The 124,744-nt window shown below is 44.8% G+C and overlaps 5 protein-coding genes and 1 pseudogene across 15 annotated transcripts; 1 reads left to right on the top strand and 5 right to left on the bottom strand.

The window, feature by feature from the left end:
- The first annotated feature begins 12,237 nt into the window (after positions 1-12,237).
- CLBA1 (clathrin binding box of aftiphilin containing 1) lies at positions 12,238-23,798 on the top strand. 4 transcript variants are annotated; one of them, XM_064423122.1, is made up of 6 exons: positions 12,238-12,540; positions 14,272-14,957; positions 18,480-18,628; positions 20,047-20,176; positions 21,927-22,040; positions 23,020-23,798. In XM_064423122.1, the coding sequence occupies exons 2-6, from the start codon at positions 14,499-14,501 to the stop codon at positions 23,185-23,187; spliced, it is 1,020 nt and encodes a 339-aa protein (XP_064279192.1). In that variant the 5' UTR covers positions 12,238-12,540; positions 14,272-14,498; the 3' UTR covers positions 23,188-23,798. The 4 variants fall into 4 exon arrangements, with proteins under 4 accessions (XP_064279192.1, XP_064279190.1, XP_064279191.1 ...); XM_064423120.1 differs by lacking the exon at positions 12,238-12,540 and adding an exon at positions 13,488-13,637; XM_064423121.1 differs by lacking the exon at positions 12,238-12,540 and adding an exon at positions 13,517-13,653.
- Positions 23,799-28,529: 4,731 nt separating this feature from the next.
- On the bottom strand, positions 28,530-42,689 carry LOC135302559 (SERTA domain-containing protein 2-like). Of its 5 annotated transcripts, none has more exons than XM_064423128.1 (4): positions 42,530-42,676; positions 40,666-40,764; positions 39,543-39,661; positions 28,530-32,054 (listed from the first exon to the last, which is right to left on the bottom strand). In XM_064423128.1, exon 4 carries the CDS (start codon positions 32,048-32,050, stop codon positions 31,199-31,201), a length of 852 nt encoding a protein of 283 aa, XP_064279198.1. In that variant the 5' UTR covers positions 32,051-32,054; positions 39,543-39,661; positions 40,666-40,764; positions 42,530-42,676; the 3' UTR covers positions 28,530-31,198. The 5 variants fall into 5 exon arrangements, with proteins under 5 accessions (XP_064279198.1, XP_064279197.1, XP_064279195.1 ...); XM_064423127.1 differs by lacking the exon at positions 42,530-42,676 and adding an exon at positions 40,967-42,346; XM_064423125.1 differs by lacking the exon at positions 40,666-40,764 and having other exon boundaries at positions 42,530-42,689.
- Positions 42,690-50,090: 7,401 nt separating this feature from the next.
- On the bottom strand, positions 50,091-64,030 carry CDCA4 (cell division cycle associated 4). Of its 3 annotated transcripts, none has more exons than XM_064423117.1 (3): positions 64,006-64,030; positions 54,319-54,399; positions 50,091-52,073 (listed from the first exon to the last, which is right to left on the bottom strand). In XM_064423117.1, the coding sequence occupies exons 2-3, from the start codon at positions 54,355-54,357 to the stop codon at positions 51,318-51,320; spliced, it is 795 nt and encodes a 264-aa protein (XP_064279187.1). In that variant the 5' UTR covers positions 54,358-54,399; positions 64,006-64,030; the 3' UTR covers positions 50,091-51,317. The 3 variants fall into 3 exon arrangements, with proteins under 3 accessions (XP_064279187.1, XP_064279188.1, XP_064279189.1); XM_064423118.1 differs by lacking the exon at positions 64,006-64,030 and adding an exon at positions 57,456-57,598; XM_064423119.1 differs by lacking the exon at positions 64,006-64,030 and adding an exon at positions 56,867-57,000.
- Positions 59,024-71,951, bottom strand: LOC135302004 (SHC SH2 domain-binding protein 1-like; annotated as a pseudogene).
- Positions 71,952-73,160: 1,209 nt separating this feature from the next.
- GPR132 (G protein-coupled receptor 132) lies at positions 73,161-84,852 on the bottom strand. 2 transcript variants are annotated; one of them, XM_064423115.1, is made up of 2 exons: positions 84,749-84,852; positions 73,161-76,375 (listed from the first exon to the last, which is right to left on the bottom strand). In XM_064423115.1, exon 2 carries the CDS (start codon positions 76,349-76,351, stop codon positions 75,242-75,244), a length of 1,110 nt encoding a protein of 369 aa, XP_064279185.1. In that variant the 5' UTR covers positions 76,352-76,375; positions 84,749-84,852; the 3' UTR covers positions 73,161-75,241. The 2 variants fall into 2 exon arrangements, with proteins under 2 accessions (XP_064279185.1, XP_064279184.1); XM_064423114.1 differs by lacking the exon at positions 84,749-84,852 and adding an exon at positions 78,324-79,378.
- Positions 84,853-104,617: 19,765 nt separating this feature from the next.
- LOC135302003 (inositol 1,4,5-trisphosphate receptor-interacting protein-like 1) lies at positions 104,618-108,236 on the bottom strand. The gene is made up of 2 exons (XM_064422586.1): positions 106,726-108,236; positions 104,618-105,074 (listed from the first exon to the last, which is right to left on the bottom strand). Exons 1-2 carry the CDS (start codon positions 108,234-108,236, stop codon positions 104,618-104,620), a joined length of 1,968 nt encoding a protein of 655 aa, XP_064278656.1.
- Positions 108,237-124,744: the final 16,508 nt, after the last annotated feature.

The raw sequence follows: 124,744 nt of genomic DNA, 5'->3' as shown, positions 1-124,744 counted from the left end.
CCCAGGACATCAGGGGGATGCTCCCCCTGGTTATAACCAGCAAGCAGAGCTGAAGCAGTGGCACTCTGACCACACAAAGATACAAATCTGTCTGTCACTTCATCCTGCACAAGCCCATATTTTAAGTAACTATACACAAAAGCCACTGCAGCCATAGCAACATTTTTAAACAAACTGCTCCTCAATGTAGTTTTTTATGCATTTATGCAACCTCTTCTTAGGCAAATATGGGGGGGTGTCTTTATGGTTAGAATTTAAATATGCACAGATACACATTGATAAAGGTGTTGATAGCTGGAGGTGCATACTTGCAGTGCAGAATTATGGTGATGCCTGTAAGTCAGTCTGTGAAGATGCTCAGTGACTCCAAGCACTGCTCATCCCCCTGAGAGGGGAGCCCTGCCTGCACAAGGCCAAGTCACCCCATGGCCAGCTGAGCCACCAGCCTGGCAGCAGACTAACCCAGCAGAAAACCAGGGAATCTTTTTCTTCAGTGTTAAAGAGCTGATCTGGCTGGTGGGAAAGCCTGGTGAGTGTAAGAGCAAGCTGGAGGGAGCAGACAGACTGGAGGAAGAGACATTGCTTGTCAGAGCCCAGGATGTCTCCCTGACGATCCTGAATGATCCAAGCCCCAGTCAGAGGGCTCTGAAGCAGGAAGGTCAGAGGCCCAGGCATGGAGCCAAAGACCCCTGTGGCTTTGAGTTCGACCCATGGAACAAATTACCACCTTTGTATGAAGAATTAAAGGTCACAAAAGTTTAGATAGCATAATAGTAGTAGTTGTAGGGTGAAAAGAAAAATTTTGGGGGTTTTACCATAGGGGTCTAGGAGGCAAGATGGAGGGATTTGGATGTTGTGCTGTTCTTCTTCCTCCTTCTTCCTAGCCTGCATCTTCTTGGTGAGGGTGGCACTCTAGGATTGGTGTAGAGTAGAAAGCCATTGTCTAACATAGGTGATAGGTATTGGAACATAACTGTAAATATCTAATATGTAGTTTATGGTATAAAAGACAACACCAGCCCGTGGGCAGGCAGTGTGCCTCAGACTGACCTGCTGAACAGACCTCGGCAGGCCAGACAGAAAATGTTTTGGATAAGAAATAATAAACAACCTTGAGAATGACAGGCGAAGACTTTGACTCCTTCTTCAACAGCTGGATTGGGAAAAAGAGACTTTTAACAAAGACACACCTCGGGGTCAGCTTGACCAGAGGAGATCCCAAGAATGGCTCTTTCAGTGAGATCAGTTCAGTGCACCCACGGCCCCAGCTGTCCTCCTGGAAAAGGCTTTTTCTCTCTCCCTTGACTGTGGAAAGAGCCCAGGCAAACAACTCTTCCTTGTCTTAGCCCTTCCAAATACCCCTCACACTGCTTTCCCCAGGATTTAGGGCAGCTGATCTAACCAGATCGTGGGGCCGATCAAAGCGCATCCCCGGAATTCGGACGCGTGAATTTCCACAGCCCAGGCACGTCAGCTGGCTTTCATCCCTCCTCTGCTCCCATCCTCTTCTGCAGCTTGTCCGAACAGGCACTGCATGGCCCTGCAGCTTGAGGGCTCTTCAAGCTGCTTCTGTTATTTGAAGACAACTTGTAACAGAGGGTTTCAGAGGAACAGCTCAGAGGGAATATTAACACACTCCAGAGTGGAATTCTGTGGCTGTGACAGTGAGAACAGCTTGGGCATTTCACCCCAGGCCCCTCACAAGTTGGAAGATAAGGACACAATCCCCCCCAAGGCAAAAAAAATGTAATATTTCTTACTTGACTCCCTGGACCCATGAAAAATGCCTTTCAAAACTGCTCAAATAATAGGAAAATAATCATTAAATGTTCTTCAAAGGTGTTTTCTTTAAGATTAATATTTTGCAACTTTATATATACACTGTGAATAATTTAGTCTGATTATTTAAACTGACACACACACACACACACCTACTCTTTAGCACTATAAATCCACCTCAGAAATATAAAAATCTGGATTAATTAATTCAGAAGCTCACCTTGCAAATCTATAAAATTATTTTATTAATTTTTATATTACAGAAATATTAATTGGGGAAACTGTTGGATCAGTTGGAACAACTAATGTTTGATGTGAATTTATCATATCATGCAATTATTTCATATGCTGTATTAGAGTAAATTGCTGCCTAAGAGAAGGGAAAAATATTTTAGGATGGACTTTACAAATATTTTTCCTGATTTTAACTGTTCCGAACTTGTGATTATGCTGTTAGAAAATCTGAGCAAATGAAGGAAGGGTTTTACTGAAACACATGAGGAAGAGCTCTGTAGCCAGGGAACAGACACAGTATTCTCAAGGCTCTTGCTGAGCCTTGTTTTTTAGAGCATCAGGGGCTTCAGGACTGATCTCTAGAAAGCAGAGTTGTAAAATCATGGATTCTGTGTCTTGTTGAGAATGTTTCTTCAGTTCCTGGGAAAAGCAGAGAGATAGAAAGGGGTATAGTGCTATAACCAGGCTTCACTTTTGCACACACATCATTTCTGCTGGTTGTAATTGATTCAAGACGATCCATGTTATACACCAGACATTTAAATCAGTGATTTGGTCTGGTTTACTGAATGTTGAAATCCTGGCAGTAAATGAAGCCAAATTAGCTAAGACACTGCAGATTTTTTTGAGATGTAGTAAAAGAAAAGGGTAAAAATAACAGCAAAACCAGGAAAGAGACAAGTGCCTTACACAGAGTACTCCTAATGGCAGACTGCTGGCGTGGCTGTCTGAGGAGTGAAGTGCAAAGCATCTATTTGTGCCCGTGGCTGTACAGCCATCTCATGGACAGTTATGTTTGAGAAGAGGGGCAAGTGATGGGAAGTCATGCCATAACCCTCATGCCAGTGGGTGAGAGGGAAAAGAGCCTCTTGCAGCCCATCTTCAGGGTGGAATGACACAATGAGGACGTGGCTGGTGTGCAGAGCTGGGTGAAACCTGGGCAGCAGATCCCAGCAGTCTGCACCAGGGGTGATCCACCAGCAGCCCATGCTCCCGCTGAGCAGAGGGAGCACAGATCCTCTGCAGAACTACAGCTCGTGCTCTGCTGGGTTAGCAGAATCCCCAGTGTGGGGGGCAAAACAGATACACACACGGAGCTGAGCTAATAAGTCTGCCCAGTCTGCCCAAGCCTTCTTCAGGGTATCAGCAGGATGGAGGGATGGCTGCTGGATCCAGCTTTTTGGATGTTGTGACCTAAGAGCAGCAGATTTTGGCGTGTGGCTCACAGGACAAGAGGGTTCAAGAGCTCCCACCACCATGGATCCACAGCCAAGCTGGCATTTCCCTTGTACCACTGGCATTCCCCTTTCAGTACCAACATTTCCCTCACAGAATCGTGTCTGAAGGTTGTTTTCAGTCTGTGGAACCACCTGGGATGCTTTTTCCTATATTACAGGCTCTACTTTGCTGTTTTTCTCTTCCCACAGCATATTGGCCTTTCCAATACTCAGCAGTCCTGCAATGAGATTTTCTTGCCATAACTCACCCCACTGGGGTGGTATGGAAAACAGGATGCCTTTACACACACAAAATACACCATCAGTCTCAACTGGGGGCTGAGGAAATTGCATTGCTGTCCTCCACGAGGCTCCAGCCTGGAAAACAGCAGCCTGGAGCTGGCTGGGGCTGGGAAGGGCCCCTGCAGCAGAGCTGTTGGGATGTGCTGATCCAGGCTGCGTGCATTTCTCATCTCATGTCACTGACTTCCAAGCCTCTCCTTGGGGCTCTCTGGAAGTTGCTTTGTGCTGCCACAGGCCTTCATGCAGATCTTGTCAAATGAATTCACAACCCTTACTTACTCAGTAAGGAGCTCCCATTATCTGGAGCTAAATTTAGCCCACTTCTGCAGTGTTGAAAGATGCTGTATAGAAATGCAAAATGAATACATTAAAAATTAAACAAGGCAAAGATCTAAAATACTAACCTTACCACAGTATATTCAGCTCAGTCTTCTGTCTAGTCTCAATATTTTTGCTAGCCATCTCTTCCATATAAATTTATTTAAATATGGAAGCCTTGGTGGCATTATTTCAAAAGAGAAAAATCTTTTTCCAGTTATAGATAGTGAACTGATCTCACTGATTGTAAGGAGAACAACATCCAGGTGTTAGCAATAAACTCAAAAATCTGAAGTGTGCTAGCCACCTTATTCTGCAAGGTTCCACTCCTAAACAGCACATCTAATGGGTTGTAGGAAAAGAGCAACTGGTGAAGAGGCTAGTCTATGGTTAAGTATTTCATAAAATTTAATGGCTCACTAGATTTACTTTGAAATAGCATTTTATTTAACAAAATGCCTTTTCTTGACATGTTCCTACCCATATATAACTTCTGATTTTCTCTGACACATTCATACCCTTGTAAATCATGTCTGCACGCAAGCTAATAATAAATGTATGCACTTTTATACAATATTCAAAACTAGAAAATTAATATAAAGTGTGATTGAACTTCTTAACAAATGCTTTTTCATTTAAAAAATGAACTGTTGGTGTGTCTGTGCATCTCAAGTTTATATTTTGCTGTATTATTAATTGACGTGAACTGTGTGCTTTGATGTCTGAATTGAACAGCCTCTTACTGCCACTGTTTCCTTTAATGTAAAATGTGTATGGCATAAACTCATTGCTAATTGCAACCTTATGATAATATTCTGCAGTCCTGCTGACCTCATTTTCAATAGCGTAAGAAGCCCAGGCCAGCTGCTAATAGATGCATGCTAAGCCTTTTCTCTTTGGTGAGGTTTTTTAGCATAAATAGAAATGAGCAAAATCTAAATCTTAAAATGCAAGTCTGTAGGCACCTGGGGAGAGTTTGGATCAGGACACAAACTTTGAATTTCCAGGCCAGACACAGGTGCTGCAGCAGAGGTTCCCTGCTTTTGCTGCTGATTTGTTTTGCTCTCAGAAATGTGGCCTCAGCGTGGAGCAATAGAAAGCATTAAATAAAACACATGCTGCCCTCTTCCAGCTGGAGCTGTGATAGCGTCCTCAGCGCAGGAGGGACTGGCTGTGTTCCCTCCTCTGCCCCCTTTTGATTTTGCTGTAAAGTGTCCAGCCTTGTATTTATGGTGTTACCGACACGGAGCTGGGAGCAGCCGCCTTTCCCCAGCCAGCTCCTGGCTGTCAGCTCCAGCCTCAGAGGTTCAAACAGCTTTCTCCTTGCAAAAACAGCTGCCTTGTGATCCATTTGGTTGTACTTCGTGTTACCACTTGCAATACAGACAAAACCAGGCTAAAGCCTGACTTCTTGTGAACTGCATGCTGCAAAGAGCATCTGGAAACACGGCTCAGGGAGGTGCTTGAGTAAGTTTTTAATGCAGTCCACACAATGCAGGCACAGTTCTAAAACAACTGTGGTGTGGTACACACTGTGTTTTTAGCTGTGAGGGGAAGGGATAGACAAGATGACATGAAGGGTGTTTGTAGCAAAGGTGGGAGAGAAGGATTTGTTCCCACAGACCCATCCAACATTCCCAGGCACACAGGATTTCATTCCTGGGGTTGTTCTGTGCCTGGGACAGGAGCTGGACTCGATGATCCTTGTGGTTCCCTTTTATCTCAGGATATTGTATGATTTTATGGTTCTGTGGCAGCATGCCTGGCTGCTTTGGGCTCACCTGCATTCCAACGTGATGGACTTACTGCAGCTTCACCAGCTGCCATCTGTCACCTGTGCTAGCCCTGGGACACTCATTCTAGCCATGTTTGAGACAGCACATTCCCACCTCCCAGGGGCATAAGCAGGCAGAGCAGGGGTTGGAAGTAAAGGAGGCAGTTTGCTTCAGATTCAGAAATTGTCACCTGTTTTATGTGACAGCTAAGCCCTTGCTGTCTGTACTGCAGCCATACTACTTTACTGGACAGCTGCCACTCTCTCGTAAGAAGGGTAGGTGTCTGTCTTGCACACATATGCAAAATTCAAACAAATTCTGTCTTTTTGCTATTTAATCCCATGGGTTTTTTCTTCTTGCAAGGATCACAGAATCACAGGTAAGATTGGAAGAGACCACATTGGGTATTTTGGTCCAACCTCCCTGCTCAAGCAAGACCATCCCAGAGCACATGGCACAGGATTGCATCCAGATGGTGCTTGAATATTTCCATTGAGAGAGACTCCACACCTTCTCTGGGCATCTGTTCCAGTGCATGGTCACTGCACAGTAAAATTTTTCCTCATGTTTGGGTGGAATTTCCCATGCATCAGTTTTGCCCATGGCCTCTTGTTCTATACTTGCCACCACTGAGCAGAGCCTGGTCCATCCTCTTGCCACCCTCTCCTCAGGTACTGACAGACACTGATGAGGTCCCCTCTCAGCCATCTCCTCTCAAGGCTGGACAGGCCCAGCTCCCTCAGCCTTTCCTCATAAGAGAAATGCTCCAGTCCCTTCAGAACCTTTGTCACCCTCTGCTGGACCCGCTCCAGGAACTCCATGTCTCATCCTGAGGAGCCCAGAATTGGACACAGCACTCCACCAGGGCTGAGGAGAGGGGCAGGCTCTGAAGAAGAGCATCTGCCAATGCTCTTCTTAATGCACCCAGGATCCCTCCCACGGGTCCTCTTGGCCACAAGAGCTCACTGCTGGCTCACAGACGGCTTGTTGTCCCCTGGGACACCCACAGGTCACAGGTGTTTTCCAGCAGGTCACCCCCAGCCTGTGCTGGTGTCTGGGGCTGTTTCTCCCAGTGCAGGACCTGTATTTGCATTTGTTGAATTTCAGCAGGTTCTTCTCTGCCCATCTCTCCAACCTGTTGAGGTCTTTCTGAAGCACTGCACAGCCCTCTGGGGTATTGGCCACTCAGAATGGGAGGATGGCATGTATTTTTTATTCATACTGCAGTGCTACATTTTAAGCAATAAAATGACACCTTTATTGACAATTTAACTTCACATGGTTTGGGACATGGAGACATCCATCAGGGACATTGTGTCTTCTTTTAGGGGCAGGTAACTTAAACCAGCTTTAATGGTGTTTCCCCCATGCAAGGCAGAGTGGTGACGTTTCCCCCCATGCAAAGTGCTGTGATGACCACAAGTGCACCAAGCTTACAGCCCCTGCAGAGCTCACTTGCAGAATGAAGAAGCAAGATCCTTGTAATTAAGGAGCTACGAAGATGCTAATTATCATGATTTTGTGTTCTTTCACGTGCTGCTTGAAGTGGGAACTTGAGCTTTTGAAATATATTTATGCTAATGCTTTATTTGATTTTTTTTTTCCCAGAGATTTGCCAAGTGTCAAATGTAATGACTTCAAGTTGAAGCACAGCACTTCTAATGGGTTGTGTGACCTTCCCACAACCTCACTGAACAGCACCGACGAAATTTCCAGGAAAGCTAATTAATACACTGGTACAGCACCAGGCGGGTGAACCCCTAGCAGCTTAACTCTCAGCTGAGAGGATGAAATCCTCCTGCCCTCCCCACACCCACATCTCTCTAACAATGATGGATTTGGGACCTAATCAGGCATTAAAACAGAGGATTAGTGAGCTGCAGACCGCAGCGATCACGGCTCGTTTTACAGGGCATGCAGGGGACTGGCAAAAACTGCCAGGCATGCTCCCAGTAAATTAATGCCTGTGTACCTGAAAAACCTCTGTGGGCAGCAGAGACTTAATATATAAATGTGATGATTTGGAAAGATCAGCAGAAAAAGCAGCACAGAACAGCAGCTTAGTGGGAAATGTTACTAGAGGAGCAGGTATAGGTAGGTGTGAAACATCAAATACAATCCAAGTGTGGTACCACACTCCATTGTCTTACATTTAAACTACTCCCTTCTTGAAGATCTGGCTTATGTAGCAGGTTCAGGGAGTGTAGGGCCCACTTTCACCTGTGTCCAGAAAAGGTATAACAGGAGAAGGTACCAAAGGAGAATACATGCTCCTAGTTTTTCTGCTTTGGCTACACTCAAAGCAAGGAGAAATCAAAGTAGGAAAGGAACACAGCATTAAGAGAAGCAGGAGTTGGAGGTTTCAGAGCTAAAAGAAATGTGTTACTGTCTTCTTTAAGATCCTTTTCTTGGCTGAGTTGATCATAAGAAGCAAGATATTTAGATGGCCATTGTTATGTGTACAATAATAAATAATTTGATGCAATAAGTACTGGGCTTGCATATCAGTCATGAATGGTGCTGAACTGCTTCCACCTCTGGCTCCTGCCACTGGCCTTCCTGTGGCACGTGTGTGCAACAGCTTGGTGGCTCTGGAGAAAGACACTGGTGTCAGGCCATGTCACCACTCCAGAGCCTCCAGAAGCCAGTCTGGCACCTTGGATGTCTGCCAGCCCTGCTGAAGGAGGGAAGGAACCATCCCACCATTTGTTTTACACAAACATGGCAATGTTTGCCGCATGGCTCTGAGGCAAAGCCATCCATCCTGGATCTGGCTGGGCAGGCAGATCTGATCATTGTTGGTATTTTCACGTAGGTGCTGTGTGAGTTATTTCTCCTGCAGCTCATAGCCCCTGTGGAATTGCTTTTAGAGGTGTGCCAGCACTCCTGGGCAGTCTGGTGATATTTATCACTTCCCTGCAGATCTGAGCCCAGAGCTGTATTTCCTTCAGAAGCTTTGGCCCCTGCCAAGCAACCTGTATGGAAAAGCAGCACTCACTGTGTTGGGAACAGGAGTGTGGATACAGGGTGCTGGTTCCAGCTAATGAGGGGAGGAGGTGAAAAAGGCATCTTACAGTATGGCCTTGAAGGGATCTTCTGTGGGATCCAAGAATAGCACCCTGGAGCCACTTCAAAGCACTGTCACTTCCCCAGGTCCTCCAGCATGGTGACAGAGTCCACGTGAGCTGTGTTGTGCTCTCATAGCAGGGGAGTGTCTGCCGTGCTCCCAGTGCAGTGCAATGGAACTTCAGGAGGATCACCTTTATTCTCTGAAATCTGTTGCTGGTCAGTGCTTTCATACAGTCGCAACATTAGCAATCTCCTGCCTCTACCAGCAAATTATCCTGCTACCCAGGACATCTTTGTCCCTCTCATGTCCTGCTCACTGAATACAAAGCACCACCACTTCCATCAGGAGCCTAAGCCTCAGCTCTCTGAGTTTTCAGGAGGTTGAAGGCAGAAGAGAGAACAGTTGGCAAATGGATAGTAAAAAATAGATCTGATAAAATAATTGAGGGGTTCAGCAAGTGGGACTGACAACAGAAGGGAAAGCAGCTGAAGAGAGGAAAGGATTTCAAACTAGCAGCGTCACTGGCCGATTAAGTGGTGGCAGAGTGGAAGGCAGGCAAATGCTGGCCACCAGGAAGGTGCCTGTGGCACCTGGCCCTTTCATATAGGGACAAAACCCACTTTGGGATCTTGTGGGAGCTCTGAATGGTTTGAGAGTGCTCTTTCAGCACCTGTGCTACGTGAATTGCTGGAAGATCCTGAAGTAGTGCTGCCCACTGAATTGGGAAGATGATGTTTCCATGAACAGTGGAAGCCTTTCCCCAGTTTGTGCTCCCCAAAACCACTCTGAGAAGCAGCCTAAATGTCAAAGCAAATGTGAGCTTTGCTTTGGAGCCACAATGTGGGCAAACACCCACATAAAGGCAGCCACTGAACACAGGGCACTGGTGCCTCTTGCACATATTGCCTTTTTCAGAGGTGGACTACAGCTCCCATATCTTTCACACCTGAGACAAGAAGAGAAGGACATTAAGTACATCTTCCACCTCCTATGCAGGGTGTCTCTTTCTTTATCACTTCTGCACTGACAGCCCATCAATGAAGGGGTCCTGTGGGATGGATTGTCTGTGGTCAGCACACAAGGCAGGTGGTGCAATACCTTTATGGAGTGGAGGGTGGAGGGGATTAATTCTTCCCCTGCTCAGGAGATTTGACAGATGTGTTTGTGCACGAGAGAGAGACAAGGGAGAGCTGCCATCTGCTGTTGGAAAAATCCTGGTTCCTCTTTTAGCCCAGGCACTGCTAAGAGCTGCAGGTGGCTCCTTGGTGCCCACGGCTCCCACAGCACTGGGATAGCACACAGAGCAATATTCCACAGGGAAAACAGGAATCCAAACCCTCCCGTGCACTGGGGAGGGGAAAGGTTTGCCCTGAAGTTCTGCTCTTCTCATGTGTAAATCAGGAAGAAGAAGATGGATTTCCTGACCTTTCCAACCATCCATGCCAGCAGAAAAGCAACGAGGGAAGAAGGTATGGCAAACCCACTGTGCCTCCAGGAGGGACTGCAGTGGAAAAATCAAGCCCATCTTCAAACGTAAGGCACAGATAGCCAATTAGATCAGTATGTAGACCTGATCTCTGCAGTGGATTTTCAAAAAGCTGAGCATTCTGTATTATCATGGAAATGAAAAAATTGCTGACGTCCTACATTCTAAACTCTGGGTACTCAGGATGAAAAAAAACAATCACTAAATGAAAAGGCAGCTCATTTATTGAAATGCCATTCTGAGTCATTCAAAATTATTTATTTGCTTCTGAAAACATGTTTACTTCTATTTTCTAAGTGACATTTTACATAATTTCAGCTAAATGTATTATTTTTTACAAGAAAAGACATTCAAGCATTTAATATAAATTAAACAAAAATACTTCAGTCCTTTAAATAGCAAGTTAATGTTGTTTAAAATTTCAATTAAGTAAACTAAAACAAATCTGAAAATTCTGTGCACAAAGGTATCTCTTGCTTATTTTTTTTTTCCAGAAGAAAAAATGAACAAAGGAAAAAGCAATCCATAAAAAAACAATCCTGGTCATTTACAAGGGAACCATACAATTCAATAATCCAGAAACAGGTCTTTCATAAGCAAACACAAATTTTTAATACAGCAGCATGGTGCTGATTTGATCTGAAAGTAAGCACTTAAGTAAGCAGTTATTATGTTGAATTTTTTCACTGGAAATTGGTATTTTTCAAAAGGATAAAAAGAAAAAGATAATTATTCTAGAGTATGTGTACTAAACTCTAATGATTTTCCAGTAGGAATGCTGAGAGGAGCAGTACTAATAGTTAAAGATGAGTGTTCAGTCAATTCAGTTGTTTGCATTGGTGAATTTTTGAGTAATGATGTTCTGCTCTGGTAGATGCATATGTGTGTGTCTAAATAGAAGCTTATAGTCCATGTCTGAAGCTTTTGACCTCTTTACCTTCTAAATAAGGACTGAGTTATTAAAAAACAAAACGAAAACCAAAAAAAAGCAAACCAAAACCCCATGGTGATAGTTCAAAAAGAAAGTATTGATTTAATGCAGTAATTATGCACAAGGCCTGGTCTGACAAAACTGTAAAACTCTTTTTTTTTTTCCCAGATAACAGGAATTTTATCCCACTGTACTTCAGAGGGGAAAATTCTTAACCCAAGTGTGTTGATGGTCCTAACTTAACCCAGTGTCACTTAAGGCAGGAGCTGGTGATCCCAGCAGCAGCTGTCACACACTCAGCCGAGTGCAGAGGACTGAATTCAGACGAGGGCGGGTGAAATCCCCTTTGCAGGACAGCTGTACTTCACACCGACCCCTTCTGAAGTGGAAACCTTCCCAAGCCACAGCAGTGCAGGTTTTCCTTGCGTTTGTGGGGGTTTCCAGCAGCATGTGCCTGGGAGCAGAAGGCAGCAGTGGCTACACCCAGCAGAGGCTGCAGCCAATTGCTGCACTGCAGGGACCCAGGGCTGGCGACTGAGTTTTCCCAGGGTGGGTTTTGAGGTGTGCTGGAGGCACACAGACAGCAGCGTTACGTGGCCAGCCCTTCTCAGGGTTTCTGATGCTACTCTGGGAAGAAGGTGCTGGAACTTCCCTCTGTTCCCACACTCTGGTGTCAGAGGCCTGTGGCAGCTTCTGGAGATCCCCAGCTCCGCCACAGCTCCTTGCTGTGCTGCAGGGACACCTCGCACTCGTGGCAGAACCCACGCAGCCCTTCCCCTCCGGAGGAAAGGATCCCCGCAGCCTTTGCGCCGCCTGCTCCTTCGAGACGACAAAGGTGAAAGCGTAAAGCCGAGCAAAACAACCTCAGCCACTGCAAAAAAATGTTGATCTCCCTGGAAAACTGAAGAGAGCGCTGGAAGCTGCGGCCCCCGGGTCAGCGCTCCGGGCTGAGCCAGCCTCGCCCAGCCCGTCCCACATCCCGAGAGCTCCACGGGATGGCCACGCAGGGCAGGAAACCGCTCCGAAGCAGAAAGAAAACAAATTAAAACAAACCCTGCAGACAGCTGCCAATAAAGTTTCTTTGGCTCTGCGTCTGGGCATGGCTCCCAAATCCAGCCTCTCGCCCTCGGATAGAGCACTACAGCCGGGAATGGGAGTCAGATGCGTGGGAGGAGTGCCTGTGTCTGTGTCTGGGCTGGAAAACACATGTACTGTAGTGCCTAGAAAAAGCTTTTTACTTTGGGCCTGGCTCCAGAAAACCTCTTTCCTTGCTTTTACAACTGTCCCCTGTTCCTTGGGACTACGCAGATGTTTAACCCGGCCTGAGGACAGGGAGCTGAGGAGTTTTCTCCATGTCATTCCCTCTGACCCCCAGGGAGCAGCCAGCCTGGGGCACGCAGCCTCCTCCCACCTCTGTTCCTTGCCAGGTGGGATGGGATGGGATGGGATGGGATGGGATGGGATGGGATGGGATGGGATGGGATGGGATGGGATGGGATGGGATGGGATGGGGTGGGATGGGATGGGGTGGGATGGTCACCCCTGTGTGCAGCACTGGACCCACAGCTTCTGGCTTTACCTGTCGGGAGGGGATCAAGCCTCAGCCTCAGCAGAGACAGCCAATACCTTGGGGGGCAAAAGAAGAGAAGGAGGAAGAGGATTGTGGTTGGTCTGTTCCTACTGTTTAATCCCGAGCTTCTGTTAATTGGTGGACTGATTATCACTTTTTAAAAATCCATATCCTGGAACTTTGCAACTATGTGGGAATTTTAGCTAGTCTCAAATGAAAGGCAAACAGCAACCCCCACCATCAAACCGTGCCTCCTCAGCCTGCCAGGCCGCAGCGAGAAGCTGGGGGAGGAAAAAAAGAGCGAATACACTTTTCCTTTTCACATCAGAATTTGAATCCCAGCCTGTTCCCGGCGGGCAGGGCGGCTGTAACCCGAGGGGTGCGGGTGCCAGCGAGGCCGGGGGAAGCGGAGCGAGGGCGGACAGCGGGCGCTGAGGATGCGCTGAGCCTGCCCGCGCTGCGCGGGGCGGAGGGACCGAGGGCTCGGCTGTCCCCGGGCGGTGCCGGCCCCCGCAGCCCGCCCCGCACACCTCGGCCCGCCCCTGGCGACCTGCGGGAGGCGGGGAGGCCGCTCCGGTGGGGCCGCTCCGGTGGGGCCGCTCCGGTGGGGCCGCTCCCTGCCCGCGCAGGTGACACCGCACCGGTAACACTGCTCAGGTGACACCGCACGGGTGACACCGGCACAGGTGGCATCGCAGAGGTGACACCGGCACAGGTGACACCGCATAGGTGACACCGCACGGGTGACAGCGCGGGCGGAGCAGCCGCCGCCCCGGGGAAGCGCCCGCGGCTCCGGACGCGCGTCCCCCGCCCTGTCCCTCCCCGCGGAGTCCAGCGCGTCCCCGGGGCCAGGCGAGGGACCTGCCGCGCCCCTGCTCAGTGCCCGGCCCGTCTGCGGAGGAAACCAGGGGGAAAAACCTCACTTTCGGGTCTGTCAAGCGCCGCGGCAGCTCGGTGAGAGGCGCGTTTAGTGAGTGCTCTTTAACCCGCCCCCCAAAACCGCTCGGGAAAATGCTTGAGGAGATGGGGTTAATCTAACGTGACCGGTGCAGCACGGTCTGTATCGTTTACGGACGCCAAACTGAATTTATTAGATCTGCGTCAATTACCTACGTAGCTGCAAATACTGTATTTTTACAGGATTCTGGTCGTTGGGATGGGGCAGCCCGTGCCGGCAGAAATAGCATTATTTGAGTTTGCATTATTTGAGTTTGCACTATTTGAGTTTGCACTATTTGAGTTTGCACGAGGTGGATGAAGTAGTCACAGAAAATATTTTTAAGGCTCTGGATGTTGACTGTAGTTATTTTAGTTTGTCTGCAGTGTACTCTGCCAGTACTGAGTTAATAATCCAGCAACTTCTGTTATGTATTTGCTGAGTATTGTTCACTAATTTAATGGCTTTCTTGTGGTGTGGGCAGATAGTTCAGTATAAATTTTAAATAATTTTGCCTACAGCAATTTTCAGTGGATAATGCTGGAATGTGTTTATTTTAACCCAGGCATTCTTTCTCCTACCTTATCAGCTATCTTTATTCCTACACAGGCCTTATCACAGAGGTATTTATTTATAATCTTTTCTTTGCAGGCTTAATACTCTACACAGAAAGTGAGGCCGAATAACGTGCACATGCCGAGTACTGGAGGAGAGGCTGAAGGACATCCTGTTTTGTTTCAGCAGTGTTGTTATTCTTTGGGATGAAATGAAGAATTTGATTCTGTTTTGGAAACACTCATATTTCTGATGCAACTGAACTTCAGTAACCTTTTTGCAGTACAGATTTCAACAAATTATTTTTTTCCTCTTGAACAAAGATGCAGAACTTGTCGGTGGTAGAAAGTCTTGGTAGTGTGGACATACCACACTGTGAGCTTCCAGAAGACCTGGCAGCTGAGGCTGGTGGCGTGTCTCTCCAGGAAAGTGGCTGTGACTGGAATGAAAGAAAAAGTGATGAAGAAATTGTTAATCTTGAAGCAATGCAGCAAAGCCTCCCTGTAACGAACAGCGAAGGGAGAAGTCGTGAGGAGTTTTCTGAGAGCAGCTTTAGTACCTCAGAACCCAGTGGCTCCTGGGGTGATTTTGAAGGCTTCAGGGAGCCCTTAGACAAACCAGAGAGATTTGATGATAACCATGAAGTTTTGGTGAAGTCAGCAAGAGCCAGGGGAGCCCATCCGGACCTAAGCAGCGGAGGCTGCAGCATTTCTGCTGCCCATGTGTGCACTGAACCATCTCTGTGCCATGGGATGCAGGAGGCTTCGGGCTCTCAGGGTGAGGTACGTGTTCACAGCACACCAAGGACCTGAGATGTTTGTGTTGCTGCTTCCTGCACCTCTGGGTCTGTGTCTGTATTCACTGTGGAGGGTAATCTGCACAAGCAGAGAAATTGTCCGGCTCCTTCGCAGCTACCTCAAGTGGAACAAAAGCAACTTCTTTGCAGTGTTTGACAAATCCTTAAGCTGTGCTGCTGGAGAGCTTTAAAGAATGTAATGCACTATTTTGCTTCTAGGCACTAGGAATAAGTAGGCACATAGGCGAGTAAGCACGTAGGCACCGTGAACCTTGCCCTGAAGGACATGCAGTGTAAAATTTAGACAAGAAAGAGCATATGAAACCACAAATCGGGAAGGTGGGTGACAAAAGCAGGGTGGACAGAAATTCTGTGACTTGCCTGCAAACTTCTTGAAGTAATGAAGAAATTACTTCAAGAACCCGAAATAACTTCAAAATACTTCAAAATAACTTCAAAAACCCACATACCATTGAGTTAGAAACTGGCAAAACAAATGTATTTTTGTTATTTACTATAGTCCCTGAATAATATCAACAGTTCTTCTGGAATTTTAGTCTGATGGTGACACACAAGACGTTAGTAGAAATAATATAATTCATATTTTAGAATAGGATATAACATTCACTCTTACAATGTTAGAGCTAAAATTCTGAGTAAATAATGCAATGAATTTTTATTAGCACAAAAAAAAAAGCTTCAGGTAAAGGGTTATATATTGTTGGGATAATTGTGTTTCCATGTGGACCAAACATGCATCAGCAAAGGGAAGGAAAGTAACAAAAGGGCAGAAAGAACATAGAAACACAGAACAAAATCCCCTTGTTCTTACTACTTTCATCTTAAATGAAATGACAGCATTTGAAAAGAAAGAACAATCAGCTAAGACTTCCATGGGGTTAATCTGTAGCAGCAATAACTTACTGCTTGTAGTCTGTTGGGTGAGTTTTAGTGTGCATAGGGGACTGAGACTTTCCTGGAGACAGAATTTCATGCCCTTTGCGTAGGAATTTCACTTGTTGCAGAGGTATTACTAGTAAAAGCACAAAGATGCAGGTAGGAAAAGCTGCCCACGCTGATTGAAAGTAGATACACAAAATACCTGGTTATTGGTGTGCACAAACAGAGGATTCAAATGTTGTGTAGTGCTGGAAGTGGCAGACAAGAAATCTTCTGTTGGAGAAAGAGAATGTTGTAATGACTGAAGCTGAAATGGAATATAGCAGGTTGCTTGGCTTCTTTCCAAAAGCAGTAGATCTTAATCTTACTGAAGCCTTTTCTTTATTTTGCATTTGTTAAAGGCAGAAGGAAATGTCCAGTATGAGTTAAATAAGTTAACCATGATTAGAGTTTCAAGTTGTCTTTTCTCATCTCAAGATAGCGAAACAACCACAGAGCTGCTGGATATTCCTTGGAGTGTACAATATATGTGTAGCTGGTTCTTTATCCCTGTGCTTTTTGCATTGCTACTTTGAGATCCTAAAATCTTTGGACTGGGACTCTGGCTTTTGTAAGATCAATAGAAAAAAGGCCAGGTGGGTTGGAGAGGACCTCTTGAAATCTTCAGGTCAGAGGTCTGACCTTCAGTATTTATTGCTTCAGTTAATTAAATGACGTCAGTTGGGATCAGAATCATGTGTTTTAAGATGGAAACAATCATTAATTTCCTTGCAGTAGCTGGGTATTTTACCTACAGGATTGAACACTTCGAGGATTTTTCATGTGCTCTTTAAACACTGGCCTTTGAGAGAGGGACTGGTGCATGTGTTTAAGCCATGGGGTATTTTGATATAATAGGATATAGAGGATTTATTCAGAAAGTACTGATGTGAACTTTGTACATTGAATTTTTATAATTAGTACAAAGCCACAAGATAAATGGAAATATACCCAAACTTTGCTTCAGAAACACTTACTGAAATAGACAGTAATAAACGTAATAAAAAAATCTCTTGATCTGTCTTGGCTCAGCTAGAAGTCAGTGACTTGTATGTGTGTTGGAGCAGCACCAAGGCTTTAGGGAGATGCTGCAATTGAGGCAAAGCTGTGCTTCCTTCAGTGCACTCCCCGGGGCTGTAACTTCCCCATCCCAAAGCCAGGAGCAGCTGCCTGGCTTTTCCTCTCATCCCACTTCACTTTTGGTGCAACTGGAAGTTGTTTTTTCTTTTCCTTGGCCGTGTATACTTTAGCCAGTGTTACTTCACAGAGCTCTGCTTCTCGAGCATCCATCAGGATCCTCCATGCTGTATCCCTGTTGAATTATTTTACAAATTGATCAAAAGTATTGTGACACTTTGGGCAAGATTCAAAGGAATTTACCCAGGAGTCTTTGAATGTCCCAGCAGTGAATCATCAGGACAGGATTTTAGCAAGGCCTTACTTCAGGAGGGAACAACAGGGAGCACAGATTCTGTTCCTTGAAGCATGGTCAGAAGAGCAGAAGCCTTCTACCAGCTCTGTTGATTTTTTCCTCTTATCCTTAGATTAAATCCATACTCTCTCAGTGTTCACCCCACCTGAGTTGTGTAATGAGGCTATGGAAATATTTCAGCTGTTTGAATTACAATTAAAGGAAACTATAAAAATATGAAGTATCCACGCTTAGGGTTTTCAGACTAAATTATTGATTGCTGGGCAAAAACCCCAAACTGACTGGTTCTACTCTTGAGTTTTCACACAGTGTTGCTGCTCCTGCATCGCAGTCCCTGGGCAGGGTGGTGAAGTAAATTAATTTGTTTTAATTTGGAAAATTGCAGTAATTCCTTCCTTGAAGGAATAAAAAGATACAGCTTCTGAACCAGATGGCATGCCCCTCAGATAGGATGTAAATTATGCATGTTTTTCCTTGTATATGTATTTTTTAGTTGCCAGATAACCCTGCTTACTAGTGCTTACTTCCACTAGGCCTGTCTGGATCCCTCCTGTGCTGTGGTCAGTCCTCCAAACCTGCTCATCACTGCTTGAGGAGGAGCAAGGATTTAAATCTGGCTCTGATTTTTAACATAGGCTGGGGAAAGTTTGGTGCAAACGCAAGGATACAGAAACATCCTCACCCCAGCTTTTTTGCAGACTTGCACAGTGCAAGTATTTATTGGTAACTGTAGCGTTTGGCAGGTGTGTTACATTTGAATTAGGATTGTTTGAATACTGAGTTAGCAAAAGGAGCTGTTGAATTGATACATCAGATTTGACCTGGACTGAATTAGCTGAGCAGAAGGAGGAGCCCCAAGTGTCAAACAGGCAAGTCTGTGACTGAGAAGTTGGGAATTTAAAGACTAAGGTTCACCAGAAACTCTAGCACTCTTGCTTCCTCTAATTCTAAGCACCCAAAATACTCAAAACACTGAAATGTGAGCTCATTCCCTCTGCTATTAATATTAATATAAATATAAATTCTAAAAACAATAAGACAATCTCTAGAATTATTGTAGTCTTTGGACTAGGTCCTTCATGAACTATGGGGATGACTTGTATCATGTATGTAATAAAAATCTCTCTTTTTTTATAGGAAGACCACAGCTATGAGGAGATATTTAAGTTGGGCTTTCCAGAAGTCTTTGTACCACAGTCCAGAGAGTGCATAAGAAGCTTAGAGCAAGTTCTTGAGGCAAAAAATGAAGATGTTTGGATTCCTGAACTTTTGAAGAATCAACTTTGGTAATGAGTTTAGATTAGCACTTAAAAAAAAAAAAAAAAAAAAAAGGAAAGAAAAAGTTCATCATCAATTATACTGTTTCATAATTTAGAAATCAGTGGTGCACTTAAAAACCTTTTTAGTACTATGCCTTTCAGTGTGCAGATCTTACCAGTTTTGTAGTACATTGTTAAAGGAAATGGATGGTGTCTTAGCCATTGGAAAACAATGAAGGGAATATATAAAAATTACAAATTCCTGCTTAGGGTTTTTCCTGCTGTTGGTGTGCCTCCTTATGACTAAGCCTCTGGAATGCCAGAACCCAACAGGCAGCCTGTTCTTCCTGTTTGCTTGTCCTTTCTTTACAACACATCCCACTTATTTCTTCATCATTGGAGGCTGCTGCTTCTACTGACAACTTGCTTTTTTTTTCCTCCCCTCTCAGTTTTCCCAGTTGCTAACTTCTCCTCATGTTTAACCAGATGTGCTTCAGAATCTGTGGTGCATCTGGCTTCTTTCCTGGGCTCTGTTAATAGCAATTAGTATCATTAACTAAGCTTTCTCTTGCAACAGCTGGAACACTTCTAGCTCTGTTACATGTTTTTTAAGGATCAGCAGCTTCAGAGCAGTATTGTAGTTACTGAACAGCGTTGCAGTTATCTTTTCATAACTTGGAGGCTTTGTGTCTAGAAAGCGGTGCCAGACCCTACTTGAGAAATGCCCTAAGACTCAGAAGAAACGTAGGTAAAACTTTTCATGTGGGCACCCTTTCAGCCAAGTTCCCTGCATAGGTGTTGTATTTTAATCAGCATCAAACTTGTGGGGAAATATAATTGTAAAGGGGACTGCACTATTACAGCAGAGTTCCAGGTAAAACCAAAAATTTCCTGATCTACTGTGACAAGTAACTAAGGTCAATGACAACTGCCAACTAAGTAAAGCCCAACTGAAATTTTCTGTGTGATGAATGCAGTGTAAGAATCCAAAGTGCCACGTCAAGGGAGCTCTCTCCTTCTCCCTGTTTCAGCAGTGAGTGCCTTTGGCTTGTTTGGTGGGACAGGTGCTGCAGGGGTGAAGTGTGGCCTATGGCATGGAGAGACTTGAGAGGGAGAAAAGGCAAAGTGCAGAGCTGACAGGGCTGAACTCTGCCCACGTTTCACAGAAGCAGCTGAGCACTGCGAGCTGTTGGCATGCAGCAGTCTCTGAGATGTGCTCCTAATGCCCTTCTTATCTGAGGAGCACAAACACTCACTTCTGCTGACTTACTGCTTCCACTAATTGTCACGCCAGCTCATTAGTGCATTGGGCTGGCAGCTTGGACAAGTGTAAAAAGAGTTTTAAGACAAGTTGCTTGCTAGGTGAAGGTTAGTGTACAGCTGTGTGTGGTGAAAATAACTTGCATGTGTTCACTGGAAACCTCAAGGTGTGTTTTGTTTCCTAGCATGGATTCTGGAAACGTATGGCGAGCACTCAGAGACTTTGATAATACCCCCAGCTCAAGACATCCCTGGAGTAAATCTCATTGCCAAGAAAACCTCTTGAGAGTTCTCGGAGTAGATGCAAATCAAAAGGTAATTGAACAATGGTTTTCCATTCTGCCAGCATAAACACTGGGTTGGGAATCTGATCTTCTGTAAGCTGTACATGCAGATGCCTGAGGGACTAGATCTGGGTGAGTCACAAAGTGGGGTTTTTTTTTTAACAGGGAGCTTTTTAAGACAATAGCTTAGTGTTTTCTCATCTTCATGTGTAAGTAACTATGAACTTGTGCAGGATCACACTTTAATTGTCTTTACAGTGAAGTCTGCCTGACACAGTTCCCTGTTAGGTGGTACACCCAGCTTTGGTAGAGATGGAGAAGTAGCTGTCAGGTGGTGGAGATGGAGAATCAGCTCCCTGGTGTGTGGGCAGTGGGATTGTTTACTTTTTTTGCTCAGAGTGCAGGAAAACTGCCAGCCTCTAATATCTGTATTCACTTTCTATTAAGTGAAAATCAGATCTGAATCAGAGAGGCTGTTACAGTAATTACTGGGTGATTTTACTGTGAAGAAACTGAAAGTGTGTTCGACTTCCCCTTTCCTCACTTCATTCCTCTGTTTTTGTGAGGCTTGAGGGAGAGTATGTTTTAAATTGGATTGAAACCAAACCAGCAGTGTTGAAAGATCTCAAGTAGAAATGTCTCTGTTTAACAATCTCTTGTTTTGAGAAGGTACTGGTGTCAGGGATGGTTTAGAATTCAGTTATTTAGCTGGGATTGATTAGTCACATGGAATTTTCAGAAGTAACTATTTCAATTTGATTATTTGAATACTGATTCATGGGGTTGGCAAGGTAATGATTTTATGGGCATATTTGACTTTTCATGCAAGTTATATGCAAACAGAAGGATGGTGCTGAAAGTAGAAACCTATTTTGCACTTGAAAAAGTCACTTTGTAGAACTGTAATTTAACGAAGAGAAAATTTGAGACATTTCTCTAATATAGCTAAACTCCCATTCTGTTCTTTTCTTGCCCCCCAGCATTAAATCAATGCCCAGGCAGCTTAAACTTACATCATTACTTCTTATCTATTACTGGAAAACTGTATTGCTTTTAACAATACTGATTGAGAGGCATTTCTCTGCAATGCTTTGGTGCTCATTAAGGCTAATACTAATTGGAAATGGCTTTTTTATTAATTGAAGCCACAGATCCATGTGTGTAGGTGATGTCTTGAGGGGCTACCTGGAGCAGAGGCTGGGCAGAGTTAGAGGATAAAGCAGGTATTTATTAAAATGCTTTCAAAGGATGCTCCTTGGGCAGTGCAAACCTTGCAGAGGCTGAACCCAGGATGGACAGCAGTCAGCAATTTTCTCAGATGGATATAAGTTGGGTCTGTTTGCATATCAGAGGTTAATTGTCCAATTTTACCTTCAGGTAATTAAGTCACATTCCCTGTTTGCTTCTCTCCCCAATTCACTTTTGTTTGTACTTTTTTGGGCCTGAGGCTGTGTTGATGACCTTGGTTCTCAGGCCTAAAAGTATTGTTTAGTCTGACCAAAATGTGAAGAAAGCTAGCTAGCATTCTATACAGACTTCAGAGTTATGCAGTACAGAATCTGAAAAATACAAAAGCTGAAACGTAAGGCATCATTTGTACAACTGGTCCTGGCATAAAATTGTTTTAATGCAAAGGGGGACACATGATAAAATATAGCTTCAGAAGGTAAAATTTAGTGGTTATTATTTGAGGGAAACTTCTCTTTAGGTTGTATGCATTGAAATCAGAGAGAAATGCATAAATAAATTCATAAATATAATGTAAATTATGGCTTTTTTAGGACGTTTCAGAGAACCGGGCTGATATTTTTGAGGAATCAAATATCAAAGATAATGAAGACTTTAGATGTGATGGATTCAGTGTTAATGACTGCAAAGCATTGATCCAGACCAAGGTAAGGATTGCTCTGGAAGTGAGAACTCCAGAGAACCACAGAGTGTGTTTAGTGTGTTCCTCCCTGATGTTCCAGCACATGTTCTCATGCAGTGGCTTGGTGCTGTATAACTTTTGGCTGTGGAGCTGGTTTTTGCTCTTTGAAACCTCTCTGACTGCTCCGGAAAAGATACCTTGGCACTTGTTTTTGTCTTGTTGTAGCAATGCAAGTTGGAAGGGAAATTGTGTCATTCTCCACTGCTGTAAAACACCTCAGTCACCTCAGTCTGTTTTTAGCAAGGTATTTTGGAGGAGTGTACTTAACCCAAGGTCCCTTCCTCAGTGGAGAATAAAACTGAGCAGCTGTTGTCGCTGTGAAGACAGACAGTTTGAGACACACTTTTCATTGCTCTGTTTTATTCTATTTACTGCCTTGGCCTGTCAAGGTGTATAACTGGTCTGGGAACCTTGTACATAGGAGATGATGGGATGGAGAGTTCAGAAATAAAAGGACTGTACAGCTTATTCCTTCATAATTCAGTTCTGCTTTCTTCAGTGAGTACATGATGGGGGGATCACAGTGGCTGAATCACACTGGAAATGTGTAAAATACAGGAACAGGATTTAGACAAAGGAGAGGTGGTTTGAGGTAGACAAAGAAGGAATAAAAGAAAAAGAATTGTGGTACAAAGTTAAGGTAAAAGGACAATATTTTTCTGGGATAGCCTTGTAAGGGAAAGAACAAATCCTGCAGCTTGGTGTCTCAAAGAAAAATTCATTTAAAAACATAAGTTGCTATTTCTAATTTAAAGTAAATAAAATCTTAAAATGGGATGCTTTCCATTTATCTTCATATTTATATTCTTTTTTTTCCTCTAAAAAATTTAAAATAATTAAAAAAATATTTTAATGAGAATTTGTAAGAATTGGGTTGGCATATGCAAAGTGATTAACCTCCTATAGGATAGAAAAAATTAACTAAGTTTTTCTTTTCCACTCAGCTTTCTGTGTCACCGGACTCCAGACATGGTCACCTCTTCACCTGTAACCTCTTTTTGAAGACCACATCATCAAATGAAAACACACAGTGTATAACAATCCCAAGGAAGAAGCAGATTTTTTCTGCACACAATCTAAAAATGAAATTTTTCAGTAGTGATGTTTGTTGAACTAAATGCAATTTTTAGCCTTTTTTTTTAACTGAATGCAGTTTACCTTCATTTTGTTACTGACTTGTTACCACAGGCCACAGACATTCTTTAGGAAAGTGGCATATTGCTGTATATGAGGGACATAAGGCCATGTTATTAGAAGATATTTCTCCTGTTTAGTTGTGAAGTCAAGTTTTGTGATTTTGTCCTGCGAAGTTTTGCCGCAGAGTCGTGTTTCTTACAGTAAATTCTGCAGCTGCAAACACACTTCAAGATAACTCTGGTGAACTCTCCCGAACTACTGACCTTTCAGGCCTTAATGCCTCTTCAATCAAAACCCTTCTATCCCTGCCAAAATCTGCACAGTCTCAGGTGTGTTGCAACGTGCCTTGTCACCATCTCTCCTCATTCTTGCTCCAGTTTGGATCAGCTGAGAGCTGTGGCTTTGCCACTGCTGGGTGTAATGAGAAGAGCCTTCTTCATTTGGGGACTTTCAGTGGGGTTTAGCAGAATACAAGTGTTTTAATTTCTGCCTGGTGAAGCCTGCTGTGGTGATAGGGGTGGAGGCAGCAAAATGCTCCATTCTGGGATTGATTTCTGGCTGAAATAAATCACCTTGTTGAAGCTGATTGCCACAGGACACGTGGGGTTCATCCAGCCCTTACACCATGCATCCCCTGCTTGTGAAAGCTCAGCAGTGTTGCAGCTCAGGACGTGAATAATGGGATAAATTCCTGCCCTTTTAAAATTTTATGGAAACTGTTGATTGTTGCCCATCTTCCTGCATGCCTGAGTGCCGCAGGGGATGCACTTCACTGTCACTCAGGAGAATCCATGCTGGCTCCCTGCCAACTGCAACAGCTTTATTTATTCATTGGCAGTAACTTTTACACAAGTTACTGATCTATTTGCTGCTCTGGCCATTCTGAATATGAAAATTTTATATGGATTTTTGTTTTAAAGAGCTGCTAAGCACGGCAACTGATATTTTATGTGTTGAAAGCAGTGAACAGAGTTGGGTGTTCCGAAACTAAGTCAATTAATTATTTAATGATGTGCATATTCTGTTCCTAGAATTAAGAATACTATAAAGCACTGGCAGACTTCAACCCTTAATCTAGTAAACTGTTCAGCAGTGACATAACAGTTGCTGTAATAACTTCAGTAATGCTGATGATACCTCAGTGCTTTTAGCATGGGATGAACTCTGTCCTGCTTACTCAGTAGGTGGAACAGGGCATTTGAAAAAAATGCTCTTTTAAAGTGGTTCTGCAGCTTCCCTGGCCCTGGAGGGAGTCCTTCAATGCCAAACTAGAAACTCCATCTGTATGCAAGAACAGGATTAACTTTTTCAGTTAACCCTAGATTTGAATTAATTTTCAGTTTCCCTTATATTCTTTCAGAGCTCATAAACATGCATTAAATAGGTTGCAGTCATAAGCTCACAAAATGTTAAATTGCCAGTAAATGGTGAATGAATAGTTGAGGTTAGTAATAAACATGATTAAAATCAATTGTAAGATTAAAATCCCATTTTTATGCCTTCAGACAAGCAGGGGCCTGCAGAGGGGCTTTAGGGGGCAACATGTAGTGTGTGTAACATTCACTGAAAGGCATCAGAGCCCTCTCTTCCTCTGGGCTTTCAACTTTGCCTTTGTGAGCACTGGATGAATGGATCGAAAAATGTTTTGCACTGTTGCTCTGGGAGAAAGATGAATATGTCATCTTCCCTCATATTAGCAGATTTTACAGCCCTGTCCAAGGTACAGAATGGAAAGAAAAAAGGGTTCAGCCCATGTGATTCAGCAGGGAAACAAACCACTGGGGTTCCAAAGGTGCTGGGCTCCACCTTCCAGGTCTTTCTTCCTCTTTAGGACAAGTGCTTGGGGCCACCTGAGCCCTCACTACCTGTCAGCACTGGCTGCATGAGACAACTGGGGGACCTTGCAACTCCATTTCCAATCTGAGATGAACAAATTCACCATTCTAGGGGAAAAGATTAGCAAAATTTGAACGGCAAAGTAATTCAATTCATCTTCAAGGTTAGGGAGTTCTGGCAACCCTCCTGCCCCCATGGGAATTTGGACACAAAGACAAAACTGGACTCTCTCAACTGACAAAAGATCAGGGAGACAAACCCAAGCGTGGCCAACATTTTCAGGCACATTTCATAGTAAAAGCACAGCCTTGCCTCCCGTGGCTCTCCTGGGAGACGAGGGGTGCCGGAAGCGCCTCTGACGCCTTCTGCACAAGCAGTGACCGCGCTTTCCGTGACTCATTTCCTCGTCCTGCTGTCCCTGGCAGCCAGCCCGGGTGCCAGCACAGGCCGTGTCCCCACTGGTGCCAGCACAGGCCATGTCCCCAGTGGTGCCAGCACACGCCATGCCCCCAAAGATGCCAGCACAGGCCGTGTCCCCAAAGATGCCAGCACACGCCATGTCCCCACTGGTGCCAGCACACACTGTGTCCCCAAAGGCACGGCTGCACCAGGGGCACCCGGTGTCTGTGCTCTGGAAGTGGCACGCAGAGGAAATGTCACTTTGTACCTCAGCACGTTTAAAGCTACAAATTTCACTGTTTCTAACCTTGGTTACAAGCTCTCAGCTGTGACATCCTGAGTTTTGATGAACTGAACGTGTTGCTGTACTCTGTGTTTGCAGAAAGCAAATACTGCAGTTTCTGACATTTGCCTAGGATTTGGGAAAGGTGACAATGAGAGCAAGGCAGGAGTTCTGGACAGTAGGGCTGGACAGGAATGCCTCTTTCTTCTGCTGGGATTAGAGGGAAAATATACCCATAGAGCAAAGTTTTACAAAGTTCCAATCAGCAGTGTAATTACTGAAATGCTTCCTTTGTGGAAGGAATGCTGTAAACATTTGTCAGACAAAACCCCTCAAACCAACTTCATTGCAGTTCAAAGACTGAAAATTTTTCAATGCATCTTCTAAAATGTGAAATTTAATTAATTATAATAATTTTAAAATGAGTCAAGCAAAAGAGGGGGGACAGTCAGACTCCAGGATGTTTTCTAACCATACTATAAGCCCACCATTGGTTGCATAGGCAGAAGATGGAGTGAAAAACAAATAAAAAAATAAATCTTGTCAAGAGGTTTTTTTTTTTTTTCCAAAATGCAAGGTCATTGCAGGATTTAAAAGCACTCTGGTATTTTTTAATAATGAAGGTCAGCTTTAGTTGTTTAAAAAATGGGACTTCTGGAGTATGCCTACTCCAGTTAAGACAGCAAAAGGAATTTGGCTAAAACTGAGCTACCTGCAAATCAATTGTGAACTCCCAAATTTTCCTGTGGATCCAAGTTCAACTTTCCAGATCCACTCTGGAAGATTCAAAAGAGAAAAAGTTTTTGCTCCTTCTACTGAAATATGTCTGAGAAGCTCCTAAATTGCCTCCCACAGCACAGCTTGGATGCCAGAGCACAGCCAGCCTGGCTTAGAGCTCTGCTGGGTGGGATAAGCAGGCCCTGATGAGGGAAAAATGTATGGAATGAAGTTGCAACAGTTTTTGCTTTTTTCAATCAAGGCGAGATTCCTGTGAATGTTGGGCAAATCCTGAAATGCCAAAAATCCTCCAGCTTCCCCAGACATCTACTTTATTAACACACACTTCTACAGACACACTTCAGAGCTTAATGCCTCACTTCTAACACTGATTTTGAGCTGAAAATATTAGTTTTGCTGCTAATTTATAGCTCATCTTCCTCCCAGGACTAATGGATAGGTTATTTAATTTTGTGTATTTTTCTATTGCTTGTGCTGGAAAATTAGTCTTGTAAAGTGTCCCTTCCAGCACACAGATTAGAGCCGGGCAGAGCACCTGGGCAGCACCCAGCCCTCCCCAGGCAGCTCTTTGAGGCAGCACTGCACTGAGCTGTGCTGCTCTCTATGCTTTTAAGTTCAGATCTTTCAGCATGGCTAACATCCATGCAAGTGTATGAAAGCCTACACCACTGAAAGCTCCAAAAATATTTTCTTAGAACACTGAACTGCAGCACACCCTCGGAAGGCAGCGTTTTCTGCTGCCACAGGCACGGGCTCAGCTCTGTGCTGCACCATCCACAGCAGCTTCCTCAGCAATGAGTCACTCCGAGAGCTGGTGGCAGGGTGGTCACAGCACCGGATTTGTGTGCAGCTCCTTCCAGACCTCTGCTTTACAAGCTGTGCCCATGACACACAGGCTCCATGACAAAGGGAAGAGGAAATCTGTAAGCAGCAGCCAGTGCAGGTTCATCAGTGAAAGTTATGCCTCAATCTATCTGACATGAACGTTTTTTTCCCTTAAAATGGAGGGAACTTGGTGTAATTCTTAAAATGGCACATAAAGAGATTTGTCTCTATTTAAACACTTAAAAATGGGGAAGTGGCGAGTCTGCCTCAATTCAAACCTTAAAAGTTCATTGCAAGCTCTCATTTTAGAGGTCTACAACAGGAAGAGGAAAACTCTGAACCTGAAGCTGCTGATTTGATTTTACAAGCAGCCTTTCACTAGCCCAGAGAAGCAGGGCTTTGGTCCAGCCTGACAAGCACACAGGTCTGAAGAGCCACCACTATGTGTGTCAAGGACATCTGTATGTGACACTTGCACTAAGGCACAGCAAGCCCCGAAGGGACACTGAGAGCTCACAGGCACTGGAGACAAAGCCCAGAGGACAGCTCAGTGCTAAAATCCTGTGTCACCTGATCCCAACAGGAATCCCACTGCTCCACCAGCTGGAAAAATGCCCTGTGGGCCACCCCTGCTTTGGTTGCAAAGGCGATGTGAGGGTGTAGTGCTTGTCAGAGAAAACTTAGAGCCAGAGCAAAGCTGCAGCTTAGGTATTAATAGCTGAAATAGAGAAAACCTATGGATTGTGGTAAATGAGTGTAACATTATTAGAAGATTCCAAATTCCAAGCTGGAGAAAGATGAGATGCTGTGTAAGACAACAACCACTAAGCAACGCAGGAGCAAACACCATGAAGAGCCCCAGACCTTATCAATAGTCTGAATTATTACTGTTATAGACATAACTGCCCAGGAATTTCAGTGTTCACAGTCCCTCTTTGGAGGCACCCAGCTCAGGCTGTGGTGCCTCCCTAAAGGAATCCATCCTTCAGGGTGTGTGGAACCCTGTTATGGGGCCTGGCATGTGTAATTCATGTACAGGTTTGTCAGGTGTTTATTATTTCTAGGGACAAAGGATGGGGGAGAGGGGGCATGTGGAGAAGGGAAAAAAAGGTACAAATGCCTAGGGAAAATGCTATGTCATTGTGAGTGAAAGACCAAAGAAAAGGTGGCAGGGTGCCATAGATTTTTTTTTATGCTTTGTTTTTAAAACACTCACATACCAAAAGTTCCAAAATATAACTGGTTTAAATGCAAAACTGTGGCTTTTATTTCCAAACATACAATAAATAGGTCCACCACAACTAGCCTCTAACTTCATTTTACATGGAAGGATTTTAAAATTAATTTGTGCATATTTAAAAATTAAACTTCCCTTTGCACATAATTCCAAACATAACCGAACTGCATTACACACCAGCTCATGGTCTTGGCACTGTGACACAAGCAACCAATTAGAAACAGAGCTCTGTAGCCAGGAGTTGTACAAAAATTGCATTTTGAATTGTTGATAAAAGATCTACCAACAATTAAATCTTTTGCTGCAATATACAAAAAAACTTTAGTACATAAATATTGAAAAGCAAGTTGTCTTCTCTTCTGTTTCTGTAGAGACTGCAAGGTAAGTGGATTCATTAAGTGGTCACTATTTGCTATATGATACAATTTTCTTACCAAAATATCTTTACTGCATAGTAACATTCCATATTTTCAAATGCAAAAAGAGATTAGATGCAGTCTTTTTATTTTATCCCTCATCACTGAATTTAAAGATATTTTTAACCGCATCTCTGTTTCATCACAGTGCAGAAGGCCCTTAATATTTCAAGGATTTATTCAGTCATATTTTTAATACAAAAGTAGAGGCTGAGGAAAAGCCAGAGTAGTCTATACACAATGCACAATCTGTGTACATTCTGAAGCTGTACCTCTTCAAGAACTAGTTATACACTCTTCAAACAAATCCCTTTATCCAGCAATTCAAAATGCTTTAGATCAGAAGATTTATATTAGAATCAATACAATATATGCATATAAATACATTTATACCCTTCAGTTGCTAAACAACCCAGATGGCTGTGAGGATGTGACCTGAAATGGTTCTCCATTGGCCTGGGATACCAAATTACGTCGGCAGCTGTTAACCAAGAGAGTCACAGTAAAACATGGAGATCTCTGCACAAGGTAGATGTGCCACAGCATCAGTTAAGACTAGAAATAGCAGGTGAGACCCTGGCCCCTTCAACAGGGCCAGGATTTCAACTTCTGTGAGATGCAACACACAGGCAACATTTTTTTCCCTCTGCCGACACTCCGTTCATAAAAAGTCTCAGCAGAACAACAAAAACCCAAAAAATACAACAAACCAAAGCAAAGGTTTTACAACTGCAAGTTTCCAAGACAGGCGCTGCAGCTTTCAAGAACAAAGTAAAAGTTTCATAATTAAAAAAGAAGGAAAAAAAATCCAAACCAAAAAGCAATGTGCAAGTGTGAAACTCAAAAGACGAGAGCAGGGATCGATCTAGACCTCGGTTCAGGCTGAAACAGAGAACCCAACCTGCCTGATGGAAAACCAGTTCTCACTGCAAATCTCACCTCCAGCTGAGCAGGGCGTTTGTGTATCTGCATGAAAACACCGCTGCCCCACCCAGGACAGCCTGGGCTGGGAGGGACAGAGCCACCAGCACCGGGTCCCCACAGCCCCACGGGTGCTCCGGGGCTGTCACAGCACAGGGTGATGTGTTCTCAGGGCTCTCAGCTTGGCTTCTGAAAGGATGCAGAAATGTTGGCTGAGTATCCTCCAAAGGTGCTAGAGGTTTTAAGTCTGAAGCGTTTCTTCCCACAATGCCAGGTACAAAAATGTGTATCTCTTTAAATAATATTGCACATAAAAATCATCTTAAAATCTGTAGTGAAAGCAGGGTTGAAGGACAGTGTTTTCCAAAAGAGAATAAAAAGCTACCTGTACATAGTAAATTTTAATTTAAAGAACGCCAAGATTATTCAAAATCTAAGCACATAATACTGACAGAAAAATGTTAAATTGCACAATCTACATATAAATTAATTTGTAAATACTTAAAAGTTTTTAAACATTGAATACCCTCGATTTCACAAATCAGCTAGGTCACTGTCAAAGGATCAACTTAAGGAGTTAGAAGTACTTTCCCCCAGAAAGAAACAGAAACAAAAAGATTTGCAGTCTCAGATGAAGCACTGGAAAGAGTTAAAGCATTTCAGCTCAGAGGTAGTGCTAAACACATCCAACTAGAAGTCCATTATATTTGAACTATGATGAAATAACGTAGTAAAATGTAGAAAGACTATAAAATTTACAAAAATAAATAGTTCTGAATGCTTTAGAAAATGCAAGAGACTTTGTTGGTAAGTGTCTTGATCTGCTTTTCTGACCAAAAGAAAGCAAAGCGTGTCTCATTTTTAAAATATACCCATCTCTAAGAACGTGTCTGCAATCCACACAATCTAACTCTGCAACTTGACAGATGCCAGCTTGGCATAGACTCTGATATTAAAAATAAAGTGGAGGCTTTGTAAAAGATCACCTCATTTGAAATTTGCTTTGCATGTAAATTCTTCTGTCAAATTAAAAATTGCACATAAAAAAGTTTATTGAAAGAGGCATGAGGGGTGATGAGGGTATGTGCCCATTGTTCCACATACACCCTGGAAGGAAAATGATGATTGCACAGTTCTGATAAATAATTTTTCTTTTTTAAAATCTGCCACTTTTTTGGTTTGTAAGTTTTGGAATTATTTAGAAAATTCTACTATGGACAAATTATTATTTAGTTTGCTTTTTAAAGAATTCTTTACAACTATTCCAGTGGCTTTTATCCTGAAACCAAATGCAAGTGGCAGTCTAAAAGTATCTTTGGGTAAAACAAGTATCAGGATCCAACGAGAATTTCCATGATGTGGTCCAACTCACTCAGATCTGTTCTGCATATCTGAATGTTGTTTGCTGAAGAAGAATTACAAGATGGGAAGGTTTTCAATGGTTCTTCTGTAGCAAGAGATGGTGATCTGGGTGGCATCAGGGGAGGGCAACAGAAGTCTGAATCATACATTGAAGTGTCAATATCTTCAAAAATGTCATCTATTGCCAAATCCTTCAAGTAACTGGTAGAATTTGAAATCTCAAAGGAACCAAACACACATTCAGCTCCCTTCAAATCCTGTCTGTCATCTTCTAGTTTCAGACCAGTATTATCTGGAAACTTTGGCTGGTCATCTGCAGTAGGAACCAGACAGGTAGGCGGGCTGATATCTTCCACAAAGTCCAAATCCTTCAGAATAGATGAAATAGCAGATGACATGTCGTCGTCCGAAACGATCAGCAGGCTGTTTTCAATCGGGTCCTCCACAGACCGCAGCTCGCAGCAGTGGGGCTCTTGCTGACCAACACCTGAAGGCAGCTGAAGGGAAAGGCCAGGTGACTCCATCCCTGTGTAGCTGTGAGAGGCAGGAGCAATGCCAGGGCAGATATTCAGTGGCTGCTGGCTGCTCTCCTGCCTCATCTCCTCCTGGATCTGCCGCACGGTGTTGGCGATGAGCACGGAGCGGTGCAGGTTGGGCTCCACCAACATTTTGTACGTCTGTAACTTGGTGAGGCACATGTTGAGCACCAGCTGCCTCTTGAGCGGGTAGGGCAGACCTCGACTGGAATCAAAGGCACTCGTGAGACCAGCCATGCTCTCCTCATAGTCACTCAGCTTGCGCTTTAGGCCTCTCCCCAACATGAACCTGCAAGACAAAAATCCTGAATTAACCTCGGCCAGGTCCAACAGACAATTCTGAAAACCTTGTAGTGTACAATGTATTGGTTAGCTGAGACTTTTGATGTCACAGAACATCAAGAGATAGAAAGAAATCCTATACAATAGTACTTTCATTGAAAAGATGCACTTTCCAGCTATATTGTTTCATAGCAACTATTTTCCTAAAGAGTTAGTATATTTCTTCCACGTTTTCTGTTTTTTAAAAAGCTATAGACTTTTAAATATATATCTGACTGTCCACATGAAATAAAATAGATGCTTGTATTAAGGATCAAACTACAGAATATTTCATCATTTCCATTTTAATATTCATTCTTGGATACAGCAGGTAAGATTTCAAGCTAGTTTTCAACACCCATTTTGATCTCATTAAGACATTGTAATGTCTTGCTCAGTGTCTCTGAGAACGTGCATAGAGTTCTATGTAGGGCTGATTCTTCTCTTTTTTCCTTTGGTGACCCCAAACTGTTTTACAGCAAGACCAATAGCAGGGCCACCCGTGGGATCCTTATATCCATTCCACATCTTGGTAGTTTGGTTAAATGCGGGAGGAAATCTGGCTGAGCTCACAGAGAGACAATGGGTGCTCGTGGCTGCTGGTTCACAACCTGACTTCACACTAAGAACATCAGGCAGGAAGCTATCAAACAGCATTTTAAAAGTGACCAGTTTTGGTAAAATTGTTAGGGAAAAAATATAATTTAGTTGCTTTCATTCTGCTTGGTGTGCTCTTGCACTGAAATACAGTAGGTCTAGAACAACGTGGTACAAAAACCTGTACACACAGATCTAAAATATAAGTGATCCAAATAAACACCTGCTTGGGTACTTTGCAATTACCATCCCAAGTCTAAAGAGTTTTATTAGGGACAACAAGCCCTTTGCAATCACTCATATAAACAGAGAAAAGGAGCATACTCTGCAGAGAAAACACTGGTAAAATCTTAGTTACACACATCCTAAAGTGTCCATGAACACAGACACCTTGTTCCCAAACTATTAAGAAAAATTAAGCAATCATAAATTAGACACCAGTGGCAGATTAAGGGCAGATCCTTCACGCACAATGATCCAGACCCTGCATGCTGCTGAGGGCCTCCCAACTTCCTTTTCATGTGAGCACTGGATGCTGCCAGCAATAGCTCAGCTGATGGCTGCAGCTGCCAGCTGCTAGCCTGTTGCTAGACTTTTGGGGACAAGGAAGGCAGCAGGAGAAAGCCTCTCTTACTTTCAGGATTTCTCCAGATTTGCAGGGCTCCATCCATCTGCCCTGACATGGCTGTTGGAGAACTCTGATCCTCTGGAGGAACAGAAAGCAAGCAAGCAGTGCATCCTCCTCAGCAAGACACACAAGAGAAAACAGACAGCTGCTGCAGGATTTGAGGTGCCAGACTTCTCAACAGTAGACACTTTTTGGTTTTTTTAAGGATATATCTGGATGAAATTCAACTTGTCCTAGGACTGCATTTTTACTTTCCAGGGAGTAGTCTGGTCTATCTTCAGTTCATTTACACAGTCACTCGTGAAACAGCAACAACCTTTAATTACTTCTAATCTTACCACTTCTGCAACTTTTTAACTTTGGAACTCTCTTTTTCTCCAAAATTTCTGCTAAAGTGCCACAGCAGGAGCTGAATCTCTTTAAAAACCAGAAGGTGTCTGAAGTGGTGTGACTGTTCACCTGGGTCACCATCCCACACTGATGATGTCTCACTCTCCCACTCCAGCAGCCCATTAAGAGCAAACAGACCCAGCCAGCCCCGAGCACTCCATTACAACAAAATCAGAACAAATATGGATACAAAGTTCAGGCACAAAGTAAAAAAGTATTCTGGGGAGGCAGTGTGTGTGTGAAGGATCCTCAAACTACTGACAATACGGTCAGTAACTGCTAATTTTTGACACAATCTATGGAAAAAAAATCACATTTACACTACAACTAATTATACTGACTCTCATAGTGAAAACAATAATTTATGTAAATCATAAACTCACAATAAAATTGTGAACTCTCCATTTCAAGTAACATTTAAATGTTGTGTACTACCTCAAAGCATCACTCTAAGAAAAAAAATTATCCATCAAAACAGCTGTTTCTACGCTAAGCACCATCATTCCCATACACTGCACACTAGTGGGGTTTGTTTTTCTCTCAATTAATTAAACAGACCAAAATTTACACCCATAAGGGAGTGAAGATATGACCACACAGGAAACAGCAATTCTGACATATCACACATTCAGAATGCTTGGTTTTGATAATTTACTGCTTTAGTATGTTTTTAAAATACACATTTATACTTTGTTAGACACATAGAACATACTATTCTTAACTTTTTGAATTACAAAAACGTTAATTCCTAACATCTCAAAAATGTGCTACTATTTAAATTCTGTAAGCAAGCAGACTATAATATGCAAGGATGTATAATTTCATAGAAACAAGTATGACATGTTTTACTTTTTAATTCGAATGGTAGTCTTGTTAGACTAAATACTTCATGCTCATATAGGCAGACACCCCTCTTTTCATTCCTTAAATTTCCTTCATAAAATTTGTCCCAGAGCAATTTAGAAGTATTTAACAAAGCTTGAGTATGACAGCACTTGACTATAAAAATGAAGTGCAATAAACACGATTTGCTCCAACTTCAAAATGTTTCTACTTAACATACTCCCTACTCCCAAGATGAGTTTTTAAAATAAACAAACATAGTACTACCTTACCTTTTAGAAATTCTGTCTAACATTGATTTATTTCCTAACAGGAAAGATCCCCTACTCTCCCCTCTGGGACCTAGATGACTTCAGAAGTTACACAGAAATTTGTAAAAGGCTAATAAAAACCAGAGTACCATTGGTACAGTGGATTTAAAAATGACTAGTGTCATGGTTGCTACAGGAGACATTAAATTTCAGTTCTTGTCAAACACACTCAGCTGCTGACCTACAAAAGACACAAAGCCCCTTTGTTAGCAGCTAATCTACATTTTATCAGGCCTTTTGCTTTACTTTCTAACACCAGAATTTCTGATGGGATCAGATCCTTAACACACTACCGCGTATTTTCTAAGTGGCTTGTTCTTCACAGGGCTGGGTACTGACACCTCAACCCAAACCCAAAATTCACAGTCAGATGCTCTCTTTCACAGCATTACTTTGCAGCAGAAGACCCTGATGGTATTATTTAATTATGCAATGCTTATTCCACTTCAGTTTTTGGTAGTAAGGCAAAGAAGCAGCCGTGCACACACAAACCCCCAGCTGCCTGCTCGGACCAGGAGCAGTGTCAGCCCTTCCATCAGCTGACAGCAGGGCACAGCCAGCTCAGAGCAGCACAGTCTGGGCACCCCGAAGCAGTCTCCAGAAACTGCACTCTCCTTACTCCAGCCTAATTCCAGGAACCTACTCACATCTTAAAAAACTGGGTCAACTAACAGGATTTTGGGATGTGCCAATCTGATAACTCTGTAATTTGTAAGTAAATAAACTGAATAAAAATTAAAAGTTTATGCCGACTTCAAATGTGAGGTCTGTACATAGCTGTTCAATTATAAAAGCAACAAGCTCTAAGTCACCCTTTTCTTGAACTTGAAGTTCCACAACAAATTTTTTTTTTTCTGTTCAGATGATCTATTTTAAAATCTTTTGTCATGAAAAAAACAGGAACAATGAGGAGCAACACATCTCAACATTTTTCCTGGCGTCTTCTCATTCTTCTCTCATTATAGTAATGAGAACTGAGCCACAGGCCGTTTATGGCAAAATGCTTTTTTAAGGAAAATAATTTTTCAGATATAGAGAAAAGGAAGCAAAGTGAACTCAGTATTTGGGAGTACCAAACTCTCTATTCACATCACTGAACTACAATGGAGTCTACACAGAAATTCTGCCCTGACAGCATGTTCCTCAGTTCCTTCGAGTCTTCCATGGAAGACATTTCACTGCAACTCCTCCCTGCTAAGAAGAGGAGAAGCATCCAAGCACTGTAATCCTACACCATACCACGGTTTGAAAAAACCTGGGAGGAAAGAAGCATGTCCCTGGTTGGCAAATCCACACAATACTAAACAAACTGGCCTGGTCAGGGTGCAGTTACTCAGAAGAAACATTCCAGGCTACCAAGAAAAATCCACATTGCGACGTGTTGTGGACAATACAGGGCCCGTGCCACCATTTCAGCTCCATCTGTCACACGGTCTGACACTGCAGCTGCCACTGACACATGGCTGGGAAGTGCAGCTGGGAACACTCTCAAGGAATAAAGCAACATGTGAAAACCCTCAATTACTTCTATCTGGGCAAACTACTACTTAAAAACTTTTTTGGAATATGAGGGAGAACTAAAGAGAAAAGTTAAACAATGTTTAGAACTCAGGACATCACAGAATTTTAACTTTTAGTAGAGAAGAGCTTATAAAATAATGAGTGAATGAAACATGGCTGCCATGGTTAGTATTGTCTGAACACAAACTTCTCATGCATAAAAATGAGCACTGTATTAAACTACACAACAGTTTTTTATTTACCACTAAATATGTTTAAATAGTAAGATCATCAGTAAAGTACCTTCACTATCCAGGTAAAGGTAACTGAATTCACAGTGGCACCTTTTGGCTTTTCTTTTTAGAGTATTATTACATTCAAACTTGCTTGATCCTTTCTGTACAGCCACACTGCTGTATTTTTCAGCCCAAGACTGTCTCAAAGTGAAATACTACTTTTTCTTACAGGACAAAAATACCAGCTTTGCAGGTGTGTAAGCAACTCATGAATGAAAGCTGCCTGTCCAGTTTGCAGTAATACAACTTATGTATTAAAATAAAATTTAAGAGACTCCTTGCTATTATAATTTGGGCAATTCCCTTTCAAAGTCTCCTTTGCCTTGTAACTGTAGAAACCATGTAAGAGTAAAGACAGACTCTCTGGGCTGTAGACTTGTGTTAGTGACTGACCAAGGCTGGCTGATAACCTGGTATTCTGCTCTCCCCTTTCTTCATGGACACATGAAGCACACATCCATCTGCAGGAAGTGCAAAGGAAAACAAACACCCCAACAGTTATGGCTGTTCCCCAGAATTATTTGATGTATGCTGTACACTATTTTTAATGATAATCTTTCCCCTACCTGACACACATTTTTAGGCAACACAGCTTCACAAGCAGTTTTAATTAAGTGCTAGACTGGCCATTGGCTTGTATTTCACGTAGAAGAAAGTGCACAAGGAAATGGAAAGGCTGAAGGTGCAGTTAACAGACACAGCACAAATCCCTTCCTCCCATCCAGGCTTAGTGCTGATCACTTGGACATGCCTTACATAACAGTGTAAGCTGTCAGAGCACACAGAACATCTCTGATCTGGGGTCCCCATCAGGTGCTGGAGATCCCCACACTACATCTTGGCTGCTACCCTGAGCAAGTGAGGGAAGGACTAAATGCCTTAGGAAACACCAAATGAAAAAAGCTTAGACCTGAAGATACTTCCAAATACACAAAAGTGTGTTTAAGTCCATTGCCTCCCCACCCCCCTCAGCCCTGCCCCAGTTTAGCCAAGATGAGTAACTGCTGGAGAAGGCACCAGTGACTAAAAGTGTGCACACAGGGAGGAGTGCAGTCCTACCAGCTTACTCCCATACCTAAACTCCTATGCAATAACTTCTTCACAGGAGTCAGAAATAACCAGAAAATGGCTGCTCAAAGAAAGAAGACTTCATGTCAACTTTTTTGGTCAACAAATCCTGACCTATAACACACCCACAGTCTGGTACAAAGCAACTGGAACACAGAACCAAGATATGCCACTGTTCAGACTCAAGAAATGCCAACAAAAACAACAAACAAACCCAAAAACAAACACACACAACAACTCTGCAAACAAAACAGAAAAAAACCCACACCTAAGGATTTCCCCACATTTTGAAAGTAAGACTAGCCTGAATAGCATTTATTAGGTACAGGAAAGGAACGAGAGGAAGACTGAGTTTAGTACAGAATTATTCTGAGATTAAAGTTCCCACTGTCATTCACTATGTGTGGAAGTAGAAAATAAACCTGTATCATACACAAATATTTTAGGAGCTAAAGTGATGTTTAGGAAGCAATTGGAAATAAGTTTTACTTTGATTTAAAAGTTAGTTTGAATCCCCCACAACAACCTGTTTATGTTATGTCTCCTGGGATCTGGAAAATTCCTGAACTTAAGGACATCTTTCTAAGTTCCTTACTCTCATTTCATGTCACAAAGCACTGATAAAAGCTTTGCTTTACAAACTGTGGTAGCTGAGTTTCAGAGCATGGCATTTCACTCTGGAGAAGGAACTCCTCTGTTAGGATCTGTGCCTTCCACAGCTAAAACAAGTGGGCTCCAGTGCTCAGTAGAGAAAAACTTCCATCCTTAAATAACCCCAAACTCAGCCACTATCACTCTTGTCTGTCACTTCTGTATCTTGTTCCACATTTAGTAATAAATCTCATGTGTATATTTTCTACGGGAATGTGTTTAGCAAGGTTTTTCAGGGATTCTGGGTGGATTTTTTTTTTAATGGAAGAAGGGCCTGGAATCACTTAAACTAAGAACCAATACTAGTTGGCAAAAGCTAATACATGATCAAGAGTTACTAAACCTAGAAACTCCCATAGTAAAATTAAACTATAATTAAATGAAAACATAAGACTCATAAAGGACACAACAAGAACCAAATCACCCTGGTTCCACCAAAGCATCTCACTGGAGAGACAAAGGATCATTAGAGCTGCAAATGCAATGACAGACATCTTCACAGCTTGTTCTAGTCTACTGAACAGCTCTCAATCCCACACTTGCTTCAAACAGAGATACTAGATGCATTCCCATACATAACACTGACACACATTTTAGGGCTACAGTGGTCTAAAAGATCTACTAATAAAGGAAGTTACAGTTTATTAAATATTAAAAACTGGCATGCCCATACTTTAACAGAAAAACTGGACCATTAACAATAAAGCAAACAAGAAAAAAGCTCTTTTCCTGATAGAGGACTGGGCATTTTTTATTTCAGTAAGAAAATTCAACGATTTCTGATTTGGTTTCTCTTGTAGTACACAATGTTACTTCAGTATCCAAAGTGCTACCTTCTCACAAGACAAAACTGCAACACTCAATTTTAGCAGCTGAACAGTGGATCTTGCCATAAGACTGACATCTTAGTTAAGCAATTTCCCATAAGAAGGTGATCTCATGGTAATATGCTTTATTGCATTGTAATAATTCCCCCTTATCAAGGAAACAATAGTAAAGGAAATTCAGAACACTCAAACCAAAGTCTTTACCTCATTTTATATTATATATCCCTCTTTTAAACGATCTATTTCAGTTTACCATTCTAATCCACATATAACATCTGCAGTCTATTATCAGAACATGTCCTATGCATGCAAGATACAATTTCACTAAAACAAATAAGTAGTTACCCTTAGAAAACAGAAAGGAGTCCAGGCAGGAAGATTCTGGAATTTGCATAAAGCGTGGTCATCCAAGAGTCTTGATCTATCCCAGAGGCCAAGCCATCCACCGAGGTAGGATGATGCGACTTAAGAGGAAAAACAAAACAAAATCAGAGTATTTAATTACTACATGGTGGTTTTTGTATTTTTTTAACCAGAAGCATTAAGCACACAATTGAATACAACTTTTTAAATTATTTGCGGTAAATTCTATTAAAGCAGATAAACATGGATTAACCCCCCTAAAATTCATGAATACACTGAGATAAGAGTACCTAACAGTTTTACCTGTGAACACATAAAATGTGGAAATTATCTTTTGTAAATGGGTACTACAAAATACTGATCCTCTAAGCATTAGGCTTTATGATAAGGACATGCACTGCTACTTTCTCATGTTATTGAACACCAATTTACAATTGCAATGATCTCCAAAATTACATAACCAGGAGAAAGCATACCATGCATTGTGAAGAACTACATTTCAGAATTATCCCCTAATGCTTACAGGCTGCAAAAGCAGTTAGATTTTTATTTAATTCCCCAACTTTCCTCTTTTTCAGCATACACAAAACCTGTATGAGAAGAGGGTTGACAAGGTGTCCTGTCATTCTGTCTAATGTACAATGTGGCAGCATTTCCATCAAACCCCTAACATAACAGCATCTGCAGTATGGCTAGAGACACATGGATTAAATCATAGATTAGCTCAAGGCATTGCTAACTGGGAAGTGTGAAAAGGCTGAAGTGACAGTAAACTATGGGCTAGGCTCGGAAATGTGGAGGGAATCACACGATCCATGCTCTTGAGGTCTCACCTCCACCTGGAAAACCAAACAGTTATGAATTGCAAGGATTGAAGCCCTTGCAGGGGCTAACAGCCTGCAGCCAGGCTCGGCTGTGACATGCCTGTTTGTGCACATCACACACACAGACACCTGACCCAGCCAGGGCAAAGCGCCTCACGGATGCACCGCAGGAGCAAGGATCAGTACTGGCCGCACCAACACAGTCCTTCGTCACCAAAAACCAGGGGGTCATACATTATTGCACAAAGCTTAAAATAATACATAGTGAAAGGCAGTCTTACATTCAGACAGACGGGCAAGTAAACGCCTACAGTTCATCTTACATAGCAACTCATAGCCTGATGCTACCAAAGGGCTCCTCCGCTTACGGAACCTCGGAACTGTAAAAATGCAGTAAAACAGCAGTAAAACGCCCGTGACCTCAGCAAGCCACATCTAACCCACAGCAACAAACACATTGACATCTCCCTCCTCCTCCTAAAAGCGGACTTCTTTCCCAGTATAACGATATCCACGCTATCTGTAAATAATTAGGAAAAAAAAAAAAAGCCCCAAATAAAGAGACAAATGAAGATTCATAACCTATTTGCTCTGAAACAGCAGGACTTCAGGTGGTCATTACTGAGGTTCATTAAAGTGTACTTGTTAGGTCACAGGGAGAGGTGTGCAGTCACTGCATTTTCTATACACTGAATATAAAAACACATGTTTTAGAGTTTTAGATTCTTTAATGCTAAAACAACTTCACAAAGTTAACAAGCATAGTAAAATGATGAAAAGTTTTAGATTTCAGCACCTTAGCTAAAAAAAAACCCAAACCCAACAGTATTAGAAGCACTGGATAAAAAAATAGTACTGTTACTTGTGTTTTAGAAGTCCAATATTTTGATAGAAGGAGATGAAGTCAAGAAGTTTTCAAATTAAATTTCTTTATTAGATACTTCAAAGGATTCCTGCAGAAGTAACTGTGGAGGTTTTGACTTTTGCCCTGTATGATTTCTGGGCACACTGGGTTAAGTGTCAGGAAGAAGTAGAAAAGTAAGGTTATTAGGTGTAATTTTTACAATCTGTTAGGGGGAAAAAAAAAAACAACTATAAAAGACACGGTAGCTGCAAATCATTATGAATTATATCTCTAGTGGATTACTTTCTGTCTTCCCTTCCTACGACGTGTTTAGGGGTCACGTTAGTATTTGAGATTACAGCATCATTTCCATGTTAAAGGTATTTCCCACATCGCAGTTAACTGCCCGAACTATGGAATTTCAGCCACATCAAAAATAAAGTGGAAAACTACTGCACGAAGGTTCCCACCTATGCTTTTCGAAATGAGCATTCCAACACAGTTCGAAAAATTCCAGGCCTAACTAGGGCAGAAATTATTAACTGCACCTATTTGCGAGCTTCATCTGCAATACGCACAGAGACCAACCTTACGCTCCTCCAGCCCCATCCACCTGCTCGCAGCCCACGCTAACGCGCGTTCACCAAGCCAAGCAAACCCTGCTATTAAAAATGAAACTGCAGCTTACACACAAGTCGCAGCTACGGAGCGGCAGCGATCAGGAGCGCCAGGATGGAGCCGCCGGGATGCAGGGAAAGCCCTTTCCTGCCGCGCTCCCGCAGCCGCTCCCGCGGCTCCTGCCACCATTTGGCCTTTGTGGAAGGAGCCTCGGTGCTTCCTGCGGGCGTCCCGCCCCCCCCGCGCCCGTGGGCAGCGGTAACCAGAGACAACCTTGGGCTTCCCGAGCTGCGAAAAGTTACACTCCTCCCCCTTCCTCCGCCCGGCTCGCTCAGACCCCGGCCGGGCTAATTATAACTGCGCGAACAACTTCCACCGCCGGCCGCGCTCCGGGCGCTCCCCCCGCGCCCGGCCCGGCTCCCCGGGGCCGCCGCGCCCCCGGCCCCAGCCCGGCTCCGCCGCCTCTCCGCCCCGGGCCCGCCGTCCGCTCCACCTGTCCCCGCTGTCCCCTCCTCTCCCGCCGGCCGCCCCTCCGCCCCGCACCGGCAGGGCCCCCCCGCCCCGCCGGGGCTCCCGCCGCCCCCGCCCCGGCCTCCCGCCGTGCCCCCGCGACCGCCGCTACCCTCCCCCGGCCCCCGCCGCCAGCCCCGCGCCCTCCCGCCGCCTCCCGACCGGCGCCCCACCTGGGAGCAGAGGAAGCCCTGCTCGCTCGCAGCCGGCCGCGCTCCCTCCCTTCGGCGGGGCTGGGACTCGGGCCGGGAGGAGGCGGAGGCAGCGCCACCCCCGCCGGGCGCCGGCAGCCTCCGCTCCGCCCTTCCCTCCGCCCGCGGCTCCCGCGGGGGGGCGCTGCGTGCGCCGCGCGCGCCAGCTGCCCGCCCTCCCATTGGCCGGCGGCCCTTTCAACCTGCCCGGCAACCATTTTCTGACTGGCCGGCGAGCCGAGGGGGCGGGGCTACGGCTGGTCCCGCGGCGCTGCCCAATGAGCGAGCCGGGAGAGCCGGGGGGGCGGGGACGCGCGCCGGGCTCGCCCAATGGGGACGCGGGCGCCGCCGAGTCCCGCGTTCCCCGGCGCGGAGCTCCGGGGGCGGCCCCGCCCGCGCTGCCGGGGATGACGGAGCGGCCGCGCCGGGCTGGGCTCCGCAGCACGCTGGGCTCCGACCGCGCTGGGCTCCGCAGCACGCTGGGCTCCGACCGCGCTGGGCTCAGCTCCGCACCGCGCCGCGCTCGGCTGCGCACTGCACCGGGCTCCGCATCGCGCCGCGCCGGGCTCCGCTGCTGCTGCGCTTTGAGCCTCGAAAGCACCGCGGAGCCACCGGCCAGCCCTCACCCAAGCCCACAACCACCCCGTGTCCACTCCCTCCCCCCCCAACCTTTTTTTTTTTTTTTTTAAATTTTTTTTTAAACTCGCAGTCCGTCTGTGACCAAAAGTACCAAATTTCAGTAAAAGGCGCGCCCAGGGCCTCTACAGAGCAGCGTTCCTACAAGGCCTGTTGGGAAACGAGGCGCGCACGTCCCCCGAGCAGCCTAGAGCTGTGTCAAACATTGCACAACTCTCCCATGAATATTCACTTGGGTTTTTTGGTTTTTTTTTTCTTCAAAGATGAGGTGGTTTTAGCCATGCTCAAACCTCATATTTGCTTTTCACGGGCATTTGCGTAATCAAGTTACATTGGCATAAGTGTTTGTACAAAGCAGATTTCAAAATCTGACATTGAAGTATTTGTAAAGATCGATTTTGATCCTTTGTCGAACCCTGCCATGGGTTGGTTACCTGATGCATCCCCTAAAAGCTGCTTGATCTAAACCCATGTCTGGAAGAGCCAATCTCTAGGACATTAATACCAAACAAAACTCAAGGACATTTGCACAGACGGGTTCCTACATGGACAGCAAGCACAGACCAAGCTCACACACAATGTTCAATGCCGGTCTCATAAATACTACAGAAACATTTGCAACTTTCTGGTGGAGATACACTACAACTTCAATGAAAGATCAGCTGCTTTTTGTGATTATTCTGCAAAGGAGATTTTTTTTTCTTTTAAACCCTCAGGTCCAACAGATTTTAACCCTTGTGTCTCCTGATGGGCGCTCGTGAAGGGGTAGGAGCGTGCAATGGGGGCGAAGGGCAGAGAGGCAGAAAGCCAGAGGTGACCCCCGTGGGTCCCTCGCTGAGGACAGGGGATCGTCTCTCCAGGCCACCTCTGTCCTGCAGCATGGTGCCCCCAGTTCCTCAGCCACAGCTGTGCTCTGACCTCACTGCTGGGGGTCACGGAGCACAGGAGGGGAGCGAGTGCTGCCGTGAGAAGCGCTAATGAATCCTTTTGGACACGCTGCCGGAGCTGTGTCGCCTCCCCGAATGGCTGAGGGGTGACACCCCGACCCCCATGGTCCATCTGCTGCACCAAGAGTAAGTGCAGGACCAGTGTCCCTCTGAAGGGGAGGAGTGGACCAAACACCTCCTCCGGATCCTTTCCTTCCCACCACACACTGTGGGTTAAATGGAGGAGTAACTCTGAGATGTTCGGGATTCTTCTGCCTGCTGAAGTCAACCAGGGACAGCCAGTATCGCACCAGGACCGACCCCTGCCATCTGCTGGGGATTATCTCCAAGGAACAGACGCAGGACAGGCGTACAAAGGTAGCTGGTGCAGAAGGGATGGATCTGGAATCATTATGTCTAATATGGAATATAAAGGGATAGTTTAACTAGCAGTACCATCAAAGTGTCCCCGTAGCTCGAGCCAAGATTAGGCTTTGCAGACCTGATCCCTGCTGGCCAAAAGTCTGTGACCTCTGGGCAGCCCTGCAGCACCTCTGCAGTCCTGGACAATTCTCCCGCTCCAGCTCAATGCTTGAGCCTCTGGTAGAGCCATTCTCCTCCAGTCCAGCAGACCTCACAGACACCAACACTGGTCACCCTGCTCTCCTCACTCTTTCTTGAGTGATTAACCCAAGGTGGTCAGCTGTTCTGTAAGCAGTTTTTGTTCTGTGCAATAGAAAAGGGTGAATGTGCCTTCTATAGTGGGTGTTTCTAGAAAGTTCGGTTGTTTCAAACTCTGAACAAGAGCTACAACAAAAAAGAACCTGGAGTTGTTTAAGTGCATGCATCAGAACTTTGGATTCATGGCTTAACACCTGAAGAAGTTAATAGAAGTGACACAAAATATGGTCATTATTCGCAAAGGGTTTGGTCATTTTTCGCTTGTGTTAACAGTGGGATTCAGATAAGAACTGGAACAAAAAGTTCCAGTTCACAAAAGAACTGGAACCTCATTTAGCTTGGCAATATTTAATGTCTCAGGTACTGGAGGAGCCATGCTTGTCTCATACAGTGAAGAATTCAGAGGGCTGAGCTCACATACAAGGTCTTTCTTGACAAAAGTCTTCCTTTCAAAAGTCCTTACATTCTCAAATGAGGTCATGTTCTAGGAGTCTAATGCTCTCCCATTTTGACTTGCACTAAGCTTGAGGCAAACCAAGGATTGTATATGATTTTTGAAGCTTTAAACATGGCCTTTCAGTATGACTGTACTCAGTGCAGCAGGCTAGGATGCCATTCTCACGAGCAGCATATTTGCTTTTGCAGCAAATTTTACATAAATCAGAAAAAAAACACAACCCCCAAACAAATCAAGGTCTCTACATAATTCATCTGAAAGGAATGCTGGGGGTTTGCTACTTTTTCTTACCTTCATACTCAGCATCTATTCAAAAACACAGTTCCAGGAACACAAGAAATCATGAAGACTGCTTTCCTATGGATTTATGCCTGTGATTAATTACTCTGTGTCTGAGGTACGAGCTCTAATTGAAGCTGGTCTCATGCCTGGAATCTTATGTCTCTCCCTTATCTGGATTACTGGTTATCAGTACAGAATGCTGTTTTCTTCTGGTATCTCCACACTTGGAAACATTCTAAAAATGTAGTGACTGTGAGATCTGACGGATTTGATTGAAATGAATTAGCTGTTCTGAAGCTGAATGGCAGAATGATCCCGTTATGCCACCCTTCCACAGGGAAGTGAGAAAGGCAGAGCACACTGCACTAAACCCTGGTTAGTTTTACCACCTGTTGTTGGTGGTAAAGCCTCTGGGAACAAACTATTCCTACACCTACTCAAGTTTATTAGAAAAAGCCATGACACAAGATGGTTATTACAAAACCTAACAACACCTTACTGAATATTTATCAAGTAGGAAATTAGCCATTGTTCTCTTTTGTCAAAAGAATCACAATTTACAAGAAAAGGCACTTTCCCCCCATACCTTTCAAACAAAGCAGAAGCAAAAGAGCAAATGACGGTACCAAGCTTCAATTTAAACAATTAGCCATTCAACAATTTTGTCTTAAACTTCAGCCAGTTCACTGGACACAAAATAATCCAAACACGCAGTGCTTTCCATATCTAGCCTTTCTCTCAGTAATGCCTTCAAACACAGAAAAGTGAATTTGTTACAAGCACAGTGCTTTTTTTCTTTACATATTAAACTCTTTTGGTTTTTGAGTTTTTTATCAACATACCCACTCTTCCCTTTTTAAGTCCTGTTTTGTAAGCTTGCACAACTCCGGGCTAAAGTTGCATTACTTTTTCTTGATTTCCTCTCCAAATCTTGTCTGTAAATAGAAAATGAATGAAAAATAGTACATACTTTTTCCTTTGCTGCAGCATTTTACTATTGCAGTATATCCTCGCACTTCCCACTCCATGGGGTTTCCAAATTCAGCACACATGGGGATACAATTTGTGTTTAATTCTGATTTTGCAAGCAGTCATGTAATCACCTGTACCTTCAATTACTCTTCCCTAAAAAGAAGACAGTTGAAATTACTCAAATGTTTCCCTAGCAATGCAAAGCAAGCACTGGAATTAGGTTTTCCTGTTGACATGTTTGTCATGCATGAACATTTGCCACAATAATTCTTCAGGTCATAAACCACTCATTTTGGGGGAATGTTGGCTAAGCAAATGAATATTGTTTTTTTTAAGAAAGAGCTCCCATACAAACTTATGAAAATCATGTCAAATAATGAAATTTCTGTATTTTTCACTATTTTTTGTTCAAAAAAAGCACTACAAATATCTAAAATAAGTCTCTTTCCTGACAAATTATTTGATGAGATTTCACCTCTCCATGAAAATTCCTTGGAAAAAAGTAGGAAAACTTAACTGTCAACTTTTCAAGAGACACCAAAAAAAGTTCAGACAATCCTTGCAAAACCTTGTATTTAGTAAGCCAGATTGACAAAAATACGTGCTCCCAAGATGCTTATTTCATTTCTTTGAAACCTGGTGACTTTGTACTCTTAGTATTAGTCAGAGCATGAAATAACACTCATTTAAGAACTGATGAGCAAACAAAATTTGTCATCATCAGTCATGGGTTTTTTTGCATATGGGACTACATCCTAGGCCTGAGACACAAGTATATTTTCACTTTGAACAGAAGTAATTTTTGAAAGCATTTTTATTTGTCTTATTGTAGATGTCAGAAAGCAAATGTGTTGGGTTTTTTCATTCTAGCTTTTGACAGTTCATTTACTTATAAGGGAATATGGAATAAGTTGCAGGATTGTAAAGCAGTCACGCAAATCAACATTCTGAGACACAAAAAAAATCATAATGGTCCGACAATTACAATATTAAACTATACTCTCAGTCAATTTACAATAATGCCTTTTAAAATGCTTACTAAAGCAGCCCAGACATACCCAAGACTTCAAAAAGTCTAAGGACAGCTTTGAGAACAGGTAATTCCTGGTGAGTCTGAAGGCTCAGCTCGTGTGAGAATCGAGGCTGAAATCTGCTCCAGGCTGAAACCCTTCACTGCTGTGCCTCCAAGGCAGTCTGGTCAGGAAAGGTGCTTTTTTTATTCAGAGACCTGATTCTCTCTTCACTGACCAAATTTGTCCTTTAGGCAAATATAGCTCTGGTTGTAGAGACAGGTGATGTTTTTTGCTAGGCAAACTCCCGGAGCTGTGGCAGATAAAGGAGGTTAAAACAAACTAACAAACACCACACAGAGAAGCAATAAGCAGACAAGCCTTTGTTACAGCAGCCTGGATCCTTGCACTTCTTGCCTTTGCAGAATGCCTGAGCTCTGATTTTCTGGCAAGGGAAAAGGAGAAATAAAACCACAGGCACAGAAGGGGACAGATACTCAGCGCTACCTGCAAAGGAAGCAGATTGGATGTTAGCTATGTGCCTGACAGTGCTTGCTGTGCTGCAACTCTGCAGCCCAGTGCCATCAGCCTTGTCTGACACACGGCATTGATGCTGTGCAAGCTCCACAACTCTTCCCCAGCAGCACAAGAGAAAACAGGCTGCCAGGAGTGGCAGCAAAATCTGTCAGAAGCCTTTCCTAATTTAAGAAGCTATGTTTTCTTTAATTTCCCATTTATATGTAGAAATTAGTAAAATCCCCAGCAGCAAGTATCATCTCACCATTTGTAGTAACAGCTCACTAAAGAAATGAGAATGGCAGTTAGAAAATAAACCTTTTTTTTTATTTTTTTTACCCAGGAGAAGTGAAGCATGAGAAGCTGAGTTAGACTGAGACACATTATTCAAGCAATAGGGAGACAAGCTGATTTTACAGACTGGTCTCTGCAAAGTCAGACCAGTTGCAGGCATCCAACAGTTCTGCATGGTGACTGTGCAAGTTTCAGCAATACCAATTCTTATACCTGCTGAGCCAAGATATCAGACTTGTAAGAGCACATAAAATTTGGCATCAGTTTTAAGAATGCAATAAAACAGGATATATATTTCTGTTTAAATGCTTAACTCCACAAATACCTACTTGCCTAACAGCTTTCCTGTTAAACCAAGTAGACTGTATGAATTGTTTTAAGTAGGCACAGCTTCCTCAGCAAAGGAATGCACCCAGCTAGATGCTTGATACAGTAACAAAGTACAGAGTTATAAATACACACATGTACACTTGACATACACAGTTTAACAGTTATGAACAAGTTATACTGATTCCTATCTGTAACATGTAGACCGATGCACACTAAAGAGGTGGGGAAGAGCATTTTAAAAATATCTTAATGTGAAATTGCTCTTTTAATGAAAATGAAGGGTGTGGGGGCAAAGGGGAACATTCACAATTGCTCAAACCTGTGAGTTTTCACCACAGTTCAGAGCAGTTTTGGACAAGTTTCCCAGAGGAACAGAAGATATTTAGTTATTCCAATCAATGCCGATATTCCCTTTATAAAACTGAAACTGCCTGGCTCCCTGTTTTACCCTAAGGCATCTGCTTTCCAGTTCTGTGGTTCACACACAAAAAAGCATCACGAAAAATTACCTGCAGATTTATAATTTTTGAAAGAATTTCTGATACTATAACAAACACTACCAGATAAGCCAGCTTTATTTCACTGTGAGATACAACAGTTTTAATCTGTATTTGTATCCTCCTGAATCAGCATTTATTGCTGCAATACCTATGAGTGATCTCTCAATTAAGACACGTAGCATGGGCTTCTCTGTGGTCCAGCTGTATCCTACAGACTGAATTTGCAAGTGCCTATATGCTATTTTGTCCTTTAGCATGAAATTATTAATCAATGTTTAACGACAGCAACTACAAGTTATCTTATGCCAAATTTAATACAAGGAAACATCTTTTAGTTTGCTGAAAAGTCACACAAAGTGCATGGATTCAGAAGATGGAGGCTGCACATATTCAACTGTTTGAGTTTGCAAAATTTAGCTAAATGATATCTTTCCTCAAAGCAGATGATTCTAGAGCACATAAGCTCAGTGGTCTCCTTATTCTTGAACTGATACTCAAATGTTCTTAACACCCCTTTGGCACCCCCATCCTGAATCCCCTTTGCAGGTTTGAGAATGTGCATCGTAGGGAAGGTCACTCATGGGAAGGCAGAGCCTGTCACACACAGCAAGGTTCTCTTCTCTTCTTCAGCAACTGGCTTGGCCCAGATCTACAGAAAACAACCACATTACTGACAGATGTCTTCCCCTGGCACAGCCATGGCTAACACATTTTAGAAGCCAAATGTTTTTGGCTTCATATTTTCCCCCTTCCCTACACCCTGCTAGTTTGGGGCTTTTCCTCAGCAGCAGCTTCTCATGGGAAACATTTGTTATTATATAATAAAATCATAGGCTAGACTCAAATTATCCCTTTCCCCCCAAAGAAGTCTCCTAGGAAGAAGATTAGTTATATACACTCTAAACCGAATGTGCTGGAAGAAAAGACCACCATCCCATGTTGTATTACACTTTTTGTTATTAAAAAAAGCCAAGAAGAAACCCTTGGTAAGAGTGGAGCATATTAATTATGACAAGACATCATGACATAACAACCAGTGAGACTTAAAGGCCGCTAATAACACTTTTTGTAGTAATTAGTGCAAGATAGTTACCCCATATAAACAAATATTTGATGGTAGACTTCAATGATAAACAATTCACTTGATGACATTTACATATAAATACACATAAATAAAAACCTGCATCATTTAGGTTTGTAGTTAACAAAAAAGTATGGTCTGAAATGAATTAAATGTAATTGTGTCTAGCTAGATCAAAGATCTTCCTATAATGATACTCAAATATGTGGGGCATGAAAAGCATAAATGTACAGTTCTCAATTTAGTAAAGTACTACTCTATAAAACAGAATCATGAAAACAGCTCTTACATTTTAATGCAAAGTATAAAATTGTATATTTACATTTACATACACTTTACTGAACTACATCGGGTAGCTCATGGTAAAAAAACATCCCTTTTTGAAAATCTTGCAAAAAATACATCAACTGCAGATATGATCAAAAGTTACTAAGTTAGCAGCTGATATAACATCTGTAGTAAAAAATATATTTTAGGAAAATACCTGGAAAAATCTAAACACCAATAAACACTTTAAAACTATTTTTGAAGTAAAAATTGTAGCAAAACCCAGAAGAAGCTAGCAAGGATAACAAGGACTATTGCATACTGCTCTTTAAGAGCCATGTAGCGACTTAAAACAGAAGCAGCAGGTACGGTAGGAGTTTTGTGGTGTAACCAAGTGGAAACTGGAGGCTAATAGGAAACCAGTTATCCAACTTCTCTCTCTGTTTATTACCATTTTTACGAGAGAAGCGTAAGAAGACAAGAGAATCCCTCTCCCTGAGGATATCCTCCATCAAAGGCTGTAACAAATTGGTAAAAGGAACCCAATTTCAAGAGCCTTGGACCCCCAACGCAGAAACATTTACCATATGTACTTACAGTTCATTGGACAATAAATCAGATTATTACACAACAAGTTGCAGGTTAACTTTTAAGAGTTAACACTATTTTGCAATATGAAGTGCTTCTTAATAAATGTATCTATATAATATATAGATATTTGTAAAATACTCGTGCAGATTTGATGGAACAAACTGCGCAAATTGCTTTCTCAAGTCTTTTCTTCCTATGAACTGATCTTTACCTCCACACAAGGAGGTTCAGGATTCAACAAGGATTTCCACAATATGATCAAGGTCATTAAGATCAGATTTACAATTAGAGTTAGAAGCTGTATTTGTTGGAGAAGAAAATGTTTCAAGACTATCACAGTGTCCCATTTTTGTGTTGCCCATCATGCCAGTTAACATAGTATCGAGATCATAATAAGAATTGTCAACTTCTGAAAACAGATCTTCAACAGTATTAGGACTTTTATTCTCCAGCGTCTCAAATATTTGATCTAAAGATTTTTGAAAGTTTCCTTTATTTTCTTGTGGACTCTCCATTTCCCACACGTTGCTCTGCAGGTTTCTTGGTGCTTGCACTGCAGAGGCTGTTGACATAGTTTCTGAACTATCTTGTGCCTGGTCACTCTCAAAGTCTTTATTGAAAGTACCATAGGCTGGACCATGCTTTCCCTCAGCTGGATCTCTAGATGAACGACAGAGGATATCTGTTGAAACAAGACGATCCAGGGATGCCTGCCCTGTGCTCTGTGTGTTTATCATCTGCCAAGTCCCGTCTTGAGTCATTTCCTCTTGGATCTGCCGTACCGTGTTGGCTATAAGTACCGAACGACAAAGGTTGGGCTCCACCAGCATGTGACACAGCTGAAGTTTAACCAAGGACATATCTAGAAGTGACTGCCGCTGGAGATTATAGGAAGGAATAGCCTTAATACCAGCCAGAGTCCCTTCAATATCTTCTTCACCATCAAAACATTTTCTCTTTAATCCTCGCACAAACATTGTGTCCTGTTAAAAAAACCAAACAAATAAAAAAAACCATGTACAACATAAACAGCTCAAGAGGGATGAAAAAAAAGGTACTAAAAAGAGAACAGTGAACTTTAATCTTTTACTAAAAAGCAAATTCTCTAACTATGGAAACATCAGAATTGTCATACCATGTTCTAGAATGGCCAGAGTGGTACAACAGGGGTCAGGAACATGTGGACCGAGTCCCAGGGGTGAGCAGGTCCACAAGGCACCGGAGGGAGGCAGGGGCTCCCAGCTCCTGGCTCCCATGAAGCTCTGCACTTGATGGAAGTCAGGAGCTGCTGCCTTGCACAGAAGCAAACATCTCACCGGCCGGATTTCCCCTACTGCACAGGCAGCTTCTCCTCCCGTTTCTACTGGCACGCTTAACCTCTGATTTTGGAAATAAAAATACAACCTGGATTTTTTTCTAAATCTTTAAAAGATTTGACTCCTCCAGAACATTAATATGCCTAATAGAGTAACATGGAAAAAAAACCAACCCATGGGCAGCACGTGTGAAAAGATTAGCTTATGTAGCTACAAAGAGAGTGTATCTAGATCTGTTCCATGTAACTTGAGACATTCAGTGAGGCGCCCAAAGCAGTCCTTCCGGTTCCCTTCCTTAGGTGAGTAAGAGAACTGAGTAATTCCAGTAAGAACTGGGCAAGTCCAGTAAGGACAGTCACTGTCATCCTCTATATGGGCTTCTGTATTCCCTTCCCAGTTGACTCTAAGACAGGAAAATTCCTGTATTCGTGGCTTAGGTTCACCAGCTAAAAATACACAGAGTGCATGCAGGCTTTTCAGTATTCACACCTAGAATCACTTGCTGAATTCTACAAGGGGTACCTCTCAAGAACCAGCCTCAGATCTTCTGAATTGCACTAATTTTTGACAACACTGCCCCATGCAAATATTGAAGCTGGTCCCTTGGAATGCAAAGTAACTTTTTAAAAAATGCAGTATATATCACTTTAAGTCTTATAAAAATTGGGCTGCAAATGAAAGCTGATACCTGACCTTTACATTTATACTTCTTCCTTATTTTCCTTCTTAGTCTTCATCCTTAGAATTCCTGTTTGCCCACTATTTGGGGGCTTTTTTTCAAGATAGTGACCCAAACAAAACAGTTTTTCAACTACAAGCTGATAAAACCAAAATAGTATTGCAGTGTCTTTCTATGTAACCTCCCATTCTCCTTGATAAGCCCTAAACTCTGCCTTGCTTTTCTGGTTGCTACGGTACATTCCACGTATTTTCAAGAAATTCTCTCTCAGCTTTTTCAGAGACACTAAAAATCCACTAAAGGGCAACAACATTGTTCCTTTCAAAATACATTACATGCTTATCTGCTGTGAAAACCTGGGGATAGCACAGTAGCTAGATAAACACTTGGTCTGACTGTACAACACTTGTAACATTGGTGTACATATCCATGAAATAACTTTCATTGGGATTTGCCAACTCTTAAAAGATTTCTTTCTGCTGAAAGAAAATAGTGCAGAGACTAGAATATAGAATAAACGTGGTCTTGTAGTCATTTTTCCTAACATCTTAAAAGCTACCCATGGATTAGCTATGTATTAAATACTTTGGATGTTTCTTCTAAAATTTTATCCCGAAACCTAACATTTCCATTACTCCTATTGAACAGTTGATATTGTTGTTGCTCGATAGTTCCTTTTCAGGATTTTTAGACATTTCTGCAAACTTCCTATCAGAGGATATCCTATTTAATTTTTCCTACACTTCTATGTAAAGTAATTTGTGAACATACCCTTCCCGCCATGAGAAACAACCTCTAGAAACATCTTTTGGGACTGTGTACAAATCATGTATGATTACATCATCAAACATTAAACACTGTGCAGAGTTTGAAGTTTCTTTTATTTCAGCTTACATTCTTGTGAAGAGTAATTAAAACTTCAGTTGAATGTTAACCTGGTTTTCATACATCTATAATTTGGCATTTACATGCCTTCTAAAGCACACCAACAGAACAGAACACAGGAGAAAACCTGAAAACCTCAATACATCACGCACACTTGGGCACCTAGAAGCAGAGGAAAAACATTTATCTGTTCTTAAAGGCAAACCTTTCACAGCAGTCACTGGATTTTTTTCTAAAACTTGTTTTCAATTAGTATCTTACACCATAAAGCCAGTTTTTTGCCATCCTGTTCTCATGATTGCACAGAGTTCCAGGTTAGGGATTCATGTAAGGAGCAAAGTGACGTACCAGGAATTGTGTTTGATGCAGTCCTTCCTCTTCTCCCATGCTACTGAGCAAGAGTCCATGCAGTAAAAGTGACAGCACCACCTGCCAAGCAGAGGGAAGCAGGATGTCAGGCAGGGACAGGAGATGCAGAACAAGACAGCTTTCCTTCAGTATCTCTATCCTGTGTGATGTGAGCATCATTCCCACAAACATGAACAGTGCTATTAAACCCAATGCACAATTAGAGAACAAATGTGATTTGGCCAACACTACCCTCAAAATCTGCAGCAGGAGGAAAATGCCAGTTTAATTCCAAGTCCTAGGCTATTGCCCTGACCTTTGGACCAGCCTTTCTCTTGTGCCTACAGCTTTGCCACTTAAAGAGCAAACAGCAATTTTTCATATGAACATTGAAGTGTACACAAACAAGAGGTAATGAAAGCAAGTCTTCCCTACTTTTATTACAAAACTATAGTTTTCACCTTGGTTGTACAAACCCATGTATATCTCTGTAGCATCTAGAGGAAATGAGGTGGCACAAACACAAAACTGTAACACCGCAAAACATGAGAGAATTTTCCTTTACCAGCACAGAAACTTTATGACTAAGATTCATTTAGCAAGATGACAATAACGAAAGTAATGGCAGTAATTAAACTGCTTTAACAATAAAGGCTGAGTTTTAAAAACCCATTAAATGCATAATAAGATTTGATATCTCAAATACAGCTTCCCATCACATGCAACAATTCCCTTAACTACTGAAATGAAAAAGAATGCTGTTCCAACAGGCTACAAAAACTTTTATAATAAACTATGGAAACAATTCAGACACTGTTCTAGACATGTCTGTGCAGTACAAGACAGTTCTGTGTCTGCAACTGAAGTGCATACCTGGAAAAGAAACAAATAAAGAGGATGCACATGGACATCTGTTCTTATTTTCTGTTTTGTGTAGTAATAAACAATTTTTCAAGATTGCCTGCTCTCAAATGGAGAGGGAAGAAGATGGATGACAAAGGACTTGGGGATGGGAGAGCAGAAAACGCCTTTCCTCAAGAAGCTGCATACTCGTTAAAATACCACAATGGGAAAGAAACCCACCTTTAACATTCTCAAGCCAAAAACTTTTGACTTGATCCCAGATATTCAAACTAAATGATGTTATGTCATGGAAACCGGATTTCAAACAACTCATAGTATCTTTTTTTTTAGGGGCTGAGCTCACAGCAACTTTAGAAACAGTGTCTTAAGGCATCTGAACTACAACTTCAGTCAGACACCATATCAAGTCAATAAACTATTTCTTATTTCTGGCAAACACTTTATGACACTATAAAAGTTCAGAAGTTTTTGCTCCCCAGGTACACTTTGAACACATTCTGTAAATGAAAAGTGATCTCTTTGAGAGCCTGTGTCTGGTAACTATTTGAATCCCAAAATTTCTACTCTATTGGAGGGCAGGTGACAAGGGCATAAAAAAACATCCAACACCAAACATCCCCCTCCAAAAAATAGTGGACAACACAGGAGGGGACCGTTGCTGTTGGTGAAAGAGCCATTATCACATCCACAAACTAAATGGCAGGGGATGCTGGCAGACCAGGCCAGTCTGTAATCTATTTACATACTACAGAAGGAAAGTTTTCCCGTGCAATATAATAACCTGCTGCTTGTGATTTCAGGTTCTTCCCTAGGTCAATAACCAAACCACATGGACCTCTGTTAGTATAAGGCCCTTGTGTAAAACCTTTTGGTACATCAGAACGTACAGAGCAAGCCTGCTGCTGCTTCAGAGTCAAGGTGTTCAAAATCCCCTGATAACTTCAAGCAGCACCTTTCTCTATCCAAGAGGCAGCATCTGGATGAGCTACATCATCTCCTTTCTTCCTCTGCTACCCCAGTGCCATGAGCCCAAACTTTGTGTATTCAACTAAACTGCTGTTTGAAACAGCTATGCAGAAAAAATGCTGTCAAGGAGACAAGAGCTAGCTGCAGCACAGTGCACTAGGGAAAAAGGAGTTTTGTGGGTTTTGTTGTTTTCCCTTTTTTTAATAAATAATAGCACAGCATTATGTAATTCATTACAAGTTTTGCTTCTAGGATCAACAAATTCCCAGCCTGCTTTACATAAAAGGTGCTTGAAATTTGATTCAATTCTTATTAGAGCACCAAGTGAAGACATTCCAGGTTCACACTCAATTTGGACACTCACAGTGATATGCTGCCAAAGAGATAGTTAAGTACTTAAGGGGAAAAAGCTGCTTCCCACTAGCTGGGGTACCAGAGAAGATAGGGAATTTCAGCAGTGCTTATCTTTAGGAGAAAGCAGACAAGACGTACCTAGGCCAGTGCTGGAGGTTCAGTGAAGCACAGTGCTGCTTTTTGCACAGCCGTAAGCACAGTGATGATGGTTAGCATGAGAAGGCAAGAAGGGGCCGTATCTCCCCTCTAATACTCTCCACTCCAACACTGGCTTTTCTAAGAACCGTGGGAAGAAACCAAAGCTCTGTGTAACAGTGGAGAAAAAGACTGGAAAGAGAGCTACTCCTCCTTTTTAGCCACGCACGTGTACCCATATGGTGCTGCCGAGGTATAAGGTGGGATGCAGACACAGCAGAGGGATGGCAAGGCCAGAAGCATCGCTGTTCAGCCTGGAACAAAGGCCCCTATAAAGCACTGGGGTCTGCCCACCCCGGGGGCGTAGGGGGCTGCCAGGCACCTCTCCGGCACTCCAGAGATTTGGGAAGGGGTTCCAGCACCCGGGGAAGGGCAGGCTGAGCAGATGGGGCAGGAGTTGGTAGAACCGCAGGTGGGGGCCGGGAGCGCTGAGCAGGGGGAGCCCGCAGAGCCGGGGGGAGAGGCGGGACCGGGGCGGGGAGCGAGGGGGAGCTCCCCGGCAGTGGGAGGGCAGCGGAGTGCCCGGGAGAGGCGCGGACCACGAGGGAGCGCGGCTGCGGAAGGGACCGAGCGGAGGAGAAGTGCGGAACGGGCCCCCTGTCCCGCCGCCCCGGCCCCCTCAGCGCTCCCGGCGGTTACTCCTCGCCCCGCGCTCTCGCCGCCATTTTGAATCGATCCCGTCCCTTCCACGGGTTCCGCCGGCACCGGCTTCCCGCGGATCCCACCCAGCCCAGCCCGACCCAGCCCGCCGTACTCACCGCCTTGCCACTGCTGTCGCCGGCGCACGCCCGCGCAGGAACTCCCGCTCGGCTCCCGCCTCACCGCCCGCTCCGCGCCCGAGGGACGGGCGGGGCCAGCCGGCCCCGCCTCCCCCCGCCCGCCATCTTATTGTCAAACCCCACAAAGGGACCCGCGTCCGCCGGGGGCGGGCCTGCCCCGGAGACCGCGCCCACCAGGGAGCGGCGGCGGCTGCTATTGGCTGCCGCCAGGCGCTACTCGCCGCTGCGATTGGCGACAGCACCCGCCTGTCCCGCCCTCGGGCTCCGCCCCCGAAGGCTGTGGGGTTGCCATGGCAGCCGGGCCCGGCCCCTCGGCCGTGAGAGGCTGAGGGAGGCGGAGGCGGAGGCGAGGCGGGGCCGCCCCGATTTCAAATCGCAGCCAAGGCCCCGCGGTACGTCTGGGCTCCCAGCCACGGGCTCCGGCGGGAACAGGTTCAGACCTGGCCGCGCTGCAGCCCGCGGCGAGCCCTGGCGGGGGAGGGGAGAGGGAGCGTTGGCCGCCCCGCTCCGGGCACTCCCCGCCGTCAGGCGCCACTTCCCTCAGGGCCGGCGAGCCCCGGAGCTGCGCCCCGCGGGGTGACAGGAGGCCTCAGCACTCCATTAGCAAGGCCTGTGGCATTTCCTGTTCGGGCCCGGCCGCGCAGCCCCGGGTCTCGCAGCCGGAGCCGGGAACCCGCTGGGGGCGGGGGTGGTGCCTCACACCCGCAGGGCGCGGCTGTCTGAGCACGAGTCGGCAGAAAGCCGGCGGCATTCTGGCCTCTGTCGGGAATAGTGTGGCCAGCAGGACCGGGGAAGTGATCGTCCCCCTGTCCTGGGCACACCTGGAGTGCTGTGCCCAGTTCTGGGCCCCTCAGTCTGGGACGGCTGTTTAGGTGGCTGGAGTGTGACCAGAGCTGAAGGGCCTGGAGCACCAGTTTTATGAGAAACAGCTGAGGCAGCTTATGAGTGTTTAGCCTCGAGGAGACTCGGGGGACCTTATCACTCTTCAATTTTCTGACAGGAGGGTGCAGCCAGGTGGGGGTCGGGCTCTGCTCCCAGGGAACGAATAAGAATACAGCCTTAAGCTGTTCTATAGCGAATTTAGGCTGAACATTAGGAAGAATTTCCTCACAGAAAAGGTGGTTAGGCACTGGAATGGGCTGCCCAGGGAGGTGGTGGAGTCGCCATCCCTGGAGATGTTGAAGGAAGACTGGACGTGGCACTTAGTGCCGTGGTCTAGTTGACCAGGTCCTGTTTGACAGGACTGGATCTCAGAAATCTTTTCCAACCTGACTGTGTCCTAAAGCTGCCGCCGCCCTGCTGAGCCAAACCCCCTCCCCAGACCTTGCCGCGGTGACCCCAGCCCGGTGCAGCTGCACATCTGCAACCACTTAGGCCGCCCCGCGTCTCCCGGTCGCTCTCCCGGCCGAGCAGCTCGGTGCCGGCTGCTCCGGAGCAGCCCGGGGGAAGCAGGGGCGGCCGGCCCGGGCTGCCCGAGCGCCGCGGAGGCGGCGGCTGCCGCCTCCCGCCCCCGGGCGCGGCGGCACGGGGAGGGGAAGGAGCTGGAGAAAGGGTGGGATAGGCAGCCGGAGGATCGGCGAGGCTTGCGGCTGAGGTTGGGTAGGAAAGGCTGGGAAACAGCAGAGCTGTAGCGTTACACGGCAAAGCAGGAGGAAATAACATTTCCATAGCAAAACGAGATCTGCTTTTGGGACAAGATTCTGTCATCTCTTGTCACTTCATCTGGATCTTCTTTGTAGAAGTAGCCCCAAGTTTATTTGCAATTTTGTGGTTGCTTTCAGTTTGCTCAGAAATGTCAGCTCTCTCCCGAAGCTGTGCACTCAGGTAATTGTTCATGCCTGAAGCCTCTGCACAGGTTGGCCATCCCCTGACTGGGTGAGCTGTTTTCCCGTTTGTTCTGGCTGTTTGAAGCATTCTTTATGTCAGAGACTACCATTGATCTGACCAGGACCACTCAATATCCTTTATTATTACGTCTCACATTATTGACCATGGTTACCTTGGGAATGCCATAATACTCATCTAAGAAGTTGTCTCTAAGTATTCTCTCCTTGCAGCTGTACATACCATTGCTCAACAGAGTGCATGCACTACCTGGATCTATTTCCACACCAGCACACAGATCTGAGTTTTTCATTAATAGCTCAGCTGATGTCTGCACTGTTATGCCTCTGGTTTCATGTTGTAACACATAATTCTCCAGGGTGGTTTTCCTGTGATGGACATTTAAAACCCCCTTCACAACTTCATGTGGCACTCACTTCAAACTGGAGGTCCTTATATAGGATTCTGTACAGTCAAGAAAGATGTCTCCTTTCTTTTGTTTGTTTTACCACAACATAAAAGGCACAGCCTTTGAGTTCAGCTGAATCAGCACTGCAGAACAGGCCCTCTAGAACACAGTGACCAGGACAGATGATGACTGTGTCTGCTTCATAACTGGCATTTACAGCTGTCAGTGGATTACGGTGGAACTATATTTCTAGGTCTTCACCACAATCAGCTACAAGCCCAGAATCACACCCTGTTCTCAGATGTCAGCATGCAGCCTCAGTCAAGGCTCAACACATCACACAAAGTAATCCAACTTATCCTCCTTCTTCTCCCTGTCCCAGTCCTGCAGATGCACTGGTAGAAGAGCCTGACATGCTCTACAGCTTGTGCTGTTTGGTAAAACTCTCCTGACTCATCACACACAACCCACAGCTCCCACACTGGTGTCTGGTGTCCCTTAAGCTTCAAGGAGCTTTTGCTTTCAGAGTTGAGTACTCTGTATCAGCCACCCCAACGAGAACCTCAGACACATTTTATGCCAGATTTCCTGCTGTCCACATGGTGCAAAGGCTTTGTCCAGGTACTCAGCTGTGAATTGTGTCACCCCAAAGTTTTGCAATGTTAAGGAAGAGTTTGGACCTTAGGTTCTGAGCAAGAGTCAGTTTCTTTCAGCTTGAGGTGCTGCCTCCGGAGAGGAATCCCAAAGAAATCCCTGGGCCTTTATATCCCCACAGTCTGTGCACCTGATCTTCCTGTGCCCAATGGTGGTTTATGGTCCGGAGTCTTCTAACATCTCATGGAATTCTTTCTCCATGTCCACGTGGGCAGGCCATTAATTGTTCTTATCTTGCATCCTGGGGCCCTTCAGGATCTCAACTCTTATCTGAAGATACCCAGTCTTTCTCTGTTTACTCCCTTGCTTAGCTCTCCATGCTGACAAAGTTCACTTAAAGTTCCATGACACCAAATTTTGAGTAGAACCCATTCATACTAGACTCTCAGCAAGTTACAATTAAACTTAACCCTAGGCAATTAATTTCTAACATTTTTATAAGTAAACAGTGTAATCCCCAACATGCAGTCAACCAAGATGTAATCCTGGTAATCTCTAAATCGCTTGTGAAACAAAAGATGGTCAGTGTGAAAAATATCTGGAAGAAGTACACTCCTGTTGGGGACAGTCTTTCCTAAAGCAGTGCCTGCTTTGTCACGATGGTGCCTTAGTCACTCCAGCAGCCATCACTCCAGACACTCAGCATACTCCTGGAGCAGAGAGATGCAGGCTCTGCCGCCTCCCACAGCTGGCAGCAGCAGGGCCTGACCCTCCTCCCACGCCCCCCGGCAGCCCCTGCTCAGCAGGAATTCAAATAGGTATTCCCACAACAAATCCTGCAAGAACCTTTGAGCTCCCGTGGAGGAGCCCCCTTTGGAGGCAGTGTGGGGGCTGTTTCCTGAAGGATCACTGCTCGCAGAGTTCATTTGCATTGCTCTTTCTAGTGACAGCATCATCTCTATAGAGTAAGGTACTTAAGTCCCCTCTCATTATCCTTTTTTCTTTTTTTTTTTTTCTGTGTAGCTACAGTGAGAGGACCACAACATTTTTTTAATGTTTTCTTTCCCCCCAATAACTTCTCCAGTGAAACTGGAGGATGTCTTATGGCTTAAGAACTACATCATCTAAGTTTCTGACTAAACCAGTGAAAGAAAAATTGTGAAAGATTCCATCTTCGTTAAAAATCTGATAAACTAGCGATGTCTCCTCATTTGATTATTCTCAGCAGAAAGCAACTCTCACATCTCACATGTGTGAGAAACAAAACTTGAAAAATCAAAATGGAAAATCTGGACAGATCTTTGCAAAACAATGCAGCCTGAAGTATTTACTAGAGAGCTGGAAAGAGATGTCTGCAAAACTACCTGACAGGGGAAATGGAAATGAAGAAAGTAACTGCATACAAAGAAAAGGAAAAAAGTGAGGGAATCACTGGCCAGGATTATCAGGAGAGCTACTATTACTTCTAACACCAACCACTTATATTTTTTCCCCACACAGTCCTACTACAATACTTCTTTCACAGTTCTAATTCTTTAAAATATCTAGTCTTTTACAAGACCATATTTTAAAACTTGTTGAAACTTGTTTGTAGTTCAATCTCTCTCAACAATATAATCTCTATTCTATAGCCTTCCTAAATCAACACACCTTATCTCAGTGTTTACCTACAAATGTATACGTTTGTGTGAACTTTCTATCAGGTTTTAAGAATTCTTTACAAATCCATTTCTCACAAGAGCATATACCCAAAGCTCCTAGACGACTGGAAGGCATTGCACCTAGTAAGGCACTGCAAGCAGCCTGCCTGCTGAGGAAATGAGTAACATGGGTGACAGGGAAAATGGTGCAAATCAGCTCAGCAGGTCTCTCCTGGGAAGCCGGGTCACCACTGACGTGCAGCATGATCTCCAGAACGAGTGGAAGTTCTGAAGGGATTTAAAAGCACTGGCAGCCTGTATAAAATATGAATGGGATGCTCTCTTTGTCTGAAACAGGAGCACACAGGGCTGGTGTAACAGAGCAGGCATTGCCTTGATCTTCCCAAGCAGGTCCGAGGTGTAGATCCATTCCTAGCACATGGAGGCAGTGATTGGAGCGGCAGCCCCAGCCTCAGAGCAGGAGGGCCGGGTGGAGCGGGGCTGCTGCCTTGAGCTCCCTTCCCTTGGCTGGGCAGCGGAAGCCTCGTGCTCGGTGGAAGGACGGGCTTGGCTTCAATCCCTGAGAGCTGACTGTGCTCCAGCCGTGCCGCCTCCCCAAGCGGGGCATCCGCGGCTGCGGGAGCTGAGCCGGCAGCCAGCTACGGCTCTCGGCAGCCCGCCTGCTCTGCCCGGAGCCCTGGCTGCTCTGCCCGGAGCCCTGCCTGCTCTGGAGCCCTGCCTGCTCTGGAGCCCTGCTTTGCCCGGAGCCCTGCCTGCTCTGCCGAGAGCCCTGGCTGCTCTGGAGCCCTGCTCTGCCCGGAGCCCTGCCTGCTCTGGAGCCCTGGCTGCTCTGGAGCCCTGCTCTGCCCGGAGCCCTAGCTGCTCTGGAGCCCTGCCTGCCTCTTCCTGCGGCGGTGGCTGGTACCGCCTGGTGTGACCTGCGTGCCATGGGCGTTGGAAGGCAGCCACTGCTCCCTCCCGCCCAGCCCCCTTCCTTCCCGTCTGGAGCAAGCCTGTGCTGGGCTGTGCTCGATGCCTCGGGAGCTTTGCTGCTCCTTGCTCAAAGCTGCTCAGCCCCCTGCTGAGCTGGCCAGTCTTTCACACATTGGCTGTGACGGGAAGGCTGTTTAGAGCTGGATAATGTTTATAAAACCGCAGAAATTAACAGAAACGCAGTGTCCAGGAGCAGGGCTGACACTACCCTTTTAAAAGACAAAAAAAGCCTCCAAACCCAACAAAACCAGACGTGACTCAGCCCTGAACTGGAAGCTGTGAGCTGTCGCCAGTGCAGTGCTGTGCTCTGGCTGGCGACTCTTTGAGAGACAAGGTGTGTTCGCTCAAGCTCTCTGCATTACCAGCACAACTGCCTGTGGTTTGGAAGAGTATTTTTGGCTGTGATCCCACTGGTTCAGAACGGGGACAGAGCTTGCTTGCCTCTGCCTGCTAAAGACAACGTGGACTTGTTCTGAGTCTGTATTGTTTCTCTCATAATTACTGTTTGATTAAAGCATTTAAGATATGTTTGTCTTTTTAATTTCGCTCTAGAGTAGGGCAGGAGGCCCACTCTTAGTACACATAGTTTCCTTTAAGCCCAACCTGGCAAATTCTGATTACTTCTGAGATAGGCAGCATTATGAATCAGTCCTGAGTGCTTCTGCAGACAAGCACATTCCTGCAGCAGAGCTCCCCTAAAAAATCCAGAGGCAGATGGAAAAACAGCTAAGGAGTAATTAAATGTGCCTGTTCCTCAAGAAACAAGCCTGTAGAAGCAGCTCAGCTGGGCCCCATAAGCCAGGTACAGGATCCAACTTCACTGCGTTCAGTCTGCAGTCACAGTGCACTGAATGTGAGAGAAAGTTTTTGGGTCGTTGTAGTGTGTTCATGTGTGGATCACCAAAGGTGGCTGGAAGTTCTCAGCCTTCCTGAGGGCTCTCCTTCACTGCTCTGAGCCTGGATGTTACTTCTACCTGTAGGAGGGATTAAACAAAGAGCAGTGGGCAACTGGTGCCTGTAAAACAGCCCAAAAGGTTTGTAGTAAGTGAGTGAACATGTGCAGGCTAACCGTAGCTTGATGTTGGATGATAATGATGCTGGCATCAAATGTTAGTGGCTTACAAAATGAAAATAGCACAGTCAGAGCACTCATCACCCCAGCTAATCCACGCAGCAGCTAATACATGTCTGAATATGGCACTGTTGGCTCAGCTGGGGGTTGAAAAACTGAACAGTGGCAGTAGGCAGGTGATGGGAGGGGCGTGTGTCTGTCAGCACAACAATGGCAAAGCATTCTGTTCCTAGGCACAAATCTGTCTGCCTCAGGCCACCAGCCTCAGGGCTTGGGTTTTATGGCTGTGAGTATCTGATCCATCTACTGGGAGGCCATGGGGATTAGGAGTGACATGAGCCAAGAAATGAGTTCTTTGTAAGGACTTGTACCGACTGAGATACTCTGTGAGCTAAAAGCAGCCCTGCTGTTTTTACCCAAGCCAGCTAGTAGCTTTATGGAACCAATGATAAATTGCTAAGGAGGGGTATTAGTATGTTTTGATTGCAGGAAATAGAGTGAAAACAGGACACAGGGAAGCTGTTAGGTTTGCAGAAGTCCACTCACTCTCTTAGCCTGCCTGGCTGAAGTGGTTTGGTTGGAGTTAAACAGGCCCTTACTGTTGAAATCAGTGACCATGAGTTTCCTCTTACAGTGGAAAGGCACTGAAAGAAATAGTGCCCTCATTACAGTATTTGTTTCATCTGTTCAGCCAGGATGATGTGACAAAATAAAAGTAAAAACCAGTGTTTTAAGCAAGATCTACAGTTGCCAGCCAATTCAGAGAAGGTGCTCTCCATGGCAGGTGAAAAATGTATGGCAGTGGACATTGGCAGGGAGGAACAAAGCCCAGATGATACCGAGTTAATAACAATAGGAAGCTCTAGTGACAAAGCACCATGCACTGGACCAAACAGCAAAAGTCTCCAAATGTTGCAGCAGCAGTCAGCAAAGATGGATTTTGAAGTGCTGAATGTTCTTTGGGGTTTTATTTTAAGGTAGCTCATTGTGATAGTTCAGGTTTATGTTTGTGAGGGACAAGATTGTTTTGTTGTTGCGAAAGTGCTGCCTTAGAAAGGAATTTTAATAACTAGAAGGACACACCTACTCCTTAATAGGGACTTTTTAAACGTACATTTTGGATACTTGAGTGCCATGTTATCTGGTGCTGCTTAAAATATGTGTTCTGTATCTAAGCATAAATACCATAGGCTATGACAGTTGCTATAGCAACTAAGCATCTACTATTAAATAGCACCCACAGGCTGAAAAACCATGTGCAGCCTGTCAGTACACAAGGTATTCCTTTCTTTTCAGCCAGCTAAGAACAGTGTTTTCATCTCGGGAGCTAGTCTGTTTCTGAATGTGTTTGTGCTGGTCATGTGAAGATCTTTTCTCCCCCGTCAGCTCTACCTTCCTTTGAAACAGCAGATACTGTAAGAACAAAATAGCCTGGAGTGGCTGCAGGCTGAAGAAGTTAATGAATAATTCCTTTTTTCATATATTTTTGAACATACATTAGAGTGTGGCTTTCAAATCTTTTAGTCCAGATTTGAGCTTGCACCTTTACTGTTCTGCATCTTTTGATATTACAGTGTTTTGCTGTGGAACCAGCCTTTCAGGAGGCACCGTGCTGTTCCTACAAGCCGTGTCCTTGAAAATTACAATATCAGTGGGAAACTAATTTCTGCAGTCATGGCAGACCGGAGAGTCATAATTCAAAAGCACAGTTAGAACTAACAAAACTTTTAGGAATATGTGGTTTAGTTATTTATTTTTAAGCTTACCTTAAAGTTGGTAAGCATTTGGACCATGAAATCTATGGGGGAAAAGTAGAAAAATAAAACCACTGATTTTCATATGCAATAATAATTCTGGTGGTTGAGACTTCAGTAACAAGCTGTTGACAGCATTAGTTGTTTTACATTTTCCAAAGCAGAAATGTGATTTTCTTTAGACCCATCATAAATAACAAGGAGGATAAACTTAAGCATCAGTAAGAAGAAATATGCTGGTCATTGAAATGAATGCTTTATCTGCAAATTAAAATGACCCTCTATGAGCCTTGAAGAGTAGAAAGCCACTGTGATGGCTTATTGGAGTGTTTGGATTGTTTCCAAATTTTTTTTTTTTTGAGAGTCTGATGGATCAATAGGTTAAAAAGAAAATGTACTGTAGTCACGAATTATTGCTGATGTTGTTTTGCTGGTGGCTTAGCAGAATTCCATAGTTTGTAAAAATATAAATTATAGTAGGAACAAAACAATTACAATTTAATAAGAGTATCAAAAAGTGAGGATAAGAAGTAGGTAAACTAAGGCATGAAAAAGCATATTAAAAATGTGGGGGTTTTTTTCTTAAGAGAATAATTGCTAACACATGTGCCTTGTGTTTAAAGGGTTAACCCAGTTAGAAGCATGACTATGAAAAGAGATAACAGGCTGTGAGCTGGTCTTGTTCTCTGCTCTGGTCCTGCACCTCGATGGGAATGACAGCCTTGACTTTTGTAGCAGTAAAGGAATGTTAACTCCTGTCTCCTGGTGGTCTGCCAGTAGCCAGTGGTTTCCCAGCAGTCATTTCAACATGTCTCGTATTAATGGAATAATAAATCTTTAATTTGCGTTACTTACAAGTAGCACCAAATGCCAGCAGACTTGGATAAAGTCGCAGGAGCTGCTGTGAGCAGTGGTGCAGGATGATGTGGAGAGAGGTTTACCGAGGCAGAGAGGCAAAGTGGGGCTCATCAAAGAATTGTTCAGAATTTCCTGGGTGTTTAGATACTGCATGGGGCTCAGCTGAATGCCTTAGATGGTCTGCCTGCCTCCTGCCACTTACATCCTCTCCAGGGAATCATGGACAGATCCTGGCAAGTCCCGTTTCTTAAAATTTTAATGCAAGGGAATTGTCTCTTTCTCCCTGTGATTTCTCTGTTTTTGATGGGTTTTGTTCTGTTCTTCGTTTCTGGTTTTTTTTTCTTCTTGTTTCTCAGCTTGTTTGTAGCTATCCTTGAAAAAGGTTGTGTTTCTGCCATATTTGGATAAATATTATAGCCTGATCTTGTGTCTGGCTCAACAGCTATTTGTATGGTAAGGATAAGTACACAAACACATTTCTCTGTACAGACTGTTCTACCTAGGAGCAGCACAAATTCTTACTAATTATGTTTACGGGATGTGAACTTCAGGGATATAAGAGGTACTAATGTTTTTTTTCTTTCACTGTGAAATCCACCACTCAGCAGGAGAAATAGGGTAGAGTCTGGTGCCCTCTTGTGACTACATTGAGCTACTGGAAAAACATTACATTCTGATTTAAAAGAGGTCAGAGTTTGAATTACACTGGAAAACACAAAGAAATTTATCCTAAGCAAAAGCTGGAAGTATAGAAAAGGGTGAATTAACCTCTCGGTGTTATTTCTCAGGTGAAAATTCTACGTGGTTCAAAATAGAGGCAGTAGAGTCACAACTCATAGCTGACTGATGTGGAATATTTCAATGATATGTTGCTTTCATAAAAACTTTTCTTCATGCTATTCAACTAGATGTGGTACTGAAGGATGGACAAGTCAGGGTTATACATTAATATTGCCCTATCTAATGGAAGATTGTGCCCAAACTACATTTCTAAGTGAAAAACTCCCCAAATTCTCAAATTTCTGGGGAGTTAAAATCATGATCTGAAACTATGGTCCAGCAAAAAAAGTTCAGACTCACATTTAATTTTCCACAGCCTTAAGGGAGGAGGAGGATGGCTATTTTCATGGCTTTGGTTTAATTTCATTCTGGGATTTCTTGTACAGTGTTATTTTCCTATTTTGGAATTTGACTAAGAACTTGTTCTAGTATCTGAAACTGAATGCTAGGATGACAAAAAGAGAAAGATTTAGTATAATTTCCAGCTTCCCCACTCTCATGAGAGAGGAATATTTCTGGTCAGAAAAGGCAATGACTCATCCTTTAAGAAATCAAGAAGTGTCCACTCGGCCTCTTTAGGGAAAGCCCTGTGCTGAGTTAGAAAATCACACACACCTTTGAGTTCTGATTTTGTGTAAGCTGAAATCACCCTCTGACCTTTAGTTTCCCATCAAACTTTTCTGACTTTACAGTCTGCCTGTATCTGCTTCACACCAAGGTGTACAGAGGAAGATCCTCATTTGTCCTCTTCTTGTTTCTGCTGAAACTTCAGATTTGTTCTTGGCCTGTCTAGAATCTCGTGGGCCATTCCCACAAGTCACAATAGCAGGATTTGGTGATACTCCTTGAGTTCCCTTGCTGTTTAATGTACTTTTTTTCTTCCCTTTTCCATACCACTCCATCCAGTCCTGAGTTTAATGTGAAACTTGTGCATTTGTCATCTTTGGGGCACAGCTGTACCTGTCAGCAATGCAGTGATGCACCATTCCACTGAGAGCCTTATTTTAGCAAGGATTTGAACAAAAGAATTAGAGACAGTTAGAAACCATACATGCAGCTACCTGGAAAATTACAGGGTTTTTTTATACCTTATTAAATGTACTGTATCACACACACTACCTCACCACCTATAAATGTCAAACATACTAGAATGAAAACTACCTGTAGTGGGTAGTGTGAGCCTCATCTTCTTCACTATATTTAAGAAAGACAACATTCTCTTGCCCCCAGTTAATCAAACTGATAAGTAATAGTGCTGTTGTCTCAAGTGTATCAGACTCACACTGTCGGAGACTTCATCCCAGAAAACTGTTGCTAAGAATGCTTCCGAACTCGTGAAAGTGGTGTCAGATAAGGAAGAGCTTGAGAGGCAGAGTCCACATGGATAGATCTTCAAGAACTAGGGATTTTAGAGATTGTTGCTGGTGGCCTCCTGTGTACAGCACTGCAATAGTGCCACTGGTGTCTTCAGTCCTGTACCTAGGCAGGTTGTGTGAGCCTTGTGAGTGCTTGGCCCTGAGTGTTTCCAGTCTGGAAATCAACTCGGCGGATCATAATCACTCTTATCTTCTGAAAACAACAAGACACCTCCAAACACCAGAATATCACAGCGAGGAAAATCCCAGGAAAATCCCCAAGGGTCTAAGGCCCATGTTACCAGAAGGAGACACAAAGTTAAAATGAAAGTCTGTGTGGTTTTTTCTCTGATGCCCCAGCATAAATAGAAGCAAATAAAGTACTTTGAATCTGACCCTGAAAGTGCTGACTAATTAGAAATTGTGCTTTAATACCTCCTATTTGCCTCCACGCTGTTCTCTGCTCCATTGCAATAAGCTCTGAATATGCATAGACACACCTGCTCATGCTTTCTAGTATCTCCTGCAAGGACTTGTATTATAAACTGAGGAGCCAGACAATGCTCAAGGGAAGAAATGTCACATTTTACAGATGGGGAACTGTGATACAGGCTGCTGCATTTCTAAGTAGCTTTCTGAACATGGATATTTGCATATTTGTTCAGAACATCTGTGACTTAAGGTTTACAAGGTTTTTAAGGACTTTGTATATCATACAGCACCCTTTCCCCACAGTATCTCTCTTGTCTTTCATTCTTCATCGCCCTCAAGAAAATATTTCAAGACAGACCTTTGAACATAGAGGGATGCTCTGTGATCATGGGCTGAAATGCACAGGCCCTGTCACCAACAGAGATTACCAAACAGGATGGATCCTTTCATGGTGCAGTGAGAGGTTGCTCTTGCAGACAATATTCATGTGATGTTTTGTAAATTTTTACCACATCTTATCATATGTCTTCAGCAGAGTTTCTGTCTGAAAGGCTGGATTTTGCTTCATTGCCTCTGAGCATTTCTTACAGGATAGAGTAAGAAAGTCCTGGGAGTTATCAGTGATGTGAATTACAGATTAGACATAATGATTTCAGAGCCCTACCCTTTCTTACCAATAGCTCATGATGGCAGCTGCTAGCAGCTATATACCAAGGTGTTAGTATTAGTCCAGTTTGGGATAACATTTCTCTTTTTGTGCTTCACATTCTTGTCACTTTGAGGCCGTGCTGCATCCCTGCTGCAAGCAGAAGCGCCCTCTCCTGTGCAGAGGTTCATCTTGCAGGGAAGGAGGGAGAGTAATGCCGTGCAAACCGCCCGCTTGCAGCAGGCTCTGAAGGGATGGAGAGGACTGGTATCACATCCTCTAGACCCGGCTGCAGAAGACATGCTGGGAGATCCAGCTCTGGGGATGCTTCCCTGCATGCCAGAGGTAAAAAAATTATTGCATCTCTTTGTTGCAGTCCCCCCCCCTCTTATTTACTGCTGTTCATTTGTGCTGGTTTGAAAATAAGACAGGCATTCCACACTGTCTGGGAACTTTGGAATCATTTCACTGTGCAGAGGAAGTTTCCTGGAAGACCAGTCCCACAGTGTGAGCTGTAGAATAAGCTCACTAAGAGAAGCCATTAAGTTGTGGATATTTCTGAAAGCCTGGTTCTGAGTTAGATTTCATAACTCACTACCCAGCAGAAATTTGACATGTCTGTACATGTACAGTCACAAGGTGACCAACTGCAGAAGAAACTTATCACACATGGACAGTCTGAGTTCATTCCTGTGGGGTTTTGCCAGCTTTGTCGAAAAATTTTAGCAATCCTCTTGAGGCAAAATTTAATACAGAACATGAAAACGTTTCTTAGTCAGGAATAAAGTTTTATAAGTGAGTTACCCTAAACATTTACTTAAAAAAATTGCAGTCTTCAGATATAACTTAAAATTGATGAATAAGCAAACAAATCACATATATTGTCTGCAAAAACTAGTCTGGCCAGCTCTAGTTCGTAGCCATAAATTATTCGCTTTGTGTTTTATAGTCATACTTAAAATAATAAGCAATGAGCTTATCTCCCATGTACATTATAAGTGTCTGAGACACATGTAAAAATAAAATAATGTTTTATTTATACTGTAGCCCACTCTTCTTTTAGTCAAATGATGGAAGTTATACCTAAGTAAATGCTGAGTATAAAAGAGTGAAATTTTCTAATCCCAGAGTTTACCTGCTGTGCACCTTATGTGTGGAGACCTGGCCATCTAAAGACCAAATTGGGAAGCACAGCCTTGGTTTGGTTCTGTGCTGTCTCTAACTCATAGCTTGGACTGAGTTGGGGAAGTTGGGAGCCAGATCCATATGGGTACAGATCCAGATGGCTGTGTTGAGAACTGCAGATTGGATGTAGCAGGTGAACCTTTCTTCACATGAAGCATGAAGCAGTCCCTGTGGGCTCACTGGTGGTGTCTCTGCAGGAGAAAAGGGTGGAAAGACCCACACAATCAATCCACCCCTCAGATCTGCTCTGAATGGAGAAGTGCCCTTTGCTGTGTGTATCTCCCACTTGTGCCAGTGCTGAGACCTTTCCTTTGCCTGAGTGGCACAGTCAGATACTGTCTGACAAAAAATAGATTGTGTGCTTGAATTACCAGACACGAAACAGTCACTTTATCTGATGGGATATTTTAACAACATGGAATGTTTCTTGATGCCCTCACTCAGCCATAAAGCTGCTTTTCTGTTTATCCAAAGAAGTCAGCATTTGCAGTTTTCCCGTGTGGATACATTGCTTGGTACCAGGCCCCTAACTCCTGCAGTAATCTATCACAGAATATTTTAGCTTGAAAAGCACCTCTGGAGATTATCTAGGTAAATTTTTAAGTTAGATCAGGCTGCACAAATCTTTGTCACTTCTAAATCTTTTGTTTCAGAGTGTGTCTGAGCAAAGAAACTCCAAGGATTGTCATTAAGAGAAGATACAGAATGACATAGTAATTTAGAGCAGCATGCAGCTTCACTAAGGCAGAAGAACTGCAGCTGTTGCAGCAGACCCTTATAATCCCTGCCCCTTTAATCTATGGCACTGGGTTCCAGTGTTGGTTCATAGAATTGTAGAATATCCTGAGTTGGAAGAGATCTACAAGGGTCATCAAGTCCAACTCCTGACTCTGTGCAGGGCACCTGAGAATCACATCACGTACCTGAGAGCATTGTCCAAATGCTTCTTGAACTCTCTCAGGGTTGGTGTTGTGACCACTTCCCTGGGGTGCCTGTTCCAGTGCCCACCCACCCTCTGGGTGAAGAACCTTTTTCTAACATCTGACTTAAGTCTCCTCTGGTTCAGCTTCAGGACATCCCTCAGGTCCTGTCCCTGTCACCAGAGAAGAGACCAGTGTCTGCTCCCTTGGTTCCCACCATGAGGAAGCTGTAAACCATGATGAGGTCTCCCCTCAGTCTCCAAGCTGAAAAGACCAAGTGACCTCAGACACTCCTCATATCCTCCCCTCCAGAGCTTTCACTATCCTCATGGCCCTTTTTTGGTTGTTCTCTAATAGCTTAATGTCATTTTTATATGGTGGCTCCTAAACCTGCACACTTGATTTGAGGTGAGGCCGCACCAGCTCAATGCAGAGCAGGACAATCCCCCCCCTCAACACTCACATTTTATCAGAGGAAAATCATCAGAGATGTTTAAATTCATCTAGGTCAATAGCTAGCTTACATCCGTGTCAATCAGTTCAGAATCCTGTACCTCTAGTTTCTTCTAAATTCACTGCTATTATTCAATAAGGTTTGATTTCAGACTATGAAAATCCTGAGGTCAGGGAGGTTTGCATGTGCATCTTCAGAGATGAGTCACCAGTGCTCTGGCTGCCAGGGGCTGTCAGCAGCCATGTTCTGCTGCTGCTGCTGCAGAATTCTTTAGCAATTGAAAGTTACAGATATTCAGCACCTTGCAGGTCTCTCCATGATACCTTAGAGAATTTGATCTCTGAGATGCATATAAAAATAAAAATCCAGAATTTTTTAATTAGCACCGCAACAGAATTCCACGTTCTTCCAAGAAACAATCACGTTCTTCCAAGAAACAATTTAGTATTATGTGGACTACTTTTGAGGACAAAACCATTTCACATATAAATACCAGAGGAGTCATAAAACAATTAAAAAAATGAAATATGTAATAAATATAATAAATGGAGGATATATAATTTTGGCATAATGGTTCTTTACAAAAGTGTAAGAATATATAAGAATAAAGCACAGAAATATCTATGGCAATTTTAAGATAATAAAAAGTATTGTATTTATATTAAGATTGTTAATATTAATTCAATGCAGAAATGTCAAAGTCAATAACAATTTCAACATGTCACAGAGATACAACTCCACAGATTAAATGGAATGATGCTGTGAAACACTCCACAAACTCATACTCAAGCTGGTTCCTGATCTGTCTGTTGAATCACATAAAAATATGAAGAAGTTGTTTAGATAAACATTGCTAGATTTGTATAAATCTTATTTTTTAAATTTGTGTTTGAAGGCACAAGGAACTACTGCCAACAAGTTATTATAATAGAAGTGGTAGCAGCAACAGTGGAATTTGCCCCAGCATGTCTGTCACAATCCGCTCATACAAACGGGGGTCATGATGGTTCATTGGCTGCTCTCAGAGTGCAAAAAAAACAACAGGGGATTGCAATATCAATCAAAATAAATGCACCTTTTATTGAATGACTACAGCAAATGGAATTAGGAAAAAGAAAAAAAAATAGAGAAAGAGAGGGATAAAGAGAGAGGGTATAGCTACCAAATGTAGAGAGCTGAAGTTCTTATGATCCAGTCGATGGAGTTCTCCTAGTCACGTCAGGAGATCTCAAAGTCCTGGTTATCTCAGGGTTCTATTACAGTCCATTGCTGAAGGGGGGGAAACAGATCTTGAAATTGCTAAGGGGGAACAGATACAATAAAGAATAAGTCTACTGAAATCGCTGAGGGGGAAAAAGGTATTGAAGATGGGTACAGACAGTCCATGTTCTCAGCAGGATAAATCAATATCAGCAGTGAGCAGGACCCATTGTTTCAGGACTGGTTTCTGTGGGAAACCAGTCTAGGTCCAGTGAACACACCTGCAGGCAACACTTAGCAGGCATCTTGCTTTAGTCAGGCCAGCACCCCCTCCTGTATCAGAATTATAGGGGTCTCAGTCTCAGTGCTTGGGAGGGGGCTTCAATCTCTGTCTGGGATGGTGGCAGTGGAGCAGATAAGGATTTTCCATGGGGGAGCTACCAAAGTTGCCCCAGCAAGTTCACCTGGCCAAGAGGTGAGAAAATTCCTGGTCTGTTTTTGCGAAGCAGGTGCAAGTGTATAGGGCACGTTGTCCCCTGCTAGAAGCAGCACCTGTAGACACAGCTGTGAACAATCACTTGGCAAGCCAGAACTCTGCTCAGGGGCCTCAGAATTTTGGTTCATTCACCTCAGGCAGGCCAGAATTCCCATCAGGGTCCTGAGGGTCCTATGTCCCTGGGATGGTCTTGAGGCAGACGAGGGGAACTTCAGACCATCTCTCACAATGTTTGAGGGAGTTCCCAGCTGTGGGGAGGAAGGACTGTGCTCTCCAGACTACCAACCTTCCATACCATCTGTGAGCCTACTCATAGCTTCTACAGACTCCTACACAGTAAAAGTGGGATCAATAACAAAAAGGAAGGGTTAGCTTAGTCAGAAACGAATCACAAGTTCAACGAATGTTTGGAGATGGCATAAAAGCAGTCCCTGACTCCACTTGGAAATGTATACATTTTCTGTATATTTCAGTACATTCTGGGTCTGACTGCAAAACAAATAAAAATTACTTATTGTGAACTATCAAGCTATAGAATTGTACATTTTAAGAATTTCAGGGCAGTGTGGGATCTTGACTAATGCAGCAGCAATACTGTTGGTCTGTGTTATCAGGCATTTTTTTTGCCATCTATTTCTCCTGGAATGTGTGGTGAATCTGAAGTTACATACTAGAGTAGATGTTTACTCATTTTTAATATTTTCCACTGGTTAACCACAAACATTAACAGCAGAGCTCACGTATGAGAACTGGAACATGTACCTCCTCAAGAAGCAAAAATTTCAACATTAAGAACAGTATATTGTCCTCCTCTACAATGCTTTTTAAAATTTTTGCTCAGAAGATAAATCAGGTTTTATTTCATATGACAGAAAGAGTCAGTCCAAAAATAAAAATGTTTAAGATCCCAATTTGAGTCAAAGTAAATTACTTCATTTATTTCACATATCCTTAGCAAAGCAGTATGTTCATCAGTGGTACTGGTGGGCAAAGTTAATTGTAGGAGACAAACAGAAATGTGAATTACTGCTCCCATAGTGTCCTCAAAAGGAGTTAATGGCCCGTGCAGGATGTGCAAGATGATGTCAGCACTTAAAAACTCCTGTCCTGAAGCTGGCATTGGGAACTTCTTATTTGTTCTAGCAGCTGCCAGCTAAGTGCCACTTTCCTGGTCTCTGCCACTGGTACAGGCCTCCTGAATGTCAGGTGAATCTGTTATTTCTTTGTTTTCTTTTCTTTGGCCCCCTTCCTCTGATTCTTTTAGCGTTTCCAATTTTATGTTGTCAGTATTGTGATCGGTGGATGAATTTAGCTTGGATGAGTTCCATCTCCATCTCCATCTTCTCAGGTACCTATAACAGTCTTCTCTGACGTTTTCACTGACCAGAACGTAGATGATTGGATCAGCAACACTGTTTGCAGTGCCTAAACACAGAAACACTGTAAAAACTGAATATATCTTATTTTCAAATGGACATGGGCAGTCCGGATGAACCAGAAAGTGTATGGCTCTTATTAAGAGAACCACATGGTATGGAGCAAAGCACATCAAGAAAATAACAATAATGGCAATAGCCACATGCTTCACTTTGGCTTTCTCGCGACAAGTCAAGCTGCTGCTTCTTTTTATAGCTTGGAAAATTTTGCAGTTTGTAAAACACAGGATTAGGAAGGGTATGAAAAATCCAAACAGGAATCTAGCAAAACTAAAATAAGCCAATAATATATCAAGGGGAACTGTCTCAAAGCAGGTTTTCACCTCTGTACAGTTTTGCTTGTCTTCCATAAAAAATACTGGAGTGTGGATTCCTGCAACCAGAGCAAAGAGAAGACAGACTATTATGGTGGCTATTGTCTGTTGTCTTCCCCCCCTTGATTTCAGAGGATGCACCACTGCCATGTAACGATCCACAGAGATGCAGCACAAAAGCAGAATGCTGATATAGATATTGCAGAAAAAGATGAATCCTGTTACCCTGCAAGCAGTGTCACCCATGGTCCACTTGTGCCCGTTTTGCACATAGATAATCCACAAAGGCAAGGTACTTAAATACATCAGATCACACAATGATAAACTGAAAATGTAGATGGCAACTACTTTTTTCCTTCGGATTTGTACAAATGTAAGCACAGAAGTTAAGCAATTTGCTGGAAGACCTATAGTAGAAACGATGCTGTAAACAACAACCAGAAGTGTCTGACTCTCTTGATAAGGAATTTCTGGGCAAGTGGAGTTACAATTTTCATGTAGACAGCGTTCCATTATTCTTTTTCCAGCTGATATTTCCTGAGAATCAGAAGACAAAGTGGAAGGTTAGCATTGCATCACTTAAAAATATGTCAGTAAGGGTTATGGTCCCATAGGTGCCAACATGACATGTCAGTGGAGCAAGTGGAATGGAGGATGTTTGAAAGGTTCCTCCTCAGACATGAACTGAGAAAAAGAGGGTTGCATTCCTCCACCTCTGAGAGTTGGACTGGATTTTAGTGGCTATGTGGAAACTCTCTCAAGGGGGATCTGAATTTTTGTCCCTGGACATAAAATCATCCATCTCCTTTTTGTCAGTTCCCATTCTAAAATCATACTGTAAATGCTAAAACTGCCATCATTCCTCATGCCAAGTATCACCTGCACCCAAAATCTCACATGGGGATCAGTCTACAGAAATAAGGCAGATGAGTATGAAGTTGTAGATCAGCTTAGACATATTTGAAAAAAAGGCTGAGTTCATTATTGTCCCATCTTCACAATGACTGGAGAAAAATCCCCACTGTTGTGTGGAGAAGGTGGCACAGTACTCAGACCAGTGACAGGACCTGAGGGAACAGCCTGAAGTGGTGTCAGAGGAGGTTTAGGTTGGATATTGGAAGAAGGTTGAGCTAGTGTTAACTTATGAAGACGGTGGTTGCAATAAGGGCTGGTGGTGATGTGGTTTTTGCTGCTTCTAGGCATCTGCCACATTTGGTGGAGGAGAAAGGGTCTCTTCTGGGCCACCTACCAAACTGCTGTGTAGAGGGGATAAAAAAAGGTGCCTGATCTAGGGATCAGCAGTGGTTCTCTGCCCAGGCCTCGTCTGTGAACTGACATACAGAGCTTGTCCTCAACTCAAAGCACGCCTGGTGGTGTGAGAGCTGCTGTACACCTGCACACCACAGAGCTGCTGTACACACCTGCACAGCACAGAGCTGCTGTACACCTGCACAGCACAGAGCTGCTGTACACCTGCACACCACAGAGCTGCTGTACACCTGAAATGCACAGAGCTGCTGTACACACCTGCACACCACAGAGCTGCTGTACACCTGCACAGCACAGAGCTGCTGTACACACCTGCACACCACAGAGCTGCTGTACACCTGCACAGCACAGAGCTGCTGTACACACCTGCACAGCACAGAGCTGCTGTACACCTGAAATGCACAGAGCTGCTGTACACACCTGCACAGCACAGAGCTGCTGTACACCTGAAATGCACAGAGCTGCTGCTCACGTGCACACCACAGAGGTCTTGGAGACCTCCCTTTCTATGGTAAAGCACAACAGATGAATACAGCTCAAAGTGAGGCAGATGGTGACATCCAGGGCAGGGACAGGGCACAAGTCACACACCACTTCAGTTACTCATCAGCTTGTCTACCCCACACACCTCCATAAAAACACCTTCAGGACTGGTTGAGGGTGCTCTCTTCTTCCCTTCTCCTGGCTTTGCTCACTTCTCCTGATCCTGTGCTTATCTGAATATTCTCCTTTCTGCAGGGCTTCCCCCAGAGCAGTCAGTGATGGTGCAGGGCAGCAAACAATGGAAGAGTTCTGGGGACACATGGCTTGTTTGTTTGTTTGTCTTGCCTCCTCCCCTCCCACTTTTGCTCCAAGTCCCCTTCCCATGCTCAGCACCCATGAGGGAGCCTCAGGAAGGAGATGCCTGTGACTTTCTAAGCTACCTGCCCGGAGCAGGCATTTTACCTTGGTGTTTGGCATATGGACTAAGCCACAGGGCTGGGGCTGAGCCGAAGAGACCTTCACGTGTAAATGGCTGTCAGTGCCAAGCACAATGCCTCAGCTGACAAAGTGCAGCCATGGGCATGGACCTACACTTCAAAAGAAAATCAGGTGCTGAAGCACTGTCCTGAAGCTTTGACCTGCCAGCTTTGGAGCTTTGGAGGAGAAGTGCTCTAAATCCCAGCCCAATACAAGGAAGGAGGAGAGGAGGCCACCCATTTGCTGCACTCCTCACCTTCTCCAGGCTCTCAGCCTTGTCCAGGGAAGAGTCTTCCACTGGCCACTGCATCCACCTCCAGTTCAGAGTTTCACTTGCCTCCACTCAGTTCTCCAGGCCTGCAGAGAGGTTTCCCCTTCAAACTGAAGATCACAAAGCAGCACTCAGCAGACAATTTATGACATTTCTCCTGGTGACATTTTCTCTTGTGTTGACACACCCTTAATGGGAAGGGAGTAACACCTTGTGTTAGTACAGGAAGGAAGGAACATCTTCCACCCTGTGACTAAATTCAACTTCTCTGTGCCTCTACAGCCCTCTTCAATTGAAAGACATTCCTATCTTCTCAGACCTTTAGAGTTTAATAGTTTGATGCTTGGCTCAGCCCAGATGATTCCCAGTTTTGTCTTCCTCTGGGATGTTGAGGCTAATCTGCATCTCAAGTATTAATTCAAATGAAATCCAGTAATAATTACACCAGTGAAAAAAAACTACGCACCATTTTCTATTAATATTTGTGGTGATCAGTTTTGGTTTGAACACCAGAACTCAAGAGATTTGTCACAGCCACCAATTTTCAAGCATTTATAAAGGATAAAACGTAGTGATGATGGCAAGGATGAACAATAACCAAGAAGGCATTTGTGTGATACAAACTGTTCCAATGAGTTATCTTTGCTGCCCTGTATCCTTCAGTTGAGCAAGCCTCTCCACAGTAGCTGTTTTCACCTTTTTGTGGCCTCTCCTCATCTGCTAGGTCTCCCCAGTCATAGGTGTTACAGCAGCTGTGTTTTGCATCCGTAGGTCAGTGTATTTTTGTCAGCACTCTGAGGCTTCTTTCTATGTGAGAGTCACTGCACGAGACATACCACAGTTATCATGTGCATGATTCTCACTTTCAAGGTGTGCAAAACATCTCATTTTCCAGGACAGAGAGATCACAAAGTACTGAGCAAGTACTGATGTATTTGAGAACTCACAAAGCACCTGAGCACAAATCACTGGAAGATGGGGTAATCTGCTAAGATTTGCTGCATGCCTGCTGTGTATTTACATTCTTCTAATATTCTTATGCTGTGTCCATGCTGTTAGACAAGTAGATAATTACATTTCATACTCCTAAAATGCAGTGTTTCCTGCTGCTCATTTGGGCCAGTTGCATTAATCTTTTCTCAAGAAGTCTTTTCAGTAACACTGAAGTGCAAAAGAAGGGAAATGAAAACAAGCAGGAAAGCAAAAGGCTTTACTTTGTCTTTTTTTTTTCTGTTATTTGTGTATGAACGGCTTATGTGAAACTGTTTAAGTTTCCAAAGGAGAAGTTGAAGTGATAAAAATAGCCACTATTAGAAAAAGTAAAAAAAAGAAAATTACAGTTATGGTTACAAGGCAGAGAAGGGTAAGTCAAAAAAAGCACAACAGTTGGACATAGACTGGTTGAAAGTCTCTGAGTAACTCAACTGAGATACACACGGACAGAAAAAAAAAAAAAGGACACAGTAAAATCCATAACATGAGTACAATTACATGAGCAAATCACATTAATATATTTTTTATTTTCTAATATTTTTTCTGATCGTCCATCTCTTCTAGGGATTATTGTTACAGCCTAAAGTTTTGAGGCATTTTTGTGGATATTAGGAACAATGTGAAATAACTGCTATGATGGTTAAAATGAAAACAAACTTTCCCTTCACACTTTCCTTCCAGTCGCCAATATCTGTAGAGGAAAACAACCTGAGTGTCGCAAAGCATAAATGAGCCTTCAGTGAAAGAGGACCTGAGTTTCTCCTGGGGATTCTGTGTGCTTTCCTTGGTAGAATGTGGTGCTGGAAGGGCTTGACACGAGGGTGCCAGCAGGATGTCAGTTGGACACTCAAATCTGTATTGAAACACATCAGTTCCCAGATGTGACATTTATGCCACCTACAGTGCTTGTCACCAGCAGTGTCAGTCCTCCAACGTCTGAACCTGGGCTTCTCCTCATGCAGAATTTACAGTAATTGCCTGTAAATTATCAACTGATAAACCTTTGTTTCTCTTAACTTGAAACTGAGAAATTGCTGTGCTATTTGCTCTGCTGTTCTTGAAAGAAGGAAAAGTGTTTATCAGAACAGAAACAGATCATGGCCCACATGCCCAGCAACTCAGTGAACTGCTTTATTTTTTGTTTCCATTATTAATAAACAAATTAGTAAATGAAGTCATTCCTATAAGCAAATCTCAGCATAAAAAGGAGAAACAGCTATGGCTTCACTTGGTTACCCATCAGATCAAGCATTTTTACTGGCACACACAACACAGCAGGATTTGAAGCTGTGTAATTTGAAATTTGAACATAAACCCATGTATTTTCAAGCAACTTTGTTTCAAATTTGAACATTATATATGAATATATAATCTTGACACTATATAGTTTCAAAACTCTGTTTAGAGAAAAAAGTGTTTTAAAGCTATCCTGGGAATCCAGCCTGAGCACAACTGTATCCTAAAATATCTTTCTTCCACTGGTGGAGCAGGTAACCCCTCTCTTGCCTAGTGCTGGTTAAAACAAGTTTCAGCATTTGTAGGCTGAAAGCAGCAAGACCCTGGGATTAGTTATACAGTCTTTTTATTTAATTCTATATTGCAGATATGAGATATAATGCAGCTATATGCAGTCTTACAAAGATATTAAAATAAAGATAATAATAAATATAAAAATAAAGAAGATACATGGTGGAAGAGAGAAATTATTAATCAATTGCCTTTCAGGAGGGGAGGAGCTCAGCAATCTTTCCTGAGGAGGGGAAGGAAGATACTTGATTTACCTCAAGATAACACTGTTCATAGATGTGAACTCTCAACGACTGTAGATTTTTAAATACCTAAGTGCAGGTTTTTACATAAATCCATACATCCACTTCCCCCTTTCCACAATCTAGAAATCCCAGAATAGTACTAAATATGCTAAATTTGCTAAAATGAGCAGCTGTGGTATTACTAAGGGGAGCTGTCATAATTCAGGTTTGACAAAGGCCCAGTTTTAAAAAGTGATCCTTCCTTAATCTGGGTGTCCTAGTGCCATGCTAGCTGGAGAGGGACTGCACAGGAGAGAAGAATGTCTGGTGGGTGGGGGAGAAATGTTGACAAAAGATCCTTGTACTGCGTTTAAGACCACGTTATTCAATGTATATAAAAGCAGGTAAAACTCCTTAAACATTGTAGGCAGGGGAAGTTCACAGGTGAAAAATAGACCCCAAAATCCACCTCCACCAGGGGACTTTGGTCTCATGATTCAAAGGCTATGAGTCAGGATTTTGGGACTTCAGACCTAGCAAAGTTTCTCAGTCCTCCCTGAGAGCATCAGAGTGCAGCTGTTGCAGGGCAGGTTTATTCCCTGGTGCCCACTAGCTTGTGTGGAAAAGATCCCAGAGCCAGAGGAATGGCTCCATGGCCAGGAGAAGCCCAGAAAAGCTGTCATAAATTTGAGGCTAAACTGTAAAGTGTGTCAAGTCAAAAGGCTGAGGTGAGTGTAGGTGTTGGAGCAGCATCAGTGAAAGTAAGCAACTGAGAGCAGCTCTGCTTCACACCTCTCCACACCTGAAACCACCGAGCATTCAGTGACTCCCTGAAGCTACTGCAGCTTAATTAGTGACCTTGTCATTTGGGCTAATTTTATATAGCTTTTGTTAAAGAAGGGGCCCATTTGGAAACCCAGCTGACCAAACTTTCCTACTGGCTTGTGCTGGAACTACAGAGTTTTGTGGATGAGTGTTTTGTGATTGCCATTCCTCTCTCCTGTATCAGGGTGCTCAAGGATGCTGAAGCACAGCCATGTGCCAGCAGATTTGGCACTGAGGGTATAGAAGTGGATGGATACTGCTCTGGATTACTAAAAGAACAGGCTGGGATGTTGGAGAACAGGCTGAGATATCAGGGAACAGGATGTTTTAACAAGGTGAGGAGGTCTGGGTATGCTGACACAGTTAGAGATGAATGTGTTTTATTGCCAGGTTTAAGGAAAATCTGACTTCAAGCAGCTGAACAAAGAAGCACCAAGACTTGTGTCCAAACCCACCAGTGTACCCCTTATAAAGGGATGCTCTGCTATCCTTTAGAATTTTCCCAGCAGTTACTTATGGATATCATCCTCCTTATTCTTGGCCTCCAGGCCTTCAAACATACTTAGAGGCATAGAAAGACCCAGTCCAGAACCATGTCCACCCCAACCTACTGTGTCTCAAAATCATCTCTGGGGTAGAAACTGTTCAGGTGGAGTTGCTGAAGATACTCATAACCAAACACATGTGACCAAACTCCCAAATCCACAAGTGTCCCCTCTTTCCTGCACTGACACCTTCACTGCAGTCATTACAGTCACAGGGATCACAGGCTCTTTCTGCATCCCCAAAATGTGTTTGTCTCTTTCATCCCTGTCAAATCCCCCAGTCAGAGCATGGCTTAACTGTGCCGCAAAGAGTGAGCACAGACAGGATGGCTTCTCTTTCCAGGAGTAGGAAATGTGAAGATAGTGTTGAGCTTTGACCTTGTGGCAGCAGATTATCTCTCCCTGACAGGAATCCTGGCCCTGCCCTTGTGGGTCTGTATGGAAGCTGCTGTGGTGGGTCCCCATCAGTACTAAAGATGGTGCTGGGGAAAAACAGAGCAAAGAGTTGCCCAAAATAATTTAATGATCTGTTAGACCTGGGCTCACTGACATAATGGCTGCTACTGACTAGTCTAGCTAGTTTAATCTCAAAATTGTTTTACTTTTGACTAAAGTGGATGTCTCTGAGCAAGTAGGGTTTATAAAGCCTTGCAAAAACCATAGTGCCTTTTTTACTTGAAACAATCCTATTTTTAACATTGCCTACAAAAGGTATTTAACAGTGCTCTGAACTTAGAAACAAATATTTCCTCCTTCTCCATTTACCGTGAAACACAATTTCTTTGTTCCTTTTTGTCCTCTGATTTGCTCTCAACTAATTGGAGAACTTCCATTTTCCTTTTTGACATCTAGGTCACCTACCTCACCATACCAACAGCAGGGCTTTCCCCTTAAGACTTCAGTGATACCAAAAATACTCTGACGCTCAAAGATTCCTCTTTGCATGTACACACATCTCTGACATCTCTGTGAGCACACTCACTTCTGCTAAGTCTGTGGTGTTTTGTCTGAATCCTCATCCTCATCTCTGATCTCTTCTGCCTCTTTATACGCCTACCTCATTCTTTGTTGGCACACTTCGGTTCTATCCTAAGTTATTAATGTAAAAATTCCAGTTAGCAGACATTTCCCAAAGCATTCTGACACTTGACAGCAAAATTATTGTGTGATCATGGCAAGGCTGGAAGATCAGTGTCTCCCAGGAGGCTTGGGAAATGCTGAACCTGAAAGAGCTGTCTGTACTTTCAGGCAGAAATCTGTGCAGAGGGGGTGCCCAATTCAAACTTTAAATTTCTTTAAATGTAGTGTCCTGTGCAGAGAACTTTGGAAAACTTCTCAGAAGAAAATCAGTCTTGCCCATTGTGTATTAATGAGCAGAATAAGTTGGGTTTTTTGTTTTGTTTTTTGGTGGTTTTTTTTTTTGGGTTTGTTTTTTTTTATTTTTGTGGGAGGGTGGGGTTTGTGGTTTTTTGCTTTCTTTTTGTTTTTTTTTGTTTTTTTTTTTTTGTTTCTCCCCTACACCCCTCTTCCCCACAACGAAGTTGCTGGAAGTTAAAGAGCTGCTGGTTTAGAGACAGCAGCAGATCTAAAGGGGACTATGAGAAGGACAGGTTTAAAATAAACCCAGATGGTCTTTGGAAAAGTAGTCAACTCCGAAAATATTTGACAAAAAAAAAGTTAATTTAAACTCCAGTTAGCCTCCACATTCCTGAGTGCCAGATATCAACAGTGCTGTGTGAATAAAAGGTGAAGAAAAAGAAGGAATGTCGTGTATCCAATTAGTCTTTATAGACCAGCAGGTAAACTTGACAATTAAATGTCTACCTTGCTTTTCCAGCAGAGTAAGGATGAGAGGAAAGGCTGGATGTGAATTCTCCTGCAAAAAAACCCAGCATTCGTATTTCTATTATAATTCTGTATTCATGGCTCATGCACTGCAGTAATAGCTAAAGATCACCTCACAGCAACCTCCATTCTTCCAAAATCCTTCAGTCCTAGTAATCATCTATCCCTGACTGGAACTAAAGTTGATTTCTAAGAGAAATATGTTTTTATAGGAAAGGGAATTCATAAGGGAGACAGGTAGGAAGCACTGCATCAACTGCAATTAATTAATACAGACCCAGCAACTACATCAGTCACAAGGAGATTTAGACTCTGGTGAGGCATCAACACAATCTGTAGTTCTTGAGCACAGAGCACAGACACACGGCATGGAGAAACAGTGACCAAAACAGAACAAAGGAAAACGCTGCCAAATAGAAGCAATGCCTTGGCTCAGAGATGGAACACTTACCTTTTTTTCTTTCCTTCTTTTCCCCTGGTTTTCACAGAGGAGACGATGGAGCGCTCCAGCTCGTGCCGTGCTCAGAGGCTGCTCTGACAGAGCTGCAGGAAGTAGCTGACGATACCACGTGCAGTCCTAAGTGCTGTGAGCTAGTTCTGTGGGCATAACTTCATCAGAGTCCCCAAAAGTGTGTCACTTCTAGTTGGGCGTGTACAGAAAGCAGAGGCTGCCCAGTGCCAGCAGAGCACCTAGGAGGAGAAGCAGCCTTAAAAATTAAGAGTTTGCTGTTGAATTCTGTCCCTTTTACAGAATTGCAAAGTATGGGAGGTTGCTTTGGCTACTTCCAGGCTCTTGTTTGGGTTCCTGTTCTGGATGTGCACCTAAATCACTGAAAACATGCCCCAGAGAGACAAGGGACTGATGAACTGCCCCAAGCCCTGTGGCTCCTCAGGGGCAGAGCACCTGCAGGACATGCTGATTCCTGCAGTGGAGGAACTATCCCACTCTGGGAATGAACTCACCTGAATATGTGTGAATTGGCTGGGTATTGAAAAATGGGAAACAGTATTCGAGCCCAATAAAGGGCGTGGTTGTAGGAGGGATATTCTGGTGCCAGCTGGGATAGAAAAGGCTGAGAATGCTCAAGAAGATTTGATGGTGGTTTAAACACCTTCTAGAAGAAGAATTGAGTTGCAGGAGTTTCTTAATAGTTAAGAGCATTGTTAAGAAGGAGCATATGATCTTTACCAAGTGCCCTAGTTCAGGCTGGATGTGAGGGAGGAAGAAGACCCCAGTGTTCCATTGCCAGCCTAGACCTTGTTTGTGAGAACCTGTTCCATGTGTTTTTGCAGATGCTGTGTGTCACTCAGTCAAAGTCAGTTATGGCCAGATTTATCAAGTTTTCAGGCAACTTCTCCATCAACTCCTACCAGTGCCACTTTCAGTGAGATGCTCACAGGACCCCACGAGGGTCTGTCAGTGCTTGCAGACTGCTGAGGGCTAAGGTGGGACAGGAAGGATCTGTCCTAAGGCAACCTAAGGCAAGCAGAGAACTGAATTTACTTTTGGTATCTGTACTGGAAGTGAAACATTTCTTCTGAAAATTAAAGAAATGCTTGGTATGCACTTTGATTCTGGTGTAAGAAAGTTACTTTGGTTCTTTTCTGGAGATTGATCTTTCTGTAAAGAGCAATTTATTCTCAAGAACCAGAAAAAATAGGCTGAAGCTGGTTTCCATTTGTGAAGGAGAAGAGGTGAAATTTCTGTCTGTACCAGCTCAGCTTGGCTGGACATATTGCTGGAACCTGTCTGTGCACTGCCTCAAATGTGTGATTTCATGTTGTTCCTTCTCTGTAGAAATCAAACCCAAAGGAAAACACAATGAAGGAATTATGTTTCTGAGATGACTGCAGCTGAATTGTGTCTGTATTTGTCTTTCATTCAGACATGTGGGATAGAAAAGAGCAGAGTGCTCTCAGACCTGAAGAACTGGAGTTTTCACAGAGACCAGGGGCTCCTCTGTGGTATTTGTGATGTACCAGCTCATGGTTCCCATTTGGCTGCAATCAGCTGTGGGGTCAAATACCTGCCTGATTGTTTTCTCCCTGCTGTTTGGTTCAGGATAGTCAGAGATACATTTGCATTTTCCAAATGGATTTAATGATGAAACTTTGAAAATTGCGTGGCCTTCCATAGGGAAATGAAAGATGACACATATCTGTGCCCTTGAATCTTCCAGTAAGACTTGAAAAATGTTGCTATTTATCTTCTTCATACTTCTCTTAGTAGTACAGCCTCAATTGACATCACCCACAACCACTCCCCTGCAACATGAAGACTGATGCAAGATTTCATATTGGAAGATGCTTTCAAAAACTTTTGGTAAGATCTTCTGTGACTGGAGATGAACACCAAGGTAGACCTTCTGTGGGTGGCTAGACCGAAACAAACATGTCAAGTAAGTTTACTCTGGTTTTGGTAGAGATAATACAAACAGTACAGCAATATAAATTTTGGTCTGAGCTGTATTGTACTGATGTCTCACCTAGTCAGTAAAAAAAGATCAGATGAAGAGCCATTTAAAGCAGAGGCAGAAATTCTCTGGCCAAATCCAACTGAAGTAAATGGAAATGTTTCTTTTAACCTCAGTGAATTCAGATTGGGTGTTTTGAGAATATTTCTTTCTACAATTTAATTTCTGGGTGCTATTTAGCTAGTTGCCTTTAAGGTAGCATATTCAAGCAAGGTAAGCTGCGTAAGTGATGTTTTCAATGCACTCTTTATAGTTTTCCTGCTGAGGTACAATGACTGTCCAAACAATAGGAGAGAAAAGCGTCCAGCCCTGTTTTAACTCAGTTCTATATAACACAGATTAAAAAAAAAAATATTTTCACATCACTGTGATAGAGAAATTGCTTGTGCACCACTGATCAGTGAACAGAAATACTGTGGAAAACGGATGGGATCCAATGTGTTTGAAAGACTTTTAGACTTGAGCTTTTCACTCTCCTTTTCTTTCATTTAGAAACTATCAGGAGAAAAGCAGGTGAGATATTTCTCTGTTCCACTGTGAATGAAATGCTCTGTTTCAATGTTATCTTCACCTGGTTGTGACCAACAAGAACCTATAAATGGAGGAAATGTCAGATCATCTGCCTCTACTTTCTCCACCTGCAACTGAATACACGGTTGTGGTTATATAGTACAAAAGATTACCCAGGAAGATAATTTTGTACAGTTGTGCATCTTTTTTGTAGGTAACCAAGGTTAATATTTTTTTTTTTATGATAGAATATAGCTTTAAATTTGCAGCATGGGAAGTGAGGAAATGAAAACAGTATCTTGAAGTACAGGTCTTAGCAGGAAACAGCCAAGTGTCTGTCTCTTCTCCTGTTACCATGCAGTGCACTGAATGGGAACAGAGCTGCAGACCAGTCTGGGGAGTGCAGCATATACAGGATGGCAAAAGGGACTTTCTTAAACGTAAGCAAGGCAGCAAAGTGCCCAAGAGTATCTAGGACAGCAGTGTCCAGGGGCTAAGAAGCACTGAGTTCTGCTCTGTGCTGCTGTGGCCAAAGCACTGTATGAGTGCCCCTGCACAAGTGTGATCCACAACTGTGTCTAGCACAATCTCAGTAGCTTGTGGTTCAGACTTGGGCTGTCTGTGATGCTGTTGATATGGGACAGGGACAAAAGATGGTGCTTTTTTCAGTCTATATCGGGTTCAACCACAGGTTAGATCTCCCACAGTGTTAATTTTTTCTAAACTGAGGCTCAGCTTCCTTGCAGCTACTTCCTCCTACCTGGAGTGGTTTTTTTACACGAGGTGCATGCACGTGCTGTTCTGGCAGCCAGGCCAGCTGAGTGGAAAACCATTGAGCTGAGCCCAGCACAGAGCTTACAAGGATTTCTGTCTGATCATGTACACCCAAGCCATAGCATGCAGTCTGCAGGGAATGCAAGTCCTGCTGCTGGAAATTAAGAACATGGGTCTGTCAGTTGCTAAGATTTTTGATTCAGTGGCTTTCCTGCATGTGATGGGCAGGTTGACACAGTCAGATTGCTGCTGCTTAGTCAGGCAGCATAAATGCTTGCAATTTCATGTCTGTGTTGGAAAGCCCTCCTGCTTTAAGTTTGCCTGGTTTTGTGAGTGGTGTGTAGAAATTTGGCATTTCTCCTTTTTCACTGGTGTGGTGATGTACTGTGTGCCTCAGGGGTGGAAATCCACTAGGTTGAATGTGACTGATCATGTCCTCATGAAGGAAAGGTCTCTCACTGTGAAAAGCTCTATCTATGTGTGACAGTCCTACCCTGTAACACACTGGGGTTGATGCAGTCCCTGTCAGGAGCTCGCTGGCAGAGCACAGCTGGCTGTCACACAGAGCTTCTGAGAGACCTTTGTCACCACTCATTTGTCTGGGGCAACAACAGCTTTACCCTCTGAGTGGTAAGAGTGGAGAGGTGCCAGTCTGTACCTTAGGGTCCTTGGGATGAGGTGGGGCTGTATCTGACAGCTTCTTTGGGTCACCCTGCTGCCAGTGGTGTGGCCAAGGCTGAGATACAAATGTGCTGCTGCAGCTCAGGGAATTTGGCTCCAAACTCTGAATTCAGTCTCTGGACGTGTGTGTTCCCAAGCATCCCAGCCCATCTACTTTGTCCTTTTGTTCAGCTCCAGCTGTCAGAATAAAAGGAAACTGAAAACATGATGAGTTAGCAGGCACCCACCACTACCTGGCACGCTGCGCCAGGCTCGGCTCCGCCGCTCGTGCCGCACGTGCAGCCTTGTGACAGATATGTCTGGCTTTCTTTTCTTATACTGAGAAACTCTTTTCTTATACTGAGAAACTCTAACACCCACAGGGGTAGAAAGGTTACAGTTGTTAAGCAGGGGGAGGAAAAGGGTGCGGTTCAGACAATACTCGTTTAGAATTTTTTTTACGAGCTCAAAGCAGTGGCAGTGCTGGGCCAAGACCTGAAATTGGTTTAAACCTCACAGATCAGAGAGGACTTAATCTGATTTTCAATCTCATACAAACAGCTAATATGGCTACCCCGAGCTTTGTGCTACCGCAGGGCTCTTATATTTTTGGGCATTAAATCTTGGGTTAATGCAAAAACTGTGTCAACTGTGGAAACAGAGTCATAAAATTCATCCTCCCATTCCAAATCCTAAGGGAGTGGAGTGGCTGAAGGACAAGGAATTGACATACACAGCAGTGCCTTGGACAAACCTGGGGCTCAGAAAAACCAAATCTCACTCAAACACTCTGCCGTAAGTCCAGATATTTTTGACCAATTGTTCCCTCTTTAGCTTCCTTCAGTTTGCTCTGCAGCCAGGCTGGACCTGGCTGGTGCAGCAGGGATTCAAAGGGATTTGGGGTTTGCATTGCATCAGCCCCTCCTGCTGTGCTCAGGGACCCTTGCTTCCAGCTCTCCTTGGCAAAGACCCCCACTGTCCACCTTGCAGAGCTGCACCAAAGCCCCAGAGGTGGGTGGCTTTAGGAAGCTGGTACCCTGCTGGGGAGGATGTCACAGAGCTGGCAGTGCCTGTGGGTGACCCCAGCACCGAGGGGCACCTTAGAGAAAAGCTGCAGACAGGAAAGCAGGAAATGTTTTGCAGAACAGAGATAACATAGAAATAATGCTCTGTAAATGGTTTGATTTACTGATTTACATGTGCAGGGCTGCCATGTAAGCACACAGGAAAAGGAAATGGAATGGAGGAGGAGGGAGAGGAAAAAGGCAAGAGGACAACAAAACAGGCTGGCAGGTTTCATTGGGAGCAGGGCTTCATGTGCTGAGTTTTCTCCTGAGCATGTGTGTTGTGGATTATGAGCCATTTGGTTTAAAAGGATGTCTGTCTTTATCAAAATGGGCAACTTACATCATCTTTGGGTCCTTCTGCACTGAGAATTCCCTGATGTGTACAGCTGGAATCACCCTGGGCACACCAGACTTTATCTAGAGCAAACCAGTTCCTGAGCCATTGATCTGAACTTCAGCTGTGTGATGGAGGAGTCACAGAGGGCAGAGTTGTGAACCCTGTGGTCTGTTGCTCAGATTTTCTCTAGTAAAGAAGACTTCAGAGGTCTCTGTGACTTCCATTGGTGTGAACCCTCCTTTGGCATTAGCCTCAGCCAGCAGTGGGATGCACACTGCTGCCAGCATCAGGTCTCTCTGCAGAACCTCTGTGCACAAGTGATTTTTGTGAGCCTTTGACAGCCTTTTTGTGATCCATCTGACTGCACCTCAGGGGGGGAGCTCAGACCTGGGCACTTCCTTTGTGTCACTGACCTCCAGTGCGGAAACTGAGGCTCATATGTGGGTGGTGAACTGGGTGATGATTCCACTCTGCAGTGGTCAGGCCTTGGAACCATCTCCTGCAGCTGGATGGTTCCCTCTGATGCCTTTTTTGAGACATCTCCTCTGAGTCTTGGGGGGTGCTTGTGGGTGTGAAAGACTCTGCTGGAATCATGGAATAGAATAATTTATGTTGGAAAAGACCCCTAAGATCATCCAGTCCAACTGTTAACCCAGCACTGCCAAGTTTACCACCAAACCATGACCCTAAGTTCCTCAACAAAACATTTTTTTTAACACTTTCAGTGAAGAGTTCAAGAAACGTACTGTTATAAGCAACTTAATGTTTTGAAGAAAGGAAATTATGGAAAATACCTGATGAAGGTATGATATTAATCCTTCAGCTAAAGTGAAAGATTTAGTAGGGCACATATTTGGAGATATTTGCTTCACTTTTTCTCAGATAAATTCCCTGATACAGTCTGAAAAAGGAAGTATGGTCTCACTTGAAATTTCTAGGTATGTATACACCCCAAGGAGAAAGAAAATCCAAGCTTTTTCCCCTCCTTTCCCACCAGTTTTTCAGATCCTCTTACTCCATCATAATAATAGAACTGGCAACAGAAAAATCTACTGGAAATCACCCTTGAAAACACTGACTTTTGAACTCTGGCACATTTTTTTCAATATAAATGTATCTTGCTATTAATTGGTCTTCCTATAGATACCTGAAATTTTGTTCTGTGTTCAGCAGTTTGCTTTCACTTAATGAATTTAGAGCCTCATTTTCCAAGCACGATTTCCTTGCCCTCCTTCGTGCTGGAATGTACTTTTTGAAGATTCATTTGTGAAGCAACCATATAAATTGGAAAGATTCTTTGACATTAAAAATCATCCCTTCCATCATATTTTCTCCTGACACTAGCAGCTTCAATCATTTTGTAAATAAAATTCCTCATGGAAAGACAGATGGTGAAGCTTCACCTGCTGCTGGGGTGGCACAGGCACATTTTAATGCATGACACTGGGGATGGAGAGTCTTGTCTGTCTGTCTGTCTGTCTGTCTGTCTGTCTGTGGTGTGAGAGTGTTTCCTGTGGTAGCTTTTCTGGAGTGACTTTGCAGAGTGGAAGCAGGTGGACCTTGACACCACAACTGTCTATGCACTCCAGGCTATCCAGATGTGGGATGTTTTTGCATGAAACCTCTGCTCAGCCAAACCTGCAGGTTTCAGCATTTTAAGAAATGCAAATATTCTGTAATGCTCTGCCAGCTTTGGTAGCATGTGCTGTCAAATAACAGGAAGAAAACAGAGACAGCTCATTCTGGACTCACCTTGTGGTCTCTTTTCATTAATCTCATCTCTGTCTGAGTTTTCTCTGTTTAGAAGATGTGTGAATTCTTTTAAAGACTTCCTTTGCAGATATGTTGAGATGAGGTGGCAAAAAGATACTGTAAGAGACCCAGTTATTATTACAAATTTAAAAAAATCCAAAACCAAAAACCAACCTACTATAGATATCTACATATACTGAGACATGTAAATCCTAGAATTTTCCAGAACCAAATGCCAGTGCTCCCACTGAACTGACTGAATGGAAGTGTCATGGTGTGCTGTGCCAGCATCACTGCTCAGGTCCCAGGCAAACAGGATCACTGGCAGGAGTCATCCTGGTGCTGCAGCTTATGGAATACACACAGCAAATGCATGGGTGGAAATAAAGGGTGTCTTGTTGTGCTATCAAGCACCAAAGAACACAAAAATGCAAGCACACCCATTAAAAAAGTCTCCCATTCCTCTGCAGAGGCACCTTCCTGTCTGATGAGCTTGGGTGACATCCTGGCACTTTCAGGAACAGGAGGAAAGGGCTTTGAGGACAGAAGAAGAAAGAAGATGGTCCAGAAAGAATGCAGTGTCTTTTCCCTGCTTGGTTTCAGGATGTTTGAGATGCATGCCTAGCTGTCAGTGAGGGCTCTGGGCAGTGATAAACAAGTTCATGTCTTTAGCAGAGAGATGGATGTGAATGTCTGCAGGTAGCTGCAGGAAAGCCACTGGTATCCTGCACCTGTTTTTAGTGCCCTGGAGAAACCTGGCATTGCACAGCCAGGCAGTCCCTTTGATCAGGACTTCTTTAAAGACCATGAAAACAGGGTGCTCCAAGCCCATCCAGCCTGGCCTTGAGCCCTGGCAGGGATGGGGCAGCCACAGCTGCTCTGGGCAGCCTGTGCCAGGGCCTCAGCACCCTCAAAGTTTAGAATTTCTTCTCAGTATTAAACCTGCCCTCTGACAGGGGCAGTTTGAATCCATTATCCCTTGTTCTGTCACCCCGTGCCCTTATGGAAACTCTCTCTCCAGCTCTCTTGGAGTCCCTTCAGGCACTGGAAGGTCTCCCTGGAACCTTCTTTACTCCAGGCTGAACATCCACAACTTTCTTCAGCCTGTCTTCATAGCAGAGATTCTCCAGCACCCTGAGCGTCTTCATGGCCTCCTCTGGGGCTGCTCCAAGAGATCCACATCCCTCTGATGCTGGGACACCCAGAGTTAGATGCCCAGCAGCACTGCAGGTGGGGTCTCACCAGACAGAATCCCCTACCTTGACCTGCTGCAGAGGACATGGTTGGCTTTCAGCACCCCAAAGTCCTGCTCAGCAGGTCTGCTATTAGTCCATCCTGCTTCTGTCTGCTGGCTGGTGAAATGACTGCCAGGGATATGTCAGCTAATATTTTTGCTTTGAAATTTTACTTAAAAAATTATTAAAGAAATGGACACAGTGGATACCAGGCCTCTTTCCCTAAAAACTTAGCAATCCAAAGGCAGAGAAACAGGAGGAGAGAATGAAAACTGCAGTACTGTTTATAAAAATACATCTTCTGGTGTTCTTTGCTATCATTCTATGGTTCCCTTATAGTGGTTTGCTGTAAAAAAAATTATGAGCCTGTCATGGTAATCTAAGATTTGTGCCCTTTCTCCTAGCAATGACATTGTCTGTTAGGACACCATCTTGCATCTCGTGCTAGAGGGGGTCTTAGTAGAAACATCAGTGATAGGACAACAAAACAATAAATAATCTGTTATGATGTCTAAATCCTTTTGAAAAATGGCAATAACATGCTGGTATTTGCTCTTCAAAGTATTATCCATTATTTGGGAATGAAGAAGCAACCTCTTGTTGCTTCTTCATTCCCAAATAATGAAGAAGCATTCTTGTTATCAAGCTCAATCACAAAATCAAATTAAAAGCTGTATTCAAATGCAACCTAATTTATAAAGTGAATTATTACTTTATTGAATAAGAAATTTGAATAGTCTAACATGAAAAATCAGATTCTATCAGCTCATGATCTTTCTTTGGTAACCACCAGATTACAAGTAGTCCCTAATTCCATGTCTGCTACTGAATTTCAGTTCACTTTATTTTAGCATATTTGAAGGGAGTTTGTTTATGGTACAACTGATGGGAAATTCCAGACAGAAAGGAGGAGTTAGTACATAGAAGAGACAGACTCTCTGAGCTTTTCTTGGTTTTTTTTCTAAGAAGGAAAGAACAAAACAACACCACCCTTTTACCAGTGCTTTTTCATCTGGCTGTGTGGGTGGTATGTTGAAATAATAGTTTGGTGGAGATTAAAGGAAAGCGTGGCTGCTGTGTAGCTGCTATCAGAAGGGGGAATCCCAGCTCTTTAAAGAGTGTGCACAACCAGACGTGAGCAGTGCTGTTATGGGGTCCAAAAGAAAAACCAGCCCAAACAATCCCCTTGTCTCCAAACCTCCCCTGGATTTCCAGTGTGTGCAGCAGTGGGCCAGGTCTGTGTCTGGCAGATCTCTGCCAGCACGTGGCTGAGTCTGCAGAGGTCCTGCTGGGTTAAAACATCTGCAGAGTTGGGCAGCCTTGCTCTGGAGATGTAAATGATGGAGACCCCATCAGTCCCCCAATGTGTTTGGTGTTTTATCCCAGTTATCAAAGAGCACTGGTGAAATCTCTTTCTTCCAGTCTGGACCCAGCAAAAGTCAGTGTGTTGTTGATATAAAAGGAATACACCTGCTTAATACATAAGGAGCACACCTATTTCAACCTTCCCACCTAAAGCAAAGCAGTCTTTACTTCCTGGTGTTTTCTTCCATGTAAATTCAAGGTAAAAAAAAGGCAGAACTCCCGGAAGCCATTCTTAGCAGAATTTCAGACACTCATCATGAGCCTCCCCCTTCTCTAACCCACAGTTGAACCACAGTCTGTTTCCTCTTTAGCTATCACACTTTTGTCATCTGTGGTACCAAGATACTACAGATGAATCTCCTACGAGCTAGTGCTGAGCAGTAAAGCACCTCAGCAGTCTCACTTTAGTGCCTGGTAAAATTATGGAGACTAATCTGGGATTTATTGAAAAACACTTGGAAGACAAGGCAGACACCGGTCACAGCCAGCAGAGGTTCAAGGAAAGTCTTCTGCTTGACAAACTTAATTTCCTTTTATGACAAGGTAGCCAGTCATAATAATAATCCTTGAGCAAGGGAAGCCAGTTGATATAATAATTTTGGATTCCAGTAAAGCTTTTGACACTGTTTCTCACATGATCCTCCTGGACAAAATGCCCAGCAAAGAGCTGGATAAATATATATCTATGATTCCATGACTCCCCAGCCAGTGTCAGGTTCCTGTGGGTGCCTACAGGGATCTGGGTTGCTCTGGAGAAAGGGCATGATGAAGAGAGGAGGGGTGGAAGAGGGTGAGGGCTGTACTTCCCCACTGAAAGCAGGCCAAGTGAGTGGAAAATACATGGATGTTTCAGAAGGGAAGCAGTTGGGGAACTGACTGGGGCTGGGGAACTCGGCTCTCAGAAGGAAGCCCCAGTCCCTGGTGCTGAGTCTATTTTTGTCTTTTAACGGACAGCTGTAATGGATCAAATGGAAAACCAGCCCTGACAGCTGGGTCTGAAACACGCCTGCTGCCCATGCACCCTGCCAAAGGTCAGAACTCTGCTGGCACAGTTTGGAGCCTGTGGTGATAGTTAGGAACTCAAGATGCAAGTGGTGTTTTGTGAAAATATTTTTGCAGTTAGCCTACACACAGTCACAGTAGACTGAGAAGAGATTTAATGTGATGGATAAAGCAAATAAAAGACCAAAGAGCAGAGTGAGTCCTGAGCCCCACAGAGGGTGGGGTTTCCTCTGGTCTTTGCAGGTTGCTATTGCAGGTAGTTCATGGTTTCCTCTTTTTAGATTGCTTTGAAAACTGCACACATGGAAAGTGTGCAGACAACAAAGGCAGCAGGAGTGGCTTTTCTGGGGAGCCAAAGGTTTGCCCAGTTCAAAATCCAGCCTCCAGTGGTGGCTCAAAGCAGCTCCTGGGGAGAAGCAGTGTAAGGGGGGCAGCTCCCAGTGTCCTCTCCCCAGAGCTGCTCCCTCACTCCACGAGTCTGCACTTCAGGGACTGCTTCAGCAGTGATTTTTCTACTGCTGTGCATGAGCATGGAAATAATTTCCCTACATCTCTGCCTACCTTAACACTGTACACTCATGGTTCCTTTATTCCCTTTTCTCATAGTGCTGTACTGGGACCCTGTGCTGTGACTGTTCATTAGTGTTTGCAATCTCTCACGTCTCCAGCTCTCTCATCAATGATGGGATGACTTTTAGTGTTTTACAGGACACAGCACTGATCCCTGGTACAGCCTTGGAAAACCCTGAATCTGTCATGTCTGGGCCAAACTAATCAAAACTGTAACTCAGTTTGGCAAGTAATTATTGTTCTTTGAAAGATGCCAATTACCATTTCCTATTCATTTCTCTTTGACTGTACTTACCTTGTTCATCCTCTTTACCCATTTGGAGTATTGATACACTATGAGCACTTCTTCAAATGGAAGTGGGAGAGAGAGCATGTCATCTCTTTTGGGGATACCAATTAGCCATAATGCTTATTTTCAATATTTTTTTCCCTAGTAGATCTTGCTTATGAGACTCCTGATGTAACTGTGCAACAATGTCCCTCAATAACCCCTTGTTATGCATGTACATGGTCCCACTTCTTTCTGAATACAGACAAATATCTATTTAGTACTTTTCTTTTTTGTGTTACCATTCATTTTACTACCCCTCTCTAGTGATATTCCTGCATTATTTTTAAGCTCCTTTTGTTCTTAGTAGGAGCAAAGACTTTCTTTGGTCTCTTCTGAGGTGTTTCTATACAATTCTAATTTTACTTACTAATTTCTCTCACTTAGTTACTTCTATTACTTTTTAACTTGCAGCTGTTTCCGCCTTTCACAGCTGTGATTGCTTTTCAGTTTCACATTGATTCCTTCACTTTGCTGCTGAACCAGGATGAGATTTTTAGTGTAATCTGTTTGCACTCTTGCCTTGGAAATCCCAACTTTTTGACCATCTGATAAACCCTTCATCAAAGGCCTGAACTTCCATCTGGGTTCCCACATTTTGTCTAGCAATCAACCTGGATAGTAATTTTCCTTTGAGCTAGAGAATGTACCTTTTTAATGCCAAGTGTTTAGGACAGATAAATAATCAGGTCACAATCAGGTCACAATGATGCCTGGCATTCAGAGGTCAGCAAACTTTCTACCCAGAATTAGGTTCACCATGTTGTGTTGCAATGAACACTCTCACCATGGGTGTGACCCTCATGGGTTAGAGAATTCACCTGTACCACCCAAATGCTGTTTTTCTATTGGCTACTTACAGCTCCAGCTTGTGTCTCCCACGTGAAGCTCTCTGTGCAGACAGAACTCTTCTGTCCACAAATTGGATGAGGGTTAAATGAATAATGGGTTTAAAGAACAATCATCTTGCTTTTTGACTCAGTGACTTTGTCTGGTGGTCTGTAGCAGATTGTTCTGCAGATACTCTCCCTGTCCTGCTGAGCATCTTGTAAATCTGACCTAGTGGCTCACAAGCCCACAGTGGTTCTGAACAGAACCACCCCAGTCTGCCCTTCCTAATCAACAGTTTTATTTCGGTGTCAGAACAGTTATCTCACCAGGCTTCCGTGACATCAGCTGCATCAAACTCCATCACAAGGAACTTTCTGTTCCTCTCATTTCTTACTGGCCCTTCTAGCACCTACATAATTGACCACAAGTTCTCTTTTTTCGTCATTCAGTGCTTTCATCATTCAGTCAGCAAGCTGCTGTCTGTGTGGAGCCGCATGACACACACTTTCTTGGCAGTGTTTATTAATTGTTGCTGTTCTAATCAGCCCTCTATGGCTCTCTCTCTCTAAAATGTGGACAACCCACATGTGACAGGTTTTTTTTTTTTCTGTTTCTGATGTTACCCCTCTTCCTCAAAGAAGGAGACAAGCAAAAGTAAATCTGTTTGCCTCATACCCATTGTGCTGGCCATCTACAGCTTACTCATGAGTTGTCCTGCTTTGCTTTGGTAGACCAGAATTCAGTCAAATACAAATTTTCTCTTTTTTTGTGTCCAGGCTATTATTCTGTGTCAGCTCTAGAAAGATGGAAACAAGAAAGACCTGAATGCTCATGAGAAAATCTTCAGTTTTAGGATGCTTCCAGAACAGTTTTGCTGATCTGTTGATACATGTGAATATTGACAAGTGAAAATGCTCGTGAGTCACATTGCTGTTAATGAAAAATGAAACATCATCTGTAGTATCTGGGTTGAGGGAAAGTGGTTGTAAAACAAGCTGTAATGGTGCGAATGTCTTTCCAGAAGGAGGAAATGAGGAAAGTACAAAACAGTGAGTGTGTATGGGGGAAAGTGAGAACCACCATGGGCCAGAGAGTCTCCCACTGTGGGATGAAGAACATGGCAGGGCAGTGTCCAGCAGCACCATCCCAGCTCCCATCTCATTGCAGGCAGCCAAGTCCACTCAGGACTCACCCAGGTGGAGATGTCCTTGCTTCTGGCTGCAGAGCCTGGAATGGGCTGGGGGAACGTAATGGAAACCTTGAGCCAGGCGAAAGCATCTTCTGCATTCAGGCAGGGGGCGGCAGAGGCAGAGAGACACCAGATCCCATGGATGCTGCACAAGGTGGTGTGGAGAGGGTCAGAGAGAACAGTAAGGAATTTAAGAGCCATGACATGGTTACTGAAGGAAAAAAAAAAATTTGCAAATGTAGTGACTACTAGAAAATGGGCTAGGATTCTATGATGTGCAGTGCAAAGGACCAAAAGATGCCAAAACTAAGCTCACAGGTGCTGCAAAAACAGGGCAAAATGTCGAGGAGGAAGACATGACTTGCAGGGGAAGATATGAGAGCCATGGCATGGTTACTGAAGGAAAAAAAAATTTACAAATTTAGTGAACACAAGAAAATAGACCAGGATTACATGAGGTTCAGTGCAAAAGACCAAATGATGCCAAAACTAAGCTCACAAATGCTGCAAGAGAAGAGGAAAAAGTTGAGGAGGAAGACACAACTTGGAGGGGGAAGATATGAGAGCCATGGCATGGATACTGGGAAAAAAAAAATCTTCGCCAAGCTCAAACCCATCAAAAGGCATGGCATGCTGTCAAGTGCTGGGACTTGGTCCAAAGGTTGCCCAATTGATTCCCATTGAAATCGCAAGATTTCGTTTCCCTTCCCAAAAGGAAATGAAATTTCCATTCGGGAAGGGAAACAAATTCTTGTGAACCTGAAAAGAAAGGCTTCAAACGCTCTGGAAAGGAGATATGATCAAATGAAATGCGGCTGAAAAAAATCCCAAAACCCAGCAAATTGGGATATTTAGTGACTAAAAGAAAATGGTTTGGGAGGAAATGTAGTGCAGTGCAAGGGACCAAAAGATGGCAAACTAAGCTCACAGATGCTGCAAAGGCAGGGCAAAAAGTCGAGGAGGAAGACACGACTTGCAGGGGAAGATATGAGAGCCATGGCATGGTTACTGAAGGGAAAAAAAAAAACTTTGCAAATTTAGTGACGTCTAGAAAATGGGCTGGGATTATATAAGGTTCAGGGCAAAGGAGCAAAAGATGCCAAAACTAAGCTCAGAGATGCTGCAAAGGCAGGGCAAAAAGTCGAGGAGGAAGACACGACTTGCAGGGGAAGATATGAGAGCCATGGCACGGATACTGGGGGAAAAAAAAAAAAATCTTCGCCAAGCTCAAACCCATCAAAAGGCATGGCATGCTGTCAAGTGCTGGGACTTGGTCCAAAGATTGCCCCATTGATTCCCATTGAAATCTTGCGACCCTGAAAAGAAAGGCTTACAAAAGCTCTGGAAAGGAGTTATGATCAAATGAAATGCGGCTGAAAAAAATCCCAAAACCCAGCAAATTGGGATATTTAATGACTACAAGAAAATGGTTTGGGAGGAAATGTGGTGCAGTGCAAAGGACCAAAAGATGGCAAACTAAGCTCACAGATGCTGCAAAGGCAGGGCAAAAGGTCGAGGAGGAAGACACGACTTGCAGGGGGAGATATGAGAGCCATGGCATGGTTGCTGAAGGAAAAGAAAAAAAAACCTGCAAATTTAGTAACTACATTAACATAGACCAGGATTTCATGAGGTTCAGTGCAAAGGACCAAAAGATGCCAAAACTATGATCACAAATGCTGCAAGAGCAGAGGAAAAAGTTGAGGAGGAGGACACGACTTGCAGGGGAAGGTATGAGAGCCATGGCATGGATACTGGGAAAAAAAAAAAAATCTTTGCCAAGCTCAAACCCATCAAAAGGCATGGCATGCTGTCAAGTGCTGGGACTTGGTCCAAAGATTGCCCGATTGATTCCCATTGAAATCTCAAGTTTTCATTTCCCTTCCCGAAACGAAATTAAATTTCATTTCCTTTCAGGAAGGGAAATGAAATCTTGCGACCCTGAAAAGAAATTGTCCTAGGGTGAGGTTATGAAGCCTGTGTCCCCAATTGTGTGTTCTGTTAGTGCTGGATATTATGTACTGTGCCTTCAAGACTGGCTCTGAAGAGCAAGGTTTCTTTTGGTTTGTTATCAGTCTGCTCCCCCACGGCTGGCGGGACAGGGAGATGGGGCAGTACATAATGTGGCTTTTGCTTTTTGCTTTGCTTTTTGCTGCTTGCTTTGCTCTTGCTCCTGCTTCGCCTCTGCTTTTCTCCCGCTCTGCTTTTGCTTTTCTGCTTCTCTTAGTTAGTTTAGCTAGGCGGTCCTGATTTTTTACGCTGGACTGGTTTTTTTCCCCTTTCGCTGTTTGGAACCATCCAAACCTGCTCCGGACTGGGACCTGGGATACACCAAGAGTTTACATCTGGCGGCTGTAGCAGTTATTCTCACCACCAGAGGGAGCTACAACAGAGCAACCACTCCCAGGAAAGACTCTGAATTTGTCATCCTTTTCAGATCGGTGAAAGTGTTGTCATCCGGTATTGTTCATTTTGTGTGCTGGGGGTGTTTCGCTTGTTAAATAAACAGGTTCTTTCCACTTCTTTCCAATGAATCCTTCCTGAACCGGTGGAGGGAAAGGGGTTTGCTTTCTGGGGGGGCCCCTTTTGGAGGTTTTCTCCCAGATTTTCCCTAATCCAGGACAATTTTGGTGTCCAATGTGTGGGGCTCAAGAGAGTGGAAAAACCCTGTTTTGAGTACATTTTGGTTACCATTACTCTGTGTTGTTATAAAGCAGTTAATAACCATGTTTTTTGAATTTGTAATGTCTCTTGGGGTGAAGGTTTGCATGCATTTCTGGTCCCTAGGGTTTTTTGAGATCTTAATACCTCTATGGTCCCTAGGTTAATTTTCTTATCCAGAAATAGCTCTAGTATTGTCCCTAATAGGTAGTTTCTACAGCAGAGAGGCAGTGACCAGAACAGCTATTTTGCTAGGCTTGGTGGTTATGATTTGTAAGAAGTTTATGAACATGCTGGGGTCTGTTCCAGGTATGAATGGTTCATGGCTATGGTTATGCACCCACTTTTTTAGAGGAGGAGTGGGGGATGAGGTTTTTCAGCCTTTGCTTTCCTTCTTCTCCTCTGAATCTGTTACATCGCTATTGGAGAATGTTCAGTTTCCTCTAAATGTTAAAGAGACCATCTTTATGATATTTAATCTAGTAAGATACTTTTATACAGTCTGCAGCTTCTCTAGAATGAGGGCTGAGATATCTAGATGGGCTGATGAGACCCCTGACCCAGGAGTAGACCCAGGCATGGAAAATCCTGAGTGGTGTGGGAGATGGGAGCAAATGGGCCAAATCCTGAAAGAGTTTTCTGACACTATAGTCTGGGACTTTCCCCATGAGCAAACTCAGAACCCAGCTGAGGTGGGGAAATACCTGAGAGAGAAGTACCATGATTACAACTTCTCTAAGGTAATCGTCAAAATCATCTTCTTATTCTTGGACTTCATTTGCAACATTGTTGTTGTTTTCTGCAATTGCAGCCTCATTGACACCTTCATTTCCAACGTTGTCTTCTTCGTTTGCCTCAATATTGCCCACTTCCTCTTCATCTACCCCAAGGTTTTCTTCTTCATCCTCCTCTCTCCTCAGGCTGCTTTTCCACCCAATAAACCATAGGACCAAGAGAAGGACCAGGAGCACAGCAACAGCTAAGAGCTGCAAGAGCTGCACCTGCTTCACCTGCTCCTGGGTGAGCTGCTCCACCTCCTCCTCCAACTGAAGCCTCTCCCATTCCAGATGCATGGCACGCGCTTCCATGCGCAGACGCGTTTCCTCATCCAAACCGTCAGCCACGGGCTGTGGGCACTGGATGAGGCTTTTCAAGAGCACAAAAAGGAATGCTATGGGATCCATGGTCTGCAGGAGGAGGGAGAGAAGGCCATGAGTGTGGTGGGAATGGACACAGCTACTGGTTGCTGGAGGGAGGATCCTCAGGGAGCTGGGCGCAGGAAGGACAGGGCCCCACACAGACAGCATGCAGGCAGCAAGGCCTGTCGCACTGCCCCAGCAGCTCCAGCTCCTGCCCTGTGGCCTGCCCAAGGTTCTCCTAGGAGGGGCTGTCCCTGCATGCAGAGGGAGAAGCCAGCCCCAGGTGCAGCATTTCTGCCCCAGCCCTTGTTCCCAGCCCAGCCCGGCCCCGCCACGTGTGCACTCACCGCTTGCCAAGGCAACACAGGGCCAGTGTTACCTGCGAGGGCCTGTCCTAGCAGCCCCCATTGTGACATGCTGCCCCTGATGTCACATGTGTCACAGCACGTCACAACCCAGCCAACCACACCCTTTGTCTCCTGAGCCAACCCCTGGCTCAGGCACTCGGAGTGGCCCAGGTGTTCTGCTTAGGGCTGCCCTTGACTGAAGCTTTTCCAAAGCACTCCCATTGTTGTCTCTTTTGCAATTATTTTCATCTGCCCTTCCTTGGCAATCTCACAGATATCCCTGTTGGAATGCAGCCTTGAGGATCACTGAGTCTGAGCTTTGACTCCTCACTGGTTGAGCTACACTTAAATCTGGAACTGAGTGTGCTTGAAAAAGTCACTCAAGATCACACAGTGCAACCGCAAACTTAACACTGCCTACTGCTCCAATCAGCCAGGTCCCCAGATGCCACTTCCACATGGCTTTTAAACTTTTCTGAGGGTGCTGACTCAGCCATTTCTCCAGGCAGCCTGTTCCCAAGCTTGACATCCTTTTTGTTGAAGGAATATTTCCTAGAGAAATCCAAGCTAAGCCTCCCGTGGCACAACTTGAGGTCATTTCCTCTGCTCACATTGTTTGTTCCCTGGGCAGATAGAATGGCCCACACTTAGTTACAACCTGTCTTCATCTGCATCGTGCCAGGCTGTTGGGCTGTGAAATCAGCTCCTGGCAGAGGAGAGAAGGGTGGTGCATTTGCACTGCACTTCCCACCACCCAGTGGGACAAAATGGGTTCTGGATGGGCAGAAGATCTTCACGTTGCCCATCAGGGTTTCCCTGTGAGGAGAAGCTTTATGCCAAATACATCAGCCAAGGGAATTCATCCCCTTCCAAGCAGAAGGGAAAACCAGATTTTTCCTTGTAGAAAATGGAAAGGTTTGGAGTGAAAGCAGTGCTGGTATGACTCCAGGTGTCCATGTGGATTTTGCTATCCTGCAAGGCCACCCTGTGAAGAGGGGATGGATCCCGGCAGCCATCCAGCTGTGGCCACAGCTTTCTGCCCTTGTGTCTCTGGAGCCTTGGAGGGGAAGGCTGCACAGCTGGCGGTGCCTTTCAGCAGCTCTCCTGCTAACAGCCCTGGCTGCCCCAAGGCTCTTTGGACTCAGCACAGGCTGGAGCAGGAAGAAATGATCACCCGGCTTTGGAGATCCCTGAGACAAGTATGGATGATGAGTGTGCAGAGAAGACAGAATCAGCACTGCACAGCTGCTTCTCTCAGCCATCAATCACAGAAAATTCCAACGTTACTGTTTGGGTTGGGGGTCTTTGTTGTGTTTGTTTGGAGCTTTTTCCTCCACAGGAAAACCTGTGGCATTTGCCCTCTTGTACACCCGGATTTGAGAGGTCCACTCTCAGTGCTGCCTAGATGGAACTCAGAACTGTGCCTTTGTCTCTCTCTTTGCCCTGTTAAGATGTATCAGTGGGAGGGATTGATGGGTAACAGCGTTTCTCTTTTCTCACCTTGTGCTCAGGAGCTGGGAGAGCTGCCCACCCCCCTCTCCTGTCCCAGCTTGACCCTAGGAAGGTTCTGCAATAGGGTAAGGTGGCATATTGCCAGTCTTTAAGCTGCCAGCACTGGTGCTAGCCAAGATGGAAGACTCATCTGAATGGCTTTGAGTTGCCAGCATCATGGCAGTGCCAGCATCACAGCTGCCAGCATCATGGCAGTGTCCCACTCCACATTGGTCCTGCTATCAAGTCGGAGGGCACGAGCATGACTCTACTAAGTCCATCTGGAAACCATGACTCCATGCGCCACTTGAACGCATTGCTGAAGTGCCTCAAGCAATGACAATTCCAGTAATTCCATGGTCAGCTGTTGCCAGTGCTTGACAACTCTTTCAGAGGAGACATTTTTCCCTAATATCCAATCTAAGCCTCCTCTGGCAGAACTTGAGGCTGTTTCCTCTTGTTCTCTCCCTTGTTTCCTGGGAGCAGGGGCTGACCTGCACCAGGCCCACCCTCCAGTCTGGGAGCTGCAGAGAGTGAGAAGGTTCCTGTCTGATGCTGCCTGTGACTGCAGCCGTGTGTGCCCCGCTCTCACTGTGGCCGGCACTGGCGGCCCTGCTGGCCTGCTCCCGGAGCCCTGTCCCGGGCAGAGCCGTTCCCGGGCCGGGCACGGCCCCATGGGCTGCTCCCTCCTGCGGCCTGGGCTGGCCCCAGAGCAGGGTCCCCATGCGGGTGGCCCCGGGCCGGCCGCGTGTCCCCAGCCGGCTGTGCCCGGGCAGCTGCCTCAGCCGTGAGGGCCGCAGAGCTGCGGGAGCCCACGGCTCTCTGCCGGCCGCCCTGCAGAGCTCCCAGCTCCAGCTGGCAGGGCCTCAGCGCCTGCCCCGCGCCCTGCCGCAGGCACGGACGGGCCAGGCCCCGCTTGCTGCCCTCATGGCGGCACTCCTGGCCCCAGCGCTCTCCAGGGCCTTCTCCAGGGGCACCTTCCTGCAGCCTTTGAGTCCCTGCCCGGGAGCCAGCAGGGACCTGCAGAGGGGCTGTTGCCAAGGGCCTGCAGGCACAGCGCCGGGGCCAGCGGCTTCCCCCTGACACAGGAAGGGCAGCCTTAGGCTGGAGATGGGCAAGGAATTCTGGCCTGGGAGGCTGCTTGGGCCTGGCCCACGCTGCCCACAGAAGCTGTGGCTGCCCCATCCCTGGCAGTGTTCCAGGCCAGCTTGGATGGGCCTTGGGGCAACGTGGCCTGGCGGAAGGTGTCCCTGCCCTTGGCAGCAGGGCTGGAACAAGAGCATTTCGAAGGGCTCTTCCAAGCCAAGCCATTCTGGGATTCTATGATCAGAGGGGCTGGGGGCAGCTCGGCTTAATATCTGTATAGAGCCAGAGCAGCACTCTCAGTTTGATTTCAAGGAGTCTGTTCATGAGCCCAGAATGCACAGTGTGTGGCATTTAACACTACTATAGGCCTGGCTGAGATCAATAAAACCTTGCAAACTCTAGATTCTGCAAAACTGCATTTTATTGAAACAAGAGCAAATAGTTTCCCAGCTTGCCACTCATAAATGCCCTCTATCTAGAGCATTAATATGGGTCCCAACACATAGCGACACTAGATATGGCTTTACATGTATCTAGAAATGATATAATATATGTAATATATTATAGGCATGTGGTATATAATATATGTTATACAGTTATATTCCAGTATAATTTATACAGCATTTATATATGCTATGTTTACTATATATGTTATAAATACATTTATTTTATGGAAAGCCTACCGGACAGAAATGTACTAAGAGCAACAATATGTGTCACAAGAGATAGTGACACTAAACAGGTACTCTACTCTTACTATTTAAACGTAATTACACATTCAACTCTTTAAAGTTACTTTTTATCCTCACACCATAACTACATATTTTGTATATTTTATATTATTTCTATCAGAATAGTGCTTTGTTTTATGGTAATTTACTAGCATATTTATAATTTACTAGCAAATTTATAAAAATGATAGTCTATAATAGGAATACACTATATATATATATATATATATATATATCCATGAAATAAAAATAGAGATTCCTCTATACAGAAAATTTCCGGTCAATTCCAATCCTGGTGGTCCCATGCTGATGTGAAGGTGTCCCTTCCAGGAAGAAGGAGAGGCTCCATCCATTGACTGATCTTAGGCCAGCAGTGCCGATTTTTCCTCTTGGTCCTTCTTGCCCTGTTGCTTTTTCTCGGTCTCACATTCCTGCTTCTGTCATGCTTGAAATTTTGCTCCTTTTCAAAGGCCGGGAAAAACTGCACGTTGCAGGTGGGCTTTGGAGATGTTGGCCCTGCTTGTGCGGCACATGTTCTCTTCATGTGCTTTTTCAGCAATGGGAGAGTTCCTAGGCAAGCAGGGCTCAGGGCGGTCCAGGCGCTTTGCTGGGAAATGAAATGATGCCAGGAGGTAGAACACACCCGCCCGTGGCCCTGCACCTGCTGAGGCGGCAGGAGAGGCAGTGGGGCCTTCGCCAAAGCTTTGCAGGCATCCTCTTCTCCTGAAAGCACCAAAGGGGGATGGCAAGGTGGTTCTCTGCTGCCAGCTGCGAGCAGCACAAGCACAGCTCTGTGCTCAGAGCCATAACTCCTCCCCTTCATCTGGTAAATCCTCAGCAAGAAGGATTCTTCTGAACCACTTGTACAGAATTTGGTACTCATAGAGCGCATGGGTGTGGGCACCCGGCTGCTGCTCCAGGTGCTGGAGGAGATTGTATGGCTCAGCTCTTTGGACATCTGCGGGTAGACTGATGTCCTGAGGAAGCCTCTGATTGCCCACAATGAAGTGGTGGAGGCATTTTGCTCGCAGACATAAGTGCAGGCTGTTGATGATATCCAGCAGTCGTACCACGAGATCTCTCCTGCGCCACTCTGAGACGGGTGTGATGTTGAGCAGGTGCATGACAATGGTCTTCATGGTGTAGGTGGAAAAGCTGAAGCCCAGTGAAAGACGGGTGAAGAACTGCAGACATTTGAGGTGCAGGCTGTCAGGGGGAGCCTGCCTGGCAATGTGCTTGAAGAACTCAACCTCTGCCACAGCGTACGACTCGGGCCAGGTTGTGCTTGCTGTGTAGGCCTCTCTGGGCTGGCTGCACACAAAGATGGCTGAGTCATCTCTCCGCACCCCGAAGAACAGCTCAATCCTGAAGCTTTCCTGCCCGTAGGTCACCTTGAATTGGCAGGAGCGTGTGGAGGGCATCACCGATAAATGCCAGTTGTGCGACTGAGGCAGAGCTGGCCAGATTGCTCTCACCAGCTGGTAAAACCAGCGGGCAGTTTTCTGCACGTCGAGGTAGGAGCCGGTGCACAGGGTGTCTAGGAGGCTGGGATCCTGATTGCTCCTCAGCTCCTCCTCGGGGTGGTGCAGGAAGCACAGCATGTCCTCAGCCTGCTGCTCCCTGCTGCAGGTGCACTCCAGCTGCACGCGGACACGGAAGTTCCTCACATGCCTCTGCTCTTCACTCTCCAGCTCCAGGTGGAAGCTGTGGCCTCGAGGAGGAGTCATGGGGATGAGCATGCTGTAGACAACATCCTGCTCACGGGGACTCCAGCCTTCAAAGGCACTGCCCACCCCGATGGCTCGTTGCAGGACTGGGTAGAAACTGTTTGAGAGGACATGGCCAAAGTAAATGGCATAATTATCCATGAGGTCAGCTGTCCACTCACAGCCTCCCTGCAGGTCCTGTTCAGGCCACTGGATGCGTTCCATTACAACTTCTCCAAGGTAATCGTCGAAATCATCCTCTTCTTCTTGGACTTCATCTGCAATGTCGTTGTCGTTTTCTGCAATTGCAGCCTCATTGACACCTTCATTTCCTACGTTGTCTTCTTCGTTTGCCTCAACATTGCCCACTTCCTCTTCATCTGCTCCACGGTTTTCTTCTTCATCCTCCTCTCTTCTCTGGCTGCTTTTCCACCCAATAAACCATAGGACCAAGAGAAGGACCAGGAGCACAGCAACAGCTAAGAGCTGCAAGAGCTGCACCTGCTTCACCTGCTCCTGGGTGAGCTGTTCCACCTCCTCCTCCAACTGAAGCCTCTCCCATTCCAGATGCATGGCACGCGCTTCCATGCGCAGACGCATTTCCTCATCCAAACCGTCAGCCACGGGCTGTGGGTACTGGATGAGGCTTTTCAAGAGCACAAAAAAGAATGCTATGGGATCCATGGTCTGCAGGAGGAGGGAGAGAAGGCCATGAGTGTGGTGGGGATGGACACAGCTACTGGTTGCTGGAGGGAGGATCCTCAGGGATGTGGGCGCAGGAAGGACAGGGCCCCACATAGACAGCATGCAGGCAGCAAGGCCTGTCGCACTGCCCCAGCAGCTCCAGCTCCTGCCCTGTGGCCTGCCCAAGCTTCTCCTAGGAGGGGCTGTCCCTGCATGCAGAGGGAGAAGCCAGCCCCAGGTGCAGCGTTTCTGCCCCAGCCCTTGTTCCCAGCCCAGCCTCCCCGCCACGTGTGCACTCACCGCTTGCCAAAGCAATGCTGGGCCAGCGTCACCTGCGGGGGCCTGTCCTAGCAGCTCCCATTGTGACACGCTGCTCCTGATGTCACCTGTGCCAGAGGCATCACAGCCAGGCCACCCCCACCCTTGGTCCCCAGCCCAGCTCAGGGGCTGTGAGTGGGCCCAGCAATGAAAGCCCTGGCACCACCAAGTGCAGCCCCTCTGGGAGGGAATAGGTTTCAGGGGCTCCCTTCACAAAGCAGGCAGAAGCCCCACTGATATGTTTTCAAAGAGAAAAAAATCGTTATCAATAATGTGTAATATGATACATAATATCAATTGTGAAAGCACCAGAGGTGCTTTCTCTAATTGGACTAATTCTTTTATGAGTGGTGTTGGGTGAGGGTTGCTGAGTTTTTCCTGCTTGACTATTCCCGGGTAGAGTTCCTCCAAGACCTCTGTGAAATCTTTCCATTTTCAGACATTAGAAATAAAGAACTGTAGTGAAACCACTTCCAGTCCCCTTCAGATCAAGAAGATTCAGAGTGACAGTTGTGGCAGAGAATTTGAGCTGCTTTGGACAAGAGTCACGCCCCTGTGCTAGCAGGGACTGGCTGCTTGTGTTGTTCTTTGCATGAACAGAATCTTCATTGCGTCCCCTGTGAACACATGGAGGTCACAACAGCAGTGCCTTTTGCCTGTTCCCTGCCCAGCCAGACCTTCCAGCCCAGGTGAAATGCCCAGCATGGCCTTTGAGAACAATGGCATTGCAGAGCAAAAAGCATCTGTGCAGGTGCCATATGGAGTTCAGCGGCTGCTGCACCAGGAAGGCCACTGAGAGGAGGCCACTGCTGCTCTTGTCACAGCACTGCTCTGCAGGGATGTCCCTTGCCCTGCTGAGTCCCATCTTTTTGCCTGTGGTCTGAGGTCAGGTGGATGCCATGGGCTCCCAATCCAGCTGCTCCTTGGTAGATGCACAGATATGGAATCCAAAACCTTGAGTATCCCCTGAATAGTCACGCATTCACTTTGTCCCAGCCCATGTCAGGGGGTGGAACGAGATTGTTTTTAAGATTACTTCTGACCCAAGCCATTCCAGGATTCTATGATTTTCCCATGACTGACTTTGGCCCTCCCTCTCAAAAGACCTCCTATCTCCTCTCTTCCCCCCACCCATGGAGGGCACATTCTGATGCTGCTGGTGGTGTTGGGACAGGCTGGTGGATACTCTTCCTGCCATCCCATGGCAGAGCATGACTGCTCTCTGAAGTCTTTGTCCCTGAATCAGTACCTTCAAATAACAGTTATCTCCCCTCTTTCCTTTTCCATTGAGCACTTGGGTCGACACAACATTTCTCATAGTTTTCCACAGAACAGCACAGGTCCCAGTTCCCATATTGTGGAGCTCTCTGCCATAAATCAGCCTGATAGATTTATTCTCTACGTAATGGGAAATTATGACAAATGCAGCTGTATAATCTAGTTAGTAACTCACCATAATGACTGCTTCTGGTGTGATTTATGGGTTTTGTCATATGTGAGCTTTCAGAACTTTAGAGATTACATTTTTCACACTTTTTTTGTTGGAATCTCAGTTTATTAGACTTTACTGCAGCATTAATCACTTGCAGTACAACCCTGGACTTCACAAATGTATCACATCAGCATGAAAAAGGCAGAAAAAACAAGAACTGTTGTGAATTAATGAGCCGGGTAACACGTCTCACAACCAGTCATGAAACAACCTGTGTTCCTCTTCAAGCGGCAACAAAAAGTCCCAAAGTCTGGGTATTTAATTTTCTTTTTCCACAAAACACAGGCGGCAGCAAAGAACTGAAACAACACACCCAGGCTTGAAACCTGAAAGATCTGCAAGGCTGAGTCTATCCTAGTTAATGGTGAAATGATGTGTGAATCTGTCCTAGATGTTCAAATAAAGAAGATTGATTCACAGTTATAATACGGCTTATAAGCAAAACACTGGGATTATATAGGAGAAATGCATGTGTCATGAAACAACCAATAAATCAGAGAGACAGTTCCAAGCTCTACTGTGAAGGTCTGGGAAATGTTCAGAGTTGCCATCTATGGAGTTTGGTACAGGATAAACTGGAACAAAAGGCCATCATTACCCAAATTGTTTTAGTTTGGGCTGGGTTTTTTTGTTTGTTTGTTTGGTTGGTTGGTTTTTTTGTTTGTTTGGTTGGTTGGTTTTTTTGTTTTGTTTTTGGGGCTTTTTGTTTTGTTTTGGTTTTTTTTTTGTTTTTTGTTTTTTGTTTTTTGTTTTTTGTCAGACAATGTTTTATAATACTCCAAAAAATATGTTGAAAAGGTCATCATGATCCATCAGACACAAGTAGGGGGGCTAGAGTTGATGCAACACATTCCTTGCACTGGAAGGGTGGACAGAGGGAAGATCTGTTTTGGGATAAATCAGCATGGATCAGGAAGGGGGCTGAAACCTGGGCTGGACATAGAATCACAAAATGTTCCGGGTTGGAAAGGACCCACAAGGATCACCAAGTCCAGCTCCTGGCCCTGGAGAGGACATGTCCCCAAGAATCCCACCCTGTGCCTTGGCAGGTGCTGGCGGGCAGGCGCACACAGCTGGCTGTGGTTTTGTGTGGATGATCTGCAGAGGGTGAGGAGCATCCCTGCTCCCTGAGCTCCTGGAGAGCTGCAGACACTGATAACTGGTAAGGACACCCACCAGGGGCATGACCTGGGGCTGGTGATCTGGTGTCTCCTTTCTGCTGCTACTTTCTGCTAAAGATACCAAGGTCTTGTTGCTGAGGTTATAAATGGCTGGCAAGATTCCCTCCCTCCTTTTGTCTGCATAACTTTTTATGCTCAGCACCAAAAAAGGACTGGGCCAGAATGGAGGCCTTTGGGGTCTCAGTGCTGAGGCTGAGACAGACAGCCAGGCAGAGCAGCTCCTCCTGGCTGATGCAAACATTAGCCCTGTGCTGGCCAGGCCAGTGATCCATAGTTATGGATCCATAGTTGTGGTGGTGTTGGGTATTCACTGGGAGAAGAGGAGGTGTAAAACGAAGCTTCTGAAGCTGGTTGATATCCTGGAAGCTGGTCAGACCCCATCTAACCACGGTGGTTGTTTGGTCAGCTGAGGTGATGGAATTTATTTGGCTGTGCAAGGACAGTTTTCTGTGGAAACATGAAGGACTTTCATTGGGGATGAAATATGGCCTCATAGTAGAAACAGCTGGGCTGAACACTCTTTATTCCAGCTATGAATCTTTGCTCTCAGGAGCAACACATTCCACCTTTCATTAAACCAGAACTTTTGTTTACATTAAATATTATTATTATTATTATTATTATTATTATTATTATTATTATTATTATTATTATTATTTTGAGGAACATAAATGACCTTTCTTGTTTATTTTATTAGCATTTTAAATCATCTTGTCACCCATTGCATGAGAAGCATGAAACTAGAAGTTGCCAAAGTATGGCACCTGCAATGAGATGTAAATGCTGAATCTCCTTTTGGAGATATGGGAGTCACAAGCTCAGTGACCAGGAGCTTTAGTGACCAGCAGGAGATGGGAGACAGGCATTACACTGACACAGAACGTAACAGATATCATGGCCAGAGTTTTCCTGCTGGGTAAAAGAAATTTTGCTTCTACATGTTTTGATTTTGATGTTTTGATTTTAAAAACACAAAATGAGGCAAAGCAATGCTACTGTGTTTTCTACCTTTGCCTTGATACAGGCTGGGACATACTGTTTCCATGAGTATGTTGCACCCATTCCAGACTTCAGGCACCAATGCTGGTCCTCAGCAGATAAAACTCTGCTTTGTAGGAGGCATCACCACCTCAAATGGAATTTGGAACAGAAGTGTTTGGTTTTGAGGCCTGGGCAGAGACAGCCCTGCTGGGCAGCTCAGGGCTGGGAGAATCATCTGTGTCCTGCTGGGCGGGAAAATGTGGTGGCAAGAGGGTGAAGGCAAGTATGGAAACAAATCCAGTTTTGGGGAACACTGCTCATTTGGATTGAGATGGTCAACATAGAAAAAGTGGAGACCTCAGTGGATAAACCCCAGCAAGTGCCATCCTCTGCAGGTCCTGGATGATGTCAGTGGAATTTCCATGGAAACCCAGGGATGAGGCAAGCAAGAAGAGCATCCTAGGGATTACAAAGCTGCAGGTGCTCACTCCAGTATCACCTTGAGCCCAGGGGGCCAGAATGCCCCAGCAAGCTTCACCTGTGCCTGCTCCTGTGCACAGCCAGAGGCAGGGGCAGAACAAGGCCTTGCACCAGCTCAGCCCATCTCTGCCTAACCCAGCTGTACCCAGCCAAGAATAGGGTCCAACCCCAGGCTCAGCCTGTGTGATGTGGGAGAGATTTTAGCCTTGATCATCACAAACACACTTTATGCTTTACATCCAGAGGTGACCTATGGATGGAGGTCTAAGGACACGGACACAGGAGAACACCCGAAAAATCCACCATGCAGCACAAGAAGTTTAGGTCTAAGCAGTGTGGCAAGTGACAAATCCAGCTCAGAGCTTCTCAGTCTGTGCCTGTTGGTCTTCAGGAGGAGAGTCAGGGTGAGGAAGGGGAGTGGGAGATGATTTTTGTGTTGCCCTGGTGGCTGTTGGTGCAGGAAGTGATGGATGCTCGTTCCCAGCCCTCCTCAGTGGCAGGAGCCCAGCGGTGTTCCAGCACTCCAGCACAGGCAGGGAGGCCCTGGCTGCTTTGGGCAGCTGCCTGATTTCCCTGTGCCTTGAGCCGTCCCGGCTGGATGCTCTCAGCTCTGACATGGTCTGGAGGAGAGAAAACAAGAGACATTCCTGCTGTGTGAGGGGAGCACAGGGAGCAGAGCTGTCCCACAGCGCCGTATGTCACGTCCCGCTGACAGATCCTGGCTGCAACAAAGAGGCTGCAACCCAAAAATAGCCCCTTCCCTCACACATGAAATGAATAGATGGAAAGGCCTACGTGCACCCACACCTCAGTGTCCTGTGCTGTGCCCCAGCAGAGGAGCATCAGGAAAGGGATGCTCCCTGTGGCCTCTCAGGAATGGGGTGGATGTGGCAATGCTGGTGCAAAGATGCCAGCCTGGCCTGGTCCTGCATCTACCCACTTACTGTAAAAGCAGCAAGCCCCTGTCAAAGGGAAGAATGATGCATCTGATTCCATGATATAAGAAAGCCAATTAATTATTATACTATATTATTCTATACTATATTACACTACATCTAAACTAAAACTGCACAAGCACTCAACTCTACTGAACAAAATCTTGTGACTGTCTCCTGACTGACAGTCTGGACATATGCTTGGCCCTGATAGGCCGAGGAAAAAAACCACCATCACTCTGAACAATCTCCATGTTGCATTCTACTTTGGCACAAACACAGGAGGAGCAAATGAAATAAGAATTGTTTTGATCATTCTCTTCTCTGCTTCTCTCACTGCTTCTCTCAGGTTCAGAGAATGTGAATCCTACACCCACTGTATGTCCCATCTCTTGGCCTGCATCACCAAGTGCATTTTCCATCTTCCACCACCTCTGGGGCCTGTCCCCATCATCCCATAGAAGGAAGGTGTTTGTAGTAAGTCCTATGTGATGTTTTACCCATATTTTTTGCTTTACACTGACAGAGGGCAGGGTTAGAATAGATTTTATCAAGAAATTCTTCCCTGTGAGGATGGTGAAGCCCAGGCACAGGGTGCCCAGAAAAGCTATGGCTGCCCCTGGATCCCTGGAAGTGTTTCAGGCCAGGCTGGATGGGGCTTGGAGCACCCTGCTCTAGTTGAAGGTGTCCCAGCCTATGGTAAGGGGTTGGATGAGATGATCCTTCCAACCCAAATCATTCCATGATTATGATCTTAAGATTTTATTATTTTCTATCGTAGCACAGAGCAGAATATCCCCATAAGGCTTGCTGGCATCTTCCTGTTGCTGTGCTGAAAGCCTGCTCCTGCTCTGTTTTTTCCCTTCATCTTCCTTGAAGGAAAACTGTCTTTTATTTCCTGCTGGAGAAAATGGAGACCACTTGTAACCCCCAGCCCTGAACACTGGGGAGTGAAACATAGGTGGTGGACTAATGCCATTAAAATTTCTTTGTCCCCATGCTCATACCTCCATGTCTGCTCCCAGCCCAGGGGTGCTGGGTTTCCTCCTGGGTAGCAGTGCCCAGAGGGTGGAAAATTTGGGATGAATTGTTGAAAAGGCTCCGTTTGCAGCTCAAGTTGACGGCTCTGCTCTGAGGTCAAGGACCTGCTGCTTCTGCCAGCAAAGAGAGCCCAGATGTTTTTCAATTTACGCAGGCGAGCTCGCTGAAGGCAGGTTAGCACTGTCATGCTGCACGTTTGGGGAGGACCCCTTCTTCTCCAAGTCCCTGGCATAAAATACACTCTGTGAAACAGGAGGTCAGAGTGCTGAAGTGATTTAAGAGCCTTTGCTCTGACTCAAGGATTTTGAAGGGGTCTTCGTGTTTGTTGTGTTTCTGGATTCTAATATCAATGAGAGAATTAAATCATTACATTAAAACATCAAAACACTAATGCTTTGTTTTCATTGGCATGAACCAAAATGATCTAACTCAAAAGCCATGAAATATCAGTCTTTTTTTTTTTTTTTGCTGATGAATAATAAGATCTCTGGCTGCATGTGATAGTAAATTTAATAATGTCAGTGATTTGAAAGGTTTGAGTCCTGAACGTGAAGAAATGTGTTTTATCCCCTCCACCCTCTACCTTTTTTCTCCCTTCCCTCTGCACTACTGTCAGGAAGTTTTGTGGTAAATAAGCCAAAATGTGTAGATTAGAGCCCATCTCATGTACCAGGTGAGTGCCGAACTCCACATACCCAGTGCAAACCTCCATCTCCCAGGTGGTCTGAATTTGCTTATAGCTGGGTCCTGTAAGCAGATTTAATATTTCATAAGCACTGCTCCATCTCATGCCTATATTATTGACACCACATGGAAGTCAGGAAATTGGTTCTTTCTGGGAACAGTTTGCAGAAATATGCAGCCTGTCAGCTCCTTTCTCATGGGGTGCATTAACAGAGGGGCTCGCAATTACAAGTAATGAACCTTCTCCAGATGTCTGCAGCGACTCAGCTCCAACTTTATCTTCAACGGACGAGATGGACTTGACAAGATGGATTATTTGTGGATATAATGTAACAACTTTGCAAAACGTGGAATTCCCAATTATTGCAAGGCAAGGCGAAGTATTCGGTAGAAGTGAGAATGCTGAAGTTTATCCACTGGATAAACAACAACTCAAAAGGAAAGAAGCTGTGCCATTTCCCCCTCTTGAAACCACCAGTGTTCCCATGCTGTTTTAATTCTTCCTCTTTACGATACCGTTTATGTTACACACATTAAAGTTAAGTCATGTCTTTAATAAGATGGAAACTGGAAGTGAGATTTTGAAGAAAAAGGAGCTCGGAGTCCTAAATTTACTCTGTGCTTGGAGGGAACAGAAAAAACAACAGAAAGGATGGGATATACCAAAGAAAGCAATTTTAATTGTCATCTTCCATGGAAAATTGAATCCAGTCGTTCCCCACCGCTGTGAGTGCCAACGTACTGAGCTATATATGGCTGGGTGCTTATTTTAGCAGTTTAGCTGCACAGAAAAAGGGCAACCAAAGTGAGATTTCTTGGGTAAAGTTCTGCCTGCAAATGATGCATGGGGTTTTCTGGGTTGTAAATTTGAAAGCAGGTATTTCAAGGCCTGCACCAGATAATTGGGACAAATCTCTTTCACTTTGGGTTTGACTAAGAGTGATAATTTCATGCTAATGCCCTCTTAAGGAAAACTTGTCAGGTGTGGATAAAGAGATGCTGAATTATCTTTCTCGCAAATCTGAGGTCTCCTGGTACCCGAGTTGTAAGACTGGAGTCTCCTTGGGGAAGTATTTGTAGATCTTCTCGGGCTGAGCTGCAGGTTTGTTTGATGTGGATCTTCAAGATAAAATTACTGTGCTCCAGATGTTCCAGTTTAAATGTTTGTACATAGGGATTTCCTTGGTTGTTGAAGAGAGGAGACTCAAAACAGACTCGATCATTCATGCATCTATTCCTAGCACATGTTTTGCTATGTTTGAGGAGGCAAATGTCAAGAGGAGCTTTTATAAACAGGCCTTTCTTTCTCAGAGCATGGTTTGTTTACCAGGTAATGTGCAGAGCAGGCTTCTGCAGTGCTAACAGCAAACTGTTATTTTAAACTATCACTCCTCTTCCACCAGCTCCAAAAATCTTCCTTTTTGATCAGGATGAGAAAATAAAAGGATAAATTCTGCTCCCTACCTGTTGCCTGCCAAGAGTGAGATGTGCTCTGCCTGCATCCCCATTGGTGGCTGTTGCATCTTCTGCAGTGCCTTCTTCCAGATGTGGGAAAGACTGACCTCTGGGGATGCTGGACCCAGCTCAGCCCCAGGTGGTGTTGATCCATGAAACCTTGCTCCCATCCCTGCTGCAATCAGGGTGTTTTGCACCCTCAGGGTCTCCTGGGACTCAGGACATTAATGCTTTCTCAACGAGAAGAACTCACTCAGTACTGTTACTGCAGGACACAAACTCTGTTGGCACTTGGGAGTTTTGTCCCAGTTTAGGAAGGAGCAGAGACCTTTCCCATGTGGTTTAGTGCCAGAGAGGAGACAGTGGGCTTGCTTCCCTACTGTGACTCTTCATGGGTGTCCTTAGCAATTTGGGACAGTGACATGTCTCCAGGCAGCAGCAAACATCTGTGGAGACAAACTACTTCAAAGGGTGGCTGATAATTATCAAAAGGAAGAGCCAGCTCTTTGTAAATAAAAAGAAAACCCACTGCAGGATGGGGTCTATCCTGATGCCAATTTTGGTGGCATTACATGCAGCAGTGGGGGAGCAGGGCTGCTCCCCTCTTTTGGGTGTCTGCAGAATTCAGTGTAGGGGGTTGTGCTGGATAAGGGAGAACCAGGGGCTGGCTCAGCAGTTCCTACTCTCATCTGGTCATTTGGGTTGGCCTTGACATGCCAAGTATGGCTTTGTCAGCCTGAGATGCAGAAGAGGGGTTAAATTCTTCACTTTCACCTATCCACAAGCCCTGGTTTTTCAGAAATTCGGGGAAGAACAGACAAATTAATTAAACAGTGTGGCAAAGCAGATGCAGAGACAGGGAGATGAGCAGCAGGGTTGTAAGAATCCGCGTGTGGAAAGGAGCCCTGTTCTGAGGCTGATCCAGTCCTCTGTGCCCCTCGGCAAGGTGGGGAAGGGGCTGTAAAGCCCTCTTTGAGCTGAAAGCACGAAGCAACTGCAGTTCTCCCCATCTTCCGAGGGAAGAGGGAAGTGAGCACCGCATGGAATTGCAAAACCCACCCCTGCAGCACCACACTCCCCTCTCCCTCCTTCTCCATGCGCGCAGCCCAGCGGCGGCCAGCGGGCTGCCTGCGGCCACCTGCACCCGACAGCGGTGGCGATCTCCAGCCGGAGCATCTGGGGCTCAGGCTGCCTCTTTCCGGGCACTTCATCGCTCTCCATCCATGGTGGTGCTCTGGGACGAGCCTGCGGCCGCGCAGCATCTGCCCGCGACACTCCGCAGCAGCGCTGCCGGCCCGGGCTGCGGGCGGGCGGCCCCGGCGGATGCTTCCCAAGCGGCTCCAGGCGTTTGTAGTGAGAAAGGAATGTTCTTCCTGTCCCGCCCCATCCCCTTTCAAAGCCCTGCGTTTCCCAGCCAGCCATATGATTCCCTTCCCAATGTATTCTTCCCTTCAGCTGTATGTCACTATTTTAGGGGTTTTTCTAGACTGCAGTAACATAGGCAGTCTTTATGCTGTCTTTGGGGAAACATTTCCCTGCAAGACTCACCGGAGAAGAGCTCATCTCCTTGCCCAAGTGAGGGATTCACCTGCAAAGTGCATGCAGACACCTCTGTGACTTTTTTGGATACAGCTCTTGGAAAAGGTTGTCCAGAGAAGCTGTGGCTGGTCCTGGATCCCTGGAAGTGTCCAAGGCCAGGCTGCAAGGGGCTTGGAGCAATAGGATAGTGGAACGTGGTGGAATGAGATGATCTTTAAGGTCCCTTCCCTCCCAAACCATTCTGGGATTCTGTGATTTGTCCCTGCTTCGGCATGTCCATGTGGACACCTGAGACTTGGGTTTTCATTCCACCCTTTCCTGCTGGAGTGGCAGGAAATGTGCTGGCTTGGTGGTATTTTAAGTGCTGCTGAAATCCAGACACTGCAGCCCTCACCCTGAAGAAAGACAAGGCTGTTCCATTTTCTTGTTACTGCTGCTAGAGTTTGGACCCTCATTCTCTGCAGCCAGAAGAAGAAACACTTCACCCATGGAGTGGCCAGCAGGGAGGGAAGCAGAGCAGCTGTGTGCTGGTGCCTGTCCTCTGCAAGGTGACACACTGTGCAGGGTGGCAGCCCTGCCCCAGTCCTTGTGAGCCAGTCCCTGGAGAGCTTCTCTGGGCATTGCCACAAGCTCCTGGAGTTTGGTCCAAGGTTTGTTGCAGTGCTATGGTTGTCAAATCCTGCCTGGCTAGATGATGGCTTAATCAACGGAAGACCTAAGAAGAATATTAAAAAAAAGAAATGAAGAAATAAAGAAGAAGCAAGAAGCACAAGAAGGCTTTTAGCCCAGTGAAGTGATCTTTCCAAAGCTGGTCAAGGAAAGCTTCTTGATTCTGCAGGATCTTAGACTTGTGAATGATAAGATGCATTTTTGTTTGGTTTAATTCTGACTTTTGCATTCAGCGTGTGATGATCTTTAAACCAAAAATATGCTAGAAACTGAGCTGCATTTCTGCTATCCTGCACAGGATCCCCCCAAATCCTCTCTACAACTTCACTCTGCAGCTCTCAGTAGTGCTGGTTTAGGCACAGAAACATTTGGTGTGTGCAGGTGATGACAAAAACAGTGGGAAAGTCACAGGCTAGGCTCCAAAAACTTGCTCCTGAAAGCTCTGTTTTACAGTGATCACAGTGACCTTACGTGGGTGAGAGAGAGGAGGTTTGAACCTCTTCAAAATACCCACTCCAACTGCAGTTTCCCAAAGAGGAAGATCTTCCCTGGGAGACTCCCACCGGGTGAAATACTCTTGCTGCAGCTGAGGGCAGAGGTTGTGTTTAAACAGGAGGGTGAGGAGCAGGCTCACTTAGCCATCCCATGTGCATGAAAAGCAGCTTCAGACCTTCTTGTCTGAGTTTTCAGCAGCTGACAGGGCCATGGAGTTGCTGGATGTGTTTTTGTGACCCCCCCCCTCACCCAGAGCATGAGCCCTCTGCCCATTTGGCAGAGACAATTGACCAAGGCATCTGGTGGATCTTCAGGATGAGCTTTGAGAGCAAAGCCCTTGGACACAGACAGACAGACAGACAGACAGACAGACACACACACACACAAAAGTGGTCCCTGCCAGCCAAAACCTTGGATTTTTTTAGTATGGGAAGATACATCTCAGGATTGCCTCATTCCCACAACCTCAGCACAAACTCAGAGGAGCACAGGGGAGTACTCTGAAAAGAATGGGCTTTGCATTTTTGACACCTCTCAAAGCTCATGTCAAGGATTCCCAGGGGAATGTACTCCTGGCTCTATCCATACTGACTGCACAGTCACTCCTGGCATTGCCACAGCTTGCTTTGTCCAAGTGTGGATGTCTGTGGCTTTTGTGTCCCAAAGGGGACAGTCCTCCACTCCGTAGCTGTGTTTTCTTCACTGAGTGGATTATTTGCTTCAGTCCTGAGGTGAAAACTGGCATGCATCGTGCATGCAAAACAGGCAAAATTGGTTTGGGAAATAAAATCAGGGAATGATGGGGTGGAAAAATGGGAAAAATAGGCAGAAAACCAGCCTGGCAGTGTAAATGTAATTCTCAGGGCTAAGAACCAGCAGGTGAGAAACAGGTGCAGTTTTTCTAGGATAAACTGTCCCACTTCAAATAGCATAAAAAACTTGCCTGTGGCTGGGTCTCCATGGGCTGTGCCTCTCTCCCTTTAAGCCATCCGTGTGGGAGACTGACACCGTGAAGGACAGTCCCAGGTGTCCATGTGCCTTGTGTCACTGTCCTTGGCTGGCCAGAGGTCCCCTTTGTGGCCTGGCGTGTGGCACAGGGGGCTCAGACCCCGGCACGGCCGCGCAGCCGGAGCAGCAGGGCTCCCACCGCCCTGTCCCGGAACACTTTGTCCTTGGATGCCGCTCTCGGTGCGAGGACAAAGACCTACGAGCCAACATAAATCATCGTTTGAAGTCTGCAATGACAGCATGGAGAAACACTAATGGGATCATTTAATAAAATCCACATTGTTTCCTTCGGGAAGCTGTATAAACAGCACTATCAGGAGCTGCCTCAGCCAGCCCCTGAAGGCCAGCAGTTCGTGCTGTTCGGATCGTGCTCCTTGCACACGGAGGGAGGCAGGGAGCTGGATTGAAGGGCTGATTAATCAAACGGTAGTTTGGCTCTGGTTTGGCCCACATGGAAGCTGGGATGCTGCACAAAAACACCCTTCCCTTCAGCGGTGAGCTGGCCACCTCCTCGGGCCCAGCTGTAGGTGAGGGATGCACAGAGGAATGTGTGACGCCTCTTGTTTGCATTCACCCTCACATCCGGGGAGGACCCTGTGTCCCTCTGTGGCTGGTCCTGGCTTAGAATCCCCCTTGCTGCTCTTTCTGGGGAAAGCAGCTCAGTTAATCTGTGCCAGCTTTGTCTCTTCCTGCCCACTGTTGTTTGGGGACTACCAACCCCCTGTTCCTGCTTGACGCATTTGGAGTAAGACTGGGTGTGGACATGTTCATGGAATCACAGAATCCCAGAATGGTTCAGGTTGGAAGGGATCTTAAATCTCATCCAGTCCCACCCCCTGCCACAGGCAGGAACGCCTTCCACTATCCCAGATTGCTCCAAGCCTATCCAGCCTGTCATGGAACATTTCCAGGGACGGGGGCAGCCACAACATCCACATCCACAGATATTAATGAGTTTTGGCCTTGATCCAGCACCTAAATCCATTCCTTCTTTATTAATCTGATCCTAAGTGCGTTATGATCCAGGGGAATCAAGGAGTTCTCAATGTAGGCATTGAATGTCACAGCATTCACGTACACACATTGAATGCTGTGACATGCTACACACCCTTATATCTCAGTTCTTGGAGTCATGTGACTGAGAATTTCAGTGTCTGTTTAAAAGCTTTTCTCAAATAAGGCATGAAGCCTGAGATCACTTTCAAGACTCAAAATTTTGCTATCAAGAAAATTAGCTTTTAAAAAAAGCTGTGGTTTGAGCGAGTGTCACAGTTTCAGGGAGTTTCAGGTGAGGAGTCCACAGCCCCATCAGTGCCAAGCCTTCCCTTCTTCTGAGAACATCTTCCCTCCTTTTCTTCCTTTCCCACCTTAAAGAAGTAGCTGAGGAAGCTGGAGCCAGTGCTGCTGTTGCCATCACTGCTTCTGGAATTTCCTTGGCAAGTATGGCTTTTCTCCCATTTCTGTCCCTGCTGACTTCACCCTTTCAGCCCCTCTCCTACTTCTGGAGGTCTTAGTGGACTCCATCCTCCAAAACCTCAACTGGCCTTTTAGGAAATTAAACATTTCTTCCTGTGAGGCCTCAGTCAAAACCTTGTGGCCATTGCACCTTTCAGTGAGGCAAAAAAACTCAATTTATATCACTTCAACTTATATCTGACTCCCACAATTAGTTTGTCCTGCATTGATGACTGCCAATTCTGAATCATGGATCTGTTGCTGTGACATTCAGTGTGTTCAGACCAAGGGGTCTCCTGACTTTCCTTAGCATTCGGGTTTGGACTCTGTCCTGGTGCAGTTTTCATCAGATTTGGACCAGAGGGTGTTGGACACTGGAACAGACTCCCCAGGGAATGGCCACAGCCCCTGTGAATTCAAGGAGTGTTTGGACAAGGCTCTCAGACATGTGGTGGGATGTCCTGTGCAGGGCCATGAGTCAGACTCATGATCCCTGTGGGTCTCTTCCAACTCAGGATATTCTCGGATTTGTTGGAGTCAGTCATGGATATGGACAGGACACCTCAGGGTGGATCCCTTTCTCTGCTCTCTGGTATTCTGCTGTTTCCTGGCTATCTCCAAGAAAATTTCTCTGCACTAATCTTTTTTTATCAATTGCAGCAGCTTGCTGGGTTTTCTTCTAAATCTTCCAGATGGCTTTGATCAGCCGTGCAAAACACTTTTTATTTTCTCCTGAACTTTGCTTTTCTCTTGAATAAAAAGTGCAGCCACACTTGCTTAAGAGGCTTTCTTGATACAGTACCACCTTCCTTTCTATCTTATGGACCATGTTATGCCTTTTAATTTCACCAAGGTGACACCTTGGTTGGACAGGGTCAGGTTATTTCTGCATTTGGATCCGGTGGGGCTGGAATTTCCAGCCCTAAGCTCCTTGGACTCTGGTACCAAAAATGGATCATAACATCACACAACAGCCTGGGTCCATCATTAAACCCAGACACAAATCCAGGGGATTTAAACAATGCTGTCAGCAAGGTGGAGGTTGTTCCTGACCTGCTCCATCTCCCCAGAACTCTGGGAACAGCACATGGCAGAATAAGCTGATCTTTATGAGAATTTGCTGGTTGGTTTGTTAACTGTTTGGCAGCCTTCATCTGCCCAAAATGACACAGTAACTTAGAAGAGCATAAAGGAAAACAGAAGAGAGAAAGAAAAATCTTTGTTGAATCTAATTACTTGAATCTAATCAAGGGCTACAAACACAACCATGCTCAAATTATAACTGCGTCATTATTTCTTGACTGTAGGGCAGAGTTAAAGAAAGAATATCCTGAATGAACACACCCTGGACTGGTTTGGATTTCTTTCCCATTACAATTTAATTCTGATTTTTCTGACCCTAGCTCCTGGGGCTTGGGATGTGTCCAACGTCTCTGTAATGGTGTTACTCCACCTGCAGCTTCCACTTCAGCCTGGATCTCTGTTTAAGACCGCTTATTTTTCAAAATTGCAACAAAATTATGGAATCACAGAACAGTTTGGTTTGGAAGGGACCATAAAGATCATCTTGTTACAATTCCCCTACCATGGTCAAGGGTGGCACCCACTTGATCAAGTTGCTCAGGGCCCCAGATTCCAAAGACCCTCTCCAGGACCAGACTCCACTGTGGACGAATGGACACACCTACTCCCTTCAATGCCCTCTCTTTGCTTCATCCTTCTGCTGTCCTGGTGACTTGGATCCCACTGCCCCATGCGCATCCTCACCTGTCACTAAATCCCACTTTGTGCCTCTGCTCTGGATAAAGGTGGCAGCAGGAGGGTCAGTAGAGCTAAACTGAGGTTTTAGGATTAATTTAGGCCTGTGTCTAGGTTTGAGGACTGAATAAGTCACACAGAGAATACACTGTGATCCACAAACATAATTTTTGGATACATAGAAGAACCTTTCTCATGATGAGGAGAGTCAACCATCAGAACAAGTGACTCAAGGAGGCTGTGCAGTCTCCATCCTTGGAAGTTTTTAAGACTGACTGGATAAAAGTCTTTGTTGAGCTCAGAAGTCAGATTAGGAACTTCCTGATGCTCCTTTCAGCCCAAGTGGACTTGTTTTTATCAGATAATGGGTTGAACTTGATGATCTTCAGGTATTTTCCAATCTAAAAGATTTTGTGGTTCCACAATTTTCCAGACCATGTGGCCACCTGCAGTTGATGCACCCTGTGACACCTTCACCTTGGTCCCCAAATGTGGTGGAGTTCAGCATAGCAAGTGTATGAACTTCATCTTGTGGTCCCAGCTGGGAACTTCCCTGGGCATCTGGGCCTGGAGATCAGGGCTCCCACTCAATGGTGGCCATCCCATCACTCCTCCTTCACAGCTGTCTCAGGCTAGGACAGGCCTGAAGGGGAGAACAGACAGAATCCAAGGGGTCTCCACACCCCAGGGCTGAAGGTAGTCCTTAAGGTGTGTTGGCATGGCATGGAAACCATGGACTGGATGAGCATGGCCTCAAAAATCAATCCAGCATAGCATCCATAGCATCTCTCTGGGATTTGGGTACAAACGCACCAGGGAAAGAAACAAGGCCTGGGAGAATTCTCATCCTCTTGGGCCAAATCTTTTCAGGTTTTGAAGCAAAAAAATCAGGTTTGATTTGGGCAGGACTTTAAGACTATCTTGTTCCAACCCCCTGCCATGGGCAGGGACACCTTCCACTGAACCAGGTTGCCCCAAGGAATGTTTGATGGGAATCCATGAAATTATGCTTAAAGG

The sequence above is a fragment of the Passer domesticus genome, chromosome 6 (assembly GCF_036417665.1).
Source record: "Passer domesticus isolate bPasDom1 chromosome 6, bPasDom1.hap1, whole genome shotgun sequence".
Taxonomy (NCBI): domain Eukaryota; kingdom Metazoa; phylum Chordata; class Aves; order Passeriformes; family Passeridae; genus Passer; species Passer domesticus.
Note: the sequence above shows the minus strand (reverse complement) of the source record. Positions and strands in the feature narration are given on the sequence as shown.

Bases quoted from the DNA above. Each gene is read 5' to 3' on its own strand.
- CLBA1 (XM_064423122.1), top strand. From the start codon at position 14,499: ATGCAGAACTTGTCGGTGGTAGAAAGTCTTGGTAGTGTGGACATACCA. The intron at 18,629-20,046 runs GTAATGAGTTTA...TTTGTTTCCTAG, and splicing joins CTTTTGAAGAATCAACTTTG to CATGGATTCTGGAAACGTAT. The intron at 20,177-21,926 runs GTAATTGAACAA...TGGCTTTTTTAG, and splicing joins GAGTAGATGCAAATCAAAAG to GACGTTTCAGAGAACCGGGC.
- LOC135302559 (XM_064423125.1), bottom strand. From the start codon at position 32,050: ATGTTGGGGAGAGGCCTAAAGCGCAAGCTGAGTGACTATGAGGAGAGC.
- CDCA4 (XM_064423117.1), bottom strand. From the start codon at position 54,357: ATGGGAGAAGAGGAAGGACTGCATCAAACACAATTCCTG. The intron at 52,074-54,318 runs GTACGTCACTTT...TTTTTTTAACAG, and splicing joins TGCATCAAACACAATTCCTG to GACACAATGTTTGTGCGAGG.
- GPR132 (XM_064423114.1), bottom strand. From the start codon at position 78,377: ATGCAGTGGCCAGTGGAAGACTCTTCCCTGGACAAGGCTGAGAGCCTG. The intron at 76,376-78,323 runs GTGAGGAGTGCA...TCTGATTCTCAG, and splicing joins AGGCTGAGAGCCTGGAGAAG to GAAATATCAGCTGGAAAAAG.
- LOC135302003 (XM_064422586.1), bottom strand. From the start codon at position 108,236: ATGGATCCCATAGCATTCTTTTTTGTGCTCTTGAAAAGCCTCATCCAG. The intron at 105,075-106,725 runs GTACCAAATTCT...CTGTGCCTGCAG, and splicing joins CACACCCATGCGCTCTATGA to GCCCTTGGCAACAGCCCCTC.